General features: G+C 44.3%; 8 protein-coding genes and 1 long non-coding RNA gene across 14 annotated transcripts; 5 read left to right on the top strand and 4 right to left on the bottom strand.

Annotated features, from left to right (window-relative positions):
• Nucleotides 1–2,315: 2,315 nt before the first annotated feature.
• On the bottom strand, nucleotides 2,316–8,858 carry hapstr1a (HUWE1 associated protein modifying stress responses a). The gene is made up of 4 exons (XM_064314766.1): nucleotides 8,442–8,858; nucleotides 6,825–6,905; nucleotides 5,055–5,330; nucleotides 2,316–3,534 (listed from the first exon to the last, which is right to left on the bottom strand). The coding sequence occupies exons 1-4, from the start codon at nucleotides 8,635–8,637 to the stop codon at nucleotides 3,293–3,295; spliced, it is 795 nt and encodes a 264-aa protein (XP_064170836.1). The 5' UTR covers nucleotides 8,638–8,858; the 3' UTR covers nucleotides 2,316–3,292.
• LOC135243162 (uncharacterized) lies at nucleotides 4,053–5,048 on the bottom strand. The gene is made up of 2 exons (XR_010326572.1): nucleotides 4,854–5,048; nucleotides 4,053–4,415 (listed from the first exon to the last, which is right to left on the bottom strand). It is a non-coding gene; the product is annotated as an uncharacterized LOC135243162 (long non-coding RNA).
• Nucleotides 8,859–15,708: 6,850 nt separating the features above from the next.
• usp7 (ubiquitin specific peptidase 7 (herpes virus-associated)) lies at nucleotides 15,709–42,197 on the top strand. Its single transcript, XM_064316261.1, has 31 exons — nucleotides 15,709–16,676; nucleotides 20,762–20,866; nucleotides 21,490–21,688; nucleotides 22,131–22,269; nucleotides 22,928–23,016; nucleotides 23,475–23,583; nucleotides 23,903–24,033; nucleotides 24,598–24,652; nucleotides 25,026–25,106; nucleotides 25,267–25,357; nucleotides 26,072–26,154; nucleotides 26,343–26,452; nucleotides 27,214–27,370; nucleotides 29,948–29,968; nucleotides 31,489–31,809; nucleotides 32,011–32,145; nucleotides 33,196–33,297; nucleotides 33,631–33,736; nucleotides 34,255–34,347; nucleotides 34,448–34,515; nucleotides 35,113–35,213; nucleotides 35,294–35,447; nucleotides 35,902–35,975; nucleotides 36,516–36,624; nucleotides 36,855–36,932; nucleotides 37,507–37,607; nucleotides 38,146–38,245; nucleotides 38,694–38,813; nucleotides 39,181–39,252; nucleotides 40,359–40,449; nucleotides 40,596–42,197. The coding sequence occupies exons 1-31, from the start codon at nucleotides 16,592–16,594 to the stop codon at nucleotides 40,700–40,702; spliced, it is 3,387 nt and encodes a 1,128-aa protein (XP_064172331.1). The 5' UTR covers nucleotides 15,709–16,591; the 3' UTR covers nucleotides 40,703–42,197.
• Nucleotides 42,198–43,181: 984 nt separating this feature from the next.
• si:ch211-157c3.4 (Lipopolysaccharide-induced tumor necrosis factor-alpha factor homolog-like) lies at nucleotides 43,182–49,625 on the bottom strand. Of its 2 annotated transcripts, none has more exons than XM_064316536.1 (5): nucleotides 49,483–49,625; nucleotides 46,923–46,994; nucleotides 46,307–46,411; nucleotides 45,109–45,271; nucleotides 43,182–43,891 (listed from the first exon to the last, which is right to left on the bottom strand). In XM_064316536.1, exons 1-5 carry the CDS (start codon nucleotides 49,556–49,558, stop codon nucleotides 43,777–43,779), a joined length of 531 nt encoding a protein of 176 aa, XP_064172606.1. In that variant the 5' UTR covers nucleotides 49,559–49,625; the 3' UTR covers nucleotides 43,182–43,776. The 2 variants fall into 2 exon arrangements, with proteins under 2 accessions (XP_064172606.1, XP_064172607.1); XM_064316537.1 differs by lacking the exon at nucleotides 49,483–49,625 and adding an exon at nucleotides 48,846–48,985.
• Nucleotides 49,626–57,637: 8,012 nt separating this feature from the next.
• LOC135243829 (pentraxin-4-like) lies at nucleotides 57,638–63,608 on the top strand. The gene is made up of 3 exons (XM_064315902.1): nucleotides 57,638–57,851; nucleotides 58,959–60,102; nucleotides 62,068–63,608. Exons 1-3 carry the CDS (start codon nucleotides 57,711–57,713, stop codon nucleotides 62,712–62,714), a joined length of 1,932 nt encoding a protein of 643 aa, XP_064171972.1. The 5' UTR covers nucleotides 57,638–57,710; the 3' UTR covers nucleotides 62,715–63,608.
• A 1,199-nt stretch (nucleotides 63,609–64,807) lies between these two features.
• clcn7 (chloride channel 7) lies at nucleotides 64,808–83,392 on the top strand. Of its 2 annotated transcripts, XM_064314735.1 has the most exons (25): nucleotides 64,808–65,114; nucleotides 66,269–66,343; nucleotides 67,353–67,418; nucleotides 67,897–67,962; nucleotides 68,653–68,785; nucleotides 69,429–69,538; nucleotides 70,113–70,193; nucleotides 70,634–70,696; nucleotides 71,140–71,223; nucleotides 71,525–71,618; nucleotides 72,524–72,588; nucleotides 72,708–72,824; nucleotides 72,931–72,985; nucleotides 73,766–73,826; nucleotides 74,636–74,777; nucleotides 75,176–75,269; nucleotides 77,103–77,275; nucleotides 78,135–78,186; nucleotides 78,317–78,444; nucleotides 78,761–78,846; nucleotides 79,096–79,228; nucleotides 79,754–79,813; nucleotides 80,240–80,416; nucleotides 80,866–80,946; nucleotides 81,425–83,392. In XM_064314735.1, exons 1-25 carry the CDS (start codon nucleotides 65,004–65,006, stop codon nucleotides 81,509–81,511), a joined length of 2,394 nt encoding a protein of 797 aa, XP_064170805.1. In that variant the 5' UTR covers nucleotides 64,808–65,003; the 3' UTR covers nucleotides 81,512–83,392. The 2 variants fall into 2 exon arrangements, with proteins under 2 accessions (XP_064170805.1, XP_064170806.1); XM_064314736.1 differs by lacking the exon at nucleotides 66,269–66,343 and having other exon boundaries at nucleotides 64,809–65,114.
• Nucleotides 83,393–85,067: 1,675 nt separating this feature from the next.
• On the top strand, nucleotides 85,068–123,597 carry arhgdig (Rho GDP dissociation inhibitor (GDI) gamma). 3 transcript variants are annotated; one of them, XM_064316549.1, is made up of 6 exons: nucleotides 85,068–85,226; nucleotides 104,849–105,025; nucleotides 110,915–110,998; nucleotides 117,473–117,549; nucleotides 120,110–120,173; nucleotides 121,415–123,597. In XM_064316549.1, exons 2-6 carry the CDS (start codon nucleotides 104,854–104,856, stop codon nucleotides 121,612–121,614), a joined length of 597 nt encoding a protein of 198 aa, XP_064172619.1. In that variant the 5' UTR covers nucleotides 85,068–85,226; nucleotides 104,849–104,853; the 3' UTR covers nucleotides 121,615–123,597. The 3 variants fall into 3 exon arrangements, with proteins under 3 accessions (XP_064172619.1, XP_064172620.1, XP_064172618.1); XM_064316550.1 differs by lacking the exon at nucleotides 85,068–85,226 and adding an exon at nucleotides 85,404–85,427; XM_064316548.1 differs by lacking the exon at nucleotides 85,068–85,226 and adding an exon at nucleotides 94,898–95,056.
• Nucleotides 123,598–125,198: 1,601 nt separating this feature from the next.
• eci1 (enoyl-CoA delta isomerase 1) lies at nucleotides 125,199–129,429 on the top strand. 2 transcript variants are annotated; one of them, XM_064315182.1, is made up of 7 exons: nucleotides 125,199–125,353; nucleotides 126,245–126,385; nucleotides 126,655–126,782; nucleotides 126,917–127,063; nucleotides 127,549–127,670; nucleotides 128,385–128,563; nucleotides 128,991–129,429. In XM_064315182.1, the coding sequence occupies exons 1-7, from the start codon at nucleotides 125,311–125,313 to the stop codon at nucleotides 129,155–129,157; spliced, it is 927 nt and encodes a 308-aa protein (XP_064171252.1). In that variant the 5' UTR covers nucleotides 125,199–125,310; the 3' UTR covers nucleotides 129,158–129,429. The 2 variants fall into 2 exon arrangements, with proteins under 2 accessions (XP_064171252.1, XP_064171253.1); XM_064315183.1 differs by having other exon boundaries at nucleotides 125,247–125,339.
• A 244-nt stretch (nucleotides 129,430–129,673) lies between these two features.
• Nucleotides 129,674–135,427, bottom strand: dnase1 (deoxyribonuclease I). The gene is made up of 9 exons (XM_064315184.1): nucleotides 135,162–135,427; nucleotides 133,728–133,869; nucleotides 132,357–132,445; nucleotides 131,995–132,081; nucleotides 131,713–131,828; nucleotides 131,409–131,521; nucleotides 130,329–130,483; nucleotides 130,140–130,233; nucleotides 129,674–129,859 (listed from the first exon to the last, which is right to left on the bottom strand). Exons 1-9 carry the CDS (start codon nucleotides 135,236–135,238, stop codon nucleotides 129,806–129,808), a joined length of 927 nt encoding a protein of 308 aa, XP_064171254.1. The 5' UTR covers nucleotides 135,239–135,427; the 3' UTR covers nucleotides 129,674–129,805.
• Between the last annotated feature and the right edge of the window lie 369 nt (nucleotides 135,428–135,796).

Genomic DNA, 135,796 nt, shown 5'->3' with positions numbered 1-135,796 from the left:
CTGAAGTCACAGAAGATAAGTCTGAATAACAGATTGAATGCGAGTGATTGCAGTGTGAGGTAATGAGTGGAATGCATTATGTGCATTTATCTGCGAAGGGAAAACACTAGATCAGAGTTCCTGCATTGCCTGGGTGCAGTGCACCACGCTGTTCTTGCAGGCATGGAATACCCAAGCCACTTTTAAAATGAGAAGGTGAATATTAGATTTTTTTGGTTTTGTTTTTTGCTTTCTTGTTATTTTGGTCTGCCTTTGAAAGCAATCACTTTTTAGCGGTTCTCTACTGCCACCCAGTGGAATAAATATAAATGACAGTGCAGAGGGCTGCAGGGAAACACCACTCCAGAGCTTTGCCCCGGTTAGTTTTACCGATTGCTGAACTCGTCAAACTATGTTTAAGAAGAAAACAATTAACAAATGTCTGTCGAATCCAAGCCTCCCTCTGTTTACGTAGACCGGTCATTGAGCAGATCAATATTAAATTTGGATACTCATGTGTTTGTCATCAGGGATCTCCTGATATTTTCTCAGCAACACTGTTATTGCAGTGATGAGAATTTGTGGTTCCGGCCACACTCCACAGAAACAGGCAGCCATGTTGCTCTGGGTATGTCGCCTCCTTATGTACAAAACTGTTACGCATCTCAGAGTAAGTGCCTTACTGCACAGCAATACAAGCACCACCACATCGCACGGCATGTGTGTGAGGCAAGGGTCGAGAGGAGCCAGGACATCTTTCATACTGACTTTGACTTTATTTGCTGCTGTAGGTTCATCCTGATAGGCAGGCTGAAACATTACCCAGCTGTCCAAAGTGATAATGTGAAAATGCAGACAACAGAAAGCCACTGAGAAGAACGCCCGCCACAGCACATAAACTTTACAGGCGTAACACAGGAGGATCACTTCCCCTGTGAAGTCCCTCAGTGTGGAAGTTATTCTGTATCCATCCAGCCAAGATAAGATGAAGCATTCTGGGGAACCGACAGGTGGCGACTAGCCAGCACACGGAAACATAATGGTAGTCGAAGCTCTGGACAACGCTGCTAGCGTACGTTGCTAAGCGTGTGCAAATCCTCCAGAACAGCATCTGGTTTGTCAGAGCATCTTAAACGTGCCAAATGTCTTCTGGGGCAGGAACTCCGCAAGTAAACAAACTGCGCCGAGACTGAAATTTTTTACGATTTGTGTAGCAGAAATCAGTTCTATAATCCAATTTTTTGACTGATTTACTCATTTGAGTCGGCAAAAGGAATCGAAAAGCTTTGACAATTAAAACACGACATCTGTGCAATTACAGCACATATAAGCCTTAGACAACTTAGCCTCCACGCGGTAAATTGAGGCTCCAGTGGGGAGATTTTAGCATTGCAACTTTGTGCCAGATTTTTCACTCCAATAATTTTCTGAATTCGCAGTGGCTGTGAAATGCATTTAATGACAGCATGACTCATTTCCTTGGCTCCAAAATTAAGCCCACATATCTGCATAAGCTGCCTTACAATAATCCAAGTTCATCTGACATTGAAAAGGTCATCAGTAGCCAGTGAACCCAAAAACATGAACATGGGTTTTCTCCACTGGTATGAGATGCTATTGTCCTTTTATATACCAATACTCCGACTTTTTAACACCTACACAACCTGAGCGCTGTGCATAGTCAATGGTGTTGGTGACATATAACTAACAGCCGTGAAAGCCATTAGGTCAGTGAATGCTTTCATTATAGTAATTCAGTCAATTCAACTTAAAGAATTCCAAGTTCTCATTGGAAATGGGCAAATGGAAAAGGGGCGTGCTCGGACGAGATCTTTGGGCCCATCAGAACAAGACTGCACCAAAATCATTACGTTGCATTTAGAGCGATTCCTGAAAATGATCCAGTTTCAGCAGGTTCACACGTGTGCTGGGATGCAACTACTGCTGGAATCCTACCTCCAGACAGTGAGGGAGGGAGAAGTTTTGGGAGGCTCTCCGTTGTGCATTTTAACTTCGATCAGCACAAAGCGGTTTAGATCAATTCTTCATAAATAATTTAGTGAAACTTGCTTTACAATTAGTTTACAGAGAGTGCCACTAAAACAAGGTTAAGACACGGACGTGCTCAGGAACCGGTGCCAGGTCAGAACTGAACTCTCCGTTAAAGAAACGGAGCTGCCTTGATCCAGTTTGGCACCAGCAGGTGGTCGCGTCCCAGTCGGCCATAACCTTGTATTAAACACCATGTGGTGAGTCAGCACCACTCCAGTGCTACTACTGCAACCCCAGAGAACACCGATGCCAGAGTTCAAAAGGAGACCGGAAGACAACCAATGTTAAAAGCTTGGTTTCTTTAATGCAAGAATCATTATTACACATTAATAACCATTCAATGGTTTGTTTGTACTTTTTTTTTTTTCCTTGTTTTTGTTTTTTTTTCTTCTTTTTTTTTTTTTACAATATGTACCACATGTATCATACCAGCACCTAAATGTTAAGTATATACATTAGATATTCTTAACTACTGACAAAAAAAAGGAATTCTATGAAATTGCATGGAGGAGAAATTTGTGTTATTCTGGAACACTATAAAGTGAATCCAAAAAATAATAATTGTACTGGATGTACTAGGTATTAAGTGCATGACCATCAGAGTCTCGCTCGCTATGTCACACGATTACCAGCTGCATCAAACGAGACAAAATATTAAATTTGGGAAAACTCCAATATTAATTCACAATTATTTAAATTTATTTATTTTTTGCACACTACCATTTGGATGGAGGTGGACCTATACTTTTAATAAGTAAATGTGCTGCAAAAGAAAAACGTGGCCTGAAGGTGAGACTGCAGAGAGGAGCACGTTGTGATGAACACTGGTGAAGCATACACTCTGAGCAGAAACCAAGGATCAGGACACAGAAACCAAAAAAGAAGTCCTGTCAGATACTGTACCCATCCATTACACTGGATGGTGGCAACTTCAGCCTCAGGACTGGGAAATGTTCACCTGTGATGGATCTCACTCTGTACTAACGGACATCCTCCGAGATGGACAGGTAACAGCCATTATTAGCCAGAGGCATCTAATATCGTGGGCGAATCGATGGAGCTCAACTTCTCCCTCCGCTTTGAGACACCCCTTCCCCGTTTGGTTTTCAGGGGCGGTGGGGCGCAGAAGGAAGGGCTGAGGAACACGTGGCGTTTCTATTTTAAGCAGCACATTGCGTTGACGGGGACGGGGGGGGTGGGGGGTGGCGGGGGGGTCGGGGGCGGTGCCAGGCGCAGTGGGGGGGGGAGTCGTCTCTCCGGTTCAGATCATTCGGTTGCGTTTATGGGTGGGCGAGTCCGTGATGACGTCGCACTGGACCGACGCCCGCTTGCGCGTGCTGCCGTTGTCCAGGTGCAGGGCCATCTCCTCCGAGATGAAAGTGTTCAAGTCCACGTCGTGCAGGCCGTTTCTCCGCCGGCCCGGGTTGGAGCTGCCGCTCACGTGGGTGGGGGAGCCGGGGGCGCCCGACCGCACGCTGATGCTCGCCATCGCTCCGCTCAGGCCTGAAAAACGCAACAGGGCGCACGGTTACTCTTCGGTGATGTCACCGACAGGGGGGAGGCTCAGCCTCACAGGAACAGACTGCACTGCCACGTGCTGTAAATGAGGAATTTTGGGAAAAGAGCAATTTTGTAGCAATATTTCACAGCAATCACAGCGTTAAAAAATAGAGCCATTTCTGAAAGCTGCAATGATTTGCATATGATCCACACTGTTAAGCATTACAACTTGTGTTGTATTGCAACACATTGCAGTACATTCCTTTGTTTTCTTGCTTTCTTTTGCGATCAAACTCCAGCACAGTCCAGGTTTGACACGTGATCAAATTATATAAGGAGCCAGGCAGACTGCATTAGGGCCCAAAATCTCCCATCAGTCAAATGTGCAATATCAGGAACACAATTAAATACTTTACCACTTTTTCCCATAACCATTTCAGTGAAGCATTTCATGTTCACATTTAATTGAAATTTGTGTGATAAATATTAAATGCATTGCATTTGCACAACATATATATATATTTAAATTTTTTTTAATGTTGCATTTCAATGTGAGTTTTTACCATTTTGCTTCATAGGCATTCAACTGCATTCTAGTCAGACTTCTATGCTCAAAACCCACATTAATGGAGGCCTTTGTACTGATGACACTCAACCCATTTTTTAGAGAAGAACTGAATGGGAGAACTTGCATCCTTTTTAAAAAATAAAACAGGTGTTTGAAACCACTGTAGGAGAGAACTGAACCCTGAAACCCTGATGTTCCCTTCTGAAACCAACATCTCTGGCCCACCATCACTGACAGCTCCACCCATTCCAGGAAGTACCAGAGGTCCCGTTAAAGATCCTTCTCCGAAACATCTGAATGTCCCTCTCAGCTTCAGCTGCACATTAGGAAGACCCACAGCAATGAAACCCAATTTCCCCTTTGTTGTTTTGCAAGTTTCATTCTGACATTCATCTTAATGCCAATATGCAATATAAAACAGCAGAAGACACAATGCAATGCAATATAAACAGCAGAAGACACAAAGAGAATCATGCCTCCTCACTCAGCCTGACAACACAATCCGCTGATACAAAACCCTTCCAGTTTTCACACTGAATCCTCAAATCAAGTATTTGCAGAAGAAACTACTCTTCACTCCGTTTCAACAGCCCAAAGGACTGCACTATTCACAGCCTTAGTGGCTGAACCATGGCCTCCTTTCAGCTGGTATGAACCACTAGCATTTCCCTTTTCAAGACGCATTCAAAACCTGCCCTTTATGAACATTAGCCGCTGTACATAAAGAAAACTCTTATTTCATGTTAAAGCTTACCAAGCCGTGTCAGCGCATTTCCATTGACAACACCCACACCTACATACACAGACAGAATCAAACACGCAGGAATCAGCCCTACAGTTCTACACCTCCATGTTGATCCTAAAGGTCCAACGCTGTTGACCCTAATTGCAAAACCCCACAGGATCCCACGTTCCCCACCGGCATCTGATATTTACACAGGGGAAAGGCCCGTACCGTGCAGCGCTATGGCTTCTCTGAAGGGCTGCAGGTCTGTCTCCACGGAGGAGCTGCTTTCTGTGGAAGGCGCCCGGTTGGGAGACATGACAGTCAGTTTGGGCGGGGCTTTAGAAGTCCGTGGCGGGGGGGCCTTCCCGCAAAGGAAACTGATCAAGTCCTCCCTGCGGATGGTTCTCCTGCGCTTTTTAACCCACGCCAGAACGTCCTTGTTGCGGCGCTGGTAGCCGATCTGAATTCCTAGGTCGTAGCTCCTCTGGTGGGCTTCCACACTTTCTGTTGAGCAGGGAGAGAAACTAAAATCAGCCAGCAGAGCCTAGGTAACCCAAGACATTCCTGCCACACCCCCAACCCCAAAAAAAAACAACCAGTCCTTGAAAACAGACCCTCTACGCAAGGTGGCCATTTAAACATGTGCATATGCATACTACAACAGTCAAATCAAGCTAGCCAGGTCTGCAATTAATCATCTCCCAATCGAACATTCACACGTGCTCCTGGCAAACCTGGAAATGTGAATATAGTTAATATACATGGTTTTAACAGAAAGCAAACTAGCAAGCAGAATTTGCGTTTCAGGTACACCCAAAGCCACGTGGTAATCCAGCAGTCCGAGTCTGCAATCTCCCCAAAAAGGAGCTGTCCTCATGCAGAGACTGTGCCACAAAATTCAGCAGAAGTCACTGGACTCCCAGGTAGCAAGCCCCAATTGCTCATTATGCATTCATGCTGTACACTTTGTACACCACAAACACATGTCATATGACAGAACAGTGCACAAGCAGAGCAATTATTTTTTTGTGTCCCAAAATAACAGCGCAGCATTCCAAAAATCTCTGCAATGTCTATTCATAATTCAGTTCAAGGGGCGTCAGATTGAGGTGAGCCATTTCAAAGGCAGGGCAAACTCATTCACAGTGGTGCTGTAAATGTACAGCAAATGAGCACAATTTAATCTCCACAGACGAGGCAATCCCTGCTTTCCGACAGCATGTGCGATAACTTTCACAGGAGTCGTTACTCACGCAAAGGGTGTTTATGTACTGCGCACTGGCCCTTGGTTTAAACAGGAGCCACTGTGCTGCTGCTCCCCTGTACTGGCTTGAAAATATTTCAGATACTTTTGTGGAAGATGTCAAAACAAGCCAGACACGATTACCAAGAAAGATTATATGCCACAGCAGAGACTGCTGAGCAGTTGTTGCACTATGGTTAGAGAACTTAAAGCCTTCATACCAAGCAATGAGAGATACGGGCTGCAAAAAGAATCCCAGCACATTCCCCATTCTCAGCAAAGCTCTTAAAAATTCATTTCTGTGTTCAGAATTATTGCAGCTAGTACGCTTCACAAAGCTGTTTTACGAGACTGCCTTCCTGCTTATGTGGAATTCTACCCATTTCCTGAACACTCAACACTGCACATGGTTTGCAACAGCAAATCAAGTGGACCCAAAAGAAAGGCTCTTTATTTGAATCTGGGCTGAAACGTATGCAATTCTAAGTTTACACCTCATATCTGTGGTATTACTCAACTCCTTGGACGGCTAAAATGACAGGCATGACGGGGGGGGCAACAGCCTCTGAAACAAAATGCTTTCAACTTGGTCTTGAAATCTGATGCAAACAGGCCAAAAATAGCGTCATCTAATGTTCAAAGCTACAAATACAATCTCACACAATTATACTATTTACGTTAGAAATTATGTAATAGCTTACATTTCGACCAACAAAGCAAGAACAACGACCCCAGAGAGAATGAGTCTTTTTTACCTTTATAGAGATTGGTGACAGCTGTTGCAGCATTTTGAAAAGGTACCCAAAGTGACAGTCCCTGCTGCTGGCAAACTCGGTCTAAAGAGAATGGGTGGATGGTAAAAGTTGTCGAAGTTAGAGGAAAGTTGAAAAAAATTCGAAAAACAGTTAGCTATAGAAACAGTCATATGACTTCGCCATTTTACATGACTAACGTCAAATAGCCTTACAATACCAGTTACCTACCCAACATTAGCACAATGCCAAAGCTTACACTAGGCTAAGCAGTCCACAGTTATTTAGTTATATAATACTTAACACTAGTGTTATTGTGCTGTAGCCCTTCTAAAAACTTTGCCACCAAACGGGCAACTTAGTGTCCCCTTGTACAACTCGCGTACCTTAGCTAGGTAGCTACTGAAATCTAGTTAGCAAAACAACCACACGCCATTTTGTTTACAGTAGGGCTAGCTACGTTAGCACTAGCTGGCTATCAAGCTAAAACAAAACACTGCAACATTAAACTGATGGCTTGCTTGCTAGCTGCATTAAGTTAGCGTAACAGCTATATAGCTAACGTTACCCAACTGACGCCACATCATTGTGTATTTACTACGTTATAAGTGATAACTGTTCGGGAGACAGGTACATTTTATCAATTTAAGCACAATAACTTGTGGTGTGTACCTAGTCAGAATAATAGGCAATACTTATATCCTATTTAGCTAAGTAATAGCTACAATATAACAGTATTCCGATAAATTCCCCTCGCCATTTTGTTTTGCAAAGGAATTAAAATATGTTTTAATGAATTGTATGATTTGTAATACCTTCGCATTACCACATTAAAATGTCATAAGGCGAAGAAACTGTCAAAGAATGGTATGGAGTCGAATTGTTTTCAAATCAGTAGTTTCCAGCAAATTGTCAGTTGTTTTTACCCAGGGACCTCCTCCCTGCACTTCGCCATTTTGTCCAGTTTGCATAGCTTAGCGAGTTAGCAAGCTACACCGCTAGGCATCTTGGAAACTGTCATTTTCATATCTAGCTAGCGCTAGCTGACATTAGCTAGCTAGTGCTACTTGGCGTGCTCAGGTAGCTAGCTAGCTATCAGATTTAGCATGGCCAACCATTAGACAAACAGTCAGCACCGGGAACGGTTTCAACGGGCCATACGTCTACCTACGTGGCTACACTAAACAATATTTGTTAAATCTCATTAAATGCTTGAGACAATGTGGTATAATTCCTATATCAATCGCCATTTTGTTTAGCTAACTAGCTAGCTAGATCACTAGCTAACGTTACCCAAATCATGAAGCTAGATAACAAATGTTAGCTTTGTAACCAACGACGGTCGTTTTGTTAGACTAGATCTAGCTACACTGTTGGCTAGTTGTGTTTCACTTGACTGACCAGTTGGTGACGGCTGGTGTTTTACAGCTAGATAGCCTAGGCTCGAATGTACATATGATTAGGAAAACTAGACAGCGCTAAATATGTTAGCCAACACAGCTACATAGTGACGGCGATATTGGTCAATTAGCTAGCCAGTTGGTTAGATAACTAATGTTAAGTATATATCGACTCTGACGTCTAGGCTACCAGCTAGCGGTCTAGAGAAGTTACTCGGACCTTTGTAGAGCTGTGCGACAGCGGTGGCAGAATTCTGGAATAGATGCCACAGTTTCTGTTGGCTCTGGTCGGCCTCTTCTTCGCTGGGTTCCTCCTGCTCGGCCTCGGCTAAACACTGCCGCTCCCATTTCGAGAACCAATGTTCGGGGCCGTGTTCCTGGATCTCCGCTTCCCCCTCCTCCTTCTTATCCTCCATGACACTAGTGTCTTTTGGTTTATGACAAAGTGCTATTTATTGTAGAGGGGAATATAACCTCGGTAGGTGGTAGGAATTTTCGTCACGTATTCATCAATGGTATAGCTGTTATTTTCACGTAAAGAAAACGAACAGTTAAGTCTTCTCTCTGTTCCCAAACAAACTGAACCTATTACGCCACTGACCTGAAAATATATTGAAGGCAGATTACCGTGCTGGTATTCCAGTCGATTAGTGATTGGCTAGATCCACTCGTCGGGTGCGGGTTTTGAATTTCATGTCGACATGTCATTGGTCAAAATAAACATCCGTCAACAACCACCACAAAGGAACCCCATGTAGCAAGTTAGACAGAGATGCTTGATGGGACAGTCACCACAGCGCAGGCTCCCCACTGTCTTAACTTTTGTTTGGCTGACATCTGTGAAGTACTGACGTTGCCGTCTACATGCCCCGAAACGAGTTTATAAGCACATTCAGAATAGACTAGGTCAAATGCCGTTGCACAAGATGCGGATGGTGCAAGTGATGATTGTCGCGTTTTGTCTCACACTGGCCTTCCTGTTGCGATTTGACGACATATAACAAGGGGTTTTTAATTACTTTGTTGTCGTATTTATTGGCATTGTTTGTAGATAGATCAACCGGCAATTTATAATTTCCAGCAATATAGCCAGACCATCCAAAATGTAAACATAGCTATAATTCTTCGTTCATTAAGACTGTGGCCTTAATCATAAAGCAGTTCATAGTTACAAATGCCAGCCAGAGAACTCCTGCCCCATAACATTAAAGTTACAAATGGCACCCCTCGGTGGGTAGCCTGGACAGGTGTTTGGTGTTTCCAAGCCAAGACAGGTTGAGCACTATGGCTTGCACAAACAATTTAATTCGTCTAGCTGTTTGAAATGTTGGAAAGCTTAAGGCCCCTTGCCTCTCTTGCAGCTCTGATTTGAAAGCATGCATTGCAGCTGAAATGCACAGCTTTTCCTGAACGTCCATGTGCATGTTTTGGTCCTCAGACTGGAAGCCTTTTATTTTTGTCTTGTTCAAAACCCGGCCACTGGTATCCTTTACTCAAGCAGTGTACTTCAGTCAGCTGGTAAATTAGTCATACCCTTGATATAGATGAGTAAAAAAATGCTGGATAAAATAAAATATACAGTTAACAACCTATAACATATTCTCAAAAAAGTGTGAAAATTACATTCTTTTATATACATGTAATCATTTTTCCAAAAATATATCTGTCACCATTATTCAAATCCCTACTTGTTCTTTGAAATAAAATCCAACAAAAATAACCTTGCATTAACATGCCAGTCCACCTCAAACATAGGGGACTGTATTTTGGTCTCCCATGGCTTCCACTTTCACTCTGGTATAAAAATGAGGTAACACCCATGTAAAATCTGTGTCATTCATCATCACCATGGGGAAAGGCATCTTTCAGAATAAACGGGACAAAAATTCCCTGTGGTGGGTTTAGCATCAGAATAAGGAAGCTCATGTTGAACAGAACGCCATACGTGTGATGAAATACAGTGATGGATCTTTGATGTAATGAGGCTGTTTCACATCTACTGGTTCTGAAGTTCTTGTTAAAGCCCATGGATCATGAACTGTATAAGGTACCAAGACATTTTGGCCAAAAACATTGTTCATTCTGCTCAGGAAGGCCAAATTTGGCCAAAACGAATCAAGACAATGATCAAGCATACTGCAAAATCAACCAAGAAATGGCTAATTGACCACATAATTATTTTATTACAATGGCCATCTCAGTCGCCAGACTTGAACATGACTGAATATTTGTGGTTGGAATTGAAGAGGGTAGTCCAAAACTTACAATATATTCTTTCAGCAGCACTTAGTGACAATATTTGATGTGCAATCCACTCTACATGCACCTATCGAGTACATACTTTTTGATAAAATTTATATAGGATGAATGAATATTCATCTCTGTAGTATGTACTTATGTATTATGGTTTCAGATGGTGTTCCTATTGCAGTATTATGAATGTTATGATTTCTAATTAGAATGTCAACATCACTTTTTAATGGTTCAGCTGACATTTATTCTCTTTTGACTGTGGCCCTATTATGGACCTGCCCACATCCTGGTCTATATATAGCTCCACCCAGTCACATGTTCTGGTTGATGTACCTGAGGAAGACCTTTGAGGTCGAAATGTTGTACCATTAAATCACTTTGGGAGCAGAAAAAACAGTGTGCGGATATACTCTGTCTTCTTACTATTTTTTTAAATCCTGCACCTGTTGGAATATTCCGGATGTGTGTGCATTCCCCCGGACTGAATCTGCACTTTAACCACATGTGAATTGTGTGATTACAAATAAAAAATTGTGGACTACAGACTCAAATCGAGAAAGAAGCCATCTTTGTCCCAACTTTATGGAGCTCAGCTCACTGTATTTACTATTACTATTTAACTTCATGTATTATTGAAACACTGAGAAAAGCATGAACATGGCATAGACCCCAAGTAATAAATAATACACTTGGGGGTTTAGCTGACAGAAATACATTTAGCCAATGTTTTGGCAAAGGGGAAGAATCCCCAACTAATACTGATAGAATGCCCTGGAACTGCACCATTGTATGAGCTGAAACTGACATGCAATATTAGCTGTAAAAAACAAGGTAAGCCAGCACGTCCTATTTTGTTGTGCTCTGTAGCAATCATTAAATAAGCTCTTTATATTATCATTATCTAGGTTGTACCTAAAAGGTATGAATTTGAAATACCATCCAAACATCCATTTATATAATCATATTTCATTCTAATGGCATGGGACAACAAAACAGTGAGTGAAATGACACAAAATCATGGAAACTAAAATCAATGTGGAATAAAACTGCACATGCACCAGGTGATAAATTCTGAAAAGTTAATAATGGAGGACAGAATAGGAAGCTGAAAAGCTGCAATCAGGAGACATCCCTGAATAGACCCATATCTCAGGGCCCTGGCACATAAGCAGGATTTGATCCAATTACAATGGGCTGCAGCACAGGCCATGTAACAAAATAGGAGATCAGAGATGGAATGAGGGAAATGAAGGATTGTATTGTAGGGGCAAAGGCATATAAAAAAACAGAACAAAATTTAAAAAGGAATAAAATAGAGGAAATGTCCAAGGCAAAGATTATAACGGTTGAGGAGAGATTACAAACATTATTCACCAATCTAAATGGAAATATTTTGAAAAATCTTATATATAGAAATTGGTAGAATGAGGGGCAGCCGCTGCAAAATTTTAGAACATAGTATAGTGCAGCATATTGAATACTGTAGTGGTTACAAGTATGTGCTTGACTCTATAAGGCTGAAAGTTTGAACCATGGGTTTGTGCAACACTCTCAACTCAACTCTCAACACATAATCTCACCTGAATTAATATCCAAGTGTCCAGGTAGAATGTAGCATGTTGCCCTAGATAAGGTGTTCAAGACACGAATAAGACAATTTAATTATAGGTTCAACATAAGGGAACAGGGTGACAGTATAGTTTAATGTTTAGGATTATACCTCTGTTGGTTCAGTTCTAAGGTGGACTGCTGCTACTGTATCTATGAGTACACTACTTAACCTGAATTGCTTCAGGAAATATTCAGCTACGTGTTTTAAAGAAGGAATCTGGGTAGGTTGCTCCATAAAGTGTCTGCTAAATCCCTAAATTTAATAAACTGGGGAAAACCAGTAAACCAGTAGGAGCTGATGGGTGACCATTTTCACTTTCACTTTCACTTACACAGTTAAGTTATGGGGATAATAGATATGAAAATGAATGTTTGGTTGTGTACTATTGGTAGTCTGTTAATAATAATGAACTGGATTATGATTCAGTGGTTTGTGTTTGCACTCTCACAAGGCAATCTCAGAACAAGCAGATGTGATGTTGGGTTGGGCTAAATTTTTATCATCCTTACAGAGCCACAAAAAAAAAGTATCTTTTTGATTCAATTAAAATGAAGTTTGCTTTAAGATTTCCAAGGAAAACCTGCGTCCACAGGCTGACTTCAACTTAATGGGGGATTTAAAGCTGTTAGATAGATGGTGCTATTTCACCGAATATATAGTCAAATGACAGTATAGATCATATGCTTTTGTGTTGAATTTACCAATGTTAAATTAAGTAAATAAAACTGAAAAAATGTGCGCTAATATGTTGGAGGGAAAGTTTGTATTATTTTTTATCACCCACTGATGTTAACTCTTGACATTAACCTGAGAATACAAGCCAGTGGCTTCGAATAATAAAAAAGAATAGAATATTAATTTTAAATATTGCTTTGAACTGATGGGACTTTTACTTCCAAAGAAGAATAATACTGTCATAATTATATCATTAAAAAAATGCCTTACTGCCATCCATAATCATAGAGAGCAATGAATCCTGGAAGACAACCTGAAGAGGAAAACATTCCTAAAAATTCCAGAATAGTCATTCCGAATAGGAGAGGAATGGGGAGGAAAGATAAAAATATTTTTCAATTTATATTTCATCTTTTTAGGTTTGGAAATATATTAGAATTGAAAACACCCCACATTAGGAAAATAAATTATATTCACAAGAAGTGCAGGCAATTTAGAGTGAATTAGTCGCTATGTAAAATACAAATCTGAAAGATTTTGAAAGATTCTGAACTGTAGTTTATTGATCATCTCATGCTACAAATTTAACCTTAGTCTGACCCCAGTACAATTGTGCCAACAGATATAATGAGAAAGAAAATAAAAAATAACTGGTTTCTGGTGTGAGGAAGTTATGTTCTAATCCTTCAGAACATGAGCCGTTCCATTCCCATCCATTAAACCTGCCATTATGATTAGATTGACACTTCATAATAGATCAATCCAGAAACCCTGCTTAAGTAGAAGTAGAAGCAGAGATTCCATTCATCCTTATCTGATGTGGGCACAAAATAATTTCCTCTTTAAAAACGTAATATGAGTTTTTTAAACACATTTCCCTGGAAATTAGCCACTAGAGAAGGTGCTAGCAAATTTAGGGTAGCTAAGGTCTTGTCTGTTCGCTTCATCAGGAGGACATGGCTAATAATGGATTTAAAAGATGTGTGAACATACCCAGAAAACAGTTTTCTTTCTCATCTTGGAAGCTCTTGTGAGCACCAGATAATTAATACTTTCAAATTAAACATGGAAACTACACTAATGAACTAGCAGCTTCACCACCTGTATGATTAAAGGCCAGATATCCAATCCCACGGACATCAGTTTCATAAGGTATCTCTGAGTGTTAGCGTAATACTCTATAAGTGAACTGGTATTCTACCCATTAAGAATTTCTGGTTCACTTATTGGGCTAGAAGCTGTCAATCATGTCAGTCATGGGATCGTCAACCTCCATTGACAGTCCCAGAGTTTTCATTATTAGCAATTAAAAAGTAACTCATAAAGATACCATGAGTATGTTAAAAAGAGAGCATCACAGAATATATCAGAGGTAACAAGAAATGGAGTTCAGTGCTTGGAACACTTGTCAAGCTGAGGACTTCATCTTCAATCAACCCCTTTTCAAAAATGGTCTGTATCATTCTACCTTTATGCACCCCAGCTCAAAGAAGACTGACAGAGTATCATTTTTTATTAGATTTTTCAGAGATATAAGGAACATGTTCCCTTTTTCCCCAGAACAAAATTTGCCCAATGCTTCAATGTATGAAAAATATATTAGACCAGCTGAACAGTCAGTATCTTTCAATTCAGGGAACAGCAGTGTATCCTGACAAAAAACCTGTGTAAAAATGACCTCCAGTGACAATGATCAATTAACCATACTCTATGCCCACAAAAATGATGTTTGTTTTTGTTGAACAAGCCCAGATTTTCATGCAGCTCAATAGAGCCATATTCAAAAATAAAATATCAAAAGTAAGAGTAAGGCTTAGGTGCGGATTGTTACGTCATTTTTCACATGCTTGATATGTGTTAAATAGGACCAAGGATTGTCCTATCTGGCGGTGGGATGAGCCTGATATACTGTCAATTCATAAATTGTGCATGACATTTCTTGAGTGTGTGTTTTGGTACTATATAAACCTTAGCAATCTGAGCGAGATGTGTTCCAGGCTTCTTTTTTCTTTTCTTTTTTTTCTCCAAAAAACCTTTGTTATGTCAAATGCTCCAGCATCAGCGAATTCTGCTCATTTGGCCATTATGTGCTGTCCCCGCTGTCCTGGAGAGGCAGGTAATAGGGACACTGGCTGACAGGAGTAAGAAGACAGATCCACCTTCTTGGATCCCAGGGGGCAGTGAACAGTCCTCATTGCCTACTGAGCTATATAACAATCATACCCAATACATAAGTTTAAATCTTATGAGATATAAAATGTATGGGGAATATTGTGTGAAATTTTCAGGTAAGGCATGTCAGATACTGGCAGCTTTAGCTTTCACACATTCTAGATATGTTCTTAACCTCATGGTAAATTCATGCATTATGACCTCTGTTTGATTTATGTTTTTGATTAGTTATGTGTTGCATTACATCAGGACAGAAGAACAGGAAACCATAAAAAACATGAAGACGAAACACAGGGATAATATTAGATGAGTTTACAATGTGGTTAAGAACATGTGAACACTAACATTTTCATGCTTTAGCGTGCTTTTAATGTTTTAAAGTTTTTAGGGACGTTGTTTTTATTATAAGGAACGAGAATCATTATGACATGATTTTCACACGGCCCACCGTTAGAACCTGTCTGATTGATTTACACTTGTAGCTCAATGCTTGACAGTAAATGAATATATGTCTGTGCCTTTTAGCGTTTTACAGAGTAATTTTGGTGGGGAAGCTTAATAAAACATCAGGCCTACCTAATGTTTCCATTTCTGTCTCATTATAAATTAATACCTGGAAATACTACAAAAACAGCGCGTATAAATAAATACAAAATGCAGTTAGCAACATATAATGACACATTGAAACCGAGGGGTCAAAAAAACGCGTGCCAATTCCTGACTGACTCTGCTGTGTGTGCGCCAGTGTTTAGATCTTCATGCGGATGTGACATTTCAGAGAAGAGCGCGACCGCCATTTTGAGTTTTACCTCAAACAGAACATCACAAACCGAGGGAGAGGGTGAGCGGCTGGCTGAGACCGGGTTAAAAAAAAAAAAGAATTTGCGCATCGACTAAGCTTTTTTAAATACGACCAGCAACATTAGCTGTTTGCATGAACGAATGCGGCGGTTTCGTGTTTAAAGATAACGGGGAAAGACTCGGGCATCTCAATCACCTTAAACTTCTAAATTACTGCGATTCCAAATTAGAAGCGGGTTTGAATGGATAGCCTTTTTCTTCGTTTTCCCCCAGAAGAGGGACAATCAGAGGAGCATACGGACTGGGAATATTGCAGGGGGGGTTGTATTTAAGTTTGGTATTGTATCTTGTGATTTGCTGAATTAAAAAATACAGTTTTAGTTAATGATAGAGCTAGCGTTAGCTGGCTGTACACTGTTTTTCTCCGGCTGCAGGTCGTGGTGTGACTGACTGGTATTTCTCTTACCTCGCCTGCTGCCCCATATTTCCTGGGGTAAAGTACGGATTGATTTTTCACAATTGGCATCCCGGTTTTGGAGCCGTAGTCATCCACTATCGTTAGCGAGTTGTAGCCCCCTCAAGGCGCCGAGATTGGGCGAATAGCGAGCAAATACGTGCGCGTTTCTCTGCCTGCTCCCCCTCCGACTTTCCTCCCTCAATCCCCGGCGCTGACAGCTGAAAAAGCCGAGGTCGTTTTAGAGCAGGCCCAGCCGCTAAGGCTCGACCTGTGTTCTCCACCTCCGCATTCCCAATCCCCACATCAGCCTCCCCGGCCTCGGCTCCCCACGGAACCCACGTCGGAAAAGGTCGAGGGGACCCAAGACTACAGGCATCAACACAACCCGTTAGCTGCCAACATGAACAATCACCATCACACCCAGCAACAGCAGCAGAAAGCCGGCGAGCAGCAACTTAGCGAGCCCGAGGATATGGAGATGGAAGGTAAGCAAAGGCCGCTTGCATGATGGTGGGTAGTTGGCTAACACAGAACCCAGGTCCGAAATGTTGACGTTCTGTAGCTAAATCAATTTACAACTGACCTTGCAGTCGCATGTTTATTTCTTGCTACCAGACGTGGCTAGTTAGCGTTAGCTAGCTAACTGATGTTAGCGAGTTGCGGTGAATGGTTATCAATGTAAAATTAGCCTGTGCTAATATAGCCATCATGGGTCAGGTCGCACGCGTTCATTGATGCCGACATTGCGATTTTCCCTCAATTTGGTGGTAAGTTTGTTAACTAGCTAAGCAAGTATTTGTACAAATATGTAGCTAGGAATATGGCTAGATCCGTATATTAAACAATTCGCTAATTGGCTATCTAGAAGTACAGATATTCTTATTTAGAGTAGCTTGCTAACAGCTATTGGTTAGCAAGCTATCTAACTTATTCAGCCCAAGCGGATTCAGCTAGATTTTGTACATTTGTGTGCATAAGTAGATGCAACTCCATTGCTAAACCGTTGCGAACATCTTACAAAACCATTACCAGTTGAAATGATAACGTTTACGAAACGAGGCATACGTAGTCTAGGCTAACTAATCGTTGCTCAGCATACTGATCGAGTAACGCAGATAATCGTTCTATTTCTGTGACAGTTAATTCTGCAACCCGAAGGTAATTTGGATATTTTGGTTCTGTGAGTCAATTGCCAGTAGCTAACGTTATAGATGGCGGTGCATACTTGTTCAACTAGGTTATCTGTACTGAGTGAAACGGAGAATATTATTTAATGCATATATTATGTGGCTCGCGGTTGTACTAGTTAGCTGTTCAAAGGTGAAAGCGGTTGTCAGCTAGCTAGCCAACGATAATAGATCTGCGATGTAGCTAACGTTACTTGTTTGTTTGTAAACAACGGTTAGTTATGGTTCTAAACGCCCAGCTATGTGCAGACAACGGTAAACTTTATATACTGTTTAATACTAGTTATAACTCAATGGACAATATTTGATAAGTAAGGCTAAAATGCGAAGTTATCAAGTGAGACTGGGTGACTAGCTAGCTGTTATTTACAGGCCCAGTGGATTACCAAAGCTTCGTGAGCTAGCCACACAGGGGGGAGTGTACAGCCATTCCGCTCCAAGATGGTGGACTATATTTTGCAACAATCAATTTTTAAGGCCTCTCTGTTATATTGTTCCGATAGCCAACGTCCGGTTTTCAACAAAGGTTTTTTTGACAGTAGCCACACCAGATCAAATGGATATTGCTTGTCAGATAACTTGGTACGCAAATCCAAAAGATGAACATTTTATTCCCTCAGGTCGTTGCGTCAGTTTAACTAGCGGGCTAACCGCCTGCACAATATTCGGAATAATGTAAGCAAGATAGAAATTAAATGTATGTTATTGTTAAGTTTAACGTAAAGCGATCTAGCGTGTAGGTGTAGTGTATCGTTAAGTGACGGTGCCGATTGATTTTTTTGGACAGTGTGGAATTGGCTAGCTAGATGGTTAGCACAGTTATGTGGCTAGCCAAGTCAGGCTTATGATGAGGCTGCGGCAAGGCCCGCATGTGGAGCTCGCACGGACACTGCGCGGGGATTTGCTGCTTCATTGTATAAAGAAACAACGCGTGGAGCTCGCCATTTTTAATTATCCAATTTTTTATTTTTGTGATATGCGTGTTCGCCAAAAGAGAGAGGCTGGGAAAAGATTTTGATATAGCTCAAATCCTGACGTAAAGTTTTTTTTTTAAATCAACGAGTGTTTTTGACTTGTGATTAGACTAGAGAGGAGGCATTGTCCATTTCGTGCAAGTCATCCAAGGCTTTTAAATGCAAACGCAGCTTGCTTGCTAGCTAATTTATTTATTGAGACGGGTCAGTTTTCAGGCCCACTGTATTGGATTGACTGGTAACTTTAAGCTAAAAGCTGTAAAGCCTTTGTGAAATAAATATACATTTTATTAATTAGTTGAATTTAAGTCACACTTGACTCTAGTTCTATGTTTATCGATTTATCCCACAATCACAAAGTATTTAAATCTAATTTCACAGTCTTAAAGTTTATGTAATTTTGTCAGATATTTCACCATAACATCGACTAAACGGAATATCAGTTCATTTCAGTGGGTCTGTTTAATAATTTAGTGTTTCCAGCTACGTCTGAGCTGACAGTTAAATGGAACACACCTGGAACAAAAAAAAAGACTTTAACAAAACAGAACAATTAACTGATAATGTGAGGTATAGTGAATTTCAGGAGCTTCTCACAAAGTTGCACTGCATGTAGGTGGAGTTAACATTTATAAATGCATTTGACATTCACCAATAGTCCTTATGACCTGGTTAAAAATGGAATCTGTATGACCAGTGTCCTGAAACCTCTGCAGAAGTAAATAAATGGGTCCAGACAAGACAAAATGGTTGTCCAGGGCCCGGCCCCTCTCATTACCGCCTCCTCCTGGACTGTCCTGTCAGATGACATCTCATAACATGGCATCCACCTGCCACTCAACATTTCACATCTGAGCATCAGGACTTGGGTATTTTGACCTACTTTTGCAAAATACCTTGATGGTTTTTTGCCCGTGGATAAGCAGAACTGGTTCAGTGGAGTGAGGGGTTCAAAGCAGTGTTATGCTTTTGCCGCTGCATGTTGGAGAAGCAATAACAAGGGGCTTCAGAAAAAATAGTGGCGCTGGACAATGGCTGCTTTAATTATCCTGAAATTTTGAACAGATGAGCTTGTATCCTTTTGGAAATTTGGAAATAATTTAATTTTTACATAACCAGGAAATTCAAAAGTGATATAAAAATATATTTTCATCCAGATTGCGTGGACGCATTTTCATTAAATTTACACGCTAAAATCAAACAAGAAATTGATCCAGCATACTACAGTGATCCCACAGTTTTCTGTGCGGGTAAAAGCACCAAAAGGAATCAGGACTTTAATGCATCCTATTTACATGCAGTCAACTTGACCACTGAAAATACAGTAAATAAATGTGACGCTTTAGTGCTGAGAAGCCCTGTGCAGTCATCCAGGAACCATGCAGATGTTTTTGTGAAGTTATGGGACATCGAGCAGATGCAGGGAACTGCATCATTTTTGGCACTCCACGCGATTAGGATTGTCAAGAAGTCAGGAAGTTAGAACAAAGATGTCACCTAATCAAATCCCAAAACATCTTTGTGGGAGTGCTGTGTAGAGGCCCGGTTAGCTTGATACACTCTCCTCGCCGTGTAGCCTAATCCTCTTGGTAAATATAGGTCAGTCTTCTCCATAGGGCTTCCCGCAGGTCAGGCCTGTAGAGCTGCTGCCCGTGACTATTTTAGCCATTAGAATGACTGTGATGACACCTTGAAGAGTTTCGCAATAAACCAGAGGGGCGCGGGAGATTTTGCAACAGTTTGTTTATCTGGGCCCGTGCCTTAGAACGCGCTCCCCGAGGGAAGAGGATGTCTTAAAGCATTCGATATGCAGCACGTTCTCCCGAATTATCAGTCCTGTCCCGTCCAGCAGTTGTGCGGTAAAACGGCAGATTCTATCCAGATTAGTTTTTGCATCAGATGACAATTGGGTGGACGCTGGCTTCGTTTGGAACGGCTGCGGATGAGCAGGCCAATCCTGGACGGATTTTGACAGCTGTGAAATTGTGCGTTCCCATTTCGGTGAGCCGTTCCTTAAAATCGCATTGGCGGCATTGTTACCGCCACCACCGGACATCAGTGGTGCTCGTAGAGACACTTTTCTGTTAATCTAGGGCTAAAATTCAAAGTCACTGGGCAAGAATGGGTCTCTGGCCAAAATACCAATTATTATCTTTTTTTTTATTTTTTTTTACCTCGTATCTAAACAAAAGTACGATTTGAAATGTAACTGGCGAAGACTGGTAATGTTCAAAAACGAACCGTGAGGAAACGATACAAATTGCCCCAAAGAATCAGGATCTGTGAAAGTTGGCCGTGTCCACCCAGACACTTTCCCAGAGTTTTGTTCTTCGAAGAAGCGGCACTGTTACTGTAAATGTCTGTTTTTTTTTTTGTTTTTTTTTAAATTAATACCTTTTGTTTCTCCAGCGGGTGACACAGATGATCCCCCGAGAATCACTCCAAATCCGGTCATCAACGGGAACCTGGCCATGGCCGACGGGCACAGCAACACAGAGGAGGACATGGAGGACGGTGGGGCTCTTTCCTCTCTCTGCATTTAAAATAAAAAGCATCATGATTAACGTGCGGGAAGGGGGGCCGCTGTGGGGCTGAGTGACGTCATGCCCCCTGGGTCGGCGTTACGCCGGGGGCGGGGGGGACGGGGGTCATCTCTGTGACCGTCTCACCTCCAGGTTGACCACAGCTTCAACCCTGTGCAACACGGTTCTGTTGATGGAAGAGACTACTGCAAAATACTTGTGTTCATGTCAAATTAACTTTTAACATATTTTATTTGATGTGTGTTTAACCCTTGTTTTTGTAGTAGGTATTGTGTCTTTACTCCATTGTGTAAAAATAAATAAATAAATTTCCTAGTACGAAGTGTTAACTATAAAATATTAGCATGGGTATAACTTGTAGTAGGTTGTGTAACTGTTGCTTCCCGTCATTGCTGTAAACAATAATGATAAAGTTCCTAGTACGAAGTGTTCTATAAATAACATGTATCACTATTATTGTCAAACTGTTCGCTGTACCCTGCTGACAGTGGCCACAGTGGCAGTCATTAACGTGCCGTGCAGTGATGCCAGTGGGTGTGGGAGGTTTAAAGGCCCTCCGGTCCGGTCTGACGGTGGGTTCTTTGCGGTTTGCAGACACCAGCTGGCGGTCGGAGGCCACGTTCCGCTTCGTGGTGGAGCGCTTCAGCCGGCTGGGCGAGTCGGTGCTCAGCCCCTCCTGCTTCGTGCGCAACCTGCCCTGGAAGATCATGGTGATGCCGCGCTTCTACCCCGACCGGCCCCACCAGAAGAGCGTGGGCTTCTTCCTGCAGTGCAACGCCGAGTCCGACTCCACGTGAGCGCCACGCCCTGCCGTGCCAACCTCCCCCAAACCCGGGTCGCCCCCATACAGAGGGGCTGGTAGTGGACATGAAATGGTTATATCAAAAACCTTTAGATAATTTGGATGAGGGCTTCTTTTAAATGGATAAAATCAGTAGTAACATATGCATTAAAGTGAAATGGAATACTTTTGCTTGAGTCTATGGATTCTGTCTTCATATGTTTGTAAATGCAGTTAAGGGGTGGGGCTTGTGTAATTGTTTGTAAATGATGCATTAGTACTCAATATGAACTGTTACCCAGGTGTAACTAATAAGTATAGCACTCTAGATAAGGGTGTCTGCCAAGCAAATAAATAATGTTGTGTTTGTGACGTTATAGTGCTGTAAATGGCCTTCTGTGTAGCTGAGCCTTTTAAGGTTCCCAGTTGGCAACGCCTCCTCTGGTCTCCACAGGTCATGGTCTTGCCACGCCCAGGCGATGCTGAAAATCATCAACTACAAAGACGACGAGAAGTCTTTCAGCCGCAGGATAAGCCATCTTTTCTTCCACAAGGAGAACGACTGGGGCTTCTCCAACTTCATGTCCTGGAGCGTGAGTCGCCAGCTCCTCACTCTAACGAGCCGATTTAGGGCCGGGTTTCACGATGGCCGTTTGGGTTAGCTCAGGATAGGGAGACGAGCTCGGCCAACCGGAAAGAAGGTTACAGATTCAAATCTCAACGGCCACACTGAAACGGCGCCCCGTGGCGTTCGACCTGAAAAGCTCAGGTTTATGTGGAGCTGCACACATCTGTAAATTGTAGAAAATGCAAAGCTTTGTAAGTCATCGTGGTTACACTTGGGCACACTGTTTGATGGGCCCCTGTGCAGTGCAAGCATTTTTAATTGTAATGATTTCATTTTAACGGTTCAGGATTGGCTGCTGTAAATCTGTGTCTGAGCCAATCAGAGATCTATTAAAAAACAGGTCTACGGTACTGCTCAGGTCCTCAGATTTAGGACAGCTACATCAATCATTTTTTTTTTTTTTTTTTTTTTTGCTGTTGGGGAGTCTTGAGGCAGTATTTGTTTATATGTCTGTATTTATTTTTAAATGGCTTTATCAACGGTCTTCAACGCTCAGGAAATGGTCTTCTGTACAGTTTTTATGGGTCGTAGAATTTTGGAAAATGGGATCTTGAAAGTACTTGGAGTGACCTTGAATCGGTGCCGTCGGCTGACCTGGCTTTTGCTTTGGCGGTGTTTTTCAGGACGTGACCGACCCAGAAAGGGGGTTTATCGAAGACGATAAGGTGTCCTTCGAGGTGTACGTCCAGGCCGACGCCCCACACGGCGTAGCGTAAGTGCTGTTTTCGCTCTCCCGTTTTGGGATTCAGGACTGGCGCGGGTTTTCATTCCCGTCGCGTACTGCTTCCTGAAGACGTCGCTCGGGCTGCTGGGTTGCTCGTCCTGTTCAGGCACTTTTGCAGCGTGTGGATGGGCCCCACGGTCTTTGGAGACTGTAGAGCACAAACACAATTGGGACTTCCAGATTTGGGTACACTAAAAAAAAAAAAAAAAAAAAAAAAATCTAATGTGCACCAGATTTTTCTGATGTAACATTATTTGTCTTATAACGTAATGTGTTTGTGCGGATCCGGCTGCTTGCTGTCCTTGGCAGTCTTGTTTATACTCAGTCTCAGGTCAGGCGGTGTTTTTAAAGCCGTCAGTCTTACTGTTGGATATGTTGTTTGTGCCGTGTGATCGTTGCTAATGCTTGTGGGATGGATTCCAGTGTGACCCTGTTGTTCTTTGCAGGTGGGACTCGAAGAAACACACTGGCTATGTTGGTTTGAAAAACCAAGGGGCCACGTGCTACATGAACAGCTTGTTACAGACCCTGTTCTTCACAAACCAGCTTCGTCGGGTGAGTGTGCGAGCGCGCGGGCCATTAGCCGCAGTTCGGCCATCTTTGTGTTTGTGAAATTAGGTGTCGAGTCCCAGGGCAGGCCGAGCACCACGTGATTATGAAACGACACTGCTCTCTCTGTCTTTCTCCCTGTCTGTCTTTTTCTTTCTCTCTTTTTCGCTCTTCCTGGCTTCTTGTTTGTCTATCTCTCTCTCTCGAATTCAAATTTCAAAGTTCTTTATTGGCATGGCAAATATAGGCACTTGTGTTGCCGAAGCAGAGGCTACAGAATACAGCCGTGCCCAATATGAATGCTGTGTCTGTCTGTCTCTCACAGGCGGTGTATATGATGCCCACAGAGGGGGATGACTCCTCTAAAAGCGTGCCCCTGGCCCTGCAGAGGGTGTTCTACGAGCTCCAGCACAGCGACAAGCCCGTGGGGACCAAGAAGCTCACAAAGTCCTTCGGGTACGCTCTCTTCACTGCCAAAAGAAAAAAAAAAAACGTGCCTCCCCATCGCCGCGCTTCCAGGGGCATTTTCACTCTGCTCCTGGCTGCGTGCGGCAGGCGAAAGGCCGAGAAGGCTGATTCCGCTCGGACTCTTCCTGAACGGAACCGAGTGTTTTCCTCAGGCCGCTCGCTCGCTCATTGGGCCGAGTCAGCGTTCTGCGGTCCCAGGACGGGCCCCGCGCGGGGTCTCAGATCGAGGGCTCCGTAGGGCCACGCGGCCGTTAGCATCGCCCGGGGTACGGGAGCGTCTGGTCCGTTTGGGGTCTCTCTCCCAAATCGGCAGTGGGGCTCACACACGCACACGGCTGCAAATAGTTCATTGGTCATTCCAAATTCGGGTGGGAATTGGACATGTTCAAACACGCGTCGGGCACCAAATTATTAAATCGATACATGGATCGATAGGTCGACAGACAGCCAGTCTGACTGGGTACTTTACCCCAAAACAAAATGATTCAATTCGGTTTCTGCTGTGACCCCTGAGAAACTGTGTTTTATGTTCAAACACTCTTCTTTTTAAAGGTGGGAAACACTAGACAGCTTCATGCAGCATGATGTGCAAGAACTCTGCAGGGTGGTGAGTATACATGTTGTGTTTACGTGGACGTGTATTTTACACATACGAACATACATCCATAAATGCATATCTGCCAATAGATAATAGTCCATTTCTGCTTGTATATTTTATGAGATTGGATCCTGGTCAGTGTTTTTCATTGATTTGGTACCTAGCCTGTGTTGTATGTGTAAGTATGTGCAGTTGAGGAGAAATAGTCTGACCAGGTGTACCTTGCACAGTTGGATACTAGTTGAACACAACAGAAACGTAGCCTGGGTTACCCAAAACCAAACTGCGTTTTCTGAGTTTCTGCGGTCCCCTGGTCGCCGTCTTGCGAGACCGCAGGAAGTGCGGGAAGCTGAGCCCTAGCGAGCGTCTCTTTCTCTCGTAGCTTCTCGACAACGTGGAAAACAAGATGAAAGGGACGTGTGTGGAGGGCACCATCCCAAAGCTCTTCCGGGGGAAGATGGTGGTAAGTCCCAGACTTTGGATTCAGTGTCCTGTTTTCATTGTTGGCTTTTGTTCTTTTTTGTGTGGTTTGTGTGTGTGTGTGTGTGTGTGTGTGTTTTGGTTCCGTTTCCTCCGGAGTTGTTTCTATTAAGTTGTGATCATTTCTTTTTATTTCCTTGCAGTCCTACATCCAGTGTAAACATGTCGACTATAGATCTGAGCGAATAGAAGATTACTACGACATCCAGCTCAGCATTAAAGGAAAGAAAAACAGTAAGTGCCTTTCCTCTCCTTCCCCCTCTCCCTGGTTCCCGCGTTCCCAGCCTCGCCTGCTCGAGGCCACAGGCCGGTCTCGTGGTGCTTCCCGACCAACGGGTTTCCACGGCACCGTCTGATTTACCTACAGCTTTTTTTTTCTTTTGTATTTTTTAAATTCCGACACCAGTACAAATCATCCTTCTGAATGCAAAGCATCAGATTGCAACGATTCTAATTTGATTATGACTGCGAGCGCCTCAGAGTTCTGTTCTCATTTTGAGAAACAGTTTTGAAGCATGTGTGGTTAAACCAGTTTGCCTGTCCTCCTCATTTCTTGTCAACATTTAAGTACGGCCCTCAACAGCTCTTCCACAAACATCTCCCATTCAAATTCATCCCTGGTTTTTGGCAGTGCAAGCACAACCTTTATTGTAATACACTTCTGCCTTTTACGAAAAAGCAGCAAATTCATAGGTTTTTTAGAGCCGTCTGATGCAGAGCCCTGTATTCTTGAAAAGCTATACCCCCAATGTTACAATTTTGGCGAAGCTCAGTGCTGTAATTGTTTGTCCATTCTGTGCTATATTTCTGGGAACTTTAGATTTTAACTTCTGTAGTTTAAGGTGTTTAATGAGCGTAGGGGTTGATTATCTAGGGAGTGTATAGGCTGTGCTGCGGCTCTGTGACCCGCCTCCTTCTCGTGAGTTAACGGCTGTGTCCTCTCTGCAGTTTTTGAGTCTTTCAAAGACTACGTGGCGGTGGAGCAGCTCGACGGAGACAACAAGTACGACGCCGGAGAGCACGGCCTGCAGGTGAGGGCTCCCCCCGAGCGGCGCCGCCCGCAGTTCCGCAGAACGCCTGTAGATGGAGCCCCACGGGGCGGCATCACTTCTGACAGTTTTGCATCGGAACGATGGAGGCACTCCTTATTTAAAAAAAAAAAATCTTTATTAGAACGTTTCTTAAAGGGTTTGTGTATCGCGGCCTCCTTTTCGGGCAGGAAGCGGAGAAGGGCGTGAAGTTCCTGACGTTCCCCCCCATCCTGCACCTGCAGCTGATGAGGTTCATGTACGACCCCCAGACAGACCAAAACATCAAGATCAACGACAGGTGAGCCCGTTTTGCACCAGGGTCAGCTCCGTGTCGAGAAAGCGTAGATGGTCGACGGGTTGAGTTTCTGCCTACGTCTGCGTGGTTACAGTTCACAGATTTGCCTTGTTATGACGTGTTTCGCGTGAAGGTCGATTCGATGCAGTTGGACTGTAAAAATGGTGCGCAGTTCCGGTCCTGTGGAGGGTGCATTTCCTTTCCCCCCTCCTCTTCATAACTCTTAATTAAGCAAGTACATCAGTTAGTGAGAAATAGGGGCTCGTTTGGATGGAGCCCAGCCCTGACCCATGAGAGACCTACCAGTCTGCAGCCCCTCAGGAGCAGATAGAACAGTAGCACTGCGTTATGTGGTAATGCTGAAGAATCCAGCAGCAGTCGGGCAATTGCCAGACAGTCACTGGCTGTCTCATAACCCATAAATATCAGTTAGTTGTCATCGACAAACTGTACTTTTTGCCATCCTGGTGTTGGGAGAGCCATGAGATCTGTTGTTTGTTTTTTGGGGGGTTTTTTTTAAACCTGCTGAGGGGAGTGAACTGTGTAATCAGCTGCTGTAGCTGACCAATCAATTGCAGAGTAAATATGAAAACAAGCCGGTTCTCTTACTTCCCTGGCCCAGGGTTGGGTACGCCTGACCCAACGCGATCGCTAGCAGCCCTCAGTAGGTTTGCTATAGCATCGGTTAGCGGCCCTTTGCCAGCAGGTCAGTCCAAACGGCACCGTGTGTGAGAGAGAGCCTTTGTCCCCCCCCCCCCCCCCAGATTTGAGTTTCCCGAGCAGTTGCCTCTGGACGAGTTTCTGCAGAAGCCGGACGTAAAGGACCCGGCGAACTACATCCTGCACGCCGTGCTGGTGCACAGCGGCGACAACCACGGCGGTCACTACGTCGTCTATCTCAACCCCAAAGGAGACGGCAAAGTGAGTGTCAAGGAGCCAATAGTGAGAAAACCTTTACTACTTTTTGGGGTGGTGGTGGGGGGAGGGAGGAGGGGGGTGGGTGGGTGCTGAATTGGGGCTTGCTTGTGTCTTGCTCGTTTCTTCATCGCCCTGTCCTTGTCCACTGGCCCATGGAGATGAGACGATCCAAGGAGACATGCAACAGCACGATACTTTTGCACTGCCAACACATGCTGTACAAATGCACGTGTAAATGTAACCGCATTCATACAACAACAGCGAAATTACTGCTGTCTTCACGGAAAATTTCCATTTGGAATTTACTCTAAATCAGCGTTGCTTATAGATGCAGTGCTGCTCATGGTTTGCACTTAAAATGTACATTCATGCTTGTCTTGATTGGACACTTATCAGAGCAGTTTCGAGGGAAATGTATTTCTGACTTCCATGTCCCATTAGAATACAACTTAAAAAAATAATTTAAAAGTGCAACTGTCTAAGTTGTCACTGTTTCACCCCACTGTACAGCCACTGCAACTGCAGAGAGAGCTTTTTTCTTTAGTAAAGATTTCAGATGATATGATACATGAAAGAGAGATGGAATTTCAATTTCCAGATGGAAATATGATGTTCTGTATGCATGAAACTGAAATGTCATACATTTTAAAGAGTGAAGATCATTATTTTTTTCCAGCCTGACCCAGTGATTCTCAAATTGCAATGCAGACAATTTTAGGTCCTGAGGATTGTGACTCATGGTATCTTTGGATGTCGTCTCATCTCCACAAGCCCAGGGTCCCCTGCAGCTCTTCTGTTCGCTCCTGTCCTTCTCCTGTCTCGCTTATTTATTTCCTGTCCCTGTTTTAGCTTTGCTTCGCTGTTCATTGTGGAGTCCACGCTGTTTAGCATAGTTTTCACCCTTATTCCCCTATACCTTGGGCAAACTTTTCTGTTCCTCTAGCATCTTGTGTTTGATTGGTTGTGTGATGGACCTATTTCACAAGATGGCGACCTAGACCAGGTGTTGGGTTAACTTTCTTCCAGTACTGGAAGCTGATGAGTTTCAGGGTGTCGACAAGGGCTACATGTTTTTTGAGCTATTCATTTTTCATTTTTGAAGGTAGGCAAGCAGAGGAAAGGATAGCATTTGTAGCCTAGCTGGCTAACGGGGGAAAGTTGCTAACTACTGTATAGCTAATGACACAATCTCGACATTTCACAGTGCTTCTAATTCTGTTGTTTAACAAACGTATTACCAAACTATCTTGGTGACAAAGCAAAATGCTAGCTAATGTTATATTCGCATACCAGGAGGTGGGCAGAAGTTTTAACTCAGGCTCTGTCCAATATCATTTCATCCTCTTTCTTCGCTTCTAAAAATCCATCCTAGCGGTAGCGTTAATAATTATCATGTTTTCTAGTGAGTGAATCCTGTTATGGTTTTAAGCTTTTGTTTCATAATATGTATACTAATTATTTGGAGTCAAAAGTAACATTAGCTTTGCTTCGCTGGTACTTGGGCATATGTTTATTTGTAAGTATAGAAGAACAATGGTTTTGTATTTTGTACTTGTTTCAGTCTGGCTAATTTAAAGAAAGCTGGTGTCAGGTTGTTCACTCAACCTCACTAAAACAAAATTAGTTTTGAGTATGATTGTTGTAAGAAAAGAACAAGATGAAACCTACAATCATCCATTATGCATGGTTATGTTACTTTCTTGACCTAAAATGATTATTTTTGTTGCATTTAATACTGTCATGAGTATTAGGCTATTTTAAAGCTCTCTCTGAGTTTTCCATGTGAATAAATAGATTTCCTTTGAAAGCAATTATTTGCCTTTTAAAAATGTATATATACATAGACTCTTGGTGGTGCTCGTTTTGTGGGGCTGCGTGCCTGCAGCGAGCTGCTATTGGACGAAAATGCTGCTCCTTTTCCCCTACAAACCCCTCCCCTTCATCTCTCCTAATAGCCCTTATCCACAACTTCTTTGGTGTTCGTCCTCAGGGAACAAATGAAAGGACATATAGGGTTGTTTCCTCTTGAGATGTAGCAGCGAGAAACACTCCAAGTGTCTTTTGCTTCTGAACTCGGCCATTTTGCGTGAAGAGCTAAGCGGAGCTAAGCTAGCGGAAGAAAGTTATCCCTACGTCTGGTTTACATACCCAGAAATGTGAAATGGACAGATTTGCTCGACTCCTAAAATTTTAACACTTTGCCTGTATTGTAGTTTCTGCATTACGTTCTTCTTTTTTTCCCATGATGTGAAATTGGCATTGTGGCTGTGATTTAAAATGAGTGAATGTATGCTTCCTACTGTAAAAAGGCTTATTCAAATGTCGTTTATTTGTACATTGTGTTATTGATTTTGCATGCTTGCCATTGTATTGCATGGCACGTAGAATGATTGCTATTGCTGTCTGTGATGTGACCCTGCCAAGAATGATGATCATAGTAATAATGTGATGTAGTAATGATGATGTAATTGTAGATTAACACCACATACTTTTTGATTTGAATGCTTTCTTTTAACTGTTAATGAGGCCTGAAAGTTGTTGTGTCTGTCCCTCTCCTCTTCCTTACCCTTTCTGTTTCAGTGGTGCAAGTTTGATGCGAACGTTGGTCCAGTGTAGAAAGAGAAAGCCAGTAGAAAAAAGGTATTGGGTGTCACACGCACCTTCCGTGCTTCACTGCACAACCTCGTACATGTGAGTGATACACGGGAGTCCAGCTAAGAAAGCATACCCTCACGCGGTCGACCTACACTGATCTGTCCGAGGGCAAAATGCAGGGTAAAACGCGCAAAATTGTTGGCTTCCTGCAGTTGTATGAAGGCAGGTCACTGCACATATGGGGCATTCTGCATTGGTCTGATTCAGTGCTGTGCTAGTTTATGCTGTGGTATTTTCATTCAGCAGGAGTCTATAGTATGCTGTTTTTAGCACAGGTGTCTTTGGTAGGGATGTTTCAGGTTGTGACTTTAATAACTGGCCTACAAAATGCCACAGTAATCTGTTTTCACGGTATTGGTGAGAAATTCAGAATTCAGTGACCCAGTGTTGGCATCCGTTTTCCACCCCCTCCCCGGCGTTCAGGTGCCCCAGTGTGTGCTGAGTATTAATACATACATTAAACTCTAAGTTAAGCCTCCTTAATATTTTTATAAAACCAAATAATTCTATGTCAAGATCAGCCATCTTCCATTGAAAACTGTTCAAAAAAACTTTGACCCCACAAAATGGAAACCAGGTCCCCCATGAATGGGAGTGAAGGAGGATGAATGGAAATGACGAAAGCAGTGGCAATGGCAAAACATAGAAAACACATAATATAACTTATGTCACCATGAGTTTCAATTTACTGCGTGTTTAAAGGTGAACTGCCACTCAAACAATGGCATATTTGCTTCCGTAGCATCAGATATCATTTCTTACATGAAGAACAAACAGGAACTTTTATGTATGAATCAAAAGTGATACCAGGATGCAGGGTATGATTCATTATTTTGTTGGTGGCTACCTAGCCATCCAACCTATTCTTATTGGCTACCTATTGTTTCTCAGTGTATTCAAGCCAGATGACATGAGAAATCCCCGATAGCCAGCCAAGTAGCTGATGGGGTGTTAAGCATGCTGGGAAACTAAGCTGGCATCTGGTCTTGAAGAGTATTCTGGTCTTACTCGCCTTTGTCCCTTTGGCTAGTAAGGTTAACAACTTAAATGCTATCAGCATACATGACAAAGTTGTTTTTTTGTTTTGTTTTTGTTGTAATATACTCATGTCAATACAAGTATATATTGCAGCTAGAAAGCGCAGTCATTGTAACTTTACCAGTGGAAGGCAATCCGCTCGCATTAGCTGGCTAAGTAGCTGTGTTGTGGAACTGGCTAGCTAGCCGGGTAATTTGATAATATACTTAGCCTGACCCTGTTTTTTAACTAGCTAGCTTACTAAGGTGTGCGTAAGTGCTTCACAACAAGTAAATGGTATACCACATTTATGGATTTGACCATCAAATCTGCCGTCAGCCACCTTCGTCCCTAGCTTTGTGGTAGTGTCTTACTGTGGGTTATAATGATTTGACTTTTTTTACTGCAGGTGTCCATTATGGGGCATTTTTAGTGGGTGTATGCTGTAGAGTGTTTTAATGTGGCCGTTTGTGGTAGCATGTTTTAATTGCAGGCGTTCTATGGTGTTAGGTGCTTTCAGGTTGGCTGTTTTCGGTAAGTGTTTTAATTGCGGGGGTTCTATGGTGTTCGGTGCTTTCAGGGTGGCTGTTTTCGGTAAGTCTGTTTTCAGTGCGGGTGTTCATGGTGTTTCTTGCGCAGGTGAGGTGCTGCAGCCCGTCACAGACCTGGATATCCCGCAGCAGCTGGTGGAGCGGCTGCAGGAGGAGAAGCGGGTGGAGGCGCAGAAGAGGAAGGAGCGCCAGGAGGCGCACCTCTACATGCAAGTGCAGGTGAGCAAAGTTACAGGTACAGGTGAACTCGTTTTGGTATTGAGTATTGTGATACTAAACCTGGTATCTGTATTGAAGTCAAAAATCTGTTATCGTACCAATACTGTAATAGACCCTCCCATCTAGATCAGTGCTTACAGTGCCTTGGTGAAGAACCAGGCACTAAATTCTAAGAATTCTGAACCTTCGCTGCATTTCCAGATCGTGACAGAAGACCAGTTCTGCGGTCACCAGGGCAACGACATGTATGACGAGGAGAAGGTGAAGTACACGGTGTTCAAGGTGCTGAAGAGCTCCACGCTGGCCGAGTTCGTCCAGAACCTGTCCCAGACCATGGTGAGTCCCGGCTCTCTCCCTCTCCAGAGCAGCCGTGCTGGTCTGCCCGTTTCAGAGGGGTTTAGACCGGCGGCCCTGGTGCACTCCGCCCAAACCCCTTCTTTACACAACGCGGTTAATTATTCTGCCTAGTGGACACGGTGCAGCCAAGCGCTGGAGACACTCAGCATTTCCCCATTCGGACTCTGCATGTTCTGGCTCATAATAAGTGACTCTAATGTGTGTAATGTGTAATGGAGTGCCTGAATGGAAGAAAAGCCCGGAAACTTCTCTGGTGCTTCAGGCCCGGGGGCTGCCTCCCCTCCGCTTTAGAGGTGTCTGACTGTCGTGTGCGTTGCCGTGCCGAACCCGCGAACGAGGCGCGGCGGAAAACGCATTGTTGCGGGCGCAGCCTCCGTTTGGAAAGGGGTGGGGGTGGTGGGGGGGGTACTTAAAGGCCCCTGGGCCTGCGGAGCCGTCACTGGGCACGTTCTGTTCTGTTTAAAGAGCCCAGGTCTCAGGGGAGCCAAGCTAAATCAGTAGAGTGAAGTCAGTGGGTTAGCCGTGTGGGTTAATGAAGTGCCTGACCGCATACGGAGGGAGGGAGGGAGGGTGGGTGGGGAGAGGGTGAGGGGGAGAGGGGGAACGAGAGACTGCAGACACTGCAGTCCCTGCCCAACGCCGAGGAGCCGTTTCAGTTGCTGCTGTTATTCATAAGCTGATTGGCCTACTTGGATTATATTTCCTTGGGTCCTCTGCAATGTGTGTACGAGATGGGTTTCATGCGTGTGCACATATGCGTCCCTATGTGTGTGTGTTTGTCTGTGGTGTGTGTGTGCGTATATCTGAGTGTGCGAGAGAGTGTCTGTGTGTGAGTGTGCGTGTGTGTATATCTGAGTGTGCGAGAGAGTGTGCGTGTGTGTGTTTGTCTGTGTGTGCGAGAGTGTGTGTGTGTGAGAGAGTTTGTGTGTGTGTGTGTGCGCATGAGAGTGCACAGTGTACTGTAAAGCCTGATTTGAATAGTGTGTTTGTGAATGAGTTTTATCTAGTTGTTGTATTGATTTGCTGCAGGGTTTCCCACAGGATCAGATCCGGCTGTGGCCCATGCAGGCCAGGAGTAATGGTACAAAGAGACCAGCCATGATGGACTATGAGGCTGACTGCAGCAAGTCTGTAAGTACGGGGCGCGAAGCTCCGCTTGGTCTGGCGCCCTCTAGCGGCTGCATGCAGTACAGCAAGCACGTGTCTCCGCATGCCGCCCGTAATCCTCTCCTCCCCATAAACAGTAGATTAGCCACCGCGCTGTGTAGGTTAATCCTGTTCCCGCACTTTACTTTTATGGAATGTGCAAAGAAAAGACTTTTTGTTTGAATTGTTTGGCACGCTTGGGCCACTATGCGCTGGTCTCCGTCTAGCATTGTCTGTGGCAGTTTGCGATTGGACGAGCGTGAGTCTGAGGGGCGTGGCCACTGTTCGATTGTCACCGTCCCGTCCCCCCCCCAACAGATGATCGACTTGAGTGACAACGAAAACCCGTGGACAATATTTCTGGAAACGGTGGATCCGGAGATGGCGGCCAGCGGGGCAACGTTGCCCAAGTTCGACAAAGACCGTGAGTGTCCCGCGTTCCCTCTGCGCGATAAGCTGCCCTTTGTGTTTTTATATTTTAAAAATTTAACAGCATTCCTCTTTTAAACTGTCAAATTCTGTTTCCTGTGTATGATTTTTTCACTAACCACTTAAAGACCCAGACTGTCGTGGCTTTCCCTGATTGGTTTTGAAAAGCACCGGAAGTACAGTTTGAAGTCACTGTGTACCGTTTTTGTAAGTGAACGCTGGGATTTCCCAGGAAGTTTAGTTTAAGTTCATGACCCTTCGACTCTTTTTGCTGTTGTAGAGGAGATGATTCAGCATCTCTGTCGATATCATCCTGTATCCATCAGCAGTTTTCTGTAGTATTTCCAGTATGGGTCTCTGATAATGGAGTACAGTCCCGCTAGGCTGTATCACATCTTTATGCATTTATGTAAATGTGTGTTTGTATTTACCAATCATGCCAGCCCTGAAAAATAATAGAATTTTGGCCCACAGGGTCCCTAACTGCAGAAATCTAATTTCCTGTCATTTCAGATGATGTGATGCTGTTCTTGAAGATGTACGATCCCAAAACAAGAAGCTTAAATTATTGCGGACATATCTATACGCCTATATCCTGTAAAATACGTGAGTAAATTACCTGCTCTTTTTTTCCTTTTCGGTTTGCTCATTTACTGGCTCGTTCTGCCGATGGACTTTTGTGACGTTGCGTTTTCCTTTGTAACAGGAGACTTGCTGCCGGTCATGTGTGAAAGAGCAGGGTTTCAGCAAGGAACTAGCCTTATCCTCTATGAGGTGCGTGTTGGGCCTTTTCTCGTCCGTTGCCATGCCGATCAGCTGAGTGTGCAGTCTGACTCAGACCCTTTCAGAATACATTCTCCCTCAGCCAATCAGCTGCTGCCTTGGCAGTGTTGTAGCTGGCAGACGGCACAGCAGGCTGGTTCTTTGAATAAATACGGCCTCTACTTGATTTTTTCAGATTTTTCACACTTTTTGGACTTTGCATAGTCTTTCCAAAAATTGTTGCAGAGCACCAAATGATAGTCTTTCGCTGTTAAATATGGCTCACAGTAGAAGTGAGTAAAGCAGTGAAATGGTGTTTACTGAATTCTGTGAAACGATTCTTCATGGTCCTTGATGCTGAAGGAAAATCCTCAAGCTTCTGTACAAAACTGATCTTAATTGAGCACTATATATTCGTCTAATGTAGAAAATTTGACTGAATAAATGCTAAAAATTACTAAATGCTTAAAAATATTACTAAAAATTTAATACAACTGCATATGTTAAAGTTATTTACGACTTAAATAAGTCGTAAATAACGAACAACAGAATTAAGTCAGTTGTCTTAATTTGGTTGATCTCTTATTTCGTGTGTTTCCTCGATTTCAGGAAGTTAAGCCGAATTTAACGGAGCGGATTCAAGACTACGACGTCTCCCTGGACAAGGCTCTGGATGAGCTGATGGACGGAGACATAATCGTCTTCCAGAAGTAAGCGCGTCTCCGTACGCCGGGTCGCCGCGGCGAGCGAGGGCGCCGTGACATCACCGTGTGCTCTCGGCCTGTTTCAGGGACGACCCCGAGAACGACACCAGCGAGCTGCCGACCGCCAAGGACTACTTCAGAGACCTGTACCATCGCGTGGACGTCATCTTCTGCGACAAAACCATCCACAACGACCCCGGCTTCGTAGTCACCCTCTCCAACAGAATGAACTACTTCCAGGTGAGAGGCCACGGCCGCTTCCTTTGAGCAGTTGACTGTTTTGCAGCTGGCATGTCTGTAGGGCTGGGAATACCCTACGATCTGACCTAAGACCCAAGTAGTATTGCCAGTGTTCACTGTTCTCTAACCAATGGCTGATTTAGACCTGAGATGCCAGTCAGTGGGACATGTCTCATTCAGTGACATTTATTTATTTATTTTCATAAATGAACCTTTATTTATACAGGGTAGGTTGACTGCGCACACATGCTCTTTTACAGCAACACTGTGTTAACGCTCCGCCCCCCACAGTTACCCTAACCTGCATGTCTTTGGATTGGCATTCATCAGTCCATTAGCTGTCCGTTTGAAAGAGTCTCCAGGGTCAGATTTGGGATCGTAGGTGCGGGTGTACGCCCCGTCTCTGAGCCCTGGCCGTTTGTAAGCTTTGGTCGTGTTGTGTGCTGTCACGCAGGTGGCGAAGACTGTGGCACAGCGGCTAAACACCGCGCGTGCGGGCCTGCTCTGCAGTGTCTTCAATCAGTGGTCGTTCGTGATGTCGTTGCGGCATGTGTCGTGTGTGAGCGTGTGTGTGTGTGTGAGCGTGCGTGCGTGTGTGTGTGTGAGCGAGCGTGTGGGCTCGTGAGTGTGCGAATGTCTGTGTGTGTGTGCATGTGTGTGTGTGAGCGTGCGTGTGGGCTCGTGAGTGTGCGAGTGTCTGTGTGTGTGTGTGTGTGAGCGAGCGTGTGGGCTCGTGAGTGTGCGAGTGTCTGTGTGTGTGAGCGTGCGTGTGGGCTCGTGAGTGTGCGTGTGTCTGTGTGTGTGTGTGTGTGAGCGAGCGTGTGGGTGGGGCTTCGTGGTGTGAGCGAGGTGTGGCTGTGGGTGTGAGCGTGAGTGTGCTGTGGTGTCGTGGTCGTGGTGTGTGTGTGTGTGAGCGGTGTGGCTCGTGAGTGTGCGAGTGTCTGTGTGTGTGAGCGTGCGTGTGGGCTCGTGAGTGTGCGTGTGTGTGTGTGTGTGTGTGTGTGAGCGTGCGTGTGGTGCGAGTGTCTGTGTGTGTGTGCATGTGTAATAAGGCTTTGTCATGCCTAGGTACAGAGACGGACCAGGCAACCCCCTCAGGCACAACTATGAAGGCACTCTCAGAGACCTGCTGCAGTTCTTCAAGCCCCGGCAGCCGAAGAAGCTCTACTACCAGCAGGTAGGAAAGGCCTCTCGCATCTCCACATTTAGATCATTCAGTCCCTCATAAAGTCTTATATGTGTACCAGCATGCCACTGTACAGTAAAGAACTTAATGCGTTTAATGCTCACTAAGCATCAGGAGTTTTAGGCTTCTCCTCCGTTAGTTTGTCTTTCTGGTAGTGCGAACTGATGGGTAGCAGGAGGGGACTCATGAACTGATTTATTCTGGACCTTCTCCTCCTGCAGCTGAAGATGAAGATCACCGACTTTGAGAACAGGAGGAGTTTCAAATCCATATGGCTCAACAGCCAGTTTCGGGAAGAGGTAAAAATCTAAAGTAATATTAAAGGGATAAAAATGAACTCTGTGCTCAGTGTAGTTATGAGAATAATCTTAAGTTTATTCTTGGTGTTTACTGACATTTTTTTTTACTCTGAATCATTCCCAATATTGTGGGTTTGAACACACAGAGCTCTTTGTGTGTGTGTGTGTGTGTGTGTGTGTACACGTTCAGAACTATTGCTTGTCCTTTGCTGAAATCATGATAAAGGAATGTGCGGTTAGATATTTGATTTTGGGGAACCTTTCATCTTTGAGTGGCTTACGCACAGATCGCGTGTTCATGTGGATGGGCTGTTGGGAGTCATTGTACTGGGATCATTGGGTCTGTTCAGCTCTAGCTGAGCAAATGGATATGGAGGGCTGTTACAGCAGGGAGACTGACGCAGGGGGAGTATCTGGTGTTAGACAGCCGTGTTGTACATTAGCAGTGTTGCAGGCTCTGTAATGCTGTAACTGAACTGGCTTGGTGAATACCGAGCCGTGTGAACATGTCTGTGTTGCGGTCATTCTGATTGCCAAACGCCTGAAGGTAAACGTAGCGCGCTGTTGTCCACAGGAGATAACACTATACCCCGACAAGCACGGCTGCGTGGGAGACCTGCTGGAGGAATGTAAAAAGGCCGTGGAGCTGTCTGACAAAGGCTCAGAGAAGCTCAGGTAAGGGGGGTGGGGGTGTTGGGCTTAGAGAAGCTCAGGTGAGGGGGGTGGGGGTGTCGGGCCTTTATTCCCTACGGTAGACCTCCCACCAGGAGCTGGAATTCTGCTGGAGGAAATACGACGCCACTCTTCCATAAGAGAAAGATCAGTATTTTTACACGTGACCCAATGCATGCTGGGATTTTCTTTTAATGGCTCAGACGCTTCTCTGTGGTGTCAGTTGTCATATATAATTTTAGTGTTTCCATTTTGTACAGTCTGTAGGTATCCGTAGTTGCTTTTGCATTTGTGCGTGTCTGTAAACTACTATAAACCTCTGTTGAGGGTGTGTAGGGGAGGGGGGCGCCCAATTGCCACCCCCTCGAGCTGCAAGTACAAAAGAATAGCAGATCTGTCATCACCAGCAAGCAGCTTGATTCAGCTGAATTGGACACGTGATGCTAGGACTTGGGCAGATGTCTTTTAGATGTTTTTTTTTGTTTGTTTTTTTTGTCTGTGAAATCAGAAAAGTAAGCTCTCTCGCTCTCTCTCCCACCAGGCTGTTAGAAATCGTTAGCTATAAAATAATCGGGGTTCACCAAGAGGACGAGCTGTTGGAGTGCCTGTCGCCTGCTGCAAGTCGCACCTTCAGGATAGAGGTGAGCCATTCCAGCCAGGGGCGGATAACCCCACCCCGCCCCCCCAAAAAATGCCTGTCCTGCTGGGAGTCGTGCGGGGTCTGGTGGGTTTTGGAACGAGCACCCCGCTGCAATCGGGACACCTGGGGGTCACGTTCCTCTCCCAACTTAAGCTAGCATCCTCTGGTATTTAAGCCTCTATGCGTTTGCCCTGTCTGTTACAGCCTGTATGTAAAGCCATGTAAATGTTAATCCATCAGTTAAAGCGGTGATCTCACCTGGTTACATGGGTCTGAGCTGTATTTTGAGTTTAAGGTTAGAATGGAAAAACCAGGATAGCTCTTCCTGCTGCACTGTGAACACCGCGCTGCTGGGCTACCAAGCGGATGGTGAAACCAGAGGGTTTTAACCTGTTCGGTATTGGGTCTGTGTTGTTGTGTTTCACCTGTGCCTTCTCCCTGCGCTGTAGGAAATCCCTCTGGACCAGGTGGACCTGGACAAGGACAGCGAGATGCTGATCCCCGTCGCGCATTTCCACAAGGAGGTCTTCGGGACATTCGGGATCCCCTTCCTGCTGAAGATCCGACAGGTGCGTGCGCGCCCCAGAGATCCTGGTGGTCCTGTGCTGGAGACTCTGGTTTGTTGGTGAATGACGAGGTGAACAGGGCTGAACAGGCCGCTATCCTCGCTGTGTGTCCTTAAGTTCTTGTGTATGAATTCACCGGGTCCTTCATTTGTTCGGCAACAGGAGAACTTTTGATCAGAATACGAACACCGTCTTCAGCTCTCATTCATGATAATATCTGAAATGTCGAGTACGTTCTGGGTAATGAAGTCAAATCTCTTTAAAGCCAGAGTCGTGTGCCTAAATTCCAGAAGGTGTCCCTGTTCACCACTTTAAAGCAGGCTCCACAGCGGTTTGTAGACTTTCTGCAACTTCCTGTTTCCTCCTGTAGGGCGAACCCTTCAGGGAGGTCATGAGAAGAATCCAGACGATGCTTGACATCCAGGAGAAGGAGTTTGAAAAGGTTAAGACCCGATTACCTTCTTCCTTTGCTGAACTTGCCTGAGCCAGCTGACTTGCTTTACCTTCACAGTTAACGTCTGATATAAGTAGCTGCTTGAAGCGCAATTTAGAGCTTTCAGTGTTTTTGATCATGAACTCCAGCCGTATATGAAATGTGCTTTAAGTGGCTGGTGGTAAAGGCAAGGTGTGTATAGCAAGGCTATAAAAACTTTCTTTAGCAGGGTTCCCACTCGTCCTGGAAAACCATGAAAACCTGGGAATTTATCGACTAGTTTTCCGGTCATGGAAAACACCTGGAAAATGAGAAAATTTACAAAATGTCCTGGAAATATTTGTGAGGTCCTGGAAAATTGTAGGCTAGGCTATAAGTCAAGCTATTAAACAGTATATTTAGGGCTGAGATTGCACATTTTTCTGTATTTTTTCTGTCTTCCTCTCCGCTTTTCTCATTTTTATTAGCTGCTGAGATTACACGGCAGCACAAAGTTTTGAATGGTTATGGTACTTGCACATTATCCCCCCCCCCCTTCTCGGTCCACCACCGGCTTTGGGCTGCCATTGTTCATGTTTCATGTCTGTAAGTCTAAGTCATGGAAATTGTCCTTGAAAAGTCCTGGAAAATGATTTTCTAAAATGAGTGGGGAACCCTGTTTAGGTTTAAAGTTCCTTTTAGAACTACGATAGATGTGTTCACACATGTCTGTACAACAGTACTAATGACCTGGTTTGCAGTAAAATGGGTTTTTTGATACCTGTCCATGATTTTTATGGCAGTTTAAATGGGAGTTGAGCCCATTTAACTCTCTGTGAGGAATGATTTGCATTATTTGGCTGTAGTGCTTGCAATGACCAAATCTATTGTGCAAACATAATTTAACTCCATGTAGGTCATGCATCTGGGGAGGCGCATACGTGCATGCATGTACAGAATTCCGATCGGCAGCGTAGAGCGAAAACTCTCCTTTGTTTCCCGGAGTCGGCAGCGACCGCATACCAAAACCGCTCTTCCTGCGCCAGCCTCGACTGGTCGAGCAGGAACCTCTGCTTTGTTTGTGTTTACTCGCTCCTTCATTTGATCGTTTTTTGGTTATCTTTAACCCGCTGTAGTTCAAGTTTGCCATCGTGATGATGGGTCGGCATCAGTACATCAACGAAGAAGAATATGAAGTGAATCTGAAAGACTTCGAGCCACAGCCAGGTAAGCTGCCACTTTTTCGGGTTTTTATCTCCAATGAGAATTTAAATCAAAATCATAGCCACCCCACTTCATGTTACTTTTGAAGGTTTTATTTTTTTTTTGTCATTGATAACGTGTTTGTTTCCTTTTTTGTCCGCCCCCCCCAGGTAACATGTCCCACCCTAGGCCTTGGTTGGGGCTGGATCATTTCAACAAGGCCCCCAAGAGAGGGCGCTACACGTACCTGGAGAAAGCCATCAAGATCCACAACTGACGCTCTCCGGAGAGCCCTAAGCGACCCATCACTAAAGACTTTAACCAAACCCCCCGTGTGCCCCGCTTCTAACTCCGCTGAGCCCAGAGGCGCACTGCGAATGAAGAGCAAAAGGGTTTGCTGCTCATCCTTCTTTCTTTAGGGTTTCCTTTTGTTTTGTTTTTTTGTTTGTTTTTCTCCTTTAAGTTTCGGGGGCTGTTCAGTTTGGCTTAACTATAGACTGCCTACTTCGGGTCCGAAGAATGAAATGGGATTTTAAAAACACTGGGCGGGAGGATGGCATGATGGACCTAACAGGTGTTTGGATTGATTTTTTTTCTTCTTTTTTTTTTTTTTGTTGTTCCCCCCACATTTTTATTTTTATTAGTTTTTTTTTTTTTTTAAGAATTGTTATGGCGAGAGAGCTGCTGCATTTTGGAGGGAGGGGAGGAGAGTGGATGGGGGAGGGGTTACCGGGCGGGGAGGCGGAGGAAAAGTCAGACGGGGGCTACCATTTGCAGAAAAAGGTGTTCAACTTGTGACATCAGGCCAGAGGGTCTAAGCTAGCTGCCTAACCTGGTCGTCGCATATTTCCCTTTCCCTTAGTGCAACTAGTCGATTATTTCATGTTTACACAAATCTTTCTCTCTTAGTTTGGCTGGAGGAATTCCGCTTCTTTTTTTGTTTTTGTTTTGGGTTTTCTTTTTTTGTTTTTCCCTATAGATTGTATAATAACAATTAAAATCCACAGCATCCGTTAAAAAAAAGTAATTAAAAAAAAAAAAAAAAAAAAAACCAAGCGTCTGTACTTCATCTTGCACGTCGGCACTTAATATCAAAGATTAGAACATTTATCAGCACTTGTTAAATGCGATCTTTGGGTTTAGTTTGATTCTTGCGTACGCCCTTTTGGTTCCTTTATCTTTGGTTGGAATTGGTTCCCATCTCCTTGCGCTTTGTAGTCACTTGCTGTGGATTTCCAGTGGCGATGCCATCAGACGTCTGATGGGGTTAAGTGATTTTTACTGTACTGTGCATTTGCAAGAAGCTACGGACACTTAGCTGACTGGTTGAGGTTATAGAAACCAGCATTAATAAACAAATACAGACCACCTCCTCCCCCCCCTTTCGTTTTTTTTTTAAGCACAGAAGGAATGCTCCCTAGCGTAGAGTTGGCTTTGTAAAGAAAAAAAAATTGAAAAATTGTATATTTAAAGAATGAACATGTAAAATTAAACACAAATTTTGTTGGGTACAAAACCATTCAGATGTGCATATTCATTGTGTGTAGTTTTTAATTTTGGTTTCTGACTTTTTTCCGTCATATACTGTTTTCTTTTAACTAATTGCAATGGTCTGTCTAGTTTAAGTGCAGTACAAAGATGGCCTGCAGATCACGTTTATTTTCTTTTCTCTCTCTCCCGTCTAACTCCTCCGTGTAGCAGCTGTGTGTTACTATTCCTGTATATTGCCTTTTTGCTGGGAAATGTATGTTGAATAAAAATTTTCTATAAAATCTTGTGCAGTAGTTGATGGGGAGAAAACTCCTGAGTTGGCATGTAGTTTTAAAAATAATTCTTAAAATGTGAGTTATTGAAATAATCAAGCCAGCAGAACTTGGAAATCTAAAGACTTTTTTTTTTTTTTTTTTTAAGGGCAAGAATGTTACGCAGGGCTTATAAATGTTGAATAAGGTAATATTTCCAGCCCTTGCTAATTAGCAAAATGGTCATGTGATCTAAAATTAGGAGTGTCCATTTTCTTTGACGGATACTGTGTTGATTTTTGAGCGTGCGGCTGTGGAGACGGTGCGGCTCTGTAATGTGCGGTAGAATGCGCGTACCCACCCTTCTTCCTCTGAGGCAGGCTGAGAACAACTCGCTCGACCCGTCCGAACAGGCGGTTCTCGGTCCGTGGGCATGCCCTGTCCGAATGCAGCGGCGGTGAGTGTGCCGGCGTGCCCCGTGCCACGCCGTCTTAATCTGGGGTCCTCCCTGTTCCAGCTGGCCTCGGGCCCTGCAGGGCGGGGCTAAGTGATGTCACTCGCGGAGCGCGTCAGCCCGTTCCGTGCAGAACTGGCGGGTCTGGCGCACCCGGCACCGGCGGTCTGGCGGCTTTGGCTACGCGTGACGTGTGCTCAGAATGAACGGGCGAAATGCGACCGTCGCGTGTCTGTAGTGAAGAGAACGGGCTGCCGGCAGTGCGTGGAGCAGATCTCCCAAACCCCCCCGGAGCTCCTGCAGTGATTCCTTTGTTACAATACAAATTGTTTGTTGGGTAAATATTACATTTATTAGCGATTTATAACGAGCCACTGACCCTTCTTGCTGATACTGCTTGTATCCCTGAGAGTAATGTTGATGTTCTCCTCTTCTATTTGTCGCTCTTGGGTATGAGTGTGCCAAATGATGGTAATGATATGACTGGGCATTAAAAAACACTTGGAGGCACAAGGAAATTGGGAAATAAACAAAAGAAACGCACTTGGAACACGACACTGCACAATTCAGCCTTCTCTGAACTTTCATATTTTATTACACTTTCAGATGTGTACTGGAATACATATGCAATACATGTTTTTGTAGTTGAATACAGAAGTTTAAGTAATTTCAACCACAATAAAAGGCATAGAATCTAATTTAGCTTATGTACAACGTATAAATCTGAACATTTATAGCAGGGGAAAAAAGCCTTAAGTGGAGCTAGTAGCAACCAAAGGGAATGCATAGACATTTGAATGAAGTCATTCAGCAGTATACTTCAAAATCATTATTAGTTTTTTTTAATAGAAATAACTAGAATACTTCAGGCCAGTTTGACCTTATTTGATGACAGGCTGTTTGTTTCATTTGCTTTTTTAATTTAAAAACATTTCAGATGGATTCTCTTCATGTTTTAAAAATAAAGTTTAACAAAGGAGGCAGTCCACATCCACCCCTCTCTCCCCCTTTTCCCGTTGTTCCTTGTGTGACAGCCAATCAAAAGCAAGTCTACAAAAGCAGCCGAGTGAGGTGTGTGATCATAGCAGTGGGAGCTGTTACCTTCCCAGTACAAAGCAGGCTATAGAGGTGTTTAAAATGGCTGCCCTGAGCCAGTCAGCAGCATTTCTTCTTATCCACGTGCAGTACTCTGTTGCACCTGGGGCAGGTGTGGTAGGCGTCTTTGAAGAATTTTACGAAGAACGGGATCAGACAGCAGCCAATCACCAACCTGAAACGACAAAAAAAAAAAAGGTTTTTAGATTGGTGGATTGTTTTGTTGTTTCGCTACAGAAACTTTTATTGGTGATCTGTGCTAGCCGTATGTGCTAATTGTAACTTATTTAAAGAGCAATACTTTTGGGAAGACAATAGTCAAATTTGATTGACTGACTGACTACACTGGCTAGTTAACTGGCAGAAAAATTGATTGACTGACTGATTCAAATCATAGCAAGCTAGATCATTTGCACAGACACACTGACTGCACTATAACAACATACATTGTGCAATTGTGCCACAAATCACTGGATGCTTGCCATTCCATGTCAGACCAGTGAATAAATGTTATGGGCGTGGCAGACTCTTGAAACAAAAAACACATAAGGACTTATGACTCTTTCAGTCCAGAATCAGTAAGTATTTACAATGAGTAAAAACAAATATTTTTTTAATTGACCAAACTTTTTTTTTAAAACATGGAGCATTTACTACCATATAAGATATTTAGTTAAGTTCAAACCAATTCTCAAAACGTGGGCCAATCTTTAAGTGTATTATGGTGATGCTGTGTTTTGATGTGATATTCTGTTGTCATATGTACAGTGCTATTTGTTTGAATTACTGTCTTAATGCCTGGTTGGTTTGCATGCAGGCCATAACCAAATGTCCCTATAGCAGATGTGCGTAATTCCATTCCTGAATGGCTAGTGTTTATGTGTGGGTTTTTGTTTCCACCACTTACTAAATGGTAAATGGACTGCATTTATATAGCGCTTTTATCCAAAGCGCTTTACAATTGATGCCTCGCATTCACCAGAGCAATTAGGGGTTAGGTGTTTTGCTCAGGGACACTTCAACATGCTCAGGGCGGGGGATTGAACCGACAACCCTCCGACTGCCGGACAATCGGTCTTACCTCCTGAGCTATGTCGCCCCTATGGCTCACTAAGCTAATTGGCTGTGTACATCAATGCTGGCTCATTTGTAAGCTGGGCCACAATAAAACGTTTCATACAGGGAAACAAAAACAGCCATCGGCTGCGATTTGTGATCTCATCCGTATATTTAGCTTGAATATATAGGTATGATTAAGCTAGCGAAAATATTCAGTTCAGGAGTTGATATGGTATCCAGAAACAATTTTGGTCTTCCTTTCTCACTCCTGGGACGCCCTGTTCCTCAGATGGCACTTGTAATCACCGGACGGCAGCCAGTGACCCTTCTCACCCGCAGAGAATGAAGAGGATGCACATCAGCCAGGCGTAGGTCCCCACTTTGTAGGTCACGTTGGTCATGACCTGCGTCTGGCAGGAAGTGCAGGTGGTCATGCCTGGCGAGCGGCCCAGCTCCATGTCATAGCTGACAAACTTCTGCTTGGGTTCAGCGTAGGCTGAAAAGGAGGAGGAGAGGGAGAGATTTCCTGGGTTACGATCCCGTCATCTGCTGAGATTACTCCACCCTGCACACTCTGTTTATCCAGAGAACAGCACAAATTGAGCATTTAAGAGCTGGAACACAACAGAAGCCAGCTGCCACCCCAGATGGATTTGAACCCTGATCTCAGAATTGGGAGGTTAAAGTGCTCTGATTGTGAGATAGACAGGTGAATTTGGTGAGGAATTAAGACAGTGGAATTATGCGAGTGGCTCTGAACCCTGGTTATAGAAACCAATCGACTGATTAATATTTTTCGTCCTCAACCAATTCAGACTCAAGAAACAAGGTGAGATGAGTCAATACTCAAAGTATTATCTAATACAATTAGTTTTACTTGGTCAATTAAGTACTAAATAGCATTCCCTGCAGCTCTCCTGGACCAGGGTTGGGGCCCACTGCTTTAAGGTGCTCCAGGGGAATGTTCAGTAACAGGACTAGGAAGTGCAAAACTTCTGATTTGTCACCATGAGGCAGTATGGAGCTTGTCCTGAACATCTCGTGCCGCTTGAGTACAGCAGGTTAATATGCGAGTATGTTTTTTCCAGAAAAATTAAGAATGGATTATGCCATCAGGGAAAGATGGCTCCCCTGACTGGTGCCAAGCCACGGCAAAGTACTCCATACAAAAACAGTGCTGCATGCAGGGTTCGGAGGTACTGTCTGTTTTTCTCATTCAAATTTTTATGAAATGTAAAAAAAAAAAAAAAAGTATTGTTCTGTGGGGATTTTTCGAATACTGAATTCGAATTGAAATTGACGTTCATTTCCGGAAATGACTCCTCAATGGAGCTGACCTCCAAATGCTCCATACTATGTCTCCAGTTTGGCACCGGTAAGTAGACATTTCACTCTCTGCTTCAACACCATTTTAAACACCCCACTTTGCTGATAGGAAACATAGCTTGGGCCAAAGCTTGCTTTAATTCACTGTGTTATTTGTTGTACTTCATGTAGGTGTCAATAGTCGGTGTAGAGGTTTGGTGCTCACTGTTGCCGCTTGTCTGCACTTGGTAACCATCCGAAATGGTGGATTCCGGTGGGTTGAAAGGGGTGTGCACATGGTAGACCTTGACACCGCTGCCTTGGCCCTCGGCTGTGGAAGTAGCAAACGTGAGTGAAGCATCAGAAAGTGAGAAGCACAGACAGCCTGGTTGCTCACGGAAGGGGGGGGGGGGGGGGGTCACGCAAGTGTGTGAGGCTGGTTCACATGATTAGATTACAGTTAACCTGGTTTTAATACACATTCAAAGGTCAGATCTAGCTGTCTTTTGTTTCATAACAGCTAAAACAGTTGGTTAAAAACCACGTTACTTTACCATAATGCTATCTTGGTAAGTGGAAGAAGCTGTTTTTGCTGTTCCTGAGCATTCCATAGTTAAGATGAAAGGTTTTGTGTGACATGAACAATAAGAATGTTCTGATGACAAGTAACAAGCCTGTCTAGACTTGTCATTTCACCTGGTATAAAGTATAGAGATGGTGTGTAATAGTATTTTACCTGTTACAGGTTAAGGTAAGTAGAGTAATCTGTTTACTTGGTTTAAGGTAAGTACAGTAGCACATTTACCTGATTTAAGGTAAGGGGGTACAGTAGCATGTCTTACTTTGTATAAGGTATGGAGGGGGAGCTTTGTCGCCTGAGCTTTCAGTGGCCATTGTCTTCCTCTGATGATTCTCTGAAAATGAATAATCAGTAGTTAAAAATTGCAATCTCCAGGCCACTGATCAACTTGTTTCAAGGTACAAATGGGATTCAAAGCTCTCTGACAAATTGAGAAAGGAAGAGAAGTATAAGGTAGGAGTTAAAGCCAGAACCCCAGTGGCCTCTGAAGGTGTATTTTGGACTTTCATATAAAATACACCTTGTCTGATTTCCTCATTCTTGGTAATGTTCGGATTATTGACATTTATTACATATATGTGGCATATGCTACATGCCACACAAATTAATGATGGGAAAAGATGCATGAAATGCATGGCATTTCCAGTCAGCTGACGACTTCCATGCCAGACTCTTAAATCATGCCAACATCCACAAAGTAAGGCCCACACCAAAATAATAAAAACAATAATCATTCCTCCAAGTCCTAATCATCCAACCTAGTTATTTCCTTTTTGTCTTTCTCTGGTTCAAGTTTTTCCATCACCTGTATGGAACTGACAAACCTCTTTATATAAGAATCTGCCTGCTCTGAGGGAATTTAGCTCTTATCGGTTCATCAGATATGACATCCTTTGCCTTGACAATAATCAATGGGCTCCCTGGACAAGTTTCTGCAAGCACTCTACCTGTTTATCAGCAGTTTAAGCTTAAATGTGATTGGCCCAGCCAAGTCATATGGCCAAGCATAAGTGTGACCCATTTCTAGTTCTGCACCTACAAAAACTAGACCGTGGGTTTACAACAGAGGGTTCCCAGAGCCCTGGGGGGTCTTTAAAGGTACTGTAGGGCATCTGGCCAGACTTGTATAAAATGAGATATTTTGGAACCTTTTTTGAAATATAACCCTTTTTAACTTATGATGGGGGGTCCCTTTTATGCCTTTATCCCACAAAATAAGAACAAAAGATAATAAAATAATTGTATTTTACTGAATAATTTTGGATATGGCGTGTGGCTATTCTCGTGTTGTCTTCTATTTTGTGTCTGTGTTTTTTTCTTTTCTTTTTTTTCTTTTTGAGACGCATAGGTTGACCAGTCTAACTCATAGTGTTGAACACTCCCATGTGATATACAGGAATGCTGCTCCGTCACATATTTTTATGCCCTGTTCTCACTCTTCTCCCTTCTCAGTATAAACATAGGTGCTATCGTTATAAAGACGCAAAAAGTTATTTTAACTCACAGAACGGCTTTTCTGCATAGTCACAATTATTGCTTAATCTCAGTGCTGTATAGGTGTGACGTATTCAACCGGAGGATGGCATTTTGTGCCCTCGCAATATTTGTTTAATGATACCAACAATGGTTCTATGAAAACAAGAAACTCGTGAAATATGTTAGGTTGGACGGACCTTGTATTCATCAAACAAGCACGTACGGCCTTTTCCAGGGGTGTCATTTCAGTTTTCAATTAACAGAATGCTATCTCAAAATAACTTTTACATCAAGAGATGTATGTTAAAAATAACGTAAAGATCGGATAGTTATGAGAATTGCCCACAGTACGCCTTAAATGTATTAAGAGATTGTGGAGATTGTATAACATTGGTTTTAAAATCCTTCGAAAATTCTCAACTTCCCACCAGCCGAGTTTGATTGCGCAAGATCATACATCATGGTTTTAAATGCCTCTGATCAACGAGTATGAGTACCGCGAGAATTTAATCTTTACAACATACTTGAGACATGTAAGTACAAAATATTGTTAGCCAAGCATATCTCGAAATGGGATATGAAAAATACAATGGTCAATTAATATTTTCTTTTTTCTCCGGTCCACCTTGTCAGTCCTACTTTACCGGTTAGTACCTGCCCTTATGAGCCATCACTTTAAAACGTTTCCAAGCAGGTTTGTGTCAATTACGTGTTCGATGGAGCCGAGCCCGAAAAATTGGCCTTTTCAGCCGTCTGTAAGCTCCATAGGGCGGGCGCTTCCCAGGGTGCTGTCACCGGAGCAAGGTGTGGTACCTTGCGGAGATTCACCTGTCGCTCACCTTGGATAGGTGTATGAGGAAAAGGACACGGCGCGTTTGTGGGAATAAATCACGTTCAATCTAACAGCAACGCAAACTTAAATGGTATAATGGTACAGGTGATCAGCTATCCGTTTAAACTTTCTTAGTGACTTCTTCCTATTCTGGATTACCGACGGTAGTCCAAATTTTTTACCTAGGCATCTGTCCCAAACTCCAGAAAAACTATTATTACCCACTTAAAATTTCACCAATCACAGCAGCTGACTATTAAAGTATCATCAGTATTAAAAACATTTATTTTCTGATTTTAACTTTTATACTTTATATGTCTATTTTGGTGTTTATAAACCATTAGGCTATTAAAAATAGCCTATTGACTTTTTTTAATACTGCAAAACTTTTGTTAAACGGCAGTAGGCTACATGTGGATAAAACGGTTAAGTAGCCTACAACATAAACGTGAAAATAACTGTGTTAATGGTGATCCAATCCCTTAATAATATGAAAATAAATGATCATTCTTACCAGTAGTCACAGCGTCACAGCTCCAATTCGCACTAAATGAGTCTGGAAAAGTTGGTTCTTTTCTGCCAAAAGACATTCAAAACCCCGCCCTTTTCATTATCATAAATGTCGTCGCAACATGTTTATTCAGGTTATAATGGTATATGCATTCAGGTGTGTCAACGACTGGGCGTTACATGACAGCAAATGTCTCGTTTTGCTCTTTGTTCCTTGATCGTCTTCACCTTACATGCTTTGCAGGACTTTAGCGTTTCTGAAGAACCTGTTTCTAAAATCACAGTGCTCTCTTTCACGTGTGAAAGAAAGCAGCAGCTTTTCGATTGCATTAGCCTTTCTTGGAATATTTGCTGCATATGTCATTGGATTAAAAACGCCTACATATGTATATAGTGCAGTCTACATGTATATAGTGTATGCATGTATGTGTGTATGTATGTATGTATATATATATATATATATATACACGCCTGCTCGACCACTCCGCTCTGCAGCAGCAGGGCGCCTTGTACCCCCTCCCAACAGAGTAAAGGGATCACAGAGCTTATCCACCCTAGCTCCCCAGTGGTGGAACAAACTCCCTGTCCCTCTTCGAACCTCTCCCTCACTACCCATCTTCCGCCGTGGTCTGAAGACGCATCTCTTCTGACTATACCTGGACTAACTGCCACCACTCTGTATATCATTTCACTTCCCCCCTTTCATGACACTCATGATACATGTACCCCATTCCAGCACATTTTGGTAATTTTCGTAAATTTGTATTTGTCCTAATATTGTAGCTTGTTCTTCTCCCTAGTTTGGCTTGACATAAGTTATCTCAGAATAGTGTTCACTGTGTGAACTAAACTGTGTTCTTGGCTAGAAATAGTTGTACGAAATGACTATCGTATCTTATTGAACCTGTGTTTTGTAGTTGTCCATAACCATGAAATGCACTTTTGTACATCGCTTTGGATAAAAGCGTCTGCCAAATAAATGTAATGTAATATATATATATATATCTATATATATATATATATACAGTACTGTGCAAAAGTCTTAGACACCCTAGATTTTTAAATATAATATATAGTATATATTTGGTCTTAAATGTTTATTTTTTGTTTTCTGCATTAGTGTGTCAGTAGAAAAGAGCAAATCTGAGATTTCCAAACATGAATGTTCCAAAAAATGAAATTTTACAGATACATTTTTGTATTTTGTTAAATAAAGTAATATTTTAAGTAATAGACTACTTTTCAGATAAAAACTTGATCAAGGGTCTCTTTGCGTTCTCAACACCATGAAATGTTGTATTTATGTTGAGTAGAGGAGCACTGCATGAAATATGGCAGCAGCACCTGAGGTGTGTCTCACCCAGGATTTGAACTTGCAAACCTTTGGCTACACACTCAGCTGTCTAAACATTATTCATAGTCCCCTTTTATAAAGCTTAGACGAATAAGCAAATTGTTGGCTTTTGGCAGTTTTTTGACACATTACTACTAAACAAACCCCAGCTGACTTTAAAAAGGGATAAGTGTTTGCTGTAAGCATGGTTCTGTCAGATTATTTATATGCGTATTTATATGTTATATGTTGATGTGTTTTGTATTTAATATGTTTACTACATCAGAATACTCAGAAACAAATTCATTTAGAATCAGAGAGGATTATTTCTGTAGAATTTGCTTGTAATTGGACAATTATATCAATGTCACCAGAGGGGCTCTGATGCAGCCACCGTGGCATTGAATGGGCACTTCCGCCCTTAACATTGGCCAAGCTAAGAGGAGATGAGAGGGGGAGAGAGAGAGAGAGAGAGAGAGAGAGAGAGAGGGAGAGAGGGAGAAAGAGAGAGAGGGAGAGACAGAGAGAGAGAGAGAGTGTGGGTGGGGAGAGGGTGCGAGAGGGAGGGTGTGTCCGAGAACACAGATGGAGCTGCTTTCATTAAGGGTGTGGGCAGTCTGGGATGACTGACTTGCGTGTTTGCCCGGGGATTCACAAAGACTGCCGTCAGGCCTGTACGGCCGCATTCCCCAAGCCTCCATGTTGTTTTGTTTTTTTTCCCTGGCATTCCAATAATGAGAGCGTAGTTTCCGGTCTCCACTCGGGATAGGGACAGTCAGTGAAGCGGAACTAAGATTCCCCCCTGCTCCTTTTTTGTTGTTGACCCCAACACTTTGTTTCCACGTTCTTCTTCTTCTTCTTCTTCTTCCTTTTCCTCCAAAACTTCTTCCAGCAATCTTCCAGTCTCTTTTCTGTGTTCTTCATTCAGTGGATGTGGATTTGCAGAGTTCTCGCTGAATCTTTCACTCAGTATTAAGTATTAAACACAGACACTTATATTTATCTGTTCAGCCATCAGTTTACAGAATAGAGCATACAATGCAGTTTATAGAACAGAACCGTTTATAGAACACCATAGAATACAGTTTATAGAATAGAGAACACAATGATGGCACCTGAGCTTGGGAATTTATTGATACAGTTGTTCGTAACAATACTAAATCTGTTGAGACTAAAATGACCATGAACTGTAAAACAATGCCACAGTGATAGGAGAATGATGCGTCATGACACAAAAATAGTGGTGCTACAATTAGATATCCTTTACGGGCTTGCTTGAACTAATCAAACAGGTTTTCTCGTCAAGACAAGTATGATGATTTGCTGAAATCAGTGACTTACTGGTAGCATCCTGGGAGCTACGCCCAATTTTGGTCTCATGAGGCCTCATTTCCTTATTATTACAGTGCTAAAATAAACACATGCTCACACACAGTTGCAGCATGTGTGTTATGGAGGTGTGTTGGAGGTGTCTTAAGAACTGACACGTTATGTGTTGTTTTTAACGCGTCTGTTTTGAGTGTGCACGTGCAGCTTTGGCAAGCAGACTGCAGGTGGGTCACTGCTGAACACATTGTCATATATATATATATAATTGGCAGAAGCATCATCCTGTATGGGGCCCATCCATACAGTGGAAGAGAAGAACGCCTTAATGGTATGTGCCACCCAGGAGCCCCAGAGTTTCTATTTCACACAATAAAGGGGTGCTCCGCCTCCTCTTTCTTCTTTTCTTTGACAGTGTTGAGTTTAGCACCTCGTCTTTTACCTCGTCTGAAAGAACATGCTGAGGGAATCGCTGTTGGTCTACATGACCACTAAATGTGAGAACCCATACGGAGCGTACCCTCTCCACTGAATTACATGTAGATTTTGTTGTGTGACAATGACATCATTTTTTATTATGCCTTTTCTCCCAAACTGTATGGGCCACTTATGCTCACACTCTAATGCTCATTGTGGCCTCTGTTGTTGATTCGGGAGAACCAAAGATAAGCCTGTGCTCTCCACCAAAGGATGTGATGTCACCGCCATTTGTTTTGCCCCACCGCTGTCAACAAGTCAGGCTGGCACAGATGCGAGCTGGATGAAGACGCTCTGTGCGCACCCTAACAGGTGGACAGCAAGTGCCATTTCAACCAGCAGGGGTCGCTGGTGCCCAATGAGACATCATCGTCCTGGCTGGATGAAACCCTCCCTTTCTGGGTAAGGCGAGAGCTAATTGTGCATCACCCTGTGGGGTTACCGTCCACAGTCTGCACTGGCATGGTTAAAACTAAACATAGGGGCCCTTTTTTGCACTTGAACAGTGCCATAACAGGATAAGCCAAGGATATTCCATGATTTTATGCGACTGTGACCAGCAGCTTGGGTAGTAGTTGCTACGGTGTCACGGAGGAGGAAGGATTTCAGTCCACAGTGTACATCCATAACATAACATAACATAACATAAAATATTGATGAGAACAGGCCATTCAGCCCAACAGTGCCCGCCATTTTCGTGACTAAATTGTACCTAGTGTTCTGATTACCTACAGACTAGATAGTATCTAACACCATATCAAGGCAGAGTTTCTGCCTGTGCTAAGTGACCTGGCAGGCTGTTCCACACATTGACAACTCTCTGCATGAAAAAATTCTGTCTAATGTCTGCATGGAATTTACCTTTTGATAATTTCCATTTATGTCCCCTCGTTCTACTAACAGAATTCAACCTGAAGAATCTCTTGTTGTTTACTTTATTAATACCCTTTATTAATTTAAAAGCCTCAGTAAAATTACCCCTAAGTCTCCTTTTACTGACTTGGAAGTGATTAAGCAATCTTAAGTCTTTCCTCATAGCTCTTATCTTTCATACCAGGAATCAATTAGGTTTCTCTTCTTTGAACATTTTCCAGAGCCTCTGTATCTTCCTTGTAGTACAGTCCCCAGAACTGCACACAATACTCCAAGTGTGGTCTAACGAATGTATTGTATAAGATATACAATAAGTATACGATAAGTATAACTTCCTTGGATTTACACTCAATACTTTAGGCTATATATCCCAGCATTCTGTTGGCCTTTTTTTACTGCTACAGCACTGCCTAGAATCTGAAAGGCTTTTATCAGCCATTACTCCCAAGTATTTTAAAAACTGAGTACATTCCAATTTTGTTCCTCCCATAAAATAATCCTGCCTAATGTCTTTATTTCCCACATGCAGAACTTTACATTTATCTATATTGAATTTAATTTGCCATGTTTCCACCCACACTGTTCCCTGCTCAGATAATATCCCTCCTACTACTCCTCTTTGTGCTCTCCCCAAATCCACTCTGAAATACATCCTCTAATTCCTACTGTCTTCATTTTGCTAACAAGTCTCTCATGTGGTACTTAATCAAAAGCTTTTTGGAAATCTAAATATATAATATCTTAAGTCTTGTTATTGTCAAAACACTTGGTAGCTTCTTCAAAGAATACCAGAAGGTTTGTCAAGCATGACTTTCCCTTGCGAAAACCATTATGGTTATCCCTTAGGATGTTATTATTTTCAAGAAACACTCCTAACTTCTCTTTAATGATCAGGCCTGTAGTTTCCTGGATCAGTATGGTCTCCTTTCTTATATATTGGTATTATATTACCTGGCTTCCAGTCCTCAGGTATTTCACCAGTTTCTAAAGACTGTCTAAAAATACCTGCCAGTGTTTTCAAGATGATCTCACCTAACTTTTTGAGTATGCTTGGACGTATGCCGTTAGGGCCTCCTGCCTTATTTGTCTTTAGTTTATGTAATTTATCCAGTACTTCTTTAAATCCTCTATCTCAACATCTGCTAAGACATTCTGAGTACTGGATATGGCTGCCATTCTATTAGTAACCTCTTCTCTGGTAGAACTCTCAACAGCGGCCTCACTGCTGAATACTCTCGTGCAGTGTGCCTGCCCCTACTGCACGTGAAGTACACTTTTCCCAGGTTGATGGCTGCAAATCCCAGCAGGTGTGCTGTGGACTGTACCTCTATAAAAGCGCACCCATCAATGAAGGATCGTCATTAACCATCCAAAGAGCCATAAACAAAGCTACAGGTTCTGAAATTTCAGTGTGTTTTTAACTAGCAAACAAGTACAGCTCCATTCCTACCAGACCACTGAACCTGAGACGGCAGAATTCCAGAAGTGGCACCGCAAAATTCCTGGTGACAGGGTCACACCCACAGTTTGGTGCTAGGCTAAGGGTGACCTATCAGCATTAGAAAATAGAGTTGCTGCCAACATTACATTACAAAATATTTTATTTGGCAGACGCTTTTTATCCGACGTGATGTGTAATATAAGCGAAGCAGGTCACCCTTCTGCAGCAGTGCGGAGTGGTGGAGCTGGTGTGTAGGGCTGTATTATGTCCTGTAGGTAGGGAACGGGGGGCTATCTGGTTGGCTGATGTGTAGGCCAGAGTCAGGACTGGACTCTGAACCTGACCCTGGCAGCAAACTGTGACTGGAAATTCAGTCCAATACTTGGCTAATGTACAATAGCTTAATTATGCCGTTGTGAAGTTTAATGAGTTGCATGGCATTATAGATTATGCAAAAACCAATTATACCATGTAAAACCTGATTAGCATTTTAACACCATGTCACAAAAGACAGGAGGTTCTCAAACTTCTTTCATTGCAAGTCTAGTAACCAAAAAAAAACATTGTTTGTGAAATACGGAACTAAGGTGCAAACTACTCGTCAGGCAATTGTTCAGCATTCTTACACCTGTACAGACTTACAGGGCTGGTTCTAGGTATAGGTGGTAAGGGCCTGGGGCCCCCCCAACCCCATGGCAGCAGAAAGGCTAGCGCTGTGTCTGTGCATGTATAAACCTGAACACGCACACAGACATACACAGTTTCTTTCCTACAATATTGAGAAAAAGGCTTTAGTCTCAAATGGTTTAACCAAGATGAATAAGGGTCATATCGACATAGCTCTATATAGACCTGAAAAGTCCTTTGGTCAGAGGTTAACACTGTTATTTTTTCGCACAATTTCTTCTTTCAGTGTGCTTAAATGGCTGGTGGTATCCTTGCGTTGCCATTTATTGACACCAGGGGGCATTATATGCGTGATCATGAGATCAAATTCTGCTATTCATTCGGTGCGAAACAAAAGATAAAACTGGCTTTGGTTGAGTGATGTGCTGAGTAATTCAGGAAATGTGATAACGTGTTGACTGATCGTAAAGTTGCAGTGGAACAATAGGGGTAAATCTCTAAATATGGCTCAAAATATTGGCATGAGTCAGTCACGTGCGCGCACTGTAATTGGTTGGTGTCCGTAGTACACCATTCATATTATCTGTAGAGTTAAAATCTCTACTGCAGTGCACAGGTAGCACAGGTAGCTTTTGGTTCTCATCGTGCTAATTGTTTTTAGTCAGTTGCTCTAAACTTTGGCGATTTCTGTGCCCCTGTGTAATTTATGTTAATACGTGCTAATACTCAAGGGTAACTTACAAGATCAGGACCCTGGAAATTGGACCTTACAATGTTCTGGTTACAAGCATAGTTCCTTTAACACACAAGTGTTCCTGAAATAAATTTATGGACACTCTCAAATAGGATATTAAGTTAATAATATTCAACACCCTTTCTGTGTTACTAATTTTGTGTTACTTTTAATACATTTTGTGTCAAAGTTACTACGTTTGTATTATAAATACACATTTTTTGTGTCACAAAGGGAGCCTTTTTAACACAGACTGTTGAAAGTAACACACAATGTGGGGCACAATGTGTGTTTTAAATATTGCACGTCATGTGTTTTTTTAACACATCTGTTTTGAGGGTGTAGTTCTACAACACAGGTTGGTTTTTGTTAGGCTTTTGTTTATGTTCTTACTTCTGACTGTAGACATGGTAAAATCTGAGAGAGAGTGACGCAATTTCACAATTTGTATTTTCTTCAGTTGCTAATTTAATGTAAAGAGTCAATATTTTTAATAACTATATGTTTAGGGTACAATTTGTATGTTTAAGATTAGAGTGTGGCTTCCTTGAGGCATGCTGATGTTGGAATGGGTAGCTGTCTGTCCCCCACCCCTGAACCTAGGAGGGCAATTTTCACTGTGAGGGTCCTGCTGGTCAAATAAAAATACCACCTTTGCACCCTCACCCCACACTCCCCTGCCCCCAAGCCCCCATCACCCCCAAAAATATCTCTGTAATCACAGCTTTGACTGACAGGGGTGGCCAGGCCAGACTAGAGTCAGTACTTACCCAGTGTTCAAAGTAGAATGCTCTGTCATGTGAATGATTCCTATGTGCGTAGGCTAATCCTGCTCTTTCTGTTGGCGTGCGCGCGTGTGAATGATTTCGTTATTTGAACAACCAATTGGTGCACAATTCCTTTGACAAAGAGGGCCTTTGAATTATGTAGGGCATCTATTATCTGTGATAGTCCTGGGTACTATCATGTTTCAAAGCTCTGTTCCATTCTGCTAAAAAGAAGACACAGAACTCTGTATTTATAATATCTATATATTATGTCGTTTATGTGCCTATGCAAATATCATACGTATTTCATTTTTGAGCCTTTAACACACTCCACGTTTGAAAGAAAGGAAGGCTGTCATCTGAATGAACATCTGTTATTGTGAGTATATCTGTGGAGATGTGGGGTGTCTGCTAAAAACATCAGGCAGAGGGACTGCTACCTTCCCCCAACCTGACCCCCCCCCCCCCTCAGCCCCCCTCAGCCCCCCTCAGCTCCCACCTCTGGGGTGACCTGAACACACCCCTTTTTGGAGACTGGTGAAGTGGGGAGCACCACCCCTCTCTGCACTAGAGTGGGGCTAAATATAAAAGGCCTGCCCCACCGGCTTCCTGTCAACGTCTGCTGCACCCCCGGACAGGACAGAGGTCCTCCAACATGAACGTACCCCAAGCATGGACCGGCCTCCTCCTCTTCCTCACTGCGAGTCTCTGTGCCCAGACCACCGATGGCCAAGCAGCCCCACCCCTGGCACTCAGGAAGCCTTTCTTTGAGAGGCTCAGACGCCTAGATGAACAGGTGAGTCCTGCCCTGGATCATAAAGAAACACTGTGAGATTATGCAGAGAGCACAGAGAGAATACAGTGAAAATTCTGAGAGAATACAGTGAGATTACACAGAGAATACAGTGAACATTCAGAGAGAACACAGAGAGAATACAGTGAGATTACACAGAGAATACAGAGAGAACACAGAGAGAATACAGTGAGATCACTGTGGGAATGCAGAGAGAATACAGAATACCATGAGAATACAGAGGCGTAAAAATGTCTTAGGTTATGTTTGCAAGTGGGGGCTTTACCATATTTATGTTATGTAAAATAAACTAATATAATGTGGAATAGTAATGGGTTGGCTTCAGTTCCAATTTCAGTCAATAATGGAAATGAGCTGTAATTTAATGAAGGAATTGAAAAAAAGTCCATAAATTTCTATGAAGCTACTTCAGCTAATGGATTGAATGCCCATATCATATGACCTAATATAATAAATAACATAGTGTATTATTAATGCTTAGCAGATGACTTTTTTTAGTGACTAAAGAAGTGTCGTGTGATATCTAGTATTTGCCAAGGACAAGCTCAGAAAGTTTCCACTGCTTTCTGAAACTATTGTAATGTGAAGTGGTTTGACAGCCTTTCATTCTTCTGAGGATGTATTTTTCTTTTCTAAGAAAAGGTCAGGAGGGTGTAGCAGTTTCGGCGCCAGAGCAATAAAAAACAACATTTCATATTTTGCACTGAAACGAAAGATCTAGACTCAAGGCTCAAATTAATTTCATTTTTAAAAAAGTTAGTTGTGACTGCTGATTTCATGCACTGAAAACTAGCGATGGCAAAAGTGAGGTTTGATGCAACCAAAAAAAGGGCAGGGCTACAAAACATTTTTGGCAACTCACAGATTTGAAGGCATAATTGTGTGCTGCTCTTGTGAACCAGCCCTTTCACACAAACAAGTCCATGATTGACAGCTCACTGTACTGTAGCTCCATCCATTGCAGACTTCAGGAAGTCTTGACGTCCCATTACTAGTAATGGCCTCCTGGCCAGTGGAGAAGGGACGCCTCAGGTGTGTGGATCTGCTGTCCACCTGCGTGTGTTTTTCATTTTGTCGTCTGCTCTGCAGTTCAGAAGGTTCCAGGAGATGACCCTCACTCAGCTCCAGGGCATCGCGGAGAATTACAACATCTCCTACAACATCGACGCCCGCTTCCAGCAGCTGGCCGAGCAGCAGCAGAACCTCTCCGACTCCCTGGCGGCCTTCCAGGCCTCCGCCGCCAGCGACCTGGGCAGCCTGAAGCTGTGGACCAAGAAGCTGCAGAAGAAAACCGAGAGGCTGGACCTGAAGGTGAGCGAGCTGGAGCAGACCCTGGAGGAGAGCTCCAGACGCGCGCCCAGTCCGGGGGAGAGTCCCGAGGAGCAGGGGGCGAGGATCTCCAACGTCACGCAGGAGCTCCAGGAGCACAGGGCCCGCCTCGATGTCATCACAGCCGACCGGGACGAGGTTCGAGGGGGTCTGCGGGAGCTGAGGGAGTCTTTAGGGAGGCAGGAGTCCAGGATGGTGCAGCTGGAGGAGCAGGTGAGGAGCACTCTGCAGCAGGGCCGCGCCTCTCCCCCCGGGCCTCGCGAGGACCAAATCGAGTCCAACTTGACCCCCCAGGACCTGGGCCCCAGGGCCATGGCGACAGGGCGGGGGCATGGGAGCCCCAAGTTCAGTGCCAAGCTCCAACTGAAACACTCCAAGGGGATGAAGGCAAAAGAGGGCCTGAGGGTGCACCATGAGCCCCCCCAAAAGGAGACCGAGCCCCAGCCCCTCCCCTACCCCCAGGAGGAACCATTAGAGCTGTGGGATCAGCCGCAGCCCGATTCCCAAAAAGAACCAACAGACATATGGGACTCACCCCAGCCCCGCCCACAAGAGCACCCAATAGAAATTTGGGAACAGTCACTGCCCCACCCCCAATCGGAACCAAAGGAAATCTGGGAGGAGTCACAGCTCCGCCCACACGAGGAATCAGTAGAAATTTGGGAGCGGTCACAGCCCCGCCAACAAGAGGACCCAATGAACGTTTGGGAGCAGTCACAGCCCCGCCCACAAGAGGAACCAATGGAAATTTGGGAGCAGTCACAGCCCCGCCCACAAGAGGAACCAACGGAGTGGGAAATGCCCCACCAGCAGGAGGAGCTGAGAGACGTGCTGGATTTACCTCAGCTTCCGCTGAGACACAAGATCCCTCAACATCCACATGTGACCAAGAACACAGGCACGAGTATGTTACCCCTCAGTTACCCCTCCAGCATACATACACACTGACACACAAACATTTATTTCAAATATATTCTCAGGTGTATTTCACACTTTGTGATATATTACTTGGGATAATATGGGAGTCAAATATTATTGGCAAAAACCATAAGTTAGATTGTTACTGTGAACTGAGAAATCAAGCAAGGGATTGTGTCCTTAAAAAAAATCTGTAGCAGGAGTCAACACCCTCACCCTTTCTTTGTTTAGTACATCAAAACCAGTTAAACATTTTCAATAGAAAATCTTTTGAGTCTTGAGATGAGACTCAAGGATGGGTATTCCAAGCCTTTGAAGTTCACATCATACTGCTTTTTATTTTATTTTTAAATGCACAATACACACTGTAAAATTCATTTGTCTTTTTCACATCAGGTTTTTTAAAATAAATTCTAGTCCTTTGTGGGAGGAGGGAGGTTCTAGTTTCAGTTAAAACAGAGCTACTAATCAGCAAAGTTAATATATGAGCTTGTCGATTAGCTATAGAAAAAAAACATTTCTCATTTGACAGACATATCCTCATTCTTGCTTTTCAAAAACTGGAGATGATTGAGGGCCCCTGGAATTGCATTAGCAAAATAGAAGGGTTACATAAGACCAAGGAACCGGCTGAAATACCAGCTAAAGCTACACTAAACAAATGCAAAAGCAGACAGAAGATTTCCACAATGTCTTGGACTTGCATAATTGAAATACCACACGACACACAGTCTCCATTCACCAAAGCAGGCAAGAAGGCGAGAGCTGTACTTGGTGAAAGGGCATACAGTGGTCTCAATGGTACACTTGGCAATTATGGTCACATCTGAGAAACATGTTTGGAGGAGTCCCTTTATATCAAATTTTTAAATCACCCCCAGTTATCCTGTACTGAAAAATCCGGTGGGTTTTTGCTTTTGAAATAGAAAATAAAAAAAGTTAGGAACTCAGTCGGATACAGAGAAGTTATGGAATCAACTACCCTCCCCTTCTATCTGCGCATATTTAAAATATAAACAGAAATTAATCACTGAAGACTGTATGAGTGCATTGTCTTGTGTACAAAGGTGTAAGGGGAAAATGGTGTACAAAGGAGAAAAGTGTAAAAGACATATTCAGGTAGTAGTAAATCAGATATTAAAGTACTAGTGTACTAGTGTTTACCTGTTTAATGATACTCAAAGATGCAAATTCACCTTTGATCACTTTTTAAAGAATGTGAGACCGACTTGGTGTGGTGAAAGGCAGGCAGCTTCAGGTCTTTTTTTGGCACCCTTGTAAAGTACTGATGTTTCAGCTTGCTACACCCATACTACAGCTTCAGTAAAATCACCAGCTGTTTTACACATGCCACCCACTAAGGTGCTGCTGAACTATATTTCCATTAACAGCTCAGTAGACCCAGGATGTGTATGTGTGGCATACATAATGACAAGGCCGTTGACGACAGAGGGACACTGATTCAGGCCAGAATTAGCCTCCACCGGTGGCTCTTGGGGGTTGAGTTTCATGGCCAGGTCCTTTGGTTTGATTTACACGCCAACGTTGGGGAGAGAAGGGTGGGTGGTGGAACCAGACACATTGTATTCCTACAGAAGCTGGAAGAGACTCTGTAAATTGTGGAAGGAAGGATTCTGTCTGTTATGGTGAAAAATGTTTCAAATCTTGTCAGGTTGCACCACAATTTTTATATATTCTTTTGTGAATAATTACCTAGTATTAAAAAAGGACAACAAAACTGCAGCTTTGAGTTGAGTACCAACAGAACCACGGAAGTCCTAACAGACTCTTCCTGTCCTGATAGAATTTAATACTATTTAATTTAATTACAGTATTTCATTTCATGAGTCTTCTAGAATTCTGCATTTCCCTGTTAGATGTCTGTCATATCACTGGGAGTTCATTGGTGTATGTGTCTTATTGTTGTTTTGCCATTTTGTCATCTTGACAGCCTGCAACGTGAAATCTTCCCTGACCTTCCCCTCCGCCTCCACCCACAACTACGTCACCTTCAAGAAGGGGTTTGCCACCGGCGTTCACGAGTTGTCCGTCTGCACCTGGCTGAGGGTGGGAGCGGGGGCGGGGTACATCGGCACGCTCCTGTCCTACGCTACCGAGGACAACGACAACAAGCTGGTGCTCTACGGACGCAACTCCACCCGCCGGGGGAGCCTGGATTTCGTGATCGGCGACCCGGTGTACCGCGAGCTTCCCGTAGAGGGCGTGCTGGACGGGAACTGGCACCACCTGTGCGTGGTGTGGTCGTCCATCGAGGGCCGGTTCTGGCACTACACCGACCGGCGGCTGACGTCGACGGGCTCCCGGTTCAGGAAGGGCTACGAGATCCCAGCAGGAGGCGCCGTGGTGCTGGGGCAGGAGCAGGACGCGGTGGGCGGGGGGTTCGACGAGGCGGAGGCTTTCGTGGGCTCACTCGCCGGCTTCGCTGCGTGGGACAGGGCGCTGAGTCCCGGCGAGGTTTCGGAGGTGGCCACAGGGAGGGGCCTGCCCAGGGGGGCCGTCCTCACGCTGGACGACATCCGCCAGCCCAATGGCGACGTGCGGCTCGTACGCTGCGACTGCTTGGAGCAATGCCCCTGACTCTGAACAATCTGTACACAGCTGAAAAGGCCTAGTTGGGTGATGCCAGTGCAGGCTGTGTGTGTGTGTGTGTGTGTGTGTGTGTCTGTGTGTGTGCGTGTGCCTGTGCGTATGTGTGTGTGTGTGTGTGTCTGTGTGTGTGTCTGTGCGTATGTGTGTGTGTGAGTATGTGTGTGTTTGCTTGCATGTGTGTGGTCTTAACCTTACTAAAATTTGGACCACAGGGAACTGGGAGAATTTTGCCTTGCTCCAGTCATTGTCAGTTCAAATTTCCCATTCTCATATGACCAACATGCCAAAGAAGAGCTAGCAGGTTAACAAAAACTACTGAATCCAGGAAAGACCTTTTATTTGTGATACAGTTTTTTGTGTGCTGAAAATGTCCCACGTGTGAGTGTCTGTGGATGATGATGTTGAGTTGCTTTTTCTCACTGAAAATATTTGTAAAAGGAGTCTTTAAACATGTCTTTATATTAAACTTACTTGTATTAAGATTACTGGTCTTGTATCAAAAATGCATATTCCCTCGATTTCTTCTTCTGTTACTCTGTCAAAAAGATCTTCACCCATTAACAAAGTATTTTTTAAAGCAATACAATGCTGCTACTTAATATCATGTTCCTTTAAAGAACATGAAATCCCCATGTTTGAAAGAAAGACTTATATATTGATAACATTTTCTTTCCTAGTTTGCTGTTACTGTATAAAAAAAAACTTTTTTCATGAAAAATACAGCTTACATGTACGATTAACTATAGGAAAAGCTTTTGTGAGGGATGCAGATTTTCATTCATTCATATGGGTAGTGATGTTGAAATGAAAAATAAACATATTTTTTCACAGTCACTATGTGGTGTTATGTTTCATTATGTAACTTCAATAAAGTAAATAAATGATCTTGATGATATTGTTATAAAAACAGCTCTCAAACCTGGACATGCTGTGTGCAGTGGCAGGCATTATACAGTCCCCTCCAAAAGTATTGGAACAGCAAGGTCAATTCCTTTGTTTTTGCTATACACTGAAGACAATTGAGTTTGAGGTCAAAATATGTACATGAGATGACACATCCGAATTTCAGCTTTTATTTCCTGGTATTTTTATCTAGATTCGTTAAACAACTTAGAAGATATCACCTTTTGTATCAGACAACCCAATTTTTAGGTGAGCAAAAGTTTTGGAACATGTGACTGACAGGTGTTTCTTGTTTCCCAGATGTGTCCTGTTAGATTGATTGATTAAACAATAAATAGTTCTGAATGTCTACTCTTGGTTTTAGCCTTGGGTTTTGCCTGTGAAAACTGCATTTGTGTTATAAAAGATAAACTAACATGAAGACCAGAGCGCTGTCTTTGGGAGAAAAGCAAGCTTAGAAAAGAGGGGAAATCGATCAGAGCCATTGCACAAGCATTGGGGATAGCTTGTACGACAACCTGAAGAGGAGATTGAAGGGAAAACCCCCCGAAACAAACAACAACTGAAAGAGGCTGCAGTAAAAGCCTGGAAAAGCATCACAAAAGAAGAATGCAACAGTTTGGTGATGTCAATGGGTCGCAGGCTTGATGCAGTTATTGCAAGCAAGAGATATGCTACCAAATATTAAGTGTGTTTGTATCAACAAAAATATTAATAAAATAAATAAATAAAAGAAGGAAAAGTGGCCCTAATCGTCTTCCGTATGTATCTGTTTTGCAATCAGCATGCATTAACAATTAGCATATCGAATGCTTTAACAAAATTAAGATTCATAAATATATTAGTATCGTCATGCACGTAAATACAATGGCTTAGTTAATATAAAGCACACGTCTCAACATAATATTAAGTAATTGAAATTGGCACACCGTGTATTTGGTCTGTTGTTGAGAAGGGTAACCAAATTGGAAATGTTATGGACGGATTTGAATGAACTTGTTTATAACTTGATTCTGACGTGATCATTATGGAACCGATTGGTTATTTCGAATTTTAGAAGCTATATGAACCAAATTAGGAAACTTAAACCGCACGATTTCGTAATTCTCTTTCCGCGCGTTTATAATTAAATCCTAGGGTCAATGTTGCGCTAGGAGTAATGCTCCTTTGAGCTCTCCGTAGATTGACGCGCTTTGTCACGTGATTGCTATTGATCTCACGCTCTATGCCTATGTAGACATCTCACGTGGGAAAAAATGTATGTGAGATAAGTGGGTGGGAGTTTTAGGGAAGACCCTGTTGTCTGTTTTACAGATAGACAATAAAAATAGGAAGGAACGGCGACAGGTGACGCCCTGAGAAACCCTGGCAAGCATGGCAAATGTCTCGAAGAAAGTGTCGTGGTCCAGTCGGGACGAAGATACGGCTCAAGGAGAAGACACTCCACTTCTGAACGGAGCCAGTGCCGTGCGATACACCAGACAGGTAGCGGTAGCTGTAGCTGGTTATCTAATAGGATAATCTAGGCATCTAAATTAGCAAGATATCTTTCTGTCACCTTGCAATCTGTCTACATAAACCAGAAACAAAGAGCTTGAAGCTGGAATCTTTTTAATATATACACATTATAGGTTTTGCATACACATTATATAATTTGCTAGCACCAGTTGACCAGCAAGCTACGATTGTGATAACCTCTTTTGATGCGTTCAGTATAGTGTATGAATAAGAACACACTTAATAAACGTTAGCTTTGAAAAGTAGTTAGCTACTACAAGCTAGTGAAACGTCGTTGACTGTTGCGTTGGGACTGTTGGAAGAGCGCTACTACCCGTCTAATTTGTCGAGTTTGGCAGAAACATCAATTAATCGGGCAAATATTATTTATCGAGCTGTCTAGCTAGTGAGTTCATTGCGTGGCTGCCTAAACTTAGTTTGCTGGGTATCATTGTTCCATGCGAACGGGTTGACTTGATGTTGTAGCTAGCTAACTTGATTCTGTAGCAGCCAGCGTTGCCAACAAAATTATGTAATGGTGTTCGCTAGCCAAGTCAAGAACTGTTTATTATTTGCATTAGTTTTTGGACAGTCACACAATTACGGTGCCGTAGAATTGCGTTTCCATAGGCGTTACTTAGCTAGCCAGCTTGATAAGTGACTTTCGACTTGTTTGGCTAACATTAGCTGTCTAGTTAGTCTACTGCTCGAATTGTTTTTGTGTTCACAACGCGCACTGTTCTGACATTGGTTAAGACGTCCCATGTGACAGTGCTGGGCTAATCAAAAATCAATGCGGCGTGTGGGCGATGCCCGATTAGCAGGCAGTTATTTTGTAAGTGCTGAGTCCTGCCAGTGCAGGTGCAGTCCCCATGAAACCCTTCTAAATATTGCTATTTTTCCGAAGGACCTGGATGATAGCAACCCACGTTTTCAAAAAATAAAAAATAAAATAAACTCGCGTTTCATCTTCCTTGTAATCATGATGTTCTGTTTAACAATGTTTAACAAGCAATTCCAGAAGCGGAGCATCACAAGGGACTGCTGTTTAGGATCTAGCTTAAACTTTTGCATGCAAACAGCCGGCTTGATCCAGCTCTAGGTTTTACTGCAGAATATGATTCCGTATGTTTGCTCCATAGTTTTCCGGGAGCAGCATATTTCACATAGGGAGGCTGAGTACAGTCGATCTGGAAGAAGAAAATTCAGAAGAGGAGGTAATATTTCAGAACCCAGCTCCCAAGCTCCATCCTGTTTGACAAAAACCCTCCTATTCGCCATTTCATCTTTTCTCAAGTCACCGCCATGTTCATTGGATGCTCACTGTGAGCTACGGGTAGCAAGGAGCCCTGAACCTTTTTCCTTTAATTCAACCAATTATTCACCAAAAAGGTTTATTTTCTCCTCGCTTCCTTCGTTGCTGCTACCTCCATTAGTTCAGAAGTGCACAGACACGGCCTTCCCCCAACCTGCCTGCTGTTGCCAGCTGAGCCGTACGGTCCTTACAGCTGAGGCCTGCACTTCATGTATGGCTGGCACACCTCATGTGATGAGTGAAAGACAATCCCACCAACCAGAACCCTGCCTACCTGTGCAATGCTGTGGCTAGTGATGTCAGACATGGGCACTGATACACAGACGCGTACGGGATTCTATAATGCGAGTGCGCCCAGACGTTTTATCCTAGCGTATTAGCAGGATGAGCCGCCCACCTGTCCCCACAAAGAGTCATGAAAGAGTCATTTTAATGGTTTCAGGGGTTCTAGCCAGCACTGTACGCTCCATTACATCACCTCATGGTTAGTTTCACTGCCAGTGCCTCACTTTAACCTTTGGGACTCTGCCTCCTCCTCTGTATTGTGGTGCTGAGTGATAGCAATGGGAATATGAGGTTTCATGGAACCGGAAATGGGAGGGGCTATCGTCTGCCAGTGAGTGATTTACTGATCTGAACCTGTTGTACAGTATGTGTTTTCAGTGGCAAATTTGATTGGTTTAAAAACATTTTGCTTGTTTCAGACTAGTCTGTGATTGGCAGCATGTTGCAGCTTCTCCCCTTACAGGGCTCCTGACGCCTCACTCTCCCATCATCGCTGATCAGTTCCTCTCAGCTCCATTCTGCAGTTGTATTCTCACCCGTTTCCTGTCAGGTTGGAATAAAGCATCTGACCTTTCCGCTCCTTTCTCCCACCCCCCCACCCCCCCACCCCTGGTATCACCGTTCAGGGAGCGGTCTTAAGCCGGCCCAAAGAGATTCCTCACAACGAGATGCTGCTGTCGCTGAAATATGAGGTAACTGCAAACTACAGGTCCTGTGAATTACAAAAAAAAAAATAATGATCCATTCAATAACTTGGGTGTACTGAGAGAGCTTGGACTTGCACTAGGGTTAGTAACATCGCTGGCCAATAATAATTTATTTTTGTTGGTTTTTATTCCTCCTAACCTCCCAACATGCAGCTTTGTAGCCCTTTTTAAAGGACCCCTAAGGTTTGGTCATGGGACATAATAAAAAGATGATTCATGCACTTTAGAAATAACATTTGCTATGTATAGTGGAACTGTGTTTGATCAGTGCTGTGAACCAAACGCAGTCTTCCCTTAAAAATGGACCTTTTAGGGAACAGACTGACCCAGGTGGATCCCAAATGGTGGGTCCCCAGGGTTTGTGGTACATGAAAGAAATAACTTATTGCGTAAAATGCACATGGTATTGATATCAAATCTGCACTTCATCTATATACATACCCATTGTGTCTGTCTGTTTCAGAGCCTTGATTATGACAACAGCGAGAACCAGCTGTTCCTGGAGGAAGAGAGGCGGATGAGCCAGATGGTCAGTCTGGTACTCCGTGCCTTTGGGGGTGTGTTTGCACACACCGTCCCAGAGCTGTTTTTAGGCTATCTGCTGCAGTGTCCCGTTCAATTCTGTTTCATTTCCAGAAGTGAACTGAATTTCAATTAATTAACTGAGAAATCCTCACGCAGCATTTTGGGCATTTAAGTTGATGAATAGCCTTTCGCTTCTTTGGCCGAATTGGAAAAATAATTGACTCCTGACAAATATGATTCAAAAGGTTCTCTCGATTCTTCCCTTTGTCCTACGATCTATTGCAGAATTAATAATGGGAACGAGATAACTAGATAAATGGAAACTTAAATTGGCAAGCATGGAAACCTACGCAGGGTGCCATGGTACTGTTTTTTATGCTCTCCCCATCATTTTATTTCTGATTTGGAATGGCCAATCGTATACGGCTGTGCTTATGCTTAAGTCTCTGCACTTGATGTGGGTGAGTGTAGACACCTTTGTGATGTCGCCAGCTGCTTCTTTTCACACCACAACCCACCAGTCAAAGTTGTATCGACGAGTGAAGAGCCCCACAGTCCGGGTTCTCATCCGTGCACTAGAACGGTGCCTTAACAGGATGAGCCACCCAGCTTCCCAGAGATGCTGTTCTTAATGGTGATGGTGTGGACCTGGCTCTCTGCGTGCTGAAATTGGTGCGTCTCTGTTCCTGCTCAGGGCTTTAAGTGTCTGGAGATCAGCCGCTGGGTGGTGTGTGGGCTCATCGGGCTCCTGACGGGCCTCATCGCCTGCGTCATCGACATCGTCGTGGAGAACCTTGCCGGGTTCAAGTACCATGTGGTCAAGCAGAGCATCCTTCCCCAGCAGAAAACGCAGTTATGATTGCCATTTTTAAAAAAAAATGTTGCTAACAGGTTTGGCCATTGATTCTTTTTTAGTTTGTTCAAGAAAATAACCTGAAACAGAATTAACTGTAATGTTATATGTCAGATGCTTCCCCTAATTAGTGTATTCAGTTTCAATTGATTTCCAGAATTGGTTGAATTGAAAAGTAGTGAACCCTAGCCCTGTTGGATACAGAACGCAATGCATAATCTGGATTTGCTAAATGGGCATTTATGTGCAGACCTGTAGGGCTGCTGGCTGCTGTTTGAGTTGAAATACCCTGGAATCGGTAGCAGGCCATACAAATGGCGTAACAGTGTTTTAACAGGATGAGCCACTCAGCTGTCCTTCTGTGTGGGATTAGATACAGCACTGGGGCCATATCATTGCGTAAAGAACCACTCAAGACCATCTGATGCAGAACAGCCACGGTCAATCTATAAATCTTAAACGTCCCCTTCTTGGGCTGCATAAATGCACCTAGTTAACATAAGACTCCACACAATATGCAGAAGTTTTACTGTGTAACTAGAAGAGGTTCCTGACAGGCACTGAACAAGACAGAACTTTTTTTTTAGGTCATTTAGTTTCCTTAACCCTGTCCTCAGACATAGAGAAGTTCACTGAGGTTGGCGGCCTCTCCATCACTCTCATCCTGTGGGCTGTGTTGAATTCTGCATTTGTATTGGTGGGCTCTGTCCTCGTGGCCTTTTTTGAGGTGAGTAGAAGATTCGCGTTTTTCAGTTCACCCCGATTGAAAATTGGCCCAATAGCTAAAGCGGTCAAAATTTATGTGAATGTAAAAAAAAAAACTGAAGTGTTGATCAGTGTTCCTTGTCTCTGTTAATTAAATTGCATAAATTAAATTTAGTTTGGGCAAGTAGATGTCTTCCAGACTAACCTTTCCCAACATGTATAGAAGTCTTAGTTGAACCTGGATTAAAAAGAAACGCAGGGAATGTGATTGGTTTGATTTATGAATCATGGTTGATTACGCTCATTTGATATGTGCCCTGATTGGTATGTCAAAATGAACACTTATCTTATGAGTCACTTTCGCCTGCCTGCCTGCCAAAACAAACAGACGAACAAACTAATTTGAATCCAACTTTACCAGAATATCTGAATTTCAGGTTATCAGGATTGAGTAGTCCTGCAGGAACTGCAACCGTCTAGGAGGTGCTGACGCTGTCTCTGGTTATATTGGTTGAATAGTGGTTGTGGTGAAATCTGGTATGAATATAACCGCTGTAGGAGCTCTTCACGCTCGTTTGTTTCTGTTCTGTCTTTAGCCCATTGCCGCGGGTAGCGGGATCCCACAGATAAAGTGCTACCTGAATGGAGTTAAGGTCCCTCGCGTCGTGCGGTTGAAGGTAAATCAGTTGCTTTATTTTATTTTTATGTACTTATTTACTTTCTAATTCCTTTTATTAATTGATCCTCTACTTAACCAGGTAGCTCAATGGACTGTTGCATATTTTGGTTTTGGGTGCATGCCAATGCAATTCTCTTCACGTGGGCATTCCCATTTGTAGCAGATTGGTTAGTTATGGCTGAAGAATGCTCATTGTATTCTCAGGAATATTTTTACAAAATACTTCTGGAAATAAATCAGTGTGGATGCATAAAGCTAATAAGCCAGTTTTTGTCTGATTGATGTGGGTAATAAAAAAATAAAAAATGAAATCCTACATCCTTACAGTCTGTCCAAGAATGAAATCCACAGGCTTCTGTAGTATTGGCTCACTGACTTGCTGGTAGCATCTGTACAGCAACAATGCCCTATGGATCTCTTTTGTTTTGTCCTTTCCAGACTCTTATGGTGAAAGTGGGAGGAGTCATTTGCTCTGTGGCTGGTGGCCTGGCAGTAGGAAAGGTAAAGCTGACCAATCAGAGGTCAGAGACCACAGGCCCTCCCCCACCCAGCATTCTCTCACCCACATTATACAGACAGACAAGGGCACAGAGGAAGCCCATTAGAATCATATAAGAGAGTACTTTAGCATCAGACAAACACGGCCTGCTTTTGCAAGGAACGTCTGGATGCAGAAATTGCTTTGATTGGTCTGTCTATATGTAAAATCGTACTTCATTAGCCTAATTTACTGACCTTTAAATGGGGCTGTTTCATGAAGTACTGGGGAAAATAGTTTTGTCTGTAATGTCTGTCCATGCGCTGTAGGAACGTGAATTGTCACATGCTTGAAATGTGAAGCTTCAGACACATACCCTTAGAATGGGAGCACTAAGGTGTGCTGCTGGTAGGAACACAGCTATCCGCTGCGTCCTGTTAACATGCTCCCCCCGTCCCACCAACAGGAAGGGCCAATGATCCACTCCGGGGCCGTGGTGGCGGCTGGAGTCTCCCAGGGACGAAGCACCTCACTGAAGAAGGACTTCAAGGTCATAAACCCCTTCATCTCTCATGCACTTATTTGAGGACATTTATATACTACTATTATTATGTTTAAATGCATCTTTACATATCAAATAGCAGCAGTATCTATGCATTTACCTTTTAAGTCAAGGGCAATACCAGTGGCAGATTAGCAAGAACCAAGGAGCTGGCCATCTGGTTACTCTAGAGTATCCTGGTGGTCTATGACTGTTGTATCAATTGCCAGGTCAGACATCATTTTAATTGGTTGGTTGATTGAAAAGGGCATGTCCCGGTGTGTTTTTAATGTCGTGGCTGTCCTTGCAGATCTTTGAATACTTCCGGAGGGACACGGAGAAGAGGGACTTTGTTTCAGCGGGCGCGGCTGCAGGGGTGTCTGCGGCATTTGGCGCTCCTGTTGGTGAGACATCTCAGCTGTTGCCTAGCAACGGTATACACTTCATTTCGGAAATTATGTGGACACACCTGTCTTAACGGGTTCATAAAATCTAGCATACAGCCATGCATTCTCCATTGACAAACATTGGCAGTAGAATGGGTCATATTGAAGAGCTCAGGCACTGTCATAGGATGCCACCTTTCCTGCAAGTCAGTTTGTCACATTTCTGCCCTGCTAGAGCTGCTCCAGTCAGCTAAGTGCTGTTATTGTGAAGTAGAACCGTAAAGGAGCAACAACGGCTCAGCCGCGAGCAGTAGACCACACAAGTTCACCACCTAGTGCTGAAGAAACTCTCATGACAGAGTTACAAACTACCTCTGGAAACAACGTAACACAAGAACTGTTCGTCAAGAGCTTCATGAAATGGGTTTCCACTGCCGAGCAGCCGTACACAATTAAAACCCCTGGGAAAGTGTTTGGTTGGACATGCTAAGCAGTTTTTATTTGGGCCTTTATTTGGCATGTGCTTGGGTTCATTTTCATTCTGAATCCTTTCATTTGAAGCTTCAGTTACATATGGGTCATACTGTGACGACTTAGAAAGAAATTTGAACGACAGTTTTGAACTCTTCCTTCGTTCAGGTGAATTTTTCTAATAGAAGTGGCATGCTACCACTTGGGGAGAAAGTTCAGCAGGAGTATTTGGCCTACAGAACCATGATACGACCACTGAACCATAAAACTGTCGCTGTTTGATGGATGCACACTAGCTGTTAACATTGACTGCTAAGATCCCATCTGTGGCATCCGTATGACCCTTCTAACCCGACAAAAGGATGCTGTTTTGTAGATGTGCCGATGTAGCAGGGGGTTAAATCCCCAGAGGACTCTCCCATTCCTCTCTCTTTCCCTCCCTCTTGTCTCAGGTGGGGTCCTCTTCAGCTTGGAAGAGGGGGCGTCCTTCTGGAACCAAATGTTGACCTGGAGAATCGTGAGTGTCTGGAAGACGGACACGTTTTTGCAGCGCACCGCCGCTACCTTTCCTGACCAGCTGAGAGGGTCCGACCTTCTAATGCCTCCTTTCCTTTTTTCTGTTTTTTTTTCCCCCAGTTCTTTGCATCCATGATGTCTACCTTCACCCTGAATTTCTTCCTCAGCATCTATAATGAGAAGCCGGGCGACCTCTCGAACCCGGGTCTCATCAACTTCGGCCGCTTTGACAGTGACGTGAGCGCGTCTCCCTGTCACAGCGTAGAAATCCAGTGTTGAATGATCTCTGATTTGGTTAAGTGGGATAGGTTTCAGGTTATGTTTTTTTTCTCCCCCTCCCCAGAGTGTGGAGTACAACCTTTATGAGATTCCCCTCTTCATCTGTATGGGAGCCATAGGTGAGGGCAGACCTGTTTCATTTTTGTCACTATGAGGGGAGACCCATTTAATTTTTGTTGCTATGAAGGAGACTCGCTGCATTTCTGTCATGATGAAGAAGAATTAGTTTCCTTTCAGCTTCCCTGGAGAAGCATCTGCACTGCTATTTAGTGCGGTGCTGGTGTCATGCAAAAATCTTGAATATACCTTGTATATACAAAAAGTGAAATTCTCTGGAACAAATAACTATTTCATTTATGAACACAGCATTATGGTTAGTCAACTTTAAAGTTATGAGATGTGTATGGTACATTAGAACTAGATGACAACGTTATTGTGGAAAAGCAATGATTTGTTCCATCCGCTGTCAGGGAGCTATTCCTTTGTCAAGTTCATTGAACACAGATGATTACAGCCGGGGGAAGGGGGAAGATTCTTAGCAGTGGAAAATTCTGGAATACTGACCTCAAAAGGGGAAAAACAAGACAAGTTTTTTCAATTTCATCTTCCACAGTAATAGTAAGAAAAAACTTGTGTGTTGTGCTGTGTGTACATACTGTGTTCACAGTACCTTCTCATGTAAAATAACAGGCAGATTTGAATGCTTTGGGTGACACTGACAGATTTAATAGAGAACTAAGGAGAAACACTTGAAGTTGAGTTGGGTAGTCAGAAGGTGCCTGGGTGTTGGAAGACTGCTGTTCCTCTGTCAGTGTTCGCTCTCTGATGCGATTGCTCTTGTGATATGGTTATGACCTTTGAACTCACAGTCAGGTTTTACTTATAATCTCTCTCTGCAGGTGGACTGCTTGGAGCGCTGTTCAATGTCTTAAACTACTGGCTCACCATTTTCAGAATAAGGTAAGGTCAGGTGTTCCAACCCATTCCCCCATTTCCACCCTCTGTATATACGGTAATGCAATGTATGAATATTGCATAAGGTTTGACATGTTTGTTAAAAAAGGAAATAAAAAATTTTAAAGCAGAAGGTGTGTATTTATCATGGTGACTGAGGAACAGAGGCATATACATGGTGCTCTGGCACTCATGAGTACAACCTAAACAATGTGGTCTAATCATGGAAGGAGGAAGAAATACAAAAAATATAGCACACACACCATGTCAGGTTGGCACTTTGCCACCAGCATAGGCGCTCTCAAATAACTACCTTTCAAGAGAGTAATGGCAGAATTGCTCAGATAGAAGCTGGATTGTTTTGGGTTCCTGATTTGCTGTACTGAAAAAACAGCATCAATTCATCCAGCAGACTTTTGCACTTCTCTCTATCAGTTGTGCCACTATTGTCACTTCCTTAAATACGGTAAGACTTATAGCTGCAAGAGCCACTACAGGTGTTCTCTTCAGCTCTCACTGTTTTTTCAGTTGGGCGAAGTTGTGGACTAAATTTAAGCGAGTGCTCAAAAAAAATTTTGTCTACTTGCACAACATCAGAAGTATGGAAATTTAACTTTTTTTAAAAAGAAAAGAAAATCTGCAGAGACGCTAGGATTAAATAGCCTTGCGGCTCGAATAGCCTAGCCCTCCAGGGCCAGAGCAGAATCACCCTGTTAGTACTGAAGCTTTCCAGTAATAAAGCTGGGTCGCTGGGATGTAGGAAATGTGACACATGAATAAACTGTCCTCTGATTGGCCGATGCTGTCACTCTCAGGTATATCCACCGACCCTGCCTGCAGGTGATGGAGGCCATGCTGGTGGCAGCTGTGACGGCTACAGTCTCCTTCACCATGATCTACTTCTCCAATGACTGCCAGCCCCTGGGCCCGGACCAGAGTGAGGAATACCCCCTGCAGGTCAGGGCTGTTAAAGCAGGGGCTCCAAAGGGGCCTCCTAAAATCACCTGCCTCGGCCTGTGGTTGACCCCATTTACCTGCGCTAACTACTGGCTAATGGGGATTTAACACAAGTTAACGAGGGTCGTGGCTAATTAACACAATAACTGTACATGGATGAACGTCTAAAAAGAAGTTTGTGTGCTACTATTGACATATATTAGTACAGTATATACTAGTATGTAATAAATTATAGTTTCCTGCCATCATAATGTGTGCCCTTGGTCAATTGTAATTGTAAATACTTTTATTTTCGTAGATGCCAGTGAAATTTGAATACGCTCCTGCAGGTTCTTGAGAATTTGCAGTGAAACGTGTCGCTAACCGAAACGACTCTGCCCTCCTGCTCCGTTTCATAGCTCTTCTGCGACGACGGCGAGTACAACTCCATGGCAACAGCCTTCTTCAATACGCCCGAGAGGAGCGTACGGAGCCTGTTTCACAACCCGCCAGGTAACTACCGCCACAACGCGCTACAGCGCGCTGCTGGTTTCCACATCAACGAGGCCTTTCCTTCCAGCACCGGCCAATGGCCAGCATGGAAAATGAAAATGGCGGGGGTGGAGAGAGGGCATTTCCCCTTTGGTGCTCCCTGGGGGACGGATGGGGGTGTAAGCCAGGGAAAGAGGCTGTTCAAAGGCTGTCCAGTGTGGCTCCTTGACTGTGGAGGGCCATGTCTGGGTTCCAGATGCAGCCTGGACCTGAGAGAGGGAATGGAATGGGAGGCATGGATAGAGCGAGAGAGGGAGAGGAAGAGAAAGAGAGGGGGAGAGGAAGAGAAAGAGAGGGGGAGAGGTCCGGATGTGCGGCAGCTGCTGAAGCGCTCAGCAGGCCCACGCATCTGCCTCGTCTTACACGGGGCTCTGGCTGATGGCTTTCCCAGAACCCCTCACTCCCACCGTACCCCGAAACCTGGAGCCTACCCAGCAGCACCCCTGCTGCAGAGGCCCAGCCGCCGCCAGCGCCTGTCTGTCTCACACACACACACACACACACACACACACACACACACACACGCACGCACACACAAACCCACACATACATATAGATATATATGTACACAACACGCACACACTCCTAGATATATATACACACACGCACAGACTCACAGATATATACACACACGCATGCACGCACACACACACTTGGATATATACAAGGGAGTTGACCCTACCTTTAGATGCCCTTCTCCCCTCTGCTGGAGGAGAGTGGGGCTACAGTTATAAATTCGGGATTCTCACATGGCCTGGGCTGCACCTCACCAAAGCACCAGTGATCAGTATGAACCAGTATTTCAGTGACCAGTATGAACATCTCAATAGTGAGATGACATTATACAATGTATTTTGGTCAGTGAGCTCCATATTCCTATCAGATTTTGGGCTTGGTAAATGAGGTTAATTAAGCTGTAACCTGCATCTCTTTTGCTGTGTTGCTTTTCTGTGTACCTGGCTCACTGACCTGACCTACTTGCACATCGAGTCAGAAGACTGAATTATTGCACATTATCTGTAACTTCTAGTTTTTGGTTTTCTTCTTTTGGCCCTGCATTGAGGGTTTGCTTTTTCTTTTCCACAACAGCAGTAAATCCACTCAATAGCATTCCGGTCCAGTTCAGTCTGTTTTTCCATTCTGCTGTTCCAGTTTAATGGTGGTTCGGTATGCGATGCTGCAGTTCTACCATCTAGGGAGTTCTGACCAAACCTTTTTTGTCGAGCCAAAAATAATATTCACTTTGCAATGAACTTAGTTTATTCCGCGCTTAGTAAAGTCAAATTAATTGTTCTTATTGTCATTTTTAATATTTTAACTGTGTGGGTCTGGAGAAAAGCTGTAGTTTTTTTGATGGCAGTGGAAAACGGCTGTATGTGGTATCTTTAAATGGACAGATGTGGTGGCTTTTGGAGTTTGTTCAGGACACCAGGCTTAACATGATTGACCGCAGAGAGTCTGGAAATTGGTTTAACATCTCATTTTATGTACTGTGTATTCTACAACATTGTGGCCCTAGACTGCACTGGGACATTGGGTTTAATTTTCTCCAGAGGGAAGGTTGCCCCCTACTGGCCAATTGACACTTCTTCCAGCTGCAACTTCCTAGTCCCTTCTGGTCTCCCTCACTTGTAATGACCGGAGAGTGAGGTCCCTTGATTCTCAGAATGGGTGGAGCTAGTGGGTACTGTCAATCAGGCTTATGGAAACCAATCGGAAGACTCCTCTCGCCACAGCACAGCACTGTAATAGGTTCAGAGCAGTGAGCCCCCCTCCCCTTGCTGTTTCCTGCAGGGTCCTATAATCCTCTGACCCTGGGCATGTTCACGCTAAGCTACTTCTTCCTGGCCTGCTGGACGTACGGCCTGACGGTGTCTGCGGGCGTGTTCATCCCCTCCCTGCTGATCGGGGCGGCCTGGGGGCGGCTCTTCGGCATCCTGTTGGCTGCCATCACCTCCAGCGGCTCCGTGAGTGGAGGGGGGGGGGGGTTCGGCCAATGAGGCACTGGGTAGGGAACGGCCAATCAGAAGCTGGGTAGGGAGCACAGACGGGAAACTCCAGGGTTCACACCTTTTACTTCGCTGAATTTTTATTTTGCAATGTGGAGAATTCATTGCTGGAAAGTGTCTGGGGTTTTACTTTTCAGAAGCATGACAAGCTTCTCTGTTCAGCCTGTTCAGCCTGATTTTAATTTCCCATGGAGAATATCCCTTTGAAGAGAACACATGCTTTTTAGAGAGGAATGCGTGCACTTTCCGCTTTTTAGTCCCCGATCACAACCTACAGCATGAAAAACTGCATAATACAATGTCAACTTGAGGCTGTTATACCAATCTGACCCACTTTCCATCTCTCTGTACCACCACTTGCTTTCTAAGTCTACTTTCATCCATCATGAGAAATCCTGCATTTGGTCTTGTGATAAAAATGTTAATCTCCAATGACATTACTACTCCAATGGCAGTAGTTTTCATCTAAACATTCATTCAGAACACATCCAGACAGTTTTTGCAGCCATGCTCAGTCTGCTGTGTTGAGGTAAATATATGAGCCTATATACTAATACCAAATCTTCTAAACTGTATGACTGTAAGAGTTTTCCTACCTTGTGACGTGTATTTGATCTTTAATTTCTCGCCTGTCCCATTTTTGCTTTTTATTCTTTAATCCGGAACGTGCTTTACATATTGTGCAAGTCAAACGGTGTGTAAAGAGAGCTTGGTAGGAGTAATGTTAAAGAGTGGAGTAAGACTTTTGTGTGCCACTTTGGATAAAAGCGTGTGCCGTATACATGTAATGTATTGTGAGACTTGTCTTGTGTGACAGATCTGGGCGGACCCGGGGAAGTACGCTTTGATTGGAGCTGCAGCCCAGCTTGGTGAGTGGCTCGCCTTCGCCGCCGCCGTGCTCCCCGTCGCTGTAGCTGTGGAAACGGCCGGCTGGCCGCTCTGTCTGAGCGCGCGCAGAAAAGCCCTCTTTGTGATGTCACGCCTTTTGTCCCGGCCCAGGCGGAATCGTGCGCATGACGCTCAGCCTGACGGTCATCATGGTGGAGGCCACGGGGAACGTCACCTACGGCCTTCCCATAATGCTCGTGCTCATGACGGCCAAGATTGTGGGAGATTACTTTGTGGAGGTTAGTGCCGCACAGCCTTATGGGATAGAGGCAGCTGTGTGAGTTCTTTTTCCAGGAACCAGAAATTACACACTCTCTCTCTCCCTCCCTCACTTCTTTTGTGGTCTGTTTTGTTATCCACAGCACAGCTATAGCTGTCATTTAAGTACAGTAGTTAATCCAGAATGCACCAGGTTCATTCCATTGGAGTAACTTGTGTGTCTTGTTTGCTGCGCTGCGTAGGAGCCCTTCTGGGTCTTTTGTACTGACAGAGACGGGTGAAGCACTGCAAAGCATTGTGGGAGTGGTGGTGCTGAGGCCAGTTTGCTCTCTGCAGGGTCTGTACGACATCCACATCAAACTGCACAGCGTGCCCTTCCTGCACTGGGAGGCCCCAGCCACCTCGCACTCTCTCACGGCCAGGTAATGCCTTCATCACCATCCTCATCCTCTCCCGTCTCTGAGCCGTGTGAGGTAGAAACCGACCCCCCCCCCCCCTCCCATTCTGAGCACTACAAGCATAACCATAAAGTAGATTAAATGGTGTACAAGAGCCCACTCATTGCCCTATTTGGTGCTAAGATGGCTTAGCTTTTTTGACCTTGGTACCAGGTGCTATGGGGTGGCTGTGAAAGACTGAGAATGACTTTTTTCCCCCCTTGTCTCTCTCAGAGAGGTGATGAGCTCTCCAGTCACCTGCTTCAGCAGGGTCGAGAAGGTGGGCACCATCGTGGACATCCTTAGCAACACGTCCACCAATCACAACGGCTTCCCTGTGGTGCCCGGGGTCGGCGATGACAATGAGGTTTGCAAAAAACGCCCCCACCCCACACCCCCTTTCAGTGCCACAAAGAAAGAAATGACTGTCGTCTCCAATGAATATCCCACAGAGAGATGATGAAACACTTTCTTTCAGACCATCCACTGTCTGTAAACCCTGTCAGCACACAAGAAAACTGCAGGCTACTCTGCAAATCATCTACCATTATTCCTTATGGTGTTCTAGTTTAACATTCAACACATCCACCTCTTTTAGGCTTTAAACATTTTTCAGAGGTGGTGTTTGTAAATTCCCCCCTGCCCCAACCACAGTTTTCAGTTGGATGTAGATTGTAAACAAACGAGAAAAGGGAAGCATGTATGTTAGCAGTCCCAGTTAGTAATAGTGTTGCGAATAGCTGCTTGTGTTGTGTATAGCTGCATGTGTTGTGTATAGCTGCATGTGTTATGTATAGCTGCATGTGTTATGTATAGCTGCTTGTGTTGTGTATAGCTGCATGTGTTGCATATTGCAGCAGCAGCAGCAGCAATGTGTCTCTGGTCTTTGCAGCCGGGGAGAATCTGCGGCCTGATCCTGCGCTCCCAGCTGATCGTCCTTCTGAAGCACAAGGTGAGAGAGGCGTGGCCCCTGAGACCCGACAGGGTCCCCAGTTTCTCCCCCTCACTTCAGTCATCGCTCACTGCGAGGTCTCTACAGCCTTACGTGTCACATCAGGGATCTCAGACTCAGATCCTGGGAGGGCCGCTGTGTCTTCTGCTTTTTGATGTATTCCTGCACACCTTGTTTCCAGGGCAATGAGTTGGCTGCTGATTGACGGTTGGAGGAGTGCAGGGTTAGTGCAGTCCCAGGCTCTTAGACCGCGTTTGCATCCCTATGCTCGCTTGGATATTTGCGTGGCAGGGTGCCGGTTAGGGGGAGCGTGTGTTTGAGAAGAAAGGTTGGCTCATATTGTCCGTCTGTGTGTGTGTGTGTGTGTGTGTGTGTGTGTGTGTGTGTGTGTGTGTGTGTGTGTGTGTACGCGCATCCACTCTGCAGGTGTTTGTGGAGAGGGCGCGGTCCCGCCTACAGCAGCGCCGGCTCCAGCTGAAGGATTTTCGGGACGCCTACCCCCGCTTCCCCCCCATCCAGTCCATTCACGTGTCCCAGGACGAGCGAGAGTGCATGATGGACCTCACCCAGTTCATGAACCCCACCCCCTACACCGTCCCCCAGGTAAGCATGACCAGAACATATCGACCACACCCACTGCACCATCCCCCAGACAACCATGACCAGAACTCATAAGCTCCTCCCCCTACACTGTCCTGCGGGCTGCTGTCGCCCCGATGACCTTTCCATCAGCATACTGCAGCCACAAAACCAGAAATGCCACAAAACCGGGGTTCCCAAACACTCTGGCCCCACAGCCCACTTCATCCCCAAAAACTGTTTCTGTGATACACCCCTCATTAAAACTTTGCCTGAAACTTGTTTGACTTTCATTTAAAATGTTCTTTCAGCATAAGTCAAAGCAGTTGCGTGTACATCGTAACTAGTGGAATACATGTGACACGTGTTAGATTTGAATGGTGTAATTATCAATGGGGAATGTTTGATATACCATTTATCAATTTATCTATATTTTTCTTTCTTTCTCCCTCCTTCCCTTGCTTCCGTTGCAGGAGACGTCTCTCCCTCGTGTGTTCAAGCTCTTCCGAGCGCTCGGCCTGAGGCACCTGGTGGTGATCGATCACGAAAACAGGGTAAGCTCCCCAGTGTGTGCCCGTCTCTGTGTCCACGCGCAGGACTCTCTGTGTCTCTGTGTCCACAGCTGGTGTTTTTCTTGGGCACTCCTTACCTGCTTCTGAAAGCAGTTACTGAGCAAAAGAGAAACGTGGCAAGAGTCATTTTTACTCGCTACCAAATCAGAAGGCTAGTTTCTCCTAACACGGTAGAATCTGAAGATTATATTATATTCTATTATAACATGCAAAAATAAGTCAAGCTAGATTTTTCTTCATCATATTGAACTAAGACATGAATTTTTTCATTTAAGCTGGTACTTCCTATTAAACTGGTAATTCCTCCTCATTAACCCTTGTGTTCTGTTTACTTGTTAGCACAACCTTGGTGACCCATAGCGAACACAGGCTGGTACTTCCTCCCTATTGAAGCGCTCATTCCTCCACTTTATCCGTTACTCTCTCTCTTTTTTAAACGGGGCGTGCGGTTCTCCTCCAGGTCGTGGGGCTGGTGACCCGGAAGGACCTGGCCCGCTACCACCTGGGGAAGCACGGGCTGGAGGAGATGCAGCTGGCGCAGACGTGACGCGCAGACGGCCGTCCGCACCGCGCGGGGGCTGCGAACCCTGCGCCGGTCCGCCCCTTTGCTCCCCGCCTCCACCACACACCACCAGCTGCAGCGCGCGCGGGGGGGGGGGACGCCACGGTGCCCGCGTGGCATGGACGGGCACGGACACGGAAACCTGCGGCGCCGCCCGCGTTCCAGCACCGCTCCCGGATTCACTTGTTGCAGAGGTTGGGGGTGTTTGTCCCGTGTTCTTCCGTTTGAGAATAGTAGCTGCAGTTTTTTTGGCTTGTTCTTTGTCTGTCTGGTTTTGCTCAGAAGAATTGGGCCTGCTCGTTGAAGTTTTAAGCTCTGCTGTACTGTCTGGAAGTGTGTTGTACAGACTCCTCTGGTGGAAGGATCTTGTGTATTTTTTTTTTTTGTGTGTGCACACATTTGTGTGCATGCATTGGTGTGTGTGTGTGCATGCGTGCATGTGTGAATGCATGCATAAGTATCTATTGTGTGTGTGTATTTGTGTGTGTATTCATAAATGCATGCTTTTGAACTGTGGGTCAGGGTAGGGAAGATTGTGTGTGAGCGTGATGTATACTCCTGGCTGATTCACATGTTTGTGGTGATTTGTACCAGCCTTTACAGAACTCGCTCCTTTGCCACAGCACTCGGACGTCTCCGTTGTCTTCATACTCGTGCTCATGGACTTGTTCGTTCATGCATTAAGTGTACCATATTCACATTTAGTGCGGGATAGAGTGACAGAATGGGGATCAGTCCATCCATCGTAAGACTGGGCACAAGTTGGTTATTCAAGGGAGTTTCTGAAACCAAGTCTCCAGCTCTTCCGGAGTCCCACCCACCCCACTTCTGTGTGTTGGGAGGAGCGAGCGCTCAAGTGACTTCATATTGTGCCGTTGATCTTCACGCTTCACTTGACAAATCAGATTCTTACCTGAGAGGTGATGTTTTATAATCTCTAGGGGGTGAGTCTGTTCTCGCTGAAAGCCAGGATGCTTTTCTCTGTTGTGTTTTTACCATTATCTGTGTGCTTTTTGTTGTTGTTTTTTTGTTTTTTTTTTCTCGAGGACTTCCTCCCCGATTTATTTTCGGTGTCATTTTTTCTTAGAATAATTTTCTCTCTTTTGAGTATTCATGACCAGCAGTATGAATGAAAAGTCACGCTATGTGAAGATACAAGTTTTCCCTAATTTTAGGGGGGGGATGTATATTAATGTGACACTGATTGACAGTGAAGGGATTCTGGATCACATCGGTACGCATTTAAGCAACAGTGCACTAAAGAACCCCTTAAAAAGTACTTTCTGAAAATTCTAATAGTGACCTTCGGTACATATGTGTTTGTAGGGTAATTCTGAGCCATTTTTATGCTTACCAACAGATCATGGGCCATGTTTAACTGTGTTTTCAGTGGTACGTGTGGTTTAAATTTGCTTTCAGTTGAACTCATTCAGATCTACAGTCTGCCCCCTACCTGTGGACTGGATTCGGTCAAAATGCTATGCACTTTGTCCTCTGCTTTAGTTAACGGATTTAACAGATTTAACGCTACTTTATTTATGCATCTTGCACATTGTTATGAAGTCAGCAGTTGCTGGCATTGATGGAAACACGAGTACAAAAGTGAAAACAAATACATATATCTAAGGGCAGTGATTAGATTCAATTTGGGGCCTGTGTTTCCATGTAAGAACAGTGAAATGTGCCAGTAAGCCATGGGTGCAGATCAGTAGAAAAGTGCTAATGTTTTTACACTTGAGTGTGTCAGTTGCATCACTCTTGCTTTAGACACTTTTTAACCATAGCCTTTCAAAATTATCAAATTTTTTAAACTCCACTTTGTTTTTGAAATTTGTTTTGTTCACTAATAAAACCATTGATAAATACTTTGTTGTTTTTGGGGTTTTTTGGGGGGGGGGGGTTGCTCTTATTGGTCAGTGAATCTAAGTGAATCTTTGTTTAATGGATGGTTTTTCATAAATAAGAACTGATTAAAATTGACCCACGTTTTATTATTTTATGAATACTTTGATTCACTGTGTTATCAAATACCAGATTTGCGTATTATAAATCTGGATTGAAGATAATTTCCCCACAATTTACTGAGACTTGGAAGAAAATTTTTGACGATACAACAAGGCGTTGCAGTGAAAGTATTCTCAAGAAGTATTTTTATTGAATGTCCCTTGCAGTGTAGGTTTCAGCCTATAATGTGGCTCTTGAGATTAAGCCCAGAGACACAGGTTCCCTACAGGGAGCAGAAATGAATTGCTGGGTCTTGGGAGGATGAGAGAACTTTTGAACAAGGCCGTTTTTGGAGCTGCTGCTTTCTTCTTTGAGACACTGTTCCTGTTAAGTGGAGAGTTCACTTTCAGAGGTTCCAGGCAGTGGGAAAGGGAAGAGAAGCACGGTGCAGACTGAAATGGTGGCTCCAGGGGTGTGCTTAGTAACTTTGAGGCCCCAGGATGAGCTGTCTGTAGTCCCGCTCAATGCACATTAACACTTCAGTGATCACACACCACTGCTTATTTTTAAATATTGTGTTTCCCAGCTCTTGTTCTTGGTGGAAGTTCCTGTGCCTGTGTCGTGTCATCATTTATATGAACATGGGTTGTGGTTTTCAGCAACAAATACAAATATGGCTCAGCTTCGGCTTTCTATCTTTGTGACAGCTTCCTCAAATAACATATTGTGGAGGTTCTCAAACTACTATTTGTTAAGGGCCCCCTGAATTGACCACTTTATAGCTGAGGAACTGTAAATAAGTAAAATGGGTTCATTTATGTATGGGTCTTGCTGGGCAATGGTTCGGCAGGTTCTCCTTCAACAGGAGCTGCTCTTCTGTAGAGGGATACTGCTGTAAGATGTTTGAATAAACACAATATGGTTAATCAGCTGATTAACAGCCCACCTGAAATAAAAGCTTGTAGACACTGCAGCCATCACCGACAAGTGCTGAGCTGCCATGTTTGCAGTAACTCGATTCAGATCCAGTTTTCAGAAGTAGAATTTTCGAATTCACTTCAGTCTTTCTTATCTTCGGCTGCTTTTTACGTACACCCCTAGATGGCACAATTACTCCTCAAGATCGAAAACACAAGAACGACCTCGCACAATACCTGGTAGGCTATTATTTTACAGGTAAGCTAGGCTACTCTTTGCGAGTCCCTAAAGAAGCTCTATGCTTAACTTTCACTTCTAAAAGAAGACGTGTTGTTTTTCATTACGCAATTTGCCATTATCTTACCTACTTTATTTACTGTCCGGAACTCACAGCTGACTTCACAGGTAATTTCCCTTGTGATAATATTCATCCTTCGAATATAATGATAATGCAGAACTGCGAAAATACGGCGTAGTATGGGTATTTTACTGTGTGTGCAAGGGGAATAACGCGCGAGATCAAGTAATTTAAAATAACCGACTTAAAACTATAATAGGCTAAAGAATTGCCGGAAAATGGCCCATAACATTTAAATAGATTGCGTTTACTTGAGAACGCAATCATTTGCAATAATAATTAAAATGGGATGTTTCCCCCTTAATTATTATACGTCTGGGAAATTGGATAGGAACTAAAAAGTGCTTTGTGTAGTTAAAGAAACTTGGCCTTATCACCCACCCCTCTCATTGGTTCCCTCTTGTTCCTGAATCTATCGACCGGAGTTCGCGCACAGCATCTCAAAACTTTCTGATCAAGTCGCTCCGTCGGAACTTAGGGGTAAGGTTATTTAATTGTTATTCTTTTTTGTTTGTTTGTTTGATTGTAATGTTATAAGAAACGCGAGGTGGTTTAAGTGGCGCAAAGTGAAAGTTCAGTCGATGAGTGAAATCGGAGAAAATTGGCATCAGAATTAGGACAGATTCAAGTCATTTTCTAATTTGCTGTCCCTGGGGCTGGGTAGGAGAACTGCGTCGAAAGGTAACCGCCGAATTATCTGCAAGTGAGACACTAGCTTTCCGTTGCTGGCAATTAATGCAAATTAAGGCAATTAATAATATTTCCAGCGTTATAATATATTGTCATTTTAAAAGGTATCCGCGTTTGTAAGATTCTCCATGTTGATAGTCGGCAAGAGTGGATGCAGAAGTGTGATGGCTACAGTAATTAGCTATGCAAAGTGCGGTTCACTAAACACTGATTTTCTGTTTACACTTGTTTTCAGAACAAAATGGAGGTAAGTAGGCTACTTGATGTGATTATGAAAACTCAAACAGTTCCATTCATCTAAATGACTAATCCGTGTTGAACTTTATTGCGCGGGACGGTAATTTAAAAGAAGGTAGGATACCAGGCTACACAACTTTTTATCAAGCTCGAAGTTGTCAGTGTAACCATTCCCTAAAGTAGTTAAAAAACACGAAACGACCGTAGCCAATATACGAGATTGGTTCTGGGCAAAGCCCACATGCGCGAACAAGTACGAACAGGAATTTCACTTCGATTAAAAGTGAATTTTTTCTAATGAATTCAAACTTCTCATGCAAGGAATGTGCATGCGTTCCTTGCAACCATTTACAGCTGCGGAGTGTCTTTTTTCAAACTAGTTGGTTATAGGCCTACCTTTTTTGGTCTTATACAGGAAACACTTGTGGGATTTAAGAAATTAGAGGTTTAATTCGCAACACAAAAGGTCAATTGGAAATCTAATCCTGTCGTGAACTACGTAAGCTTGCTGTGGTGTGCTGAGAGTCTTGGTTGATTTGTTGTCAATTCATGGGGATTTTGACTCGTTACCAATGTGAGTCTTGTAAATTAAATGCTGAAGACTGACACCTTGGCACGCAGGCTGTCCAAATTCTTTTGCATCTTTCCTTAGGCCTTTCGACAGTCTCTTGCACTCTGTCTCTTAGACACGAGGCGTTTACCGCATCATAATTAATAAGCCTTTCCTCCTATAAATTCTGAAATAAAAAAAGGAACGATTAGAAAGAGGAACACAGAAGGGACGCAGATTTCTTGTAATGAAATATTGATTTCAATCCATTATTAATCAGACTCTGGAACTGTTTATGTCACAAGAAGGTCAAGGGCACGCCAGACCCTCTGCATGCACAATGAAATAAGTTCTGTGCTCCGTGTTTCTCGTTGTAGAAAAGGTACAGAAAGTTAACCCTTGATGTCACCTGTTAGAATAACTGTAAGCCTCAGTGGAGAAGCTTAAGTATGGCCAGATCCTACTGCTTAACCACAAAAGCAGTAGTTTTGCAGCTTTAACATCCTCTGCAAAGGCTGCAATTTGCAAATGCGTGGGTAGTTGGTTTTGTATCTGTGTGTATTTCTGCCTGTTTCTCATGTGTGTGTGTCTGTGCAAGTCTGCTTATATATGCGTGTGTGTGTGTGTTTGCACGCATGCATGGGCATATGTATTTTTGTGTGTCTGTCATGTATGTATGTGTGTGTCTGTATTACTTTACCTGCCTGGGTTTTGGTGAGTGTATGTGGTGTTCGCATGCACACAGATTCACGCGTCCATATTCACGGCAGTTCGTGGATAAGTATTTAACATCAGTACAGTGAGCAGCCCTCATTTTCTGTCTTCGTCTACTGGGAGGAAGAGGAAGTGAAATGTGACTTTGAGAAATGTGTAAATGTACCGTAATGCCTGCTCCTTGGCATTCCGCGTAAATGGCGATAAGGCACGAGTGGTCTCAGATACAGGTAGTTACCCAGCGAGATCAATCGGCCAAAGCCAAACTCCTGTCAGGAAAGCATTGGCTGTACCTCTCAATGCGGCTCATTAATGAGCTGCTCTGCCTGCTTCCTGCCAGCCTAAAAATACGAGGGAAGAACAATCGCACAAAGCTGTACAGCAACATATTTGCTCGGTAACCACAAATGCATGATAAGTGCTCTACATTGCTTTGTTTATTTCTTAGTTGCTTTTTGTTTTTTGCATTTCAGGATGTTGCTGGCACACACATAAACTTCCCGCTGGGAAATAAAAATACAGTTTAAAAAAAAAAAAAAAAAAAAGGGTGGGGGAACGGCCTGCTTCTCAGCAACCCAGCATCATTTCTGACTTTCGTTTCCTCTCAGGTTGAGCTGGAGCTTTCGCGCCTGAGCAGCGCTAACGTATCGCAGTGCTAACATATCGTCGGCAACGCTAATTTATTACAGTGCTAACATATCGCAGGCAGCGCTAATTTATTACAGTGCTAACATATCGCAGGCAGCGCTAATGTGTCGTGGCGCTAACGCATCGCAGTAGGCCTGAGACTCGCAGCTCTCTTCTCTAGTGCCACAGGATATTGGCTCCCCTTCACAGGCCACCATTAATCAGCCCTGTAACCTCTGGGCTGGTAAAAAATCTAGCAAATGTCAGATTCTGTGACAAACCGCCGGTCGTTGTCCGGAAGCGCGCCCCGGAAAGAGCGTTGAGAGGGATGTCACGAGTGCGCCCCATTGACTGGCCCTCCAGCTGACTGGTTTAAAAACTCGGGGCCCCTGAGGGTCCAGCCGAATACTTCCTCGCTGCAGCAGGCCCAGCATGCTTTTCAGTCCACTGCCGTACCTCCCAGTGCGATTGTCCCTTTATCAAAAGAGGTTGTGCTGAAGTGGAGTTTGTGTTCAGAGATGCATTAAATACAAGCGGGGGGGGGGGGGACTACAAAAATATATTTTTTTGCCTGAAGAACATTAGAATCTGCCTTTTCCCACCTCAAGCTGTTGGGAGAGATTTATGCGGCTCTCCTTCTGCGAAAAACCGATTACCCGAGCCAGAAATGAAACGAACGCAATCGTCCACAATAACATAAAGCGCGCGTGTAAATGCCTCGGCTTGGGCAAGCGTGCCGCGTTCGGAGGCAGCAGGCAGGGAAGGGGGGCAAATTGGTTTTACAGGCGATTGACTATAAAAAATGGAAAGAAAGGGGAACCCGCCCCTCCCACATGGCCACTGCGCATAAAAGACTGTACACAGAGTAACGCTGTTAAAATATCGTTAACCTTCATCAGTATATATGCCAGAGGTTCAGCATTGGTTTCGCTAGCCGTTTTTTAAACAATGCGTGATTTTTTTCGTTGCGCACGCACCCACACACACTCACACACATACATGTATATGCGTACACACACACACAGCTACATGTATATGTGCCTACACCACACACACACACAGCTACATGTACACACACACACTCTCTTCTCTTGTCTCTCACTGCTAGGAAAGCCTATAAATAACCTGTTTCAGTGTCGCTGCCATTGATTGATTGACAGACACTAACAGTGACAGATGTCAGCACATTGGAGCATCACTCCTGCTTATGAGAGGTGTATAAAAGCCATTTCAGCTCCCAGCTCTGGGATTCTATGAAAAGAATTAGGATGCTGCAAGATGCCTGTCTCAACAGGGCCACTTCTGCAGTGTCAGAAAGCAGGGGTACCTGCTTAAGCAGATTTGGGGCGGGGCGTTTAGCTGCAGGAACAGACGTGTCCCTTTTGGTTTTTTATTTATTTCTTAATTTTTATTCCAGTGCTTGTAACCAAAAAGCTCCGTCACTGACAGTAGCACTTCTCCCCCGAGGGGAAAGGGCGGGGTCAGGTAGTCGCGGGGGCATTAACAAAGCTCTGCTTGTTAGCTATGTTAATATTTTTTGTTCCTTTTTTACGCTCGTACTACAAGCCCTTTTCAGAAAATGGTTTCGGGCACTTAGCCTACTTCCCCGTAGCGCGAACCAGGAAGTAAGATCAGAAGCCAGAACGCAGCCTCGTGCCGATGCTGTGTCAGTCCATCCGCCGCACTTCCCCCGGCACTGTTCCGCAGTGACATTTTAAAAGGTCACCTTGAGTTTCTCTGCGAAAATAAAACCGACTGTAAAGCCAGCTGTAGAGTTTTCTTGGGTAGACTATATTAAGCATTTACATGAGTGGTCCTTGAAAAAGGCCACCTGTTGCTTTGGGGGCTGGACTTGGTTATCCAACTAAAACCCTGGGTTTAATTGTGTCTGCATAGAATCATACATAACAAGGGATGCATGGTAATCGTATCTATGTCGTATCTGCTGATGAGATAAGATTATGGCCAATTTGATGATGAGACACACACAAGTCACAGAGGTTTGATGCTCCACTGATGGTGTAAATTAAGGGAGAATGTCATGCTCATAAAGTCAGTCTAATCATAGTCATCTGAGCCTCTCTTATTGTTTATTTTTAATTGATCATTTTTGAAAGCCAAACACACAGGCAAACCTACACAGGGACTCTAGTTCTGTAGGCTTTTTGTCTCTGCTTAATAAGGAAGTAAGCGTGTTTGAATATTGTAGAGAACTACAAATATTGCTCCTGAGGCTGCCTAACCGCTCCGCTAACGATGAATTCATCTTTAGTGCAGTAGCTAGCGCACCCCACCCCCACCCCCCAGGGAAACCAGAGTTCATCGCCTCGCTTGTTTCCTGTCGTGAGTAACAGAGTGTGTGCTACGCAAATTTAATTTGTTACATTTTCCTTCATAAGGTGATGTCTGTGCTCATCTACGTCTTCCACGAATGTGGAAGCTTAACGGCAGTTTCCTATTGTGCTATAATGTAGAACAAGGTTCTGTAATTGGCTGTCAAATACGGCTCATTAACATCGACCCCAGAATTTCCCTATTGCGTATCCCTACATATAACATGCTTATGCGTTTGCATAATTCTGTGAAACGGGGCTGTGTTTTTTGGGGAAATGCTCTCGGGTGAGACGCTCAGCAGCGGCATGCCGCCTGTTTGGCGGTAAGAGGAAGCCGTTGGGCGTGCCCTCTGAGAGGAGCCGGCCGCTGCTTCACACCCAGTCAGCAGCAGGCAGGCGAAATGAGTTCTTCTGAAACTCTGTCCCCTCTCCACACTTCCCGCCTCCCTCGGGAAAGCTGTCCTCACTCCTCTCAGCGCTCTGTGAAAAAGAGGATTTTCCGTTCCTGTGCATCTGTGGCCTTGCGGAGCCTGCCGCTGCCGGCTGTTCCTTCTCTTAAGTGGTGGTCTGTGACCGGGAGACTGTCGCCCGCTCGGTAGATATGAACTCCTACATTGCATCCTGCTGTTCATTTGGTGTTGATACTCAAGTCATTTCATAAGTCACTTATGAAAAGTGGTTTGAGCTTGTGCGGCATGCCCTGCTCTGAAGCAATGCGGCCGAGTGGCAGAGCGTACAGGCTTAACTTCCTGTTGTCGGTTATCCCTCTCACTTCCCTTTGCTCACACAGTGTAAGTTCTGTGACGCCTCTGCATTTTAAAGACCTGCGTTTAATGTTCACTGTACTGCGTTTTAGCCAATCATTTAGCTGGTCCGTTCTTTGAATATTCAATTTGTTGTTTAGTCAGCGGATTCTCTTATCTACAGCATCTTACTGTACATTCTTTATTTATGCAGCTGGGTATTTTTACTAGAGGAATTCCAGGTAGCTATCTTTCTCAGTAGCACCTCATTAGGCTGGTAACCGGTGATCTCTGAGTTGTAAGCCGGTTCCCTAACTACCACGCTCTGCTCCCCCCCCCCCCGTCTGTGCCGATGGGTGGTTTAGTGAGGAGCCGCTCACTTCCGGGACATTTTCTCTCTGCGTTAAGCAGCCGCTGAGCTCACCGCGTTGAGCAAGCGGCGAAGGAAACGCGGCATTCACGAGAAGGCGGCAAACTGCAGTGCATCTTCCCCCCCGGGCATTTTTTCAGTCTAGCTGTAGAATTATTTTTTTAAAAATACAAATATTTTTTGTCAATTTCAGCAACCCACTCACAGTTATGGGCACAGATAAAGACATGCACAGGTATTCAGTGAAAGCAGTAGTCTGATTTATCGCCACTGCTGTTGCACGAAACCTTAAACTGTGCCTTCAACCGGCGTCGAGATATTTATGACACATGGCCGGAGGGAGCCGGTACTCGAAACGAGTTATCCGATTGGCTGCCGTATAATACTGCTTTGACTACATTTCATGTATTGTAGGTTTCATTTGGCAAACCGCAGATCTTTTCTCTGAGGAGAATTGAGCTTGGCATTCATTCCAGTATCTGTGCCACGAAGAGCCGCCTTCAGAAAGTAGATGTATGTTTAGGAACGCTTGGGAAAAAAAAAACATAGAACGCTTGAACACGTTCGACAGGAATCGTGTGATGGATTGTGCAGTATGTTGTTTGGGGAGTGATGAATAGTATTCATAACAACAGTGTGCCATTCTTTTAAAATGAAATGGATTTCTTTTTTTGAAGCTCTAAGCCTGCCTGTTGTTTATTTGACATTTGTATCCACAGCTGATTCTATGGGCAATTTTATACCTGGCTTTAAAAAAAAAAAATAAAAAAAATTATTGCAATTTATTTAGAGAGATTAATTCAAATTGTTGTTGTTTTAAAGTGCAAACAGGCCTATTAATTTAGAAAATGACCAGCGGACTTCATGATATAGGCTAGTTTATCAGACATCAGTAAGAGATGGAGACTTATCAGCATGCACTGAATGTGGACAGTCCTCCCTCCTTTTTTATTTCAGTGGTTTTCTGTCCAGTGGGGAGTATTTTTTTTTCTTTACCTCAATTGCTTAGTTTAGGGGGTTCGGGCCAGGTTTTGTATTGTGACTGTAAAGCCTCTTTGTGACAGTGTCTCTGTGAAAGTAGCTGTATTAGTGAAAGTGAATAAAATATGTTTTGCTATAAAAAGGGAGAAAGCAGAGTGGGTAACGGATAGAGAGGGAGGGGGGTCACATGGCGGGGATCTGACCCCCCCGCCCGCTTGTGGGGGACAGTTTGGCTGGAGAGCAGGCTGCCCTACACACTGTGTCACACATCTTACTAAAGAAAATGCTGCTGTTTACTATTTCAATTGTGGCAAGAGTTATAATGTTGCACCTTTTCATATTAAATATATTGAACTATTAAACTGACCCAAATAAAATCTGTTCTCGTGTTTAAGTGCCTTTGAAATATATATTGGAATGCAGAATATTGAAGTATTAATCCTATGAATTTACATTAACGTTGCTTCTGTTGTATATTTCCCATATATTGTTTGTATTCTGAATTGCAATATATTGAGTTTTCAATATTTCAGATTTAATTGTCTGATTTGTTTTTCTTGTGTATGCACTAGGGGTCTTAATTTTTCCCTGTCTGAACAATAGTAATTGGCTTTGGACTCCACTTACCATCAGCCCTTCTGTGAAAAGTTATGTAGCCCTCTGCCATGTCTGCAGTTTTCTCACCCAATCAGAGCCAATGGCAGTGGTTTCTTGGGCAACTTTTAAAATTCACCGCAGGTGCAGTCAGGCACAATGTATGGTTCATGACATCATGACATGGGTAATGTAGGTATTTGATTAAAATGATTTATGGTGAACAGCCAATTTAATGAGCCGCTCACCAGTTTTCATTTATCGCTGCGATGCTATGGACTGCTGGAGTTCGGTTTAATTTGGACCAAGGTGTTCAGCCATGTTAAAGCCCATTCGAGGCCTCTCTTATGGTGCGCAGACGGGAGGAGATCTGCACTGAACGATGCAGCGTGACTCACACAGGAAGACGTGCTGTCTCTTAGAGCTCTTCGGCTGCCAAACACTTCCTGTTACAGACGCTAACCAGCCTGTAAAAAAGCAAAGCGGCTTCGAGACCTTTTTTTTTTTTTTTTGTGGTACCATTTGAAGTAGACAGCGAGCGAATTACTGTCTTCTTGTTTTTGGATGTGTAGAAGTAAGATTCATGCTCTCCTTCAAAGAGCAATATTGGCATTCCTGTGATCAGTGGTCAGATTTAGATGTATCCTTGTTAACAGTGAGGAGCTAAATGCGAACCGTGGGCTAAATTCAGTCTAACTGCCCCATGCTCTGGCCTGAATGTTCACTGGTCTTCAGTTGTTTTACCTCTGTTCATGTTGACTTGAATTGATGAAAATGACAAAACATTTTGGCAGTCAAAAGAAAACCAAAGGAAGGGGGACACTTGACTAAAAATTTAAGTGCTGACCGTTATGGACAGAGCGCTTTGCACTTAGATCCAGCTCCTGAGAAACTGGCATTTGAAATAGTTTGTTTTAAGACGTGGATGTTCACTGAAAGATTTTTTAGTTCACTGCCTTCGCTCGCATGTACAGCTACAGTGATTCCTTTCAGTATTTGAACCCGCAACCCCTCTAGACTATGCCATAGTTGTTGTGTTCAGTTCTCTGAGCTCTGTGCTCCTCTGCTGTCTGAGAGTAGGGTGGGAGCGGTTAATGAATGTAAAGGAACGAGGGAGCGAATGAAGAGAGGAGCAGAGGAAGACCAGCCCCAGACCAGTCACTGTCTCGCTGCTCTCCAGCATCCTGCTCCGTACAGCGTTATAACGCAGTGCATCGTGGGGTCTCTGCTCGGATCACAGTGAGCAAGCGAGATGGAGAGATGGGAGAGGGAGAGAGAGAGAGAGAGATAAGGAGGGAGGCAGAGAGAGAGAGAGAGAGAGAGAGACGGGGAGGACCTTGCCTGGCTGAGAGATCAAAGGGGTGCGCCCCCTTGTGTGGATAGCGATGTCGGGGCCTGTTTTGGGGCGGGGTGGGGAGAGGCACGCGGTTTGACTGATGAGCAGGCTGGGTATTTGACTGAGGGGGCAGGGGTGTTTGACTGACAGGGAGGAGTAGGGATGAGAGGGAGAGAGAGAGAGAGAGCGAGAGAGTTCTCTGCAGTACCGAGGGGAGCTCCCTTTTATATTCCACAGCGTGCTCTGCTAAGAGAGAGAGAGGGGGAGATAAAGAGAAGGAGAGAAAGATAAAGAGAAGGGGGAGAGGGAGCATGAGGGAGAGAGGGGAGAGAGGGGAGGGGGGAGGGATGAGATCATCGCAGCCGCCCAGCTAATGAGTGATGGAGGTGGTAGTGGGGCTGGGCTGAGGCAGAGGGGCTCGTTTCTCTCTCTCTCTCTCTCTCTCTCCCTCCCTCCCTCTCTCCTGCTGGTGAATCGATAGTGTCTGTGAACAGGAATGTGATTTCCACATTACCACCCCTCATTGCGGCGACTGGCTCTCCACACGCGGCTCTCGCCTCTGCGTGGATTACCCACAGATCATCAGTTCGGTTAACGTCTCTCTCTCTCTCCCTCCCTCTCTCTTTCTCTCTCTCTCTCTCTCTCTCTCTCTCTCTCTCTGTCTCTCATTCTCTCTGTCTCTCACCCACTCTCTCTCTGTCTCTCTCTCTCTGTCTCTCACTCTCTCACTCACTCTCTCTCTCTCTGTCTCTCTCTCACTCACCCCCTCACCATCCCTTCTCTTCTCCCCCCCCCGATTCCCACCCACCCCACCGCTGCCACCCCCACCCACGGATTCTCTCTCTTTCTCTCAGTCTCTCCAGCTCTCTGTCTGTGTGTCAGCAGGAGAAAGGAAAGCGTGACCGATCCCTCCCTTAATGTTCACGCTCCCGAAGCTTTCCCCGGCGTTCCGGTAGTTTGGTTTTTTTTTTTTGTTTGTTTGTTTTTGTTTCGCGTGTTTTTTTTTTTTTCTTCCCCCTGCGGATTCTCTCGAGCGGATCTGGAAGCGGACAAGGGGGCGCGATGTTGGGTTGGGACGTGTGCGAGCTGGGCGGGCAGTTTATCCAGCTGCTCTGGCTGACAGTTTGCTACAGAGGTGAGACGCTGTCTGATTTTTCCCCACCCTCTAAATCATTTTGTCATTTTATTTATTTAATTTTCTGAATTATTTTGCGTGGTGCCCCCGAGTCGTGACAGAGAGAAAGGAAGGAGCTGGTGGTGAATTCAAGGCACCGTTCATCTACCTGCTCTTAGTTTCATCAGCTGTGACAATTGAAGTTGCCGTTACTGGTTAGTGAGGGATGATTACTGTTTTAGATGCTCTCCCGTGCATCTCACAACTGTTACACTGGTGTTACACTGGTGTTACTCCCCCCCCCCGCTAATCGCGAGTCGGGGCGCTACGCTGAGGTTCCGCGGCGGCGTTCTCACCAGGCGCTGCGCTGACAGCCGCGTGCATGTGCGCCGACGCGCGTGGCGGTCTGGCGCGCGGCGGCCCGCCCCGGTGTCTCGCGCCCGCCGCCACGCGGTGGCGGCTCGTTATGGAGCCGCCGCCGCCCGCCGGTCCTCCGCCGGCCCTCCCCGCGCCCCGTTTCCACGGCTTTGGCTAGGGGGAGAGTCACCAGGGGAGCGTTTAATTTGCAGCACTGATCTGAAAGGAAGGAGTGGGGGTGGAGGTGGGGGTGGGGGGAGTCTTTTTATGTCTGACATAATGTGGAGCTGGGACGACTGTTGCCACGGCGATCGATGGCTATTGATCAGCCATTTCTTTTTCCCCGTTGCGGCATTGAGCCACGTCCCCGCTCCTGTGCGCTGTAATTGCGTGTTGTCTTATCTCGCCGTGGATCGAGTGGGGGGGCTGGGGGGCTGGGGGGCTGGGGGGTCAGGGTGCTGTGCTCTGCAAGATGCTAATAGCTCATCTCCACACTGGCAGCCCTTTAAGACTAAAGTGAAATTAGATGGGAGAGGAAATATACAGTGCAGGTGTATTCTTGTTGTGGTGTGTGTTTTAATATGAAGTCTATTTGTGGGAAGTAGGCTATATTTTGACATGTTTTGTAATATATGGGTGCAATATGTTTTTGACACGTGTAGTATACATGACTTAAACGCACAGTCTCATTACTTTTTCATGAAGCTGTGCTGTGCAGATCCCAAATGGTGTAGTGTGAAGTCAGGCTTCACCGTGGTGTGTTTGAAGGCAGCTTCTGAGGCGATATCAACTGTGTGTGTGTGTGTGTGTGTGTGTGTATATGTGTGTGACCATGTCCATTCCTGGTGTGTGTGTGTGTGTGTGTGTGTGTGTGTGTGTGTGTGTGTGTGTGTGTGTGTGTGTGTGTGTGTGTGTTTTGTGTGTGTTGTGTGTGTGTGTGTGGTGTGTGTGTGTGTGTGTGTGTGTGTGTGTGTGTGTGTGTGTGTGTGTGTGTGTGTGTGTGTGTATATGTGTATTGTATTGTCTGAGGCTGTCTTCACCTGTCGCATGCTATGAAAGGTCAGTGGATGTGAGGGTGAACCATGAACACTGAAAGAGATTCACCCAAACTCCGCCTCTCCTCTGGTGCCTGCTGGGGATAGGGCCTGAATCCGCTCCATCCATCAGTGGTCCATCCGTAGCTATGGCTACTATCTACAGATTGCCGGAATTGTAACCCTGGGAGAAAAGCACACCCTGTTAAGGCCGATAGGCTCCTTTTGATTTTGAGTGAACTAAAGCAGGTGCTCCTCTCTTTTTCAAAGTGCTGTTTTTGAAGTTGGCGCCATTTAAATGCACAGGTGTGATCTTGTGGGTAAAATCCGGGAAGGCTGTGCAGTTCTGCACATGCAGGTAAGGCCTCCTGCCTCTCAGATATGACTCCGTCAGTTTCTTTTCCAGGTGATAGTAGAGTAGAAAGGTACACTACATGGCCAAAAGCATGTGGACACCTGCCATCCAACTCAATACATACCCAATATCAAATTTATGGGAATTAATATGGAGTTGGCCCAGCCTTTGCAGCTATAACAACCTCCACTCTTGTCGGAAGGCTTTATACTAGATGTTGGAACGTTGCTGCCGGGATTTGCTTAAATTCATCCAGAAGAGCATTGGTGAGGCTGGGCACTGATTGGGCGATTAGGCCTCGCTGTTGGCTTTCAAATTGTCAGAGCTCTGTGCAGGCCAGTCACACCGTTCTCAACAAAACCATTTTTATATGGACCTCCCTGTGTGCCCAGGGGCATTGTCTTGCTGAAACAGGAAGGGGCCTTCCCCAACAGTTTGGGGAAGTACAGAATCATCTAGAATGTGATTGTATGCTGTAGCATTAACATTTGCCTTTGCTGGAACTAAGGGGCCTAACACCGAACCATGAAAAACAGCCCCAGACCAAGGGGTGTCCAGATACTTTTGGTCATGTAGTGTAGTTTGCTTTTATGATCTTCCACTCCCCTTTTTGAAGGCTTTTGAGGTTGAAACCCCCTGCAGCTGTACCCCTGAGGAATGGGTATGAACTTGAATGGAATGCCAATCCACCTGTAGACACGCAGGCGATTCAGGGGTTTCCCTGAGTTAGGGTTAATTGCCATAATGGGTGGAGCTAAAGATGTCTTGACAATGACCGATTCATATGCACCAATCAAAGTGCCCTTCCGTCAGCAGTATGACACCACGATTGGCTCAAATTTGGTGAGTAGGTGGTAACAACACATGATGGCTGTGATGGTCTGTGAAGTTCTCTTTCCTACCTACTATACCTATAGTGGCTGTCATTTAAACATAATGGGTATGGAGCTATTAATTTAGAAGTATGAAATCAGTATACAGGTGCTGAGTGGGGCTTGTTCGGATATGAAATAAACTGAAAGAGGGCATTCTTTGCAGTGAAACAAAACAATTTATTTGCGTTTAGACATGCCAAATGGCTAGTTACACTTTGAAAAGCCCTCCCTTGGATTTATGCTAACGTTAGCTCTCCTGTTGCTCTGTGTATACAGGGTCATTCAGTCCAGGTTCAGTCAGATTGCGGCTTCCTACCGAACCAGGGGCAAACTAGTCATGTATGCAAATGAAATTCCGAGCTGTGCACGATGCGTTGTTCACACACACACACACACACACACACACACACACACACACGCTGGTCTCAGTAGCCCCGTCTTACTCGCCCTGATGGTCGGAAGCTTGCTTCTGCTGCGTGCGGCGCACACACGGTTAAGCTGGACCGAGGCGAGGCGAATCTATCACCGAGCGTCGAATCGTCACCCATGTGTTCTCGAGACGAGTTTGCGATAAAACGTCAGCCGCGTTGGAATGTCTGAGAAGCGCGCGGCGCTCGGGCGAGCGTTCTCTCTTCACCCCGCTGTCACAGAAGCGCTGACGGAGACGGGCCTCGCCGCCACTGCGGCTCGCGCTCACAGGAACTCATTTCCTGCTCTCAAGCTGCATAAAGATCACCGTGACACACGCAATAAAGAGATTAAAGATGAAGGAATACCAGCGCCTGTTTCAGTGTGTACTATTATTATTAACAGCAACTACAATCATGAAAAAACAATTATTATTATTATTATTGATTCATAATTATAATTACAATAGTAATCATCACCATCATCACAAAAATCAGTTGTAGTAGTAATAATATTTATCGTTTGCAAATCCAGGCCATAGGAAAGTCTTTGAGTTTTAGTGGAGAGCGGTTGAATGAATGGCAGCACAGGCGTTAATTACCTGCCTGTCAGGGCGGGGCGTGGCCGGGTTCTGCCAGGCTGATTGGCTAAGCTCTGAAAGGGTGTGAGGGGTGTGTTTCTGCTCCGTAACGAGCAGGTAGGGTCTGTGGTGTGACTGCACAGCCTGGACCCCTCTTTGGCTGCGCTCGTTTATGAGCAGTGGGGCAGTCAACGCGCCGGAGCCGCCACCTCCCTCCTCAAAGCCCGATCCCCGCGGGACTGCCGTGAGCCACCAGGCCCATCGCTCACTGCCGCTCATTTCACCGTCAGTGCTCTTCCTGCCATTTTGGGTCTCTTTCTTCACACCGCGTGCTGTTGGAAAGCATGAGTTGAATGAAAGGTCCTCCCATTTGGATTTGAGTTGAACGGTGGGAACAACATTTACTGTAAATGACACCGAAATATAAAATATAAATGAAAAAAATATGAGTATAATAATGTGCTTAGAGTATTGGCAGTGATGTATGCAATCCTTCAAGAGCACTGTGGGACACTGTATAGAATGATTAATGTTTACTTTGTCATCGTTATTGATGACTGCCCTCTAATTGGGCCTAATTTTGAAGGAGGGCGGTTTCTGTGTGAAAGGGCCCCAGGGAAGGTTTTGGGGCATCGACGGCACAGCGCACAGCATTGGCTACGAGCCCCCAGAGCCCAACGTCCAACCAAACGCTCTCGCTGGGTTTAATACGCTAATATAACCACCTCCAGCGGTTTTTATTGCTCTTAAAGCATGTACAATAAACTCCCCCGCCCCTTGCAAATGAAGCTCGTAAGGGTTGCTCTCAGTTTGGGGGGGGGGGGGGTGGGGTCAGTTGGTGCTCTTAGAGCTGCGTAGCAGTGTGCCAGAGGGCTGGCTTCCACACCGTCACCGCCCCCGCACCCCCCACGCCACGCCATGGTCCCCTCGATCAAAGAAAATCCAGCGTGTTGTGGGTGGAAATTTGTTGTTGATGTATTTATTTGTGCGGTATAGCTCATTTTAGAGTGATCGCTAATGACTTTGGTCAACATCCGATGAACGCGTGTAATGTTTAGAGCTTTTAACGGTTGGAAACCTTTATCTACGGTTGCGTATTGGGAGTCAAAACCGAAATGAATTCAATGCAGCGTCTTAAGAGGACCTGGATGCGCTGAGCCTGTTGACAGAGGTTTTCCGTGATTTGCATTTAATTTATTGCTGCTAACCTTCCTGTAATTAACATTGCTTAATGCTGCTTCAGTAGTAATGATGGCCCTTAAGCTGATGGGTTTGAGAGAGCCTGTGCGTGCTGTACTGCTGCCAGGCAGGTTCCGTAATCTCCCCACACACACACAGCGTGGTGCGGGTTCCACATAAGGCAGCGATTATGTTTCAGGCTTTCAGTTCCTCTTTCCGTTACTAAGCGTCTTTTTGCCCTCAGACATAATTCCATAACTCCAAGGGAAGAGCACTGTGAGGTCAGACCGTGTTAGAAGCCACTCATTGAGTAACCACAGTTGTGGCTGTCGCCTGTTTTTTTTTTATTCCCGATTTTCCTTTGTTCGTTTGTTCTCCCTGTTTGGAACAGCCGGCTGATCTGGTCTCATTACCGCTGCATCCTCCGCTGATTTGGGGGAGCGCAGACGAGCGCCCGTTCTCTCCCAATGGAAGCTTCGGCCAATGGCGTGCCCTCCTCTGGAGCTGCCGCCGGCCACCGCTGCTACCGGCGCGGTCCAGATTAAATTCCCTACTGTGGGGGGGGGGTCAGTGCCCAGAGAACCGGCCCTTCGGCTGGACGTGCCCCCAGGGGGGGGCGATCGTTTGCATTTTTAATGCGCCGTTCGGTACAGACGGCGGACAGAAGAGCGGAATGGAAAAATCCATACGGGCCCTTATCGGACCGCCCCCCGCCCGTCCTGTCCTATTATGCGCCGTGCTTATTTTGCTGTAATTGGCCATTTCTTCCCTGGAAATGCTGCGCCGGCTCCCACATGAATTTGGGCGAGCGGAGCGCTGTCTGTGTGTCCCCCCCCCCCTGTCTGAGCGGGCTGCAGGACTCGTGAGGTTCGGCAGGGCTGGGCTCTGCCAGGGCAGTTTGTAAGCGCAGCCTCCAGAGAGCGAATTGAACGCTGATTAATATTACGGTGGAGGTGATGATGATGAGGCTTAACAGTCATTGTGGAACAGTTTCAGTGTTCTTTATTGTTCAAGGATGAACTGCTGTTTTTTTGCCCCTAAATTTGGTATCAGAGTTTGTATCTGTGCCAACCAAGCACAAAGAGTATTGGAGCTGAAGTGTGTGCATACCAATGCACTCATTCAATGAGCCAGTGACTATTTCACAGCATATAGGCTAGTCTGTGTATTACTACAGGAAAACAAGGGACTATTTTACACCCTATAGTCCATACAAATACTACAGGAGAGCCAGGGACTATTTTACACCCTATAGTCCACACAGTACTACAGGAGAGATAGGGACAATGTCACACCATATAGTCCACATAGTACGGAAGGAGAGCCAGTGACTATTTTACACCCTATAGTCCACGCAGTACTACAGGAGAGCCAGGGACTATTTTACACCCTACAGGCCACAGTACTACAGGAGAGCCAGGGGCTTTAGACCCTATAGTCCACACAGTACTACAGGAGAGCCAGGGACTCTTTTTTTTACACCCTATAGTCCAAACAATACTACAGGAGAGCCAGGGACTATTTTACACCCAATAGTCTACATATGTGGTTAGCACCTTTATGAAGTGAACCACCTGGAGGCCGAAACTCCACCTAAGATTGGTCCATATTGAGTTATTAATATCAGTAATGCTTTACTTATTTCTGCATGCTGAACAATTTAAATAGTAAAATAAAAATTGTACCACTGAACCAACATGCAACACTTAAGTTTTGTTTTAAACCTGTGACCCCCATTCTTTTTCAAGTTGCACCTTATCTGGGGCTGTGTTGCATCAAAGCTGCTATAGTCAACTTGAAATCAGGGGGTCTTCATTGATATTCTGTTTACGTTTTTCAGACAAAGATTCTCCACCCCACTTAACAAAATTATAATTTCACGGCAGCTGCTGATTGGCCATTGGGAAATGGCACTCAAGCTCTTGACCAATTATACACTCCATTTAAGTAACAAAGCGTGGAATTTGAATGAACCGGAAACCCAACGGATGGTTCATGGACAACACAGCCTTTGCTCTAAGCCCCGCCACATAAACGCCGTTATCTGAATACCCGAGTACCTTAAACGAGCCCAGAGCTGACCATCTTTCCTGTCCACAGAGAGCTTGTCTGTAATCCCATTTGATGTTTAGAGGACTGTATTTAAGTGAATCATTTATGAAAGGGGGGGGGGGGTGTATGGGTCAAGAGAGTACACCACACACTCAACTGAGATGCAATTTATGATTCATACAGCATGACCCAGCGTTAATTTACAGTGATTCATGTTTTGACAGGCAAAACTGTACGGAAAAGATTTGTAGTGGGTTGGGAGCTCTTAATATATAATTCATATGTGAAAAGGTCCTTTTATGGTGTGGCTCTCAGGCTTGGCTAAGTCACATGGAGCCGGCGGTGTGGCTCTGTGCTTCTCACTGCTGCATGTTCAGCAAGGTCTGTAGTGTGATGCACCGCCGGGGGAACCACCCTCCAGTTCCTACAGTTTATCATCTGACACTTTCTGTAAGAATAAGAGGGGTGGGGGGGGAGAGTCGCGGTGCGTTTGCTGAGGTCTGACCGCTTTGTTTCCGCTGTTGAAATCGCCCTCCGCGAATCTGGCCGCCGGGCGGTTTCTGACGGACGGCTGATGGATCGCCTGGCGAGACGCCGCGGCTCTTCCCTTCCATATTCATCGGCTCGGAGCCAATCCGTACGCGCCTTTCGCCGCTCGCCGCGCAGGAACGTAAGCCCGGCCGGCCCGTCGCGTCGAATTCGGTGACCTGGAAGTGCGCTGAAGGGAGAGGTCGGGGGGGGGTGAATGCGAGGTGGAGGGGGGTCGGAGGAGAGATGGATGAATTCGTTATCTGAACTGGCCTTTTGCGGGTCCCGTTATCAGCGGTTTAACGGGCAGAGAGAAAGACCCGTTTCGGCTTCGGATCGAATTTAAAATGGCCGACGCGCATTCCCCCTCGCGTGCTCTATCACCCCGGCTAATGGGCTTTTTGGAGAAGGGTAAAGAAAGTCTTGTCAGAGAAAAGAGTGTATTGATCAAGTTAAATAGGCTTTTACAAGAGGCTCGACGTGGCGTTATGGGGGGGGCATTGCAGTTTGCTTTGCGTGGCCTGGCTTTGTCAGACCGGGGGCGGGGTGGTGGGAATTTAACCGTCGGGGTGAGGTCGTTGAAAACAGGAACGGCACGCGAGCGCGGGCGCCGTGCGGTATGGGGCGGGCGGCCCTGACCCCACGCCACCCCTTGTAAATAAAGGCAACCCTGTGTAAAAATGAGGATGTGCTCGGGGTACAGATCGCCCTAGAGCCACCCTCGCTGGCTGCGCCCCGTCCCCGTAACCATGGATATCGGTTCTCTGCAGGGCATTAAATTGTCCCTGTCTAGACGGGGCACAGGGCATGATGCCATTGTTTATGGAGAGCAGGAGTCTCGCAGCCCCGTTCGTTACTTCCCCTCCAACGACTCCTGGGGCACGGTAAGAACAAATGGCCCCCTTTTTCGGGGAAGACTCTCGTTTGGTTAATTAAGTAGATGGATGGGGCCGTCCGTCGTCTCTTCCCGGCGTTATTGGAAATCAAGCTAGCCGAGCGGCTGATCTGGGCCCCTGAGAGCCCAGCGGCTGATCTGGGCCCCTGAGCCGAGCGGCTGATCTGGGCCCCTGAGAGCCCAGCGGCTGATCTGGGCCCCTGAGAGCCCAGCGGCTGATCTGGGCCCCTGAGAGCCCAGCGGCTGATCTGGGCCCCTGAGAGCCCAGCGGCTGATCTGGGCCCCTGAGAGCCCAGCGGCTGATCTGGGCCTGGAGCTGACTGGCCTGAGAGCCAGCGCTGATCTGGGCCTGAGACCCAGCGGCTGATCTGGGCCCCTAAGCAGGTGATCTGGCCGAGCCCAGCGGCTGATCTGGCCCTGAGCCGAGCGGCGATCTGGCCTGGAGCGAGCGGCTGATCTGGGCCCCTGGGAGCCCAGCGCTCTCCTGCTGTAATGGAGCGGGAGGTTTTCACGGTGAGGAGGAACAGTACATAACTGTACTGTGCATTTGGGTTAGATTGCATCGGTCTGCTTGTGCCCAGTCCACAAGTCATCCCGAATTGATTAGCAAACTCGGGACTTGTTTTCCTCGACCAGATGTAGTCAGAAATTCTACAGTTTTTGAGTATTAATTCAAATGTATGAATATCAAGAGGCAGAGAGCAATGTTACTTTTTAAAAATCAAATGAACACCAGGGAACAAAAATAAATGCCTTGGTGCTGTTCAAACTGTCCAGCTTCTGTAAAGTGGGGATTGTTATTCTAAAGGCGGTGACTTGAGCGTGTGATCTGTGGCAAATGCACAGATTAGTACAAACGGCTTTATTGGTTCCTTTAAAGAGAAAAACGATAAAGCATACATGTACTATGGATGAGGGGCCCTATATGGGTTACCGGAATTGAAATGGCTGTGAAGTTTCCGGGCCCTTTACATTGAGGTGCCCTGTCTCTATGCTGAAACTCTGAGCCACAGGCTGCCACGTCTACAGGAAGTGGCCTCGCTCCTGATCTCGCATTCTGACGTTTCATAATCCTTGATGAAGAAACACTGAACAGGCCTGGAGAGGGGTGGAGTTTCTAGAGGTTTCTGCGAATTAAAGTAGTTGAAGGTCATGTGGTGGTTCTTCCTGTTTCTGGTTAGTTCCTGTTCTGGTAGACTCTTGCATTTACCACCTGTTGCGAGAGATGGCAGTTTTCAGTAAGTCTGCCATGGTAAACTTGCACCAGCACCATTGCATTGTAAAGAGGTGTTCAGAAATATTTAAAGAAATGTCCATTGTATGGTGTAAAAATGGCATGCCAGTTGCCTGGCTGCAGGTGACTGACAGCCCACAGTTGGCCAGTGAGCATTCAGTCAAAATCATTCCTTGTAATCGCAGATTCTGTCAGCTAACAAGATGGTCAGCTCTCTATTCTTAACATTGAAAATGATATTCTGTCTACCATTGAATCTGAAAGGTTCCGGTTTGAGGCGCTTCGCTGATGTCTCGCGCCGTGTCTCTTCCTGTAGACATCATGGCTGACAAGGAGACCGAACCGACCGTGCCGGCTGAGGACGACGAGACCGACCTGAACTACCAGCCCCCGGCTCAGAAGTCCCTGCAGGAGATCCAGGAGCTGGACAAGGACGACGAGAGCCTCAACAAGTACAAGCAGGCCCTGCTGGGAGCTGGCCCTGTAGTGGCTGGTGAGTCCTGTCAATCAAACTGTGGCCACTGGGAATGTCCAGTGAGGCTTAATGGAGGTTGGCCCTCGAAAGGATTGTCTTCTGTGAATATCTTGTCGGTAGTGTATATATATATATATATTCTATATTCTGCTAACCTGATATTCACATTCTGCAGGTCCCCAGTCCGAAACAGTCCACCCTGTACAAACTTAAAGCTGCAGTTGACAACTTTCTCAATGTTGTGAAAACATTTTGAAAATTGTAATACCCATTGGCCATGCCCACCGGAAGAGACACACTTAGATTGGTTCACGTTGTAAGCCACTTTGTTTTGAAAGCAAGAATTTGGGCCTGGTTTTAATGAATAATTTGAGGGTATGAACACGGAGTTTATGGTCCTGGATTTCTCTCACAGCAGCACTTTATGTGATTGCTACCAATTAACCATGGCCATTCCCCAATATCTTTCTAAAAAAGTTTTAACTTTGAAGTGGCTGTAAATGTTTGTTTTTTTTAGGCTGTAAAGGTTTCCACTTCATGTGAAAATAGCATTTCAGCATTTCAGGATAAATTTGGAGGCCAATCCAGTTTGTAGCTATGGGGACATTTGTGCCACAATATGCTGCTCTCATACCTTTAACTAAAATAATATCCATGACTGACAATAATTTGATTTGCAATGAAACAAAAAATGAAGTATTGATGATCAAGGCATTTAGAAGCTACATCCTTTGATTGGTATGTAGGACATCTGAAACCTGAAATGGGATTCTATTTAGGGTTCCACATTCATGCTTCCAAATATGATGTGCATGCAATCAGTTGCTGCTCTTATGCACCAATCAAAAGTCTTTGCACTGCACTGCACAGACCTTGATTGGCTGAAATTTGCAAATCGCTGACTGTGGCATGCAGCTCAACCTACTTTAGGGCTGTCTCATCACAACTCTTTTTGGCCAGTCTTTCCGATCAGCACATACTTCAGTTGACGGGTGTCCTAGTTTACACCCTCTCGAAAACACCGAGGTCATTGTCATGATGGGATGGGCTATATGGGATGGATTTCGAATTGGGAAAGAAGCATAATAGGGTTATGTAAAGAATAGAACAATAAATATGTGGGGAAGTCAACACTTCTTGGGAGATTGATCAGTTGACATGGCAACCACAAGTGGACAGCCCTCTTGGGGCCTGTTTGTAAACGCTCCTCGAGTTTTACCAAATTTTTCCCTGGGTTTGGCTTTCCTGTGGAGTGACCCTCGGTGACCTCTGAAGACTTGAGAGAGGGGAAAAAAGGACATTTACGTGATCTGTTACTGACGATGGATGCGCTGCCTTGACAGAAGAAAAATTTCCGTATTGAAAGTCCCCGCCCCCTGTGCTGCTTATGTCTGAGCCGAGCACAGGGCTGTCATTTCCTCTCTCATGAAGAGCCTGGTTTGTGCCTTTTGGTGGTGGGGAAGGGGGGGTTCCTGGTTTGATCCAGTCGTGCACTGCCAAACCAAGAGAGAAAAGCAAGACGCAAGGGTGTGGGGCCAGAGGCCTGGGGACTCTGGGACCTCTGTGCCGCTCCGAGCCGTGGGAATCCTGCCCGTTTGATCCCGGAATTGCCTTGAAGTGCGGATCGAGCGAAACATAAAACAGATGGAGGGGAAAAAATGCAATTTTCAGTTCCTAAGGGTAATACAAAATACACATTGTTTCATATGCCCCCCTCCGCACAGACACATACTTGCAGATAAAACCAATCATCTTCTTGCATCACCTTGGGACAGTATGAAATGTGCTGTGTGCTACAGTATTGCAGTAATAATAATAATAATAAATGGAGATTTGAACTGAGCGGAGGCACTTTCCACAAGCTGCTCGGGTTGTTGTGTTTTAATGGATGTTGGCCTCGCGTGGTGCTTGGGAGGCAGTCATTTCAGTGCAGCGCTGCAGTGGGCAGTGAGAGCATGGCTTTGGGTAGAGCTGGAAGCCGGTGGCAGTGACATGGAGGCAGTAGCGAAACAAGTTTATAATAAAAACAAAATTCTCTGCAGGTGCCAAGGGAAGCCTTTGTGTTAACAGGGGACGGGTGCATAGCTTGTTGCATTGCGTGGTTTCAGTCTGCGGGGTCGTCCGCGCGTCATTGAACAACAGCGCCTCCTCTGGTGGGTTGGACACCTGCCGTGCGACAAGGTCTGTGTGCAGGGTGCAGAGAGTAATAAAAACAGGAAGGGAAGGGGGTCGGGGGCGGGGGCGGGGGGTGGTAAAGAGAAAAAACCGTTAAGGTGACATGCTGTATCTAAATGAACAATGTTCTGCTAATACAAGGACATGTGGAAATGCTTAGAGAGTAACTATTACTCATAACCGAGACCCGCTCGCACTTCCCTTGAGCTCAAGGTGAACGAGCCTGCCTCGGTAGTCTTTCGTATTGAGCGCGATGACCCGCACCCCGCCCCCCTCACGGCCCTTCTCCTGTGCAGTAATGACTCATCCATATCTTTTTCCGCTCATTGCCGCGTTAGTAATAGCCGCTCGTTTAATTTAATGGCCCGTAAGGCAAGAGTTGTCAGCGCTTGATGAGTTACCGTTTTTTTTTTTTTTTCGCCTTTGCTAATTACGCGGGGGGAGGAGATTCTGCCTTACCGAGATTCCGTCATTATCGGCTGAGATCTCACTGCCCCCCCCCCCCGGCCGACTGTCGCACGCTATTAAGCTGTCAGGGGGGAGAGCATCATTCACTCGTTATTCGGGGCGTGGCTCGCCCCCGTCTCGGCGTAACTGACGGCGGCGGAAAACCTGTTCGCTGGAAACGGGCCGGCGCGATCGCAGCGAAGCGGGACGCCGTTGCGAGCTCATCCGAACGCGCGGTCAGCGGGGAAATCACGCCCCTGGAATTCCGTGGGGGGTGACGATGCGGAGGCGCATCCAGGCTTTTATTAGGCATCCGTTAACGAGTCTGTTTCTCTTCTTCTTAATAGATGAGTCCTCCCAGGACCTTTTTCATTTGTCCATCCTCTCTTGAACGTACAAAGTGTGCTTGTCGAATTCTATGACACGTTTTCCAATTCTGGTTTGAGGATTTATGTTTTTGAATTCATACGTATGTGGGGGAAAAAAACAATATACGTATTTTTTTGTTATATTTTCATGTATTTAATCCTTTGGGAAATGCTCCGTATTCCACAGATGTACATTTAACTTGCGGTTGTGCTGAGTGACTACGCTCACACTATAACCAGGTGCTCTATGCATGGATGACACTGCATCAGGGATTCACTCATACAGCACGTGCTGTAGCAGGCATTGTGTGAGTATTAGCAGAATCCTCATAACGATAGTAATAACAGTGGAGAGCTGAGATTGTGAGACGCTGAGTCAGAGTTTCCCTGTAACTTCTTGCTTCGTTGGAAAAGCGATGTTGAAGATTCGGTGGAGCCCCTTTGGCCTGACCCATCCGCATGAACGTGGCTGGAGGGAGCGGCGGTCTTTGCCCTTTTCACTGGATGGATTTTGGAAAATGCACTTCCGTGTTATCATAACCTCCCTTTGCCAGCCGTCTCTGGCCTGATGACTTGTATTGTCACAACCGTGCATTAAACTGAGATAATGTATGCGCACAGGCTGGGCAATGGAAAGCAGAGGATTGTGTACTGGCCCAATGACAGTGCAGGAGGTGTTTTCATATACGTATATTTTGGAATGTGTCGTGAAATGACATATTTGTATTTTATGTTTTACAATATGTATACAATACACTTTATATGTGAGACTAGAAATATATGTAATTATGGTTCCTCCATATATTTATAGTATTAAAATGCAGACCTTAAATTTGCCTGCCATATTTTAAAGAAAGGTGGTAAATGTAACTGTCCCATAGAGAAGCTGTATTCTGTGAACTTTATGCACTGTAGCAAACAATTGTTAGATTTCAGATTTATTCACATCCAGATTTTCTTTGTTTGGGGGGGCTGCAGGGAGGGTGTATTTTCAGTGCTCGTCTTCAGAAGGCGGAGCATGTTTTTATTTTCCATCCTTCTGGAAAAACTGCTCCATTTCGCAGGAGGAGAGGAAGCTTCTGTCGAGGTGCTTGGTGGGTGAGGTTTGCCTGCCAGCGCGTGCAGGGGGGGGGGGGCTCTGGGTGCCCAAGCACCTGCCCCTTTTGCCCCAAGTGCCTGATTTGCCACTTTGACTTAAAACATTTTTTATTTAAATTATTATTATTGCTGTTACAAATTTTCGTTCATTTAATTTTGTAAAATACATTTTGTTCCATAGCTTTGCGTTGTAAAAGCCTTTCCAGGATATTCTCTTTTCTCACTGAGCACCTGCCCCTCAGAACATCTCTGTGCGGCCCTGTTTGTGTGATGTCATGTGGCATGCCAGAGCTCGGCAGAAGGACATGCAGGTTTTTGAGGATCGGTTTGAACCGAAAGCCCTTATGTGAATGCAACACGACTTTAGATGCAATATCCTACGTCCACATGAGTGTTTTTAAGTGCAGTTTATTTAATGTATAATGAACACAGGAAATAATTCGTGCACTGGAAAGCATCATCTGTTACTGTCAGTTCTAAGTAATTTTTTTATTCTTTTGTTGTAGAATGCATTGTGAATGATGTTCTGCAGTCTGTACTGCAAATCAGAGTGCATTTAAGTGACTGGTATTTGAAATGAGCTCTGACTATATATATATATATATATATATATATATTTATGCATTTATGGTGCATTGCATTGCTTTGACATTGTATCATTTTTAATTGTACTTGTCTCTAACAAATACAGAAAATAATTAATGCATTTTAACATGTAGTACTGATCTCACATTGGCCCCCAACCCCACAGAGAATCCTATGTTCTAATAGTTTCTGAGAGCTCCTGTCATTCTGGGCCCTTGGAACTGCCTAACCCTCCCCCTTAAAGTGCCCCTGCAGGTTGCCTCCATGTCACACCTGTAAATGTTTTTGATGTGAAAAAATGAATTTCCTAATAATATTGGGATTCATATTTCAAAATATATATATGGCATATCACATCATTAGACCGTTTCAATGGCAAATATTGCAGAGCAGGGTCACCTGACCCTCCAGTGTGCTCACTCTACTAAATGCTTTACATTCATGGTTCCTTGAACAGTGGAAACAGATTTTCCTGTACGGCAGCCATTACAGTAATATGTACAAGATCTTCAAACACTATCTAAAGCTGTTCACCAAAAAAGATACCTGATTGTTATTTGAAATTTGTTTGTTTATTTTTTCGAAAAATTAAATTAAAACCTCAAGGCAAAGATTTAATCTTTTTTTTTTGTCTAACCAGACATTTTCCAGGGTTTTTTTATTCATTTATTTGCACCCGCACAACGGCTCAGATGCAATTTCACAGCAGTGAGGAATTAATTTTATTGCAGTTCTGTTATCCCTGCTGCGATTACCACAGTTTGTCTCTTAAACAAGAGCTGCAGCCAGGCCGCACGCACGGAATATTAAACTGCAAATTATCTCGCAGTTCCTCCTCAGCCAGTGTGTTTGTGAAGCATTTCTCCAGATTAGCAGCCAGAAGGGGATTCCTGACTTTCTGGAGGTGGTATTTGTTTGACGTGCAGATGGTCTCACGCACAGAAACTCACTTCGCTTGCGTTTAAATACTCATGTTGTTGTTGAGCTCGAGCAGATGGGGGATCTGCGCGTGTCGATGCAGATCAAATGTCTTGCTTAAAAGCGCTGGAGCCGCTATCTGGCGAGCGATCCGAGCCTCGGACCCACGGGTTTCAGGTCCCGTTGCCCAGCCGCAGCCCCTGCCCCTGCTCACAGATCAGCTTCCTGTGAGGAGCGTCGGGCGTGGCATGTGAAGAGCCCATGCTCCATCTGACAAGTGTCTTCTGTGTTTTTTTTTTTTGTTTTGTTTTTACAGATCCCACCATCCCTAATGTTCAGGTGACCAGGCTGACGCTCATATGTGATGCGGCCCCTGGGCCAATCACCATGGACCTCACAGGTAACCCCACCCCTGACTTCCCTCCTCTTTCCAGTCTCCGCCTGCACCATGACAACAGCGGCGCTCAAATGAAATTTTACTTTTTTTTTTTAAATCGGACTCAAATTTAACAGCGCCCAAGCGCCTAGATTTCATTGCAGCTTGTTCTATGTTCTCTTCTGTTGTTTCTGTGATATTAGCCACACTGTCTAGGGAAGCGTTTTGCTAATTTCAATGCAGCATTGCAATATTGCCGCATCTTCTTTATTTTTAATAACTCTTTTATGCGACTTACCAATTTTGAATTGAATGTTCCTTGAATGTCACTGACGTCTATTGCAGGACAAGGTTTTTATTATTATTATTATTTTTTAAAAAGCCTGCAACTTAACGCTTGCGAAATGACCACATTTCCGACTGGCCATAATGCCCTCGTTTGGAGCAGGGAAGTCACATCTGAAAATGTCACGGGCCATTTTTCTCCCTTGTGTGAGTGCAGTCAGTACCATGAGGCCCCAGGAGCAGTCATTTGTAAGGGTCAAATCACTCATCGCTAAAAGGGCAAGAAAGGCTAATGTGTCTCCCAGAGCAACGATGGGGGTGGCTGGAGGGGGGGAGCTGTAACTGTGATTGCGGGTCAGAGACTTTTGATGTGCCCAGTGCAATCAAACTTCATCATGTTTAATAGTTAGTACTATCATACCAAAGAAAACAAATGATGTGATAATAGGCCTTTGTTATTCAGATTTTAAATTAGTTTTTTTTAACCGTTAAAGCAACAAGATACTTACTGCCCGCTTCAGGAGGGTTTTGTATTGGTCTTCTGGAAACCATGGTGCTTATGTAAGTAACAAAGCAATAGCATTCTAACCAATCAGCTGTGTGTTCAGTCAGTGGGCTGCCAATCAGGAGTGAACTTGCAGGGCCAGAACAGACAGGCCATGTCAGGCCTCTGGCCGTCATGTTTATAATAAGCATATTCTATATGGAAAGGAAATGTCATTGTTTTCCTGTTAGATAACTTCATAACTTATCTTATTAACATATCTTAATCTTGTGGTTTAATGAGTGCTTTAAATGCAAGTAAAAAGTGATTACACAGGATCTTTAAAGGAAAACACTGAATGGAGCACGTGTAATACTCGGCTTGACAGAATAGCGCCACTAAGATTTAGACGATTTACGCTTGGCCATGACTGTGAAGAACGCCAGTCCTGTTTAATACAAAAAGTACGTGTCCATCTGCATTCCTGCTCTCAGGTCTTGCTGTTATCTCTTTAGTTTTTAAATCCATGGGCTGCAAGTAACAACCTTCTTTCAATCCCACAATTTGTCACATCAATATAATATTCCTAACTGTTCAACTTTATATCGTAAGACAATGTATGCATTCATTTACTTCTTTCCCTTGCTTCAACATCCTATAGTTCATTGCAAATCCATGGCTATAATAATGTCAATAAGATGTTGGCATAGTGCAAAATGCATTGCACTATGATGCAAAATTGGAAGACTGGTTTTACAGTACATGACAGAATTTTAAAAAGGTGTGTTTCGTAATTTTGGAAAATGAACCAAGCCATATTTGGTATAGATTCGTGCCATGCGTGACAAACGTAAGTAACAACATCCAGATTGAACTAAATGCTGTGAAAGTTTGATTTAATGACCATCTCTATGATGGCACTGATTTGATTGAAGCTCCTTCATCAAATCAGTGCCATCATAGGCGTTGCCAACCACAGATCTGATTTGTGATTTTCTAGCCACCATTCTCTAGCAGCTTCTGTTAGTCATTGTACCAAGCTGACGCTAACAAACAGCTAACATGCTCCGCATTGGGAACAGTACTGACCGTGTGTCTGACACAGAAAACGCTCCCCCTTATCGCCGTGACGATAAAAACAAAACCCCAGCCTGGCTGTGGTGAATAAGGGCTGGGCAAAGAGAGCCTTGGATCAGTGGGGCCTGGTATTGACATTAACATTACATGCTGCATCGCAGTGACTCGACACTTCTGTCTAAAGACCGGTGATGTCATCCCCAGCCGGGCAATGGTGGGGAATAACGATGATGGCAGATCATTAAAGCGGGGAATCTAGTGAAAGATCCTTGGCTGATACACTGGTCCCTCCTTTACCTTTTAAAACCGATACCCCTGCTTTATTTCAGGTCCTGAACCCCTGGAGTCCAATGTCTTGTTGTTGTTGCTTTATTGACGCTGTATGGATGTAGTGGTCCTTAAATCATCCGTATGGATCCTGCTGTTCCCCGAGGCCACTACATCAAGCGGTTCAGATACGGCAGAGATCAGTGAGTTCGCTCATCATTTGAGCGGCATTGATCACTGGGGAGGAAAAACTGAACTAGAACAAACCCAAAGCCAGCACAGGAGCCGTTCAGATGAGCCGATTCTTATCCGTATCCGGATGGGCAGGGAGCAGGCGCAGAGCCGGAGACTGATCCATCCAGATGATTTAGCGTTTGTCTTTTTGTCTCCAGGCAACAGCAGAACGTTGGGGACATGCACTGGTTCCAGAATGCAGGTTTTGGTTTCAGACACAAAAGGACACAAAACTAGCAGTATGCAAATGCTATTTCTGAGTTGAAGGATCAGCTGTCAAATCATTGTGTTTTGGTGAAAAGTGCCCTCGAAAAGGAGTTCAGATCTGTTAACAAATCTAGTTACGCACACACACACACACACACACACACACACACACATTTTTTTCCCCATCCTGTTTTCCCCTTCATCTAACGTAAAGGCAGCCATTGCAACACAAACTGCACTGTCACCAGAGGTCAGCTTGTTGCTAGGCGATGGAGAGACCCTTGTGCCCTGTCTGTCCCTTTCTCTCTAAAACACTTGGCCTGTCTCGAGCGTTGCCGACGGCCTTGACGGTGGAGAAGCAGACCTGAACCGCAAGGTGCAGAGTGGAGAGTCGCTCCCTCGCCCCCGCCCCCTCCCCACATGCACAAAACCGTTGTGTGTCTCTGGCCACAAGCTCAGGAAGGTGGCGCGTGTACAGGAAAGAGCTGCAGTGCTGCTGTCAGCTTCTCTTTTTTTTTTCTTGCATCGACTTCCTCATGAGCCCCGCTACTATTCACATTTCCGCACTGCACATGATTTAGCCTGCAGGTGGTGCTACTGAGTCTGTCACCAAGGCCTTGATTTACTATAATTACAATGGTAGTGATAATTAGTTGTTGTAGTAGTGGTAATAGTAATTGGAGTATTAGTAGTTGTGCAATTCAGACTAATTTGTCAGTATACATTAAATAGGCATCACAGGGCCAACAACAAGTACAGCAAAGGTACAGTACAGCCAGACATAAAATAGATACTGAATAGAGCTGAATCCTCCTCGGTGCATGTGGGAGCACTTAGTGCAATCTGATTGGGTATCTCTGCCTTGGATCAGTGCGATCTGATTGGCTATTTCTGAGTTGGAACAGTGTGATCAAATTAAGTTTCTCTGTCTTGGATCAGATCTTATCTGGCCTTGCAGGAACAGTGAAAATGTTGACTCACTGTTTTTAAAAGGGTTCTTTGTTGTGTCGTCAGAAAAGCAAAAGGTTTCCTATTTATTATGCATTTACGAAGTATCTAATTATTATTATTATTATTATTATTTAATTTGCTAATGCAGATCTAAAGGCCAGATTATTATTGTGGCCTTAAGAACTGCAAAATGTCACATGCCCCCCCCCCCCCCCCCAAAGAGGAGCAAGCCCCAGCAGTGAGACAGTGTAGCCTCTCCCATTGAGGGAAATGGACCCTAAAGCAACAGGCTTAATGTGAAAGGGTAGTCCTTAATGCAGTGCCACTCTCCATGTTCCCTAATCTAATGCTGCCCAGTTCAGTGCCAGCTGGGCCCCTCCCCCATGCACTTTATTTCAGACTCAGTACAAATAAAACTAGCTGCAGGATTTTAGTCTTTGTGCCAAAAGTGTATTTCTTTAACTGGGCTTTCTGGATTTCTCACTTTCTGTGTTTTCTGCTTTACGTCCCGTTTTAAAACAAAAATATGCCAAATAATCCTTTCGTTCTCTCAGAAACTCCAGAAATCAGGGTAATCCCTTCACAATCCGCTAAGGAAGGCCTCCTGTTTCTTTTGCGACCTGTCATCAGCATGACTGTTAATCCATTTCTGCTGCAGGGAAGGCTGGACTAGGACTGTGTTCATCCACATATTGTTCAATTAATTTGGATACGTGTGAGGGTACCCTCCTGAAGTCGTTGAATGGGACCTTCCCAGCTAACACAAAACATTCTCTCAGTGCTGCTGCCATGTAATAGCAATGATATTTTAAAACATTCCAGTAACATTGTGAGAACATTTTGTGTTAGTTGGGTTAATGCCTCTGGCAGTGGCTGTGATTCTGTCTTGAGCTGAAGCAAATTTGCAAACTCCAGTCCCATGAGGTGCAAGCGGAGTTGCCAGATTGCTGACTCAACCCCCACATATAGAGAAGGAGATTTTGGAAAAATGCACCGGGCAATGAAATCAGCAAGGAAATCAAAGGAGAAGGCCTATTTAAAAGGAACAATAAGGAGAAAAATCTTTGAATAGTCATATTGATATTGCACCGAATTTGGTAGGAGTTGGACAAATAATTAGGAGGGGTGTTTCCAAATAAATGAAAATAAAATATTTCAGCTTGAGGGGGCTTTCCCCTAGCTTATTGCATTTTTTTTTTAAGTGGCTTTTAGAGTGAGACTTGAAGCCCAAAATGGCTGAAGCTTACCACATGCTGTCAGTAACTGCATGATTTCAACCAATCATTGTGTTGTGCTTTGGAGGGCAAGGTCTAGATTGACAGCTCATTGTAGCCAAAACCTCACTCTCCTGTTGCTAGCCGCAGCTTTCCAAACTACAGATCCTTGTTCAAACGAAATTCCACACGGGTCTCGTTTGTGGTTAGAATTTAAGCAGAGAAAAAAATAAATAAAGGAATAAAAGAACAATAAAAACCTCTGTGTACCTCTTTGCATAATTTTGAAAGTTAAGGGTTAATGTGTATCCCTGTGAGCGTCTCTGTTGTCCTTATCTTGCTGTTCTTGGACAGCGTTTGTGTGTTTAATGAGCAGGTAGTGCATTTAATCTTTGGCACTAACCTATATTTCCCTGCCACTGGAATGCATTGCATTAATGAAGGTTTCATCAGCGCTCCCCCCCTCTCACCCCAAGGGAAAGGGGGGGGGGGGTTACTTGTTTCTAGTAACATGCATAGGGGAAAATAAAAAAGAGAAGAGTTGGCACTTCTCAAATGAGCTGCCTTTGGGTTTATGCAAATAGCCCGGGTATGTTTGCTCTGATCTCACTTTGAAGTTAGCTCCCATCGCTGGTTAAAAAAAGAATGGGGGGGGCTCTGTATATATTCCCTTCCCCAGCACAGGATCAAGGGCTTGCTGGTTTGCAGAGGTGGAGTTGGGGGGGGGAGTGGGGTTGGTGAGGGGAGGGAGTGTGTCTTCACCATGGGGGTTGCATGTTAAAACGTGACACAGTGTGCAAGGGAGGGTACTCACGGCCATGCTAAGGAAACTTACCAGTGGCTCGCTTCACAATAACCGTTTGGACAGTGTAGCTTGTGTTCAATGGAAGGGGTGAATGGGGTTTTTAAATTTTTTTTAAAAACCCTGTGAAAGAATCTTGGTCGGGCATAGGAACCATTGCACAAAGGAGCTGGTCCATAATTGGGTGATTTTTCTGAGCAATTAGGTTAAATAAAGATTCCCTGACAGGAAATCTCTTCCAAACTTACCCCATCGCCCCCAGGCATGGTATGTTCCTTGATAATTTTAAAAAATAAATCTAATGCTTTTTCTCCCCAATTTGGAACATGCAGCCTTTGCTATTGATTTCAGAGTGCAGAGAGGCATAAGCTCTCCTCTAAAGCACATGACGTCAGCCGCCTCTTGTTATCCCACCAGAGTCAGGCTCGCACAGATATGAGTCAGAGGAAGACCCTTCATGCGCGGCATAAGAGGTTGAACGTGTGCACTTGATTGACCGGGACGATCGCTGTTGCGTCATGAGATGTGATCATCCTGGATGATTAAACGCCTCTGGGTGACCCTCGAGCCAATCGTGTGCCACCCTGTGGGGCTGCTGACCAGTCAGAACTGTCCAGATTCAATCTTCTATAAGGCACTTGTTGAATATTGACTATAGTCAATATTAGGACAATAAGGGCTATAATTTAGGCTATGTAGTCCGTTTGGTGTCTTTCCTGTATTTGTTTTCTGACGTTTTTTTTGTCCATTTTAATTGTATGTGTATAATTGTAGTGTATCATTGGTTAAAACCATGCAAAATGACATTATGCCTAAATAACATATAAAGGGTTGTCTTATCAGTGTTTTGAAAACTGCATGTTTTTATAAAAGCAGATCCTCACTTCAATGCAGCAGAGATGCTGAGTTCCAGACGGAGGACAGGGATGTGAAGGAGAGACTGAGCAGAGCTGATGTGTGCCACTGTCTTACTGCAGGTGACCTGGAAGCCCTGAAGAAGCAGAACTTCACCCTGAAGGAGGGTGTGGACTACAAGGTGAAGATCCATTTCAAAGTGAGTGTTGGTTCTCAGCTGACTGGAGGCCGTTGGCTGCTCTCCGCCCCCGACTCTCAGTTCAGTTCAGTCCAGTTTTGCTTTATCGGCATAGCTGTGCATAACAATAGCTAGAGGAATTCACAAAGAAGCAAGACTCAAGACAAACAGGACTAATAAGGGAAAACTACAATGAAGTAAATAAATAAAAATGTGAAAAGCATTTTCTCTTGCTTTCTCTCTCCTGTCCTTTTGCCTTTCTGTCCCTCTACCCTGTTCTCTCTTTCTGTCTCTCTTCATCCCTCTCTCACTCACTCACTCACTCTCTCCCTGTTACTTAATTGTTGCACATAGGCCATGAGGATACCCATACATAGTAGGTACATGGAATGCCTTTACACAATCATAACCCCTTATCACAAGCTGCCGTCCGACCTCTTGGGATCAGTTTGGCCCTGTGCTGGAAATGTGTTTGAATGCACCCCAATGGTTTTATAAAAGACCATCGCCAGTTTGGGCCACTGCCCAGTGTAGTGGAATATTTAGAATGTTCCGGAAACAATGGGGCAGGGTTCTGGAAGGTTAGGGTTAGAGCCTGTTTACAGTGAGGCTGTACACACTGCAGCATTTCCTTCCTCACTTGGCCGAAGGCGACCTGCAGTCCCCATTTTAAACAACTGAACGGAATTGGAGAACTTTAAGTTCAGTAATGCAAAGGGGGACAGGAACTTTTTGTGAAAAGTCCCAGTCCAAAATCTCTATCGCTCCTAATGGGTGGGGGTGTAGCTTGGTGTAGCTGTTCTGGACTTGTGGCTGTGACACAGAGATTGCAGGCTCCGTTTCCAGACTGGCATTGTGCCTTTAATAATGTTCTTCACCTGAATTTCTGCAATAAGTGTCCAGTTTTATATGTACAATGTCAAGAAGGAATTGGGCTGTACACATATGTGCTTGTCTGCTAAGCTGATAAGTAATGCAGGTTAGCTGGCAATACAGAATGTACCCAGCTGTCTTTGGGGTGACATGTTGAAGCCATTTAAAATCCCAGAGCAGCTATTTTTGCTAGGAATGCACATCAAATCCATCAATAATATGTTTTACAGTGCGCCCTCTACTGTGGGACTGTGGGTTTGCAGTGCCTCTCCAATCTGTTGCATACAGAGTGAACTTCTACTAGAATGGAAGGGCAGATATAAAATATATATTCTAAAAATATGCATATAAAAGATGATAACCTGCGAGTGGCATTTGTCCTGTAGTTTCTGCTAGACAGTGATACGCCCTCTTGTGCTTTATCACTTTAACCATTTCAAAATGGTGAACAAAGATTGTGAGCTATCAACCTTGCCTTTTGTGACTGAAAGGTCTACCTTACCTGATCACATGTCTTAGGTTGAGGCTGTCGTTCAGTTTAATCTGGGAAACATTCTGTTCATTTCAAAAATGTTATTCATTTGACAAAATTAAATTCTGAAATGGTACCGAAGTAAAAACTAATAACATGGAACTGCATTAACTTTTCTGATGCAGGAAATCCCACCTTCCAAAGTCCTCCCATGACCCTGCCCTGCAGCCCCTTCCACTATTGTTTTCACCGCCCCCTCCATCCGCCAGTCAGCTCTAGCCCGTGTCCAGCGGTCACCAGAGGGGTAGCCTCTCGCCTCTCCAAACTGGGAGCACCCCACGGTGTAGGGAGAGGGACCCGGGTGGTCGAAACGAGCCCCGCCCATCGTACCGTACTTCCTGTCCCAAAGTGTCGTATCCCCGGGGCACATTAATGGCCTGTGTATGCACAAAGCGCAGTTTCCCAAGCCACCGGCCAACTGGCCCTAAAAATAACCAAAAACAAGTTAGATTGAATAGTTTTCTGAGGGAAAAAAATAAACAAACCAAAAAGCGCGGGTCACAGTGTGTTTTTTTGGAGATACGTATTTTTGGATGTACTGAACGAGAACTGTAATTTAATTAGCACTGAAGGGGTGGAAGGAGAGGGTGGGAGGTGAGAAAACAATTGATGCTGACAGAGTCTCTTGACTGATGTCACGGCAGATTTTCTCACATCTCACGTACGCCCAGAAGGTCATATAACACCAAGAACATTCTGCTCTAGAAGTTTCCAAACATGTAAGTGGGCAAAAATACAAATAAAAACAAATGCTTCTCTCGGTTAACTGTCTGGCTGTGGAAGCTGAAATGGAGCCTGAAAAATCATCATAAAAGGGCATGCTATCTGGAAGCTTACATTTCAGTGCGCTTTATATGGTTTAGGAGAAGCAGTTTCGTTTCTCATTCTGGACCAAAATAACAACACTCTGGCTGTGCCCAAAACAGCTTACTTTCTTACTATTGAGTAAACAATTTTTATACTCAGTAGTAGGCAAGCAAGCAGTTTCAGACGTGGCCTGTGTGATCCAGACTGACAAGGCACCACCTAGCGGTGGCTTGTTGCTAACGCAGTTTTTCCCCGCAGGCGTGTCTTGCCATGGTAACGGTGAGTGTCCAGGCACCGGAAGCCTCACGATGGTGGCAGTGATTGGAAATTAACCTTGGCTTGTTTCTCTGTCCCATCTGCTTCCAACAGGTCAACAGGGACATTGTGTCTGGACTGAAGTATGTGCACCTGACCTATAGGAAAGGCTTGAGAGGTGAGTTCACCTTGTGTTGTGTGCGCAATCTACATTTCAGACATAGCAGATCTCATTCACAGTGGCTTTCATAGCTTATGTTCCTTACACATGCGATCCATTTATACTGCTGCACATTTGTACGGAAGCAATTCAGGTTGAGCACCTTGCTCAGGGGTACGCCTGGGAATTGAATTGTAGGACGGAGTGTAGCACAGTGGGTAAGGAACTGGGCTTGTAACCGAAAGGTCGCAGGTTCGATTCCCGGGTAGGACACTGCTGTTGTACCCTTGAGCAAGGTACTTAACCGAAATTGCTTCAGTATATATCCAGCTGTATAAATGGGTACAATGTAAAAATGCTATGTAAAAGCTGTGTAAGTCGCTCTGGATAGGAGCGTCTGCTAAATGCCTGTAATGTAATGTAATGAACCCACAACCTTGAATTTGCAAGCCCAGTTCCCTAACCAATTTGCTGCACTGCTACACAGTGCATATTTATGCATGCATGGGCAATGCATGTGAATGTTACATGGCCACTACTTGATCACTAGGGAACCTAGCTTATTAAATATAGATGAGAAAATACAGGAAATATAGGACATTTGTAAATAAAAAGTCCCCAATGTCAAGAATTGGTGGTCAGTTGATACTATATTAATGACATGTAATATTACTGCGATAATTCAGCCATTGTACCAAACCGCAGAATTAACGTTGTTTCAACCCAAACACTCGTGTATCATTTATGTGTTTTATTTTGTTGCAAGTCAAGTAATTAATTGACTCACTCCTTGATAGGTATAGGGTTATGGCAGATAGTTATTACCTGTCAGTATTGAACAGTTAGATTTTTCTACCTTTCTCCTTTTTCATTTTCTCTTATTGATGCTGCTGTTGTCATGTCAATATTCACATTTTATTCGGCCCCAAACTGAGCGTTTTATCCTGGATTTTTCCCAGCTGTAATCTGAGGAAACCCTGATTGTCTGAGTTCTGAGTATGCAGGATTCAGTCATTAGGCTTGGCTTTAAAATATCATTGGGCATTCCAAACTAGGAGTGAAAGATTCAAATATTGTGGGTAAAATTGGTTGTAAAGGATTAATATATGAAATGATGGTATGTTTTGTAATATAAGGGAGAAAAATTTTATTTTTATTTTTTTATAAAGCCATTTCCAGTTTTTGTACTGAGCGAACATTTTGGCCATGCTAAGTGTGCACAGACACTGACCACCCCCCCCCCATTGGTTCCCCCACAGTGGATAAGGCAGTGTACATGGTGGGCAGCTACGGGCCACGGGTGGAAGAGCACGAGTTCATGACCCCCTTGGAGGAGGCCCCTAAGGGCATGCTGGTGCGGGGCGGGTACCACATCAAGTCCCACTTCACCGATGATGACAAGACCGACCACCTGTCCTGGGAGTGGAACCTGCAGATCAAGAAGGACTGGGATGAGTAGGGCAGGCTCCGCCCCCTTCAGGCAGGCACACCCACCCCCCAGCCCCCACCACCGTGCGTGACTATGACACGCATATCCAAAAAATAAAAACAAATGTACAAGGAGGAGGTTGGGTTGTGTCTAGAGCCGTGCAGAAAAAAGAAAAAAAAAAAAAAAGCACACGCAGGTGATAAGTGTATTAATCTGGGCCTAAGTTGGGGAAGTGGGTGGGGCAGTGGGTGGGGTTGGGACAGTGAGTGTAGTTTGGATGGACATGCAGAGTAGTGACAGAGAGGAGAATCAGTTCAAAAGCCAGTGAAATTGTGTAAAATGTTTTCTTAAATAGTTGAAATCCTTGCACTTGTATGTAGTAGACCCTTTTTGATGTGTCTAGGCCAATCAGAGACGATTGTGGGAGTTGCACAAAGAGAAAAATCAAGATGGCCCTTTCAAACCCATAATCTGTGACCAAAACATTCCATACCGTACATGTTCCCAGCACTGATTTAGACTCCTTTACTTGAAGCACTGTCTGTGTCCCGCTTACTGCATGCTTTGAATACAGAGAAGAAATGAGTTAGAAAGCCTTCTGGCATGTGACCTACAGTATGAACATAATCTAATGAAGCCCACGTCAAAGGAAGCGAAGATAAGCCCAGCCTACCGGGCACCGGATGAGAAATCGTAATAAAAACGGATGAAACTAGGTTAGTGCAGGAGTCGCTCCCAGGTCCTTAGTATAGAATTGTGAAAATAATTTAATATTGTAAAGCTCTCTCAGTGTAGATGCTCCCCCCAGTGAGGAAAAAAGCTTTGCTGATGGCTTGCTCCATGGTGTTACCATCCTCATCCTCCTCTGGTTTTCTGCATCTCCAGATTCCAATGTCCTGCGCTCAAGTTACCTTTTTTTTTTTTTAGTTCCCCAAAAATAAAAACATTTATAGATGAAGAAAAACGGAAAGAAGCAAGAAAAAAAATAAATAAAAACAAGTCTTGAAATAAAGAGGAATTGTACAGAATAGAGATGCACCACAAACAGTTTAAATGGTCGTTGTACTTATTCGTGGTGATTTATCCACTTGACACATTATCCAGGGTTTTGTTTTCATTTGCCAAGGCTATGCTATGGTAGTCATTTACTCAAGAAAGTATTTTAAATCTCACTATTTTGATTAACAGACACATCATATTCCAGGTATAATCTGCACTGAAATGCATTTTTTGTTTAACACTGAATGTGTAATATACCAAATAATAGTCAGAATGCTCTATGATATTTGTTTTGTTGACGCTTACAAAATATGGAAGAATGCCTTTGAGAAATGTAAGATATGCATGCATAAGCAAAATATTTTGCAGATATTTGAGGCTACTAAAGGAAGTGTATGGGAGTCTCTTTAGTATGCTCAATAGTAAATTCCTGTGGCATCTTCATTTTAACAATGGATGTGGAAAAGCTGAAATGATTTAAACAAAACAGCAGGTGAAGATTTTTGCAGTGTTGTGCAAATAAAATGTTGATTCCTTTTTGTTGCAATTTTCATTTTGATTACCGTAGAATTAGATGTACAAAAAATAGAAAAATAGAAGTTTGCATTCAGTCTGTTCTGATGTTCAAACTACATTTTTATTTTTTAAAAGGATAAATATTGTCAGTGTTGATATACATCTAAATGTCATTCAGAATAAGTCAGAAAATTAGAATGTTGGTGATATTGTCTTGTGTCCTGCATGAATATGAGGAATTCCTTTTTTTAAGAAGTTTACTATAAATGTAATGTTTTTTCAAAAACCCTGATAAACTGCGCAAATTAAACGTTTGTCTGAAGATGAATCACTTCAAGTGTTTTTTCCCCTCTGTTTTTAAAGTCCAAAGTATGATAAAGTGGTCAATATTCTGTGTTAGACTTGGATTTGCACAAAAACCATTGAATGATTATCGCTCCTTTCAATATTATTATTGACATTTATGTGTATCTTTTAATAAAGTCGGGATTTGATCAGTCTCTGTTTCTTTGAAGTCTTACTGCCGAACCCCCCTCCCCACCGGTGTCTCACTTCACCATCAGCATACCTGGCAACCGTTGCAGATTAGAGCTCTGAAGCAGAATCCACTTGAACTTTGCCTTTGACATGAGCCACACAAAACCAACTTCTCCGTTTCAAGTCCCATTTATTTGGAGTAGTTTCTGTGTGTTGTTAGGTTCAGCTATCTGAGCCAATTTTTTATAACTTTTTTAAAAAACAAATATACTTTCTTATTGAGTGATACCAAAAACCATTGGCAAAAGATTGTCATTAATGCAGCTTTATGCATTGAGGGAAGACTGGAAACCTCACCAATTGCCTGCAGAACCAGTTAACATTCAAAGTGATGGAAGCAATGACTGGAAACAATGGCATAGTTTATTTTGGGTTTATTTTTGTTTTATTTTTGGTCTGGAGGCCATAATTTGCTCCACCAATTTTATTTTGGATTGGGGATGGTTCGCCCTTTTTCTTTCCATCTGGATTTGGTGATTGCACTATGGCAGTGGTCTCCGGCAGTGGTCCTGGAGAGCTACAGGGTCTGCTGGTTTTCGTAGTGACTCTACACTTCATGAATCAATTAGAGCAGTTGATTACACACAAACGGGTGCTGATTTTCAGGTGAAAACAAAAACCAGCAGACTCTGTAGCTCTCCGGGACGAGGGTTGGAGACCACTGCGCTACGGTTTTACTCCAATGCTGGGCAACTTGCAGTGCAGAGAGAACTTGCAGCTGAAGCAAGCAATGCTCTCTCATACACTCACCCATCAGCCAGTAACTGTTTTCACCACTACAGTCCACTCGTGCTACTTGGGAAAGCTAGGGTTATATAGAGGATCGGTGTATTTCTCTCATAGGATGATGTAATCTGTGAGCTGCTGGTTTGGAGTCAGGGGGTGCCTAAACAGCAGTAAGTTGATGAACCCTGGCTGACTTTAACCCACCTTCCTCTAATGCAAGAGCGAGTTGGGGTATGTTTTTGGAGTTGTCAGTACTTTATTCCCCAGCACAGAACAGTTGCTCCTAACATACACATCCCTGCTGAAAAAAAGAATAGGCCAGTTATGCTGGAACCAGCTGTTCAACCAGCATGACCATCAGTTTACCTGCATATCTATTCTCATTACCAGCATGATCAAGCTCATCTACCAGCTTGACCAGCATAAAACCAGCATTTCCCAGCTTGGACCAGTAATCTATCATCATTAACCAGCTTGGAACCTATTCTGGCCTACACTTTTATTTTGTTCAGTGGGGACAAAATATGATTTTATGCTTTTGCATGGCGAATGAAGAAGCTATGGCATCAGCTATGGCCAATAGCTGTAAAAACATATGTGGTTATACTCTATAAGGTTGTGTAAAACAGAAATTAAAGAAATCAAGCCATTAGTTGTGTTTTGTTTTAAATCCAGTAACACTACTTTCTGAACTACCCCATGGGGCAATATTTTTCCAAATCTTGAGACGAATGGGATATTTATCATATATAGGACACTCGCACTTCAAAACTCTGTCCCATAACTTTGTAGGTTTTGTTTCCCATTCATCCCACGGCAAGAACAAGGTTAAGTGAACCAATCAGGTGTGAAAACATCATGATAAAAAAATGAAAGCACGCCTCTTTGCTTGTGGTAGGAGCACGTAAGCGCACGCCCAGTTGACAGGGTCAGCTTCGTCCGAGGGAAATGGCAACTGCACTAAGACAGTCTGCAAAGTACGGTCTCTTGGGTTCGTAAAATGCATTATTGCAATTATCACTGTCCTAACAGTAAGACAATAAATACGCTGTGGGCACTTAGCTATAGTATGCGCTGCCTATATATTGTCTTGCTATCGAATTTCGATCTTTATTCGCGAATTGCTTTACCTGAATGGAAACTGGGACAAAGGTCATAGCTAGTTGAAATCGGTGGCTAGCTGACCGTTCATTACATTAGTTAACATTTGCATTAGTTCCAACTGCTAGCTTGCTATCCAACGCTATGTAATGTTTGACTAATATACTGCAGCTCCATACTGTAGAGTCACGCTTGGCTTGTAGGCTTGCTGTTGAGCTAGCTAGTTATAATCTAAAAACGTGGGCCTAGGTGTAGGACGATAGAAATAAGTTGGTATCGAGCTAGAGATGAGCTAACTTGCTTGTTTCTAGCAAAACGCTATTTCCGGAAAACCTGGCAAGTTAGCGGAGAAAGTGCATTAAAATGGTGTTGGTAGGTAAAGTAGCTGGCTAGCTAAGTTGTATAACTACGGTAACTCCAGCTAACTTTATTCATTTAGCCATCTTAAAAGCGTGGCAGGAATAATAACGTTAGGCTGTACTAGCTAGACCTTGCAATTCTGCTAATACGTGTTAACACGTCGTGCAAAGGTTGCGAGCTGGCTAACAATTGGGGAAAGTTGCGCTCTAACCACATGAACACATCAGCGGCTTGTGATACTAGCTAACTTTTAGATTGCTATCAAACAAGCTGTAATTAATAGTTTGTACTAAAACAGTACACAAGGACGTGGATGATACAGCTAGCAAACAAATTGTTCTGCAGCATTGGCTAGGCAGCTATAGCACATAACTACCCAGGTGAAACCGCTGATGTTAATGCCACCTTAATGCTTTCACAGGGAGACTGGCGCCGTTTGTTGTCCCGACGTCTGTCCACGGTCGAAATGGGATCAGTCGCACCGCCTTGCCCTACCTCATGTCAAACCAGAGGCATTCGTCGTCTGGCACAAAAATTAAAGTGGACCTAGACGGCAGCACTGGTAAAAGTCACCGCCCGTCTGTAGTGTGACATGACCTTGGGACAGTCATGTCAGTGGGAATCTAACATGCAGGCAATGGGCCATATCTGATAATAGTAACTAAGTTAAAGGTCATGGCTACTATCTAAAGCTAGTCTAAGGTATTCTGAAATGTAGGTTGACTCCAGGAAAGTACATCATACAACAATAGAACACTACTTGCTATAAATTTTAATTAGTTGTTGGAGTTCACTAATGTGTGTTGTGACCGGAGCGTTTTTGTGATGCAGGGATCGCAGTGATGAGGTTACAGAGTCCCCCGGTGAACAGTCTCAGTCTAGACTTCTTGACTGAGTTTGCCATCAACATGGAGAAACTGGAGCTGGACAAGAGCTGCAGGGGCTTGGTCATCACCTCTGTGAGTCACCTGGGTTCACCTTGGCTCACCTGAGCAGATTCCATCTTCTTCCCTCCCGAAATGTTGCGTTTTGCATGTGGAAATGTCCTCCTTTTTACGTTGAAGTTCTGTCACTTTCATGTGATGTGCTGCAGGCCCTGCCAAAGATCTTCTCTGCGGGCCTGGACATCCTGGAGATGTACGGCAAGAGTCCGGAACACTGCGGAGAGTTCTGGAAGGCTGTTCAGGAGATGTGGCTGAAGCTGTACGGCTCCAACATGGTGACAATAGCTGCTGTAAACGTGAGTGCGAGTCCCTATGGTCCTGTTAAACTGTTCTAGGCCTCATTGTCTGGTGTCACATACAAACCGTGCTCGTGATGACTGTGGCCGGTAGTGCAGTTTGCTTAAGTGTCAAGTAAACCAAACACGGGCGGGTTTCAGTGAGCCAGGATTACAGTGTTGCGTTGTGCACCAGAACCCCCCGCCCCCTCACCCAACTCCGGTTCTAACGAGTGCAACTGTTCAGCTGCACCCAAAGGTCTTCCTCGGACTCACATCTGCATAAGCCCGGCTCACAAACTGTGTGATAACAAACAGCTGCTGGCATCACGTGCCTTCCAGGAGAGCGCATGCTTGTCTGTGCTCTCCTGAGTAGATGACACGGTGCCATTGAGCACCGAATAATTATGATCAGGCGTTCAAAAAAACATATGCAAAGGCAATGAATGAGTTTGCCTACTCTCTTGATGAAAATTTTTTTTTCTTTAATCCCTCCATCCATTCAGGGCTCCAGTCCGGCGGGGGGCTGCCTGATGGCTTTAGCGTGTGACTACAGGATAATGGCTGAAAACCCCCGCTACGGCATCGGGCTCAACGAAACCCAGCTGGGAATCGTGGCGCCCTTCTGGTGAGAAGGCTGCAGTGTTCTGATGAAGCACCGCCAGTCTCAAGCATCTTAATTCCTTTTGACACAAACACCGATACGAACACCTGTGTAAATGCGGCATGATAGGGGTGGAGAAAATGGACACAGACATTGCAAATTCATAAATTGTATATTATCATCACATGAAATTTTACTAGTGAACATGTTCTTGCTAACTCATTGGAATTTCTTACATACAGTATGTTTTTCTTAATTTATGTGTCAGATCCATAGATATGTTTCTTTTTAGATAAACATCAATGTACTCGTGTGTTAAGTTGCCACTGCATTGCAGCTTGATGTGGGTGATTGGATAAAGGTGTCAAATTCCAGTCCTGGAGGGCTACAGTATCTGCAGGTTTTTGTGGTTTCCTGTCAAACTGGCAGTCATCTTATGCCTTGGAAACCAGGTATGTGGACTTTTGATCCAATTGACTTTTGAACCAATCATTGACTTAGATTGCTCACTGAAGTGCTGAAACGCACCAAAAAGTAAACCCTGCAGCCCAGGCCTGGGGTCTGACCCCTCTATTTTAGGAGGCCTCAAGAAGAAAAGGTTTGGGAACCTCTGTTGGAAAACCATGGCTTGTCAGTGTGTAATGAAAAGCAATCGGTTTCTCACCTTACCAAAATGGAATAAACTGCAGCACACACAAATATGAGGACTTTTGGACCTTTTTCTGCGCGTCTTTGCAGGTTTAAGGACACAATGGCGAACACAGTGGGACACCGGACCACGGAGCTGGCACTGCAGCTGGGACTCCTGTATAGCGCCCCGGATGCTTTGCGAATCGGCCTGGTGGACCAGCTGGTGCCGGAGGACCAGGTCGTGAGCACTGCCATGGAGACCATGGCCAAGTGGTTTGCTATCCCAGGTTGAGACTCTCAATTTTTATGACATAGTTCAGTGGCTCTTAAAGTGTGGTTTGGGACCTATAGGGAGGACATGCATACTACTGTTTAGAGAAGTCATGGGATGGGATGGGCCTCAGTTATGGTTGGAAGTTCTAAATTAAGGGAGAAAAGAAGAATGGGGTAAATTTGTTGGGATAAAGCGAAAGTGGTGGAAAAATTGGGAAAGCACCATTTCATTTTTTGCAGAAAATTGTCAGGACTGCAGTTTGACTGTACATTTGCATATCAAATAGAAGAGCATATTTGTGAATGGACTAACTTGTCTTTAACCTATAAAAGGCTTTTCCAGATAAATTATGCACTCAAATAAATAAAAGCCATTGTGAGACTCCGATTTTGACTTTTCTCAACGTAGTCTCCCGGTCTGTATTTTTTTTTTCCCCCTAGACCATGCCCGTCAGATCACCAAGTCCATGATGAGGAAGCCGACCATCGACAAGATGGTCTCCAACAGGGAGTCTGATATCAACAACTTTGTCAGCTTCATCACCAGGGACTCCATCCAGAAGTCTCTCCGAATGTACATGGAGAGTCTGAGGAAGAGGAAGCCGTGAGACTAGGGTGTGAAGAGGCAATGGAGATTGTGGTGATGATGATGATATGGTTGCTGCTGCCACCGGTGCAGTGCGAGCGGCTCCTGGCCTGTCTGTTAAACTTTCATTCTGGTATCTGCTTTTACTGTGAAAATGGCCGTTTCCTTTTAGGAAGGAAAAGCTCTCACTCACTTTTGTACTAATGAACCGAAACGCCTTCGTTCTCTCTGAAGGTCACGTTATAGAGATGTTTTGTTTGGATTCTCACTGTTTGCAAGTAAAAAAAACAAAAATATTTTGACATGGACAGTGAATTATTTTCTCCCACTGACACACTACCTCCTGGGTTATTACTCAGATAATGTATGTAGCCTCTTATGTGGTATCCGGGAAACTAGCACGCTTTCAAAAGGGGAAAGCAGTGGGAAAACATTGCTGAAATAGTGTAAACAATGAAATGGGAACTTGGAAAAAGTGTTTTGGCTTTTCTTTTAGAGAAACTAGTTTTCTAGTATTACACAAAAATGACTGGCATGGTCTTTTTCAAACTTTATTTGATATCTGCAAAAACCACGTTTCTGAATGTAATTGGATGTGTTCTTTTCCGTTGATCTGGTCATTGCCTGTGCAGATAAATGGCAGGAGGTTGTCTCGGGAAGCAGGGCGCACCTAAGGGCCGAAGAGCTGGACCTCAACAGCGAAATGATCACTGACTGCTAGAGCCTGGGTGGAGAAGAGACCAGTAAGGGTAAAGCAAGTGGAAGTCCAGCCCTGCCAATACTTTTGTACCAGCGGCCTGCGAGCAGGATTTTAACATAGTCCTTAAAGGACTACAGTTCTACATTACGTCCTCAGCTGGTACAGGTGATGTGACCCAACACAGATTTACATAAATAGCCTGTGCATACATGACTGATTTACATGTCCTTGGTGTTGTGGTCATTGTGATTACTGATCCCATATTGATACTCTAATTAAATGGCTGCATGGTATGTGGACTCACCATGTCGAGTTTAAGCTTTAGCGAGGTCATGTAGTCGTAGACCGAGGCAGAATGAGGAACCACCGCTTCCATCATGGTCGTGGTGGCCACGATCCTGTTTTGGAGAAAACGCCAGACGGGTGAGCATGAGAGCAACAAACGCCGGGAAGGTATTGGTGGGAATAATGGATCTATCGTTGTTTTTCTCACCGATCGTAAGGGCAGTTTGTGTGTGAAACGGTGGTGTCCGCACTGTCTGGGATCAGCCAGTGAAAGCTCTTATCCGTGTACAACCGGATCTGCTGCCAGTCAGAGCCAGCCACGTAGTTGCATCCGGCATTAAAATCTCCCAAAAGAATGATGTTCTGGGAAAGGGAAAATGGAGGAGAAACATTTTAATCGGTATATTTCATAAGTGCTCTGTGAAAAGGACATGGAAGAGATTCTGAGCTTTGAATAACATTTATCTCTGGCGTAAAGTAGGTATGAATCACCCATGATGACAGGCTGGGAACTGTAATATGTAGAAACATTAAATATAGCTCATTGCCCTTTACTTTGAGAAACAATTTTTTAATGAAATTTTTTCTAGTCCCATGAATTTATGAATATTTGTATCAACTGAAAGAATGTGACAACATGAATTCAGTTTACGTCGAACTAGCCCCTGCTTCTCCACTCTGCACCCTGTTCCACTACAAGGCTAAGCAGTGATGGGATGCGCATACAACTGCCATTGCGCTTTGTTAAATGAGAGGTGCTACTTGCTTTGCTCAGAAAGCATATTTCTGTAGTTATAGCATATTTCATGTTGTCTTAAAGGTTTCTTTTAAGGCCCAGTCATGTTCACCAGTCCTGCTCAGTAGAGTGCACACAAGCACGGGCTCTCTTTCCAACTGACGTCAAGATAAGCGCCTGTGTCTTTTCCATACGGCCTATGGTCTTTTCACACCGCTGTCCACAATTTGAGGCCCCGGGGCACCCAGTTGACCAGTAGGGGTTGCTGTGGTGGACGAGACAACAGAACTAAATAAGAATTTGCAGCCTAAAGTTTTGTGGAAGAGACACGTTCGTCCCATTTTCATAAATCTCTTGTGTCCTGTTAGGCTTCCGGAGATGGGCACTGGCACTGTCCGAATTCAGGCCAACAGCTGTAAGAGTCACCCAATAGCGCCCTGAAAGGCCCTTTCTTACAGTGTTTATTGGGCTGTCTTCCAAACGGTGAACAGCGGTGGGTTGAATAGCTATACTTGTTTCTCGCATTTTGTTTTTTGTATCTGGTGTACTCACGTCGGTATTCCATCGAGCTCTGATGTCAACAACGACATCGTATAGGGCATCGATTTCCTTCACCGCATCATCTGGAGAAGTGTGCTGAGGGACCAGGGCGAATTCGGGGACACCTGAAAAGGTGATCACACAAAAATGCAAGTTTATTTAAAAAAAAACTGATTTCACAGACCAATTTGCAATTATAATTGTTATGAGCGTAACGGAAATGGTCATTTCTACTGACGCATAAAGGCATAAATGTTGCTACTTTCACGTCGACTAGTAGCAGGAGATGATGTCACTACTGAGAAACTTCACGCACGTGTATGGGGAGATGAAAACATCACCACAAAGGGCTCCCTGTTGAAGGTATCAGTTCCAGAGGCCTCGGCTCCATCATCATATGTGAAGTTCTTGACCACAGACACCGAATCCTCTCTATTTTGGGGAATCATGGGAATTGTTACAAGTATGGAAAGTGTGAAAGCCCCTAGATTGAACCATTTTGCAACCAATAACCTTGAATAGGGTTCCTCTGTGTACACATAAAACATTGAAAGTAGCTTTTCATATATTTGGAGAAGGAATTTACATATAATTTTACCTGTAGAGATAAAGGTACCTCTCCTGGTAGGTATTTCTCCCAAGTGGTTCACTGACTATATACTTGTATTTGTGAGGTGATGATCCCCTGGATAAAAAAGTGTTTACATTTATTTTATTTTTAAAATCTAAAGCCACATGGATAGAACATGGACATTAAAATAAATTTCAATTCAAGCTGAGCTGCATGCCTCACAATGCCATTAGTTGTCATGAGTTGTCTCTTACATGTTCACTTGCCTCTTCTCTCATTTGTCTCTTGTCTAGTAAATCATGTAATTGAATAATTTTTTGATAGACCTTATATAAAGTGACAAAAAATTGCTGTGATTTATTTGTTTCCATGGTGAAATTGGTTCTTACCCATTGACGTTCTGCATCAGTTTCTTGGTGGCAGACAGATCACTGTCTCTGACCTCCTGAATCAATAAAATATCATACATGTGGACTATCTGTTGGAGGAAAAAAACTGCACTCAAATTCAGTAGAGCTTCAGTGACCCTCACAATGTACTTATTGCTTTCCTATTGATATTAGACTATAGAAACCTACAGTATAGCAAAAAGTGGATCAAAAACAAGAGTGGCATAGTGCAGACATTTGACTGAACTGGTGGTGCAGTGGTAACAGAAGTGGTCATAAAAATAAAATAAAAATAATGATAAAATTAAGGTTGCATTTCAGTTTTGGTATAACATTTCTAAAACAGCCACCCTCCGGGATGGGTACGTACAGCCATGCTGCACAGTAAGATTAAAAAGAGCAGGTTTCGTGTGCCATTCTGTTGCAGATACACCATTGGAAAAATACGCAGCCTGGCCAGAAAAAAGTTGCACACTCTAATATTTTGTTGGACCGCCTTTAGCTTTGATTACGGGGCGCATTCGCCATGGCATTGTTACGACAACCTTATGCAACATTTTATTTCCGTCCTGAATTGCATTATCTTGTATTGACGACAGGAGAGTCGAACCACTCCGTAAAGTCTTCTCCAGAACATCCCAAAGACTTTCAATGGGGTTAAAGTCAGGACTCTGTGGTGGCCAATTCATGTGTGAAAATGATTCCTCATGCTCCCAGAACCACTCTTTCACAATTTGAGCCCGATGAATCTTGGCATTGTCGTCCTGGAATATGCCCGTGCCGTCAGGGAAGAAAAAATCAATTGATGGGATAACCTGGTCATTCAGTACATTCAGGTACTCAGCTGACTTAATTTTATTGCCGCATAACGTTGCTGAGCCTAGACCTGACCAATTGAAGCAACCCCAGATCATAACACTGCCTCCAGAGGCTTGTACAGTGGGCACTGTCCAAAAAAATCCAAATGGCCACTTTTTTTTTTGGCCAGGCAGTGTAGTAGTGTAGGACCCAGAAAACCATAACATTTTATGTAAAGGAGTGTGGCCAGTGTGGGACGGAATGCATGCCCAAGTTTAAAGCTGTCTAATGCTGCTTACCCAAATTGAAAAATAAAAGGATGTTGGGCACTCAAGTTAAACTGTACAGTCTATTAAATAATTACAGTTAACCTGTTGAAGGTATGTAATGCTGAAATATTGGTAATGGTAAATGCTTAAAATGTGAAGTTTAAGGCGAGTGCAACTTTTTCATGTTATGAAATATAATGTCCATGCACAAGTGTCCATCATTTCCTGAACTGCAAAAGCCCTGGATTTGGCCTTTAAAGTCCTTTAAAATTTGATTTTAGCGCTCAAGATTTGGCTCGCTCACTTTGACTATAATATCAACCAAGGTGGCATTTGATGCTTTTTTATCACCAAATGATCTGATGTTGAAGGCGCCAATAAACAGGGATCCTGTGGACAGCTCCACAAATGCCAGGATCAGCAGGAAAGCACCGATTATCTTCATTCTTAATTTGGGAGCAAAGAAAGAAACAAAAGCAGGTAACAGAAAACAGGTAGAATCCAAATACATAAAATTATAGTCAAAACATCCATCCTCAAAGTTTCAGGAAAGTCATTGACTCTTGTGGAAGAATATGCTGTTTAATTATGGTTTTACATTATATATTCATATAACATAAGTGATTAAATATGTTACATTACATTACAGGCATCTGGCAGATGCTCTTATCCAGAGCGACGTACAACAAAATGTATAACCATAACAAGGAACAAGTGTGTTGAAAACCCTAGAGGGAAGTACCGTTCCAAGTGCAGGGAACGACCGCGTAGTTTAACTTGGACCCTGTAGGTTAATCTGATTAATATGTATTCTTTTAACAGTTTTCATGTGTAATGACTAACTCCCAAATTCTTACCTTTGTGTGAGGAGAACATGCTGTTTATTAAAATGCTTAAATCTCAAGCATGAGATAATTACATGTGCTTTGAGATACTCCATGCAATTCTGTTACCATTCAGACTGGTTCCATGTACAGGAGGTGCCCCCCTTTTCCTACTTTCTCTCTCTCATGCTGAAAAATAATTGGGCCCTGTGTCTTATCTTAGTTTTGCTAGCAAACTGAAATGTCAAGGTTGCTGAGAGAAAAGTGTATTTGTGTTAATTATGACGAAGACGTAATTGCTGGGAAATGTTTTTTTGCAGGATAAGTGTACGTGAGGCATGCAAGCACAGAACCTAAAAGATACATTCCCGATAAAAAGTGTGCAGTTTCTTTGTTATGTTGAGTTCATTGCGGTATGCCGGGGATCCCCTGTCCATCCGCACATACTGTCATTGTGCTCCTACAGTCTCTGTACTAAAGCACTTTGATTTAAATTGATCCTTGCTTTCAGTGTTGAGTGTGTTTTAATTCAACATATATGGAATTTACTACACCCGACCAAATCTACTGAGGAAACAGCAATAAGGTGTTTCTCCACACTCAAGGACAGAAATGTGATGCATATTCAAACAATGCAGCTTCAATAACCAACTAATTCTTAGATTGCAATAACAGTCCTCATGATATACATTTATGTTGCCACAAAGCTTTAGAATGCACCCTCATTGCTCCTTTAAGGATGAAGTTTTCAGGTATTAAAGCCAAAATGCAATTTCATGAATGTAATTTTAAAATCACGGGAGACCGCCACCTGGAGCATACTGCCTTCATAATTGCCTTATGTTCTTTTTACAGTTTTATACTTGGCAAGGTGTTACAAACGTAAACCATATGGCAAATAAAGGACTCTTTACCTGAAGCTGTGTCTGGTTCCTGGCTGTGTGAAGAGATGAGAAGGATCCTTTTGGCTGTCTTTTATATGGCTTGCCATATAATGTGTAACCTGTTCCAGGACAGGTTAAAAAAAAACAAAAAAAAAAACGTGTGAAACCCTTTCATGTGAAACAGATTTTATTGTTGGTGGCTGAAGACTAGTGGAGGGAGGGGGGTTTCACTGGATAGTGAGGGTGATAGCTGAATACGTCTATGTGCATGAAGCACACATTTTGAATAAAACTGAGGACCTTGACGATAAGCCTGTTCAAACACAACATGCAGAAAAAGAAATACATAATATGACTGTGTGGTGTGGGGATGGCTGGTTTAAGCAGCCACACCTGTCCTGGGTCAAGCTAATTAGACCTGGCCAATTGGATAATTGGTTAAGAATTAGATAATTGGCCAGACTAATTGGACCCAGGAACAGGAGTGGCTGCACCTGTGCGTAGTGAGGTAATCACTGCGCACAGGTTAAATCTGCCATCCCCACCCACACCAGGGAGCTTCTCTGTCATGACAGTGTTCAAGATCTGCTCACTTGGCTGTAACATCTTACCAAACCCTCGTCAATAAATGTGGACTGTTGGAACATCATCTCCCTGTGTCTCTG

This window comes from Anguilla rostrata, chromosome 17 (genome assembly GCF_018555375.3).
Source record: "Anguilla rostrata isolate EN2019 chromosome 17, ASM1855537v3, whole genome shotgun sequence".
Lineage (NCBI taxonomy): Eukaryota > Metazoa > Chordata > Actinopteri > Anguilliformes > Anguillidae > Anguilla > Anguilla rostrata.
Note: the sequence above shows the minus strand (reverse complement) of the source record. Positions and strands in the feature narration are given on the sequence as shown.

Coding starts and splice junctions, on each gene's coding strand:
- hapstr1a (XM_064314766.1), bottom strand. CDS start 8,637: ATGGAGGATAAGAAGGAGGAGGGGGAAGCGGAGATCCAGGAACACGGC. Junction 6,906..8,441: donor TGTCGCACAGCTCTACAAAG/GTCCGAGTAACT, acceptor CATTCTCTTTAG/ACCGAGTTTGCCAGCAGCAG. Junction 3,535..5,054: donor AGAAGCCATAGCGCTGCACG/GTACGGGCCTTT, acceptor TGCGTTTTTCAG/GCCTGAGCGGAGCGATGGCG.
- usp7 (XM_064316261.1), top strand. CDS start 16,592: ATGAACAATCACCATCACACCCAGCAACAGCAGCAGAAAGCCGGCGAG. Junction 23,584..23,902: donor TCACAAACCAGCTTCGTCGG/GTGAGTGTGCGA, acceptor TGTCTCTCACAG/GCGGTGTATATGATGCCCAC. Junction 38,246..38,693: donor GTCGCACCTTCAGGATAGAG/GTGAGCCATTCC, acceptor CCTGCGCTGTAG/GAAATCCCTCTGGACCAGGT.
- si:ch211-157c3.4 (XM_064316536.1), bottom strand. CDS start 49,558: ATGTCTTTTGGCAGAAAAGAACCAACTTTTCCAGACTCATTTAGTGCG. Junction 45,272..46,306: donor AGTGCAGACAAGCGGCAACA/GTGAGCACCAAA, acceptor CCTCCTTTTCAG/CCTACGCTGAACCCAAGCAG. Junction 43,892..45,108: donor ATCCTCTTCATTCTCTGCGG/GTGAGAAGGGTC, acceptor TTGTCGTTTCAG/GTTGGTGATTGGCTGCTGTC.
- LOC135243829 (XM_064315902.1), top strand. CDS start 57,711: ATGAACGTACCCCAAGCATGGACCGGCCTCCTCCTCTTCCTCACTGCG. Junction 57,852..58,958: donor TCAGACGCCTAGATGAACAG/GTGAGTCCTGCC, acceptor TCTGCTCTGCAG/TTCAGAAGGTTCCAGGAGAT. Junction 60,103..62,067: donor GACCAAGAACACAGGCACGA/GTATGTTACCCC, acceptor TCATCTTGACAG/CCTGCAACGTGAAATCTTCC.
- clcn7 (XM_064314735.1), top strand. CDS start 65,004: ATGGCAAATGTCTCGAAGAAAGTGTCGTGGTCCAGTCGGGACGAAGAT. Junction 68,786..69,428: donor GTACCATGTGGTCAAGCAGA/GCATCCTTCCCC, acceptor CCCTGTCCTCAG/ACATAGAGAAGTTCACTGAG. Junction 70,194..70,633: donor CTCGCGTCGTGCGGTTGAAG/GTAAATCAGTTG, acceptor TGTCCTTTCCAG/ACTCTTATGGTGAAAGTGGG.
- arhgdig (XM_064316548.1), top strand. CDS start 94,984: ATGTTGGGTTGGGACGTGTGCGAGCTGGGCGGGCAGTTTATCCAGCTG. Junction 95,057..104,848: donor GCTGACAGTTTGCTACAGAG/GTGAGACGCTGT, acceptor CTCTTCCTGTAG/ACATCATGGCTGACAAGGAG. Junction 117,550..120,109: donor AGGTGAAGATCCATTTCAAA/GTGAGTGTTGGT, acceptor TGCTTCCAACAG/GTCAACAGGGACATTGTGTC.
- eci1 (XM_064315182.1), top strand. CDS start 125,311: ATGGCAACTGCACTAAGACAGTCTGCAAAGTACGGTCTCTTGG. Junction 125,354..126,244: donor TGCAAAGTACGGTCTCTTGG/GTTCGTAAAATG, acceptor ATGCTTTCACAG/GGAGACTGGCGCCGTTTGTT. Junction 128,564..128,990: donor CAAGTGGTTTGCTATCCCAG/GTTGAGACTCTC, acceptor TTTTCCCCCTAG/ACCATGCCCGTCAGATCACC.
- dnase1 (XM_064315184.1), bottom strand. CDS start 135,238: ATGGCAAGCCATATAAAAGACAGCCAAAAGGATCCTTCTCATCTCTTC. Junction 131,522..131,712: donor GTTTTCATCTCCCCATACAC/GTGCGTGAAGTT, acceptor TCACCTTTTCAG/GTGTCCCCGAATTCGCCCTG. Junction 130,484..131,408: donor GAGCTCGATGGAATACCGAC/GTGAGTACACCA, acceptor TCCCTTTCCCAG/AACATCATTCTTTTGGGAGA.